Source organism: Aythya marila (assembly GCF_965140915.1).
Source record: "Aythya marila genome assembly, chromosome: 22".
Classification (NCBI taxonomy): Eukaryota; Metazoa; Chordata; class Aves; order Anseriformes; family Anatidae; genus Aythya; species Aythya marila.
In genome coordinates, this window is record NC_139063.1 from 4,362,258 (window position 1) to 4,464,057 (window position 101,800).

Sequence of the window (101,800 nt, forward strand, 5' to 3'; positions counted from 1 at the left end):
CCAAACGCCGTGCCGCGAAATTCGGATTTCCCGCGGAAAACGCCGCGCGCTGATTGGCCGCCGCCGCCGCCGCCCCGCCCCGCCGCAGCCCGCGGAGCCGCGCGGCAGGGAGGGGAGGGGCCTCGTATGCAAAGTAGGGGGCGGGGCTGATTTGGCGCCACCTGCTCGGGTTATCGGCGGGTGGGGACTGGGACGGACTGGGACTGGGACACAGACGGGGACTGGGACTGGGACTGGGACTGGGACTGGGACAAACTGGGATGGGGTCTGGGACAGGGACTGGGAGTGGGACAGGGACTGGGATTGGGATAGACTGGGAATGGGACTGAGACTGGGACTGGGATAGGAACTGGGATAGACTGGGAATGGGACTGGGATTGGGACTGGGACTGGGTTGGGGACTGGGATGGGTATTGGGACTGGGATAGGAACCGGGACTTGGATGGGGACTGGGACCGAGACTGGGACAGGGATGGGGACTGAAGCTGGGACAGGGACTGGGATTGGGATAGACTGGGAATGGGACAGACACTGGGACTGGGTTGGGAACTGGGATAGACTGGGTTGGGAACTGGGATGGGGACTAGGACTGGGACTGGGATAGGAACTGGGACAGGGGTGTGGGACTGGGACTGAGACTGGGACAGGGACGGGGACTGTGCAGGCGGGGGTGTGCAGGGGGTGCATGCTCTAACAGGGAGTCAGCAGCAGCAGATTTGGCCTCGGGATCCTAAATCTCTGTGTTTTCACCCCAAACAGACCCCGAGTTTCATCCATTGAGGCTGGATCCCCCACGTCCCCGCTCCAATCCCAAAGCCCCCACTCTCGGGGCTGCAGCTCAGGCACAGGCAGGAATTTCTTACCACCCCCCCCCCAAAAAAAAAAAAAAAAAAAAGGAGCGGGGCCTGATCCTGCTGAGATTCCTGGGGGAAAATGGGAAAAACCCGTCCTGGGGCTGGAGGCAGCCCCCCCACCCCAAAATGCCAGCGTCCCAACGCGGCCCCACAAACACCCTGCGGAGCCTCCCAGCCCTTCTGCTGATAGCGGGAGCAAAGTGCAGATCTCTGCCCCCACCGGCTGCAGGGGGGGGGAATCCTCTTCTGGCCTCCCGCCCTCCGCCCACCGATGGGGTTTGTAGGAAGCACTGGTTTTGTCCAAATTCTCCCGCTTTGGGGCTGGGGGAGGACTAAAAAGGACATCCTGTCTGATGGCTGGTGGTGGCCACCGGGACCCTGCCCCATGGTTAGTGGTGGCCACAGGGACCCTGGCCTGGTTGGTGGTGGTGGCCACGAGGACCCCTGTCTAGGGGTTGGTGGTGGCCCCATGGGACCCCCTGCCCGATGGTTGGTGGTAGCCATGGGACCCCTGCCTAGTGGCTGGTGGTGGCCACGGGGACCCTTGCCTGTGGTTGGTGGTGGCTATGGGACCCCTGTCTGATGGCTGGTGGTGGCCACAGGACCCCCTGCCCCATGGTTAGTGGTGGCCACGGGGACCCTGGCCTGGTTGTTGGTGGTGGCCACAAGGACCCCTGCCTGGGGATTGGTGGTGGCCACAGGGACCCCTTCCTGATGGTTCGTGGTGGCCATGGGGACCCCTGCCTGGGGGTTGGTTGTGGCCACGGGCACCCCTGTCTGATAGTTGGTGGTGGCCACAGGACCCCCTGCCCCATGGCTGATGGTGGCCACAGGGACCCCCTACCTGGTGGTTGGTGGTGACCACAGGACCCCCTTCCTGATGGCTGGTGGTAGCCATGGGGATCCCCTGCCTGGTGGCTGGTGGTGGCCATGGGGACCCCTGCCCCATGGTTGACAGTGGCCACAGGACCCCTGTCTGATAGCTGGTGATGGCCACAGGACCCCCTGCCCCATGGTTAGCGGTGGCCATGGGGACCCTGGCCTCATTGGTGGTGGTGGCCACAGGGACCACTGCCTGATGGTTGGTGGTGGCCATGGGACCCCTGCCCATGGTTGATGGTGGCCATTGGGACCACTGCCCATGGCTGGTGGTGGCCATGGGACCCCTGCCTGAGGGTCGGTTGTGGCCACGGGGACCACTGCCTGGTGGCTGGTGGTGGCCACGGGGACCCCTGCCCATGGTTGACAGTGGCCACAGGACCCCCGTCTGACGGTTGTTGGTGGCCACAGGACCCCTGCCCGGTGGTTGGTGGCCACCCTGCTGCCACACACGGGGAGGGGCCATCGGGGTGTCCCTGTTGGTCCCCGCGGGGGGAGCAGCCCCGGAGCAGCCCCCCCGGCCCTGGCAGCGCCGCCGGCCCCGGCTCTTCCCCCTCAGCTCCTGGGGGCGGCAGCAGCGAGCTGCGGAACACGGCACGGGGACACGGGGGGACGGGGTGGGGGGACAGGGGGGGATGGAGGAGGGACAGGGGGGGACAGGGGGACACGGGGGACACGGGGATGGACGAGGGACACAGGGATGGGGGGGACAGGGGGATGGAGGAGGGACAGAGGGACCCGGGGGGGGTGAGGGGACACAGGGACACGGGGATGGAGGGACACAGGGACAGGGGGACACGGGGATGGACGAGGGACACAGGGACACGGGGGGGGGTGAGGGGGCACAGGGATGGAGGGACAGAGGGACATGGGGACACAGGGATGTGGGGACACAGGGATGGGGGGACATGGGGTTGGAGGAGGGACAGAGGGAGGGACAGAAGGACAGAGGGATGAGGGGACACAGGGATGGGGGGGGACATGGGGACACAGGGATGGGGGGGGACATGGGGACACAGGGATGGGGGGGCACAGAGATGGGGGGGCACAGGGACAGGGGAATGGAGGGACGTGGGGGCGCAGGGGGTGACAGAAGGGCTCGGGGTGCAGGGAGCAAGGGACAGCCAGAGGCAGACAGAGGGGTGCAGGACGGGGGGGGCACACCTGGCAGGACGGAGGGACGCGGGGACAGGGGGACACGGCGGTGGCGAGGTGCTGCAGGCCCCCAGCCCGGCTCACGGCTGCCCTCGCCACGGCTCTGAGCAGCTGGGACAGCTCCAACCCCCCCACGGCACCGCCCGGCCGGGCGAGGGACCCCAGGGGACACAGGGGGAGGAGGTCGGGGCAGGGCCGAGGGGCAAGTGGCCACCACCGCCCGGCCACCAGCTGCCCCCCAGGTGCAGAACAGAAACCCTCGTGGCTTCTCCGGGGGCTGCTATGGATGAAGCCCCCACCCAGACGTGAGCGCGGGGCCTCCCTCCCCATGCGTGGTGCTTTTTGGGGTGTCCCCCCCAAAAAAAATGGAGCTGTGGGGTTTCACAGCCCCATCCCGGAGGCACCAAAAGGGACGGGAAAAGGGAAAGGCGAGGAAGGGGCAGCGGGGCTGGTGGGGGGGGGCAGCCAACGCTCACCTTCTGCGGGGGCTTTGGGGTCCTGATGAGCGAGGCTCATCCCCACCTTGGGGACGGGGGGGGGGGGGAGGGACAAGGCAGTGTCCTGGGGACAACCCGCAGATGTGTTCCCGGTGGTCCCAGACGTCCTGGTGGGGAGCCTGGGGGCCCCCCCGCAGCCGCTGGGCTGTGGATGTGGCCGTGCCCCCCCTGCTGCCCCCTCCCCACCTCACCGTGCTGTGCCTTGGTGCCCACGTCCCGCTGGCGCTGGTGGCCACAGGGGACACGGGCGGTCAGGGTGGTCCTGGTGGCCCCGTGCCGGATCCGACCCCATTGTCCCCCAACCCCCCCGTGGACATCCTGGGGGGCAGCAGAGCCCCCCCACCCCTCACCCCTGTGCCCTGTGCCAGCCCTGCTAACCCCGAGGGAGGGGGCGCGGAGCCGGGAAGAACCAGAGCAGCGTCACGGAGCTGGAGGGGTTAATGCGGAGTCAGTCCCCCAAACCGGTCTGGCTCCAGTTTGAAACCAGAGGGACACTGGTGGGAAAGGAGAGGGGACGTGGGACGCGTGCCAGCGCTCCCGGAGCCAGGTTGGTCCAGTACCGCCGCCAGCCGTTCCCAGTTTCCCCAGCAGCGCCCCTCCCCTGTCCCAGTTTGCCTCCTGGAGCTGCTGCCCCTTCCTTCCGTGCGGATGGGGAAACTGAGGCACGGGGGGAGCTCGGATCCGGGTCCTGGCAAATTTGGGGGCTGCACCTGGGGAGCCTGGGGCTGCTCGGTGGTCTGGGGGGGTCGGAGGGGAGGGGGCTGCTGGGGGGCTGAGCAGGAGCCCCAAGCCCCCCCCGCCACTGCACGGGGCTTTTGTGCGTGTGGCTGTCCCTGCTGGGTGCACACGTGTGTGCACACACGTGTGGGTGCATGCACGCATGGGTGGCTGCATGCACGTGTGTGTGTGCAAGCGTGCATGTGTTCATGGGAGCTGTGCACGCACGGCTGGGTGTGCATGCATCTGCTGCTGTGGAGGGCGTGCACACGCGTGTGAGCTGCACCCCGGCAGCAGTGCGTGTGTGTTGGTGCACGCCGTGCACGCACACGGATGTCCCAGCACAGCACGTGAGTGGCTGCCAAGCGGGGAGGGGTGCACACGTGTCTGTGCCAGCGTGCGTGTGCACACGCGCGTGCCCTCACGGGAGCGCATCCGTGTGTCTGCACGGCTGGAACCACGACCACACGCGTGTGCAAGCATGCACGCGTGTGCACACGCATGCAAAAGCACATGTGTGCACTGGCCGTGCGTGCACGGCGGCACGCGGCCAAGCACGGCTGTGTCACAATCCCGCTCCCACGCGCGGCCGCGAGCACCACGGGCGTGCGAGCACCACGCCGGGCGTGCAAGCTCCCGCGTGCGCGCCCCACGAGCGAGCCCGGGCGGCGCGGGCGCGCACGAGGCCACGCGTGTGCGTGTGCTGGGTCCCAGCGCGGCGGCGGCTGGCGGCGGGCCGGGAGGCCTTGGCCGGGCCGGCAGCGGGAGGAGGAGGAGGGAAGTGCGGCTCAGACAGCGCGGCGCCAGCAAACACCTGCAAACAGCTCCGGGCACACAATGGCAAATACAGGTGGGGAACCGCGCCGCCGATTGCATCAGACTCCCGGCTGCCAAGAGCCGGCCCGGCCACCGCCACCAGCACCGGCACCCCGCTCGGGGCCGCTTTCCCAGCAGCACCCCACTTTTTTTTTTTTATTATTTTTTTTTTTTTTTCTCCCCCTTTTTTCCCATCCTTTCGTTCCCCAGATGAAAGGCAGCCGAGGGTTGCGGCAGTACGGCTGTAGTGGTGCCGAAGGGTTTCGGGGGGACGCGGGGGGGTTGTTACGAGAAAGCTGCCCCGTAACGTCCGTCCCGGCCCCACTGGAGCAGCGGGGGCTATTTTTAGTATTTTGTCCCTTTTTTATTAAAAAAAAAAAATCAGGATTTCCAAGGAAAGCATCGTCGCCACGCCACAGCCCTGTGAAGGGAGACGGCGTGGGGGTCCCAGCAGTGGTGGCACGCAGCGGGGTTGTCCCCGACGCTGTCCCCACTGCAGGGGGTCTGGGAACCATGGGGTGGCCACAATGGGACGCGGCCACCAGGAGCTGGCACCGAGCCCATGGCACTGCCAAACCCGGGAATCCCGGTCCCCAACAAGGGGCATGGGGAGGGGACCCCCTAAATCCCCCCCAGGCTGGGGGTGCGGGTGGCCCCGCTGTGGCATTGGGGTCTCACTGCCCATCACTGTGGGATAATTGTTCATTTTCAGCCACACGAGCAGAAACAAGGTCCTGAGCCTCCAGCTGTGGGGACGAGAGGGCAGAGGGACACCCTGATGGTCCCCAGTCCCCCCCCCAGTGGTCCCAGAGGTGATTTGGGGCACCCCGATGTCTGTCGGTGCCGGGTGCGGAGCCGTCCCCGTCCCATTTCCAGGGAAGGCAGCAGTGTTTTTTGGCCAGACACCCACGGCCCCACATCACCCCACGGGGTTGAGATGCTCCTGGGGGGCAGGGGGCACACGCAGCTCATGGGGAGAGGTTTGCACATCTGCACGAGCCCCCCGCTGCCTTCCTCATCCTCCTCCTCCCCCCCCGAATTATCTCACCTGGAGGCTGCGGAAATTTGGGGACACCCCAGATGCCACCAGCGCCGTGCCCCTGACCCCGGGAGCAGGGGGCAGAGGTGACGGTGCTGCCGGGGGGGGGTTGAGCAGCCAGTTGCCCTCCCCGGGGAGCAGGATCCGGCCCAGCTGTGCTGCAGCCACCCCGCAGCTGAGCCAGCCCAAGGCTTGGGTCACATCTGCTTCGGGGCCAGAGGGGAACCAGAAGGCTCATATTTGGGGGGGGGGGGGGCACATTTCTGCTCCAGGCAGCCCTTCCCCAGGGCGCTGCCCCAGGGACCGGGACAGAAGGAGGGGGGCACAAAGCAGCCGCCCCCCAGGGAAGGGCAAGGCTCTGGGCAGCTGCAGCCCATTAGCACCCCTTCCTCTGGGGGGGGGGTCATGTAGCCCCCAGGGCCACCCTTTGCATCGGGCTGAGCCCCAGCAGAGCAGTCCCAAAGTGGGGGGGGGGCAAAACTTTAGAAAAAGCATCTCCCCCCCCCCCCCAGCACTCCAGCTACACCTCCCGCTGCTCCCCGGGGCTCAGCAGCGCTGGGGGGGGGTTGAAGGGGGGGGGGGGGAGCCTCGCTGCTTCCCTATCAGATAAGGAGAGCAGCACCCAAAATAGCTGGCAGACACCTCCGCCGGGAGACAGCAGCCTTGGGTTAATTCCTCCCATACCTGAGCTGACATTTCAAAGCTATTAAACAATTAATGAGATTCCTACCGTAACCCTAGAAGTTACGATCGCAGCTCGATGGCAGGGAGGGTTTTTTTCTCCCCCCCCCCACACCACCTCCCCACGCCGCGCCCCCCCCCCCCCCCCCCAAAGGGAAGCACGGAGAACGAGGCGAGCTTTATTACGTAAAAACAGTAACTTTTATAAAAAGTTTATAAAGCAAGTACAAGGCATGTTCGCAGAAATCTCACCTTCCTGCACAAAAGGTACAAACGTTATACTCTAGTATAGAGCTCCACAATACACGAGGCCGTGGCCCCAGAGAGTTTGGTTCATATTCGAGGACCCCCCCCCCTCCCCAAACCTCCCCCCCCCAACCTCTATCCCCCTATTAAACGCCTCGAAACAGGGCTCGATCGCTATAATCCAAAAATATACAGACAACCACCGCGTCTTCACCAGTCTATCGGTACAAAGTGTCTCGTTTTATAAAGCGGGCTGGAAAAAAAAGTCCTAAAGAAGCCGGGATTTTGGGAACGCCGCTCGAAAACTCGCCGAAGGGCAGCTCCTGGTCGTGGGGGAGGGACAAGGGGGGGGCAGCAGCCACCTCTCCCCTCGCCTGGGGTCTTTTTTTGGGGGGGGCGATGCACCTGGGGTCTTTTTATATTTTTTTTTTTTAATTTTTTTTTGTCTCCGGGCGATGGAGGAGCCCAAGGGTGCTTGGGTGCAGCCGGGTGGCCCCCGTGGTGGCCGGGGGGGGCTCCGGGGGGGCCGCGGCAGGTCGCAGACAGCCTGGCGCCACGCAGGAAGCTGCTATTTACCTCCGGCCGATAACGAATCAGGAACCGACACTCGCTGCGTGTTTGCTAATTGGCACTGCTGGGGGGGGGGGGGCAGAAAGAAAGGAAGAAGAATTAAAAATAAGAATTAAATATAAAATCGGTTTGTGCAGGGCGGGGGGGAGGGATGAGGGGAGTGGGGGCAGTGCCATGCGGGGGGATCGGGGTTGGATGGGGGGGGGGGGGGGAAGAAGGTGAGGGGTGGGTTTGGGGGATTTGGGGGACGGGGGGGATGCTCAGGGGGGTTTGGGGGTGCTGGGGGGGGGGACACTCACCTGCTGGAGGAGGCGTTAGTGGCACAGGGCACTCTCGTCTTTGGAGCAGAGCTCGGAGGCCAGCTCGGCCGCCTGCGGAGAGCAGGGACAGGGGTCAGGGCCACTGGGGCAGCAGGACACAGCCCCCCAAACCCACCTCTCCCTCTTTAACACCACCACCCCACACCCCGTGTACATCCACCCCCCATAACCCTTATGGGGGGACACCACCACCCCCTAAACCACCCCCTAAACCACCCGCAGCCCCGCGGTGCCCACCCCGTACCTTGAGGGACAGCAGGGTGGCCTCCGAGGACGGGTCGCGGCCCTTGGCCTCCTCCTCCAGCACGATCTGCAGGTCGAAGATGTAGTCGATGACGTGCTGGAGGATCTCCACCTGGCTCACCTTGGTGCCCTGCGGGATGCCCGGCACCAGCTCCCTCAGCTTGGAGTAGCAGTCGTTCATGTCGTACAGGAGGCTCATGGGCTCCTCCAGCGCCGGGCTCTTGTTGCTGCTGCCGCGGGCGATGGCCAAGCTCTGCTCCGACAGGCAGCACACGGCCTCGTAGCAGCTCCTGACGGACCTCACCGGGCTGATGGCTTTCATCTTGGGCTTTGGGGTTTGTTATTTTTTTGAAGGGGACGACGGGCGTTGAGGTTCTGCTGCGGGACCTGAGGTGGCGAGGCTGGGGCCTCCGAGCCCTGCGGCCTCCGAGCTCCTCCTGGACCTTCACCCCTCGGAGCTTCACCCCTCGGAGCTCCTCTTCTCAGCCCCTCACCCCCTCTGCACCTCAGCTCCTTCAGCCCCCGACCCCTCAGACCTCGCTGGCGCAGTGGGGCTGGGGCAGCCCGGCTCGGGGCTATATAGGGCGCCCCTCTGGGCCCGCCCCCCGCATGCAAACCGGCCCCGGCTCCCCCCCCAATTATGCAAACGAAGCCCTCAGACCCCTCCCACCCATGCAAATGAACCCCAAGGAACCACGCTCCCACCCCAAAATACCCCCCCCCCCACGAGTGACCCTTGGTGGCCAGGGTGGCCCTGTCCCCACATGTCCCCCCCACACACACCGCCACCCCACAGCATCACCGCAGGGCAAAACCCCCAAACCACCCTTTTTTTTTTTTTTTGGGGGGGGGCTCCCCCTAACTCCATTTTTCCCCCCCTTTACCCCCTTACCCCTTTGCCCCCCATCCCGGAGGATTTTCCCCTCCAGCTTTTGGGGTGGGTGATATTTCCCCCCCCCCCCTTTATGCTTTTTGCCGGGCGATCCCGTAGGAAATTAGTGCCGCCCTGTTCCTCAATTCGCTTCTCATATGACCTCCAGACTTTCTGGCGTCAGGAATTATCTTGTGACCAGCAGAAAAAAATTAATTGCGGTAAAGCTGAGGTTACGATGGAGAAACCAGATTTAGGTCAGCCGCTGCGCTCCTGCGAGCGGCCGCGAGAGGTTTTTTTTCTATTTTTTTTTTGGAGGGGGGAGCAGAGATTTATAGGCACGGGGGGGGTGATTCCAGCACGGCCCCCCCCAGCCACCCCAAAACGCCGCCGGCTCAAAAAGCCCCGAGCCGCGGGGACATCGGGGTGGCCGGGCCCCGTGGGTGTCACTGCAGAGGGTGGCGGTGGCACACGGAGGGTCCGGGGGGGGCAAAGGGCCTGCGACCCCCAGATGGTGAAAGCAAGGGGCGATGCTCCCCCCAAAAAAAATCCTCGTTGGGGCGTTTTGGGGGAATTTCCGTAAGTTTTGGTTGCAGGGGGAGCCCAGGGAGGGGACGTCGTGTTGGGGGACACCCCGGGACCCCGCTTGCCTGGGGCTCCCAGCTCTTGTGGGGGGGGGCGAGGGGGGGGGGGGGCAGAGGCACCTGGAGCAAATTACGCCTGCCCACAGCACGAATTTATTCCAGATCTGCCCAAATCCCAGTTCGGTGGCGCTGGGTTTTGTTTCCCCCGTTCCGACCCCCCCGGGGGCTACACAGCGGGGTAAGGGGGGGTGGGCAGCAGCCCCCTGCTTCTCACCCCAGCCCCTCGGAGACCCCAAAACCCTCAAAGCAGCAGCTTTTTTTTTTTTTTTTTTTTTTTTTTTAGGGGTCTTTTTGAAATTTAAAAACTTTTTTTCTTACTCCCCCCCCCCCTTCATTCACCCTCCCCATAAACTTTTCCTGGGAAATCAGCTCCGGGCACGGAGCGGGCACGGGGGGAACCCAAACCCTCCTCAATCTGCTCGGGGGCAAGCAGGGAGGAGAAGAGGGACACCCCCTAAAAATAAGATCAAATAGGGTAAAAAAAAAAAAAAAAGATTAAATAGCACAAAATAAAATAAGATTAAAAAGTAAAATAAGATTAAAAAATAAGATAAAATAAAATAAAATAAAATAAAATAAGATAAAATAAAATAAAAATAAAGTAAGATAAAATAAAATAAAATAAGATAAAATAAATATAAAATAAGATAAAATCATATGAAATGAAATGAAATGAAATGAAATAATGAAATGAAATAATAAAATGGAATAAAATGAAATGCAGTAAAATGAAAAATAAAATGAAAAAAAATGAAAGAAAATGAAAAAAAAAAAAAAAGAAAAAATGCAAAAAAAAAAAAAAGAAAAAAATGCAAAAAAAAAAAAAAGTAAAATAAAATAAAGCAAAATCAAGCAAAATGAAATAAAATCTGGAAAGCCCCCCGAGCCCGGCACTCGGCAGCCCCAGCCCCGCTTCCCAAGCCCCGCGCGGGCGGCCGAGGGGTCCCCGCTCCGTTCCCATGCCCGCTCCCCGCTCGCCGCCCCCCATTTCCCAGGGGGCTGAAAGGGCTGCGCCGGGGGGCTTTTGTTTGCAGGGGGTTTTGTTGGCGGCCGTTCCCACAGGCCCGGCCGGGGCGGCGGGACCCGCTGCCTTTGCCCAGCTGTGGCCCGGGCCCTCCAGCTGTGTTGATCTAACTCCCGGCCCCAGACAGCCTGGCGCCAGCCCTGTGCACGTCATGCATTCACACAGGGATGCGTGGCCAAGGCAACCTCCCCGCGCCATGGCCACGGCCCCGAGCGCGCGAGCAAGATGGTTGCGCGGGGACGTTGGCCGGCCTCGCCGCCCGGTGGCTCCCCGGCCCAAAAGGGGGACACGGGGATGTGGAGTTTTTGATTTTATTGTGATTTTTTTTTTTAATATTTTTTTTTGAATCTATGGGATCCGGCTCGCCGCCCTGGTTGGGGTGTCCTGCGTCGTGTCGGCGGCCGGGGAGGCGGATTTCTTGGCGCGGAGAAAGGGGAAAAGGAGGGAAGGGAGAAGGGGGGGGTAAAAGAGAGAGGGGGGGAGAGAGAGAGAGAGGAGGGAAAGGGAGCGGGAATGCTCCAGAGTGCAATGATTTCATGTTGAAAAGGGCCCACACTGTGTGTTTTATTAAAAGAAAAAAAAAATGAAAAAATTAAGGGAAAAAAAAAAAAAAAAGAAAAGGAAAAGAGGCGGAGGCGAGGAGTGGCGGGCGAGAGCGGGGATTTACCCCCTGCGTGTGAACACGGCGCCCCGAAACGGCCCCAAAAAGCCCCCAAGCGTCACCCCACATCCCGCTCCCACCCCCTGCCCCCCACCACCCCCTTTTCGGGGTCATTAATCCCCCTAAATTTGCCCCTAATTTCCCCACACTCCGGGAGTTTCACAAGCAGAGGCCCGCGAGCGTTCCTGCTCCGGATCCACACTCACCACCCCCCCCCAAAAAAAAAAATAAAAAATCCTCGTTTCATTTTTTTTTTTTACTATTATTTTTGGTGTTTTTCTCCCTAAATTAGGCCATACAGGTGGCAGGATGCGGGGCGCACAAAGCGGCGTGGAAATGGCCAGCTCCGGCCCCGCTGCCCCGCTACGGGGACGGCGAGCGGGGCCCCGCTGTTTTGGGGCTCACCGGCATTTTTGGGGGAATTTCTCGAGTTCTGGAAGCCGGAGGCTGCCTGGAAGCGCTGGCTCCGGGGAAACGATTTGGCCGGGAGAGGGGAGGAACGGAGACGTGGCAAACGCCCAAGTGAGCTACAAAGGGAAGAAGGGCTCTTCCCCAGTGGTCATCTGGATCCACTTTCGGGACAAGGACGGGGGATAAATCCCGGCTCCCTGCGCTCGTCGGGGGCCCTTTGTAACCGGCCCCACTCCTCCAGCTGGGGGGCTCGGGGGGGACCCCGCGGCGCTCGATGCGGCCGCATCCATCCCTCGGGTTTTGGGGATGCTCCGCGCCAACCTGGCACAGCCCCGGCGGGCTGCTGGGGGGCACATCGGGATGCTTATGGGGCAAAAGGGATCCAGGCGTCCCCAAGCACCCCTAAAAATCCTCTTCCCACCTTGCCCCGAGGGCCGTATCCAGCCTGGTGCCACGCTGGGGCCCAAAATGCCCCAATGTGAGCGGGGGCCCAGCATTGCCATGGGGGCTGGGGCTTTGGGATGGGCACCGCTGCCCCGCTCCGGATTTCGGCCACATGAAGGAGCCCCCCAGCACCCCAAAAAGGGGCTGTGAGCCCCCCCAGCCCCATCACTAGGAGACTGGATTCGGCCCGGGGAATGCGCAGCCCTCCCCGAGCGCTGTTTGTGCAGGGGATTAGCCCCGGGGACCCCTTTTGTCCCCCCCCCCCGTGTTGGAGGCAGGCGCTGAGCGTCCCCTCCTGTGGCCAGGCACAGCTCGGCCCCTCCGTGCCTCAGTTTCCCCAACCTCCTCCAGAGCAAACCCCTGGGGAGGGGGGGGCTGAGATCCCAAAGGGGCCTGGGGGCAGCTCGTAGAGGCCGTGGGGGTCCCTGGGGCTGGCTGGGGGGGGGTCAGGCTCCCCAGGGGATTTCGGTGCCCCCCCTCGCAGCAGTCGCAGCCTTCCCTCTCGTCTTCACTTGTGGACAGCCACTGACCCCTGGGGGCTCAGCCCAAAATGCTGGATTTCACCTTTTTGCCCTCATTCTGGGGAGGCTCCGTCCAGAGCAGGGTCCTGAGCTGAGCACCGAGAAGGCGAAGGGACCAAATCCCCCTCCTCCAGCACCAAAACCCCCTTAAGCAGCGCCCCTTTGGGCTGACGGGCTGCTCCCCGTCCCCGTGCCGTGCCTCAGTTTCCCCTCTCTGCCCTATTCCAGTGTGGGGACACCCCATTATTTGGGGGGGTGGTGCCAAAGCCACCCCCACGCAGCCAGGTTCCCCTGCGGCACCAGCAGGAAGGATCCGTCCCCATCTCAATCCAGCTCGGGGGAAACTGAGGCACGGCCTGCGGGGCTGCGGGGGGGTGGGCACCTCCAGGAGAAGCTCCTCCATCCCTGATCCCTCATGAGACCCAAAATTAGGGGGTCCCTCACCCCCCCAGGAGACCCCGACCTGATTGCCTGCAGCAGCAGGTCATCATTAGGGACCAGAGTGAACGCAGGGAGGAATTAACTTTGTGCAGAAATCCCGGGGCAGGGAGAGGAGCGCAGCCTGCCCTTTGGGGTGTGGGGGGGGAAGCTGCGTGGCCCCAACCAGTCTGCCCAGTAGCCACCAGCTGGGGGTGGTGGGGGGGCTCCACGGGGACTGGGGGGCTCCCGCAGCCCTGGAGGGCCTCGGCGGGCGGCGTTGGCTGTTCCCAGCGCCGGGATTCCCCGCAGCTGCTTCCTGCCGCCCTATCTCACGGGCGCATCTGGGGGAGCCGGGAGCGGCCGCCCCCCCCCAGCCGCTTCCTGCGCTGCCCCCCCCCGGCCCCGGCCGCTGTTCTCACGGCCTCCCCCCAAGGCCGGCCGGAGACCCCTGGGGCCTTGTTTCCCCCCCCCCTCCCCCAAAAAAAATGCCCACCCTGGGCCTGACCTCGTAACCCCCCCCCCATGTCCCTCTCCCATCTGCATCCCTGGGGTGTTTCAGCCCCCCCCCCAGGATGCTCAGAGCATCCCCAGCCCGCATCCACCACACCCAAAATTCGGCCTTGCCCTCCACCCCCCCCCCCCCAAATTTCTCATTTCTTTTTCTCCTGCGCATCCACCCCACAAAATTTTGGAGGGGGGGGGGTGCAGGTGTGAGCAGCAGGGTCGGGTGCAGGTGTGGGGGGGCCATCGGGTGCCTTGGTTCAGCCCCGATCCCGCTGCCACCGGGGTGGCACCAAGCACCTCCAGCCTCCCACGATATCCTCCTGGGGCTGGGGGGGGCACCCCGAGTGGGTACAGCCTCCCCCACGCCCCCCCCAGACCCCAAAAAGTCGAGGTGCTCCGGCCCCGAGTGGGGAAACTGAGGCACAGGGCGGGGGAGCAGCGCGCCAACCTGGCAGCGTTTTGGGGTCTTATGGGGGAGTGGGGGCGTTGTTGGCGCCCCCCCCCCGCATCCCTCCGTTTCTCAGCCCCCCAAAATTCCTCCCCCGGGTCCCGCCGCGCTGCAGGATGTGGCTTTGCCTCGTTCCACCCCCGGAGACCGTTACAGCTCATCACACCCGGCACCCCCCCACCCCACCCCACCCCACGCTGCCCACCCAAAATTCGCATCGCCCCGCGGGGGAAGACAAACCCCTCTCCCCCCTTCCCGACCCCCTTCCGCCGGCCCCAAATCCCCCAGATCCACCCCGAAACGGGCCAAACCCCACGGCAAACCCCGTCCCACGCCCCCCCCCGGCTGCAGCCCCCGTCCCCCACGGAAAAACTCGGGGGGAAGGCGCCTTTATCGCGGCCCCATCGGCCCGCACGGGGCAGCTTTATTTTTAGCGGAGGTGAAAGGCAGCGCCACCAGCGCGAGAGCATTTTTCCACTCGCATCTGCGTTTGTACAATTTGGGTTTCCTGTCGCGGTTTCGGCGCTTTTCGAACCTGCCCCGAATTTTTTTTTATTTTTTTATTTTTTATTTTTATTTTTTATTTTTTCTCGCAGAGCCCTTCGAGTACCGGCGCGCGTCCCCGCCCCGACCTCCGTGCGCATCCGGCACCCCCAGCCCCGCTGCCTCGGAAAGGGGCAGGAGCAGCCCCCCAGGATTGGGGTGCCCAAGGAGGAATGGGTACGGGGAGGGGACCCCGGGGACCCCCCCTTCCTGTAGTGCCCCCCCCCCGGGGGCAGCATCCAGCGGGCCGAGTGGGGAAACTGAGGCACGAGGGGGCTTGGGGCAGCACCAGGGTCTGGGGATGGACGGATTGGGGTTTTTGGGGCGGAGGGTGGGGATGTGATGGGGATGAAGGGGGTGAGGACGCAGGGACCAGCTGGTTCCCCCCCCCCACAGAGCGTGCCCCCCCCCCGCTTCCTCTGACACAGTTTCCATCCGCCCCAAGCAGGTGCCAGGTGAGGGGCAGGGGCAAGAAGGCCCCCCCCCCCCCCGCCACGTCCTCTCCTGGAGCTCCAGCCCCATAGGGACCCTTTGGGGGACCCTTTGTGTCCCCCCCCCGCATATCCCATACCCTAAAGTCCCCCCCCTACCCCAGCCCCCTCCCCAAATCCCAGCTCGTGCAGCCCCCGAGGGCTGGTTCCTCGTTGGGGCCAGGTGGTGACGGGGCACCCGGTGCCCCCCATGCCCTGGGGGGGGGTCCCCTGGGAGAGGCGGCTGCCAGCGGCTGTCAAAATAAAAACAATAATAATAAAAAAAAAAAAAAAGAGAGAGAGAAATACTCAATAAAACTGAAAAATCCCCAGATTTGGGCAACTTTCCCCAATCCATCATCCGGACCCCACCAGAAGCCATGGATGCCCACGGGCTCCTTGGTGAGGATGCTGCGGGGTGAGGCTGAAGGCCACTGCCCCCCGTCCCTGTCCCCTGTCCCCTGTCCCCTGTCTCTGTCCCCCCCCCTTTCTCCTTCCCCCCCCAGCCGAGCGGTGCCGCAGCTGCGGGCCAGGTGCCGGAAGCCGACCTGCCGCCTGCTTTCTCCCCGCTTTTCTTTTCTTTTCTTTTTTCCCCCTCCACTGACCCGCTACCTTCACTTTCTACGCGAGAGGTGACGGGTGGCAGGGTGGCATCGTGTCCCACCCCCACACCCCCCCCCGGCACCGGTTTGGGGACGTCACCGCAGCCGGCCCCGTGCTGGGCTCGGTGCCAGCCCCTGCGGTGTGGGGACAGCACCTGTGTGTCCGTGTGTCCCCGTGTCCATGTGTCCCCGTGTCTGTGTGTCCCCGTGTCCGTGTGTCCCTGTGACCGCGTGTCTGTGTCCATGTGTCCCTGTGTCCCTGTGACCCCATGTCTGTGTCCCTGTGTCCCTGTCAGTGTGTTCCTGTGTCCATATGTCCCTGTGTCCCCATGTCTGTGTGCCCCTTTATCCATGTGTCCATGTCCCTGTGTCTGTGTCCCTGTGTCCCCGTGTCCCTGTGTCCCTGTGACCCCGTGTCTGTGTCCCTGTGTCCCTGTGTCCCTGTCTGTGTGTCCTTGTGTCCCTGTGTCCATGTGTCCCTGCATCCGTGTGTCCCCATGTCTGTGTGTCCCTGTGTCCCTGTGTCCGTCCCCAGAAACCATTTGGGACACAAACATTGTCCAAGGGGGGGTGTCCCCAGGATGTCCCCAGGCTGAGGGTGGCCGGGGCACGGTGGCAGGGGACAGCGGTGACCCCGATCCCAGCGGGGGGGTGTCAGTGTCAGGCTGCCAGGTGTCCCCTCAGGTGCCAGCACTGCCCCGATGGCTCCGTCTGGGGGGTGGGGGACACACACGGGGCTACAGCCATGTCCCCATGTCCCCAGGTTGTCACCTGCAGCTTCGTTTCCATCCCGGCTCCTCCTGCAGACACCGAGGTGCCCCCCCCGTGCCCGGTGTCCCCGCGTGTCCCCCCCACGCGCACCCAGCGCCGCCTCCCCCAGGGACCCCGGGGGCTCCGGGCGCGCGTGCCCGACGCGCCCCAGAGCGCGCGCACCCACGGGGCGCGCCCCCGCTGCCCTCTGCCGGGGAACGGAGGGGCTGCAGCCCCCGGAACGGCCCGCGGACACGGCCCCAAAGACCCCATAACCCGGGGACACGGCCCCAAAGACCCCATTACCCACGGACACGGCCCCCCCCCAGTCCCCAGCCCCATGGACACGACCCCCCCGAGCCCATTACCCACGGACCCCCCCCCTTGAGGCCTGTGTCCCCATCCCGCTGTGTCCCTGTCCCCATGGGTTCCCCATCCCTGCAGGTCCCCATCCCGCTGTGTTCCTTTTCTTGTTGATTCCCAGTTCTCCTGTCCCCATCCCCGTGTCCCTCTCCCCTGTGTCCCCATATTTGTATGTCCCCAATCACCTACGTCACTCTCCCCATGGGTCCCCATCCCCTGTGTCCCCATCCCTGTGTCTCCATCCCCATGTCCCCAACCCTGAAGATGCCCATCCCCATGTCCCCATCCCTGTGTCCCCATTCCCATGTCCCCATCCCCATGTCCCCATATCTGCAGGACCCCATTCCCGTGTCCCCATCCCTATGTCCCCATCCCCGTGTCCCCATCCCCACAAGTCCCCACCACACCACAGGCCGTGGGCCAAGCAGAGAAGGGTGGGGAAGGGACTCACACACACAACCCCCCCCGGGTGGCCTCAGGGTGGCCGGAGAGGTGACAGCGCCGCGGGCTGTCCCCAGCCGTGCCACCACCACGCTCCAGCCCCCAACCCGGGGAATGGACCTGGGACCTGCAGATATGGGGACATGGGGATGGGGACACGGGGATGGGGACATGGGGATGGGGACATGGGGATGGGGACACGGGGATGGGGTCCTGCAGATATGGGGACATGGGGATGGGGACACGGGGATGGGGTCCTGCAGATATGGGGACATGGGGATGGGGACTTGGGGATGGGGACACGGGGATGGGGTCCTGCAGATATGGGGACATGGGGATGGGGACATGGGAATGGGGACACAGGGATGGGGACATGGGGATGGGCATCTTCAGGGTTGGGGACAAGGGTATGGGGACAAAGGGATGGGGACATGGGGATGGAGACACGGGGATGGGGACAAGGGGTGGTGCACAACCCCACAGAGCAGCGCACAGCCACGCAGAGGGGTGCAGAGCGATGCACGGCCGTGCACAACCACGCACAATGGTGCAGGGCAGTGTCCGGCTCCACACAGCAGGGCACAAGCAAGGGAGCACAGCGGTGCTGAGCAATGCACAACCACACGCAGAGGTGCACAGTGATGCACAAGCGTGTGCAGCAGTGCACAACCACGTGCAGCAGCGCTGAGCAATGCACGACCACGCGCAGCAATGCACAATCCTGCACAGCAGCGCTAAGCAATGCACCGAACAATGCACGACCGTGCACAGCGGTGCACAACCACGCGCAGCAGTGCTGAGCAATGCACACAGCAATGCTCACAGCAATGCACACAGCGATGCTCACAGCAATGCTCACAGCAATGCACACAGCAATGCTCACAGCAATGCTCACAGCAATGCACACAGCAATGCACACAGCAATGCACACAGCAATGCTCGCAGCAATGCTCGCAGCAATGCTCACAACCCCTCACAGCGCTGCACAGCCACACGCCGCGGTGCACGGGAGCCCTCCCGTGGCAGTCCCGGCTCCTCTCCGCTCCCAGCACCCGGCCGGGCCCTGCCCAGCGGTGTCACCGCACCCTCCCCACGCCACCGGGTGCTCCGACCAGCTGCAGGGCTCTCTGCATTTGCACTGCAAGCCCCTAGGGCTGATGTTTCCCCCTGCAGCAGAGCCGAGCCCCTTCCTCAGGGCAGTTTGGACCCCCCCGGCCCTGCCCCGATGCGCAGAGGCGTTGCACATTATTTACCCAGGGTTTATGCAGTGCCCAGCACCCGTGGGTTTTCTTTCAAGGCCCGGGTCAACCCTTTGCTCTGCAGCCCCCCCAGCTCCCTGCCCTGCTGGGGGGGGCACAGGGAATTCACCTCCCCCCCAGGGAGCAGGGCCATGGGGGCAAAGCAGGGCACGGGGGCTTCCCCCAGGCAGCCTACAGGGGATGTGCAAATATTTTGCCTTTGGAAATAAATGGGAGCAGTAGAATTGCTTTTTTTTTTTTGCTTTTTTTTTTCATATTTTGCTGGTGCTGTCTCCAGTTATAACAGTTTTTTGCCAGTATCCGTACGTTTGCCATGCCCAGACACCTCCTCAGGGCAGCCAAACCTTCAGCAGCATCCCCCAAATTAAGGCACGTCAATACCTCTTTCTCCATATCTCAGCTACCTAAATCTTTCTTTCCCTAAATCTCTGGGACACCCCCTCGGCCTCTTCCTGGTTACAAACACTCCTCACGTTGGTCCCCATTTTGGTGCCACCCTCTCAGTTTCCCTCCCCAGCAGCAGAGCACAGCCAGGCATTACACACAAAATGACCCATTTTTGGCCAAACTTCAGGGAAGAGCCCCAAAGCAGCACAAATAACAGCACAGGGCCTTGCTGCGGGGTCAGTAAGGTGATGGGGCAGGTAGTTTTTTCGGAAGTAATTGCAGGCAGGGAAGGTTTTACACCAGCTTTGAAGACACACGGGGACACCGCCAGGGATTCCGCACCTTCAGGCTCCTCGGGGAGGGAAAGCAAGCGAAAAAAAACACAGAGCCTGAAATTCCTCTGGAGGAAAGGTGTAAGGAATCCCCCCAAAAACAGAGGTGACCACAGCACCGCTTGGTTTGGGCAATAAGAGCAGAAAACAGGAAAGGGATGGGGCTGCTTGGAGCCAGATTTTGACCAAAGCAAGAATATACCCCGAAAAATTAACCCAAAAAAAGACAATGCTCATCCGTGGGGTGATCCCCAACCTACCCCTGAAACGGGAACAAATCCCAGCAGCAGGGCACAGCTTACACCGGGGAGGGGCTCCAAATCCCAAGAGAATGCAGCCCCAGACCCAAACATCCTCCTGCCCAGGAGGGAGCAGGGCTGGGGAAGCGACCCCCATGCACGGGGAGCGAGGTGGAGACCCCGAGCCCATCAGGCTCAGCACCGCGAGCATTAAGGGAAGGATGCAGCAGCAAACCCCGAGCTGCAGAGCAAAAGGAGAGGAAAAAAATCAGAGAGGGGAGCGCCAAAGTGAGCAGCGGACACCAGTGATGCTCAACAGGATCTCACGTTTATTATTGAGAAGTGATTAATGGTGAAAAGAAAGGCAACGCCCATTCCTCATTGGCTTAACAAGAAACTGAAGAAACATATTCACTACACATTTTACAATATTTTTTTTTTGTCCAAAAATCATTTTCCTGTAAACAAAACCAGTTTTTTTTTTTTTTACCGCTGTTCTCAGCTCTCAAATCAAATTAACCCAGACTTAATCTGTAATCCGTATAATGCACAAGAACAGAACATCTCTTAGGACTCCTAGTACTTGACTTTCGAGTAACAAAGGGTCAGCGAAAAATGAACCACCTTCAAGACACAACCTCGTGGACAATTTCTGCTCAATTCTTCTTAGGCCAAAACCCCAACTTCCTCGTCGGATCCCTCCTCTTCCAGGCCGGGGGGGGTGGGGAGAAAAGAAAAAAGTTCCTCCACTTTCTGCGGTGGATGTCACAACTCGGTGTTCCAAGTGCAAATGCCAAAACCAGGGGAAGGAGGCGCGAGGGGGTGGAAGGAAGGGAAGCAGCGGGGTTTAAAAATTAGAGAAAAAAAGGCATATGCCACTTACGGACTTGAAAAATCCGAAAAAACATAGTAAAAAGACAAAAAACAAAGCGTATGCTCCAAAAATCACAACCAAAGCCAAAAGAAAGGGAACAGTTTTTTTTTTTTAAACCTATGCTCTACCTAGAAGGGATTTTTTTTTTAATTTTTATTATTATTTTAAGTCCTATGTCTTGTGAAATTCCAATACTTTTTTTTTTTTTTAAACTGCAAGTTTGTAAGAGTCACTTTGAAGTCAATGAAATTAAGAAAAAAAAAAGTCCTAATTCTCTCTGGGATATTTTTGCTCTTTCCTTCTCTCTCCGAGAGATAGCCGGGACGCAACCTCTGCTGCAGTCTCTGGGGGAGGAACGGTCTTTTACTTGACACGGCCTTGGCGTTCCTGCAAAAGCAAGAAGAAAAAAGGAAAAAAAGAAGACACCAGGTTAGCCGAGCAGCTCTTACAAAACCACCAGGGTTGAGTTTGATTCACTGGTTTCACACGGCAGCGTTTCAGCACACGGCAGGGACGTGTCTGGGGTGGGCGAGGTGAGCCTGAGACGTGCTGGTTGCTGGCAGGAGGCGCACGGGGCTCGGGGCCACCAGCTCAGCACCTGCCCCTTGAGGGATCCTCAACAGCAGAGCTCTGGGATTGCCCTGCGAGCTGAGGAGCGCTGTCTCTGCCTTTTTCCCCTGGTGTTTCACGGGCTGGAGGCTCTCCCAGCGCCTGCAGACACTGCCTGCATCCCTCCTCCAGCGCTGAACACACACAGACCCCATCCAAACACCTGCCCCGTGCCAGAGAGGCAGCACAGCACCAAATAGCCCAGACCCCAGGGTCACCGTGTCACCTGCTGGGCAGATGGCCCCGTGTCGCCGGCTCTGCTGGGCTGGAGCCAAGCCAAACCCAGCAGCCTTGCCCAGAAGCAGCTCTGACTATCCCAAGGATTAGGAGGTGCTGCCCAGCCCACCTTCAAAGCGCTGTTCCCAGGCACCACCTCCAAAAGGAAACCTGCCAACAGCTCACGGAGCCTCCTGGAAGCAGCACCTTGTGCCAGGAGCTGGCAGCACCAAGGAGGCTCCAGCTCCAGCTCCAGCTCCTCTGCGCTGGGTGCTGGGGCTGCTCCGTGCCCTGCTGCCCTCCCTGAGCACGGGGACAGCCAGCCCCACACAGCGCCATGCACAGGAGACCTGCCAGGGAGAGGGGCTGGACTTGAGCACACGCTCTCCAAGAATATTTGCACTGCATCAGTCGACTTCACTCGGTTCTGCTCCGGTACGGCTGCCTGAACCTCCTGCAGGTGCTAAAAGATGTCAGCACTCAACTGCAAAAATCCAAGTACCGTGGTGCTGAGCAGAACGGCTCCATTCGTGGCTGTCCCCATGGTGCCCGGAGGTGCCAGCCCCAGGCAGCCCCGAGGCCAGGGCACGCTGACAGCCTGGGACAGCTCTCCTCAGATAAACGGCCTCAAAAAGTCCGACTTCCCAGAGGCAGAGGACACCCCCTCGGAAGAGGCTCTGCCAGATGTCCCCAAGCCTCCAGGCTAGAGCAGGGACGTGCCCGAACAGCTCCGTTTCGGGGTGGATCACAGCACCGCTCCTCCTCAGCCTGGTGTTCCATTTCAAAGCCTCCTCCTGCTCAGCACCGACCCAGCACCGTGCAGAGCCACCACCTCCAGCAGCACCCAGAGTCTGGCCACGCACTGGACATGCACCAGGACAGGTGCCACAGGGTAGCAGCATCCACCACCAAGGGCACGGTGCCAGCGTCCACACCTTGGGCTCTGATCTCGTAGGACACCCTCAGGAGGAGATCCTCAAAAGCTTCCTGCTCTCCCTGGCTGCCTTCCTGCAGACCTGGGCTGTCACCTCGCTGATTTCAATAGGAGGAGCAGGAGAAGGACACCAGCACGGACACATCCCTGCCTCCCCGCAGCCGATCCGTCAGCGACCGGAGCGCAAAAGGGATCGGTGATGAGTGGGATCCGGCTGCTGTCGCTCACACAGCGCCACGGGGCTGGCAGGCACCAAGCTCTGGTTAAGCAGAAGCCCTCCGGCATCACCCTGCTCAATCCTTGTGACACATCACAGCAGTCCCAACGCCACCAGCCAGGTCCCGATGCCACCAGCCGAAGGAGCGAGCGGAGCAGGCTGAGGACAGCCCCCAGCCCTGCTGCGGGGAGCCAAAGCCAACAGAGGGCTCAGGAGCCTGCACCCAGAGCTGATGCTGCCAGGTGATAACCCCCAAACCCCACAGCCAAACACCGGCCCCGAGAGACCCACGCAGCTCCCCGAGCTCCTGCGTCTTGCCCCACACCTCCAGCAGCCCACAGCTCTCGCTGCAGCAGCACGGTGTTTGGTTCCCCAGCTCTCCTCTCGCACCCTGTCTGTGATCCTGGCGAGGTACCGTGATGCAGAGCAGGATTTCCAGGGCCCTGTCCCCGAGGCAGGCTGCTGGCTCAGCTCGGACGTGAGGACTCGCAGCTCTCTGCTGCCTCAGACCTGCCCAGCGCAGCCACGGACGAGGCTTCGCTTCTGTTGGGTTTATCTGCTCCACAGACAGCCCCGAGGCCTGGGTTACAAACCAAAGGTGAGGTTTTCCTGCTGTGGGCATTAGGAAGCCGTGAGAGCTACAGAGAGGAGCTGCACCCGAGCCTGCCTCACACCAGAACAGCGCCTGGCTTCCAGACACGGCTGTGCCTGCACCTCCTGGTCACCAGGAGGCAAGGGGAGACCTCCAAATAAAAGCAACTCCTTGCCAGAGCAGGAGAAGACCTGCTTTGCAGCTAAGAACCTGATGGAAAGCTAAGGGAGCAAAACCAACATCCACACAACCCCTAAAAGAAGAAACCAGCATCACTGGGAACGCACGGGCCAAGCAGGGACACCACGAGCAGGGCTGAGCGGGCTCCTGCTGGCTCTGAGGCGCAGGCAGCAGCCGCACAGATCCCATCGAGGTGCTGGGAAGGGCAGAAATCCACCTCGTCCTCCTGCAGGGCACCCTCACTGCTCCCCACCAGTACTGGGGTGGGAAGCCTGCCACCTTCCTGCAGTCGGTGGCTCTGGGCACAACAGCTCCTCTCGTTTCCAGCTCCAATTTCCCCATCGGGGCTCAGGGTGCTCGGCTCTGACCCATCTGCCACGCAGAAACCCTGTGGAGTGGGGAAGTAGCAGCACAGATGAAAGGAAGGGGAGCAGGTAACCAGGTAACGTCAAATTCAAGCAAACGGCATCCCACGGCACTTACAGAGGCTCCCTGAGCTCTGTGCCAAAGTTTTCACCTACACCAGGCACAATAAGGTGATTTTGGGTGTTTTAAACAAAAGTTGTGTTCCTCCCCATTTGGGTCCACAAGAAGCATGTTTCGTGACTTGGGTTCCTCTACAGTCACAGCTCACACAAGGAGGATCAGCACCAGAAAATGAGCACCCTGTGCCCCTTCAGAAGCGGCAGGGCTCCCACCTGGATGGTTCAAACCCTTCAATATCTCACTTTTTGTACCCTCTGTCACACCGTGCGAGTGTCACGGTAAAGACTGACTAACCCTGTGCAGAGAATCTGGGGAGCTTTGCTGAAATCTGTGGTTCAAAAGAGCCCTTAAAAAATAGGAAAGAGCGAATAATGAAGTGACCACGTTTCCTGATGCTACTGTTCCATCCCAGGTAATAAAACAGCAGCCGAGTGTGAAGAACTGGAGGGCCTTGGGACAAAACCCAGCTGAACGCCGCAGTGAATTCGGTCTGCGTGGCTGAGATAAAGCCGATGACGCAGGTGGGAACAAACACTGCCCTGACCCCACGGCGACGGGCTCCGAGCTGCCAGTAAGGATCAGAAGCAAGGCTTGGTTTGATCCGTAGCGCTCGGAAAACACCCCCAATCAGAGCAAACACGTCCAGAACAGACCTTATCGCCGGGCCTTGCTACAGCCTGAGCTGCTCCTGGGCCCCGAGCAGCGCCTGCTCCTCTCCACCTCCACGGGAGAACTGGAAAAGGGTTCAAAAAGGGCAGCAGGGACGAGCAAAAAAAGGGCAGGAGAGTTTCTACCTGCAGAGGCACCGGGCTGCAGCTCTCGCTCCTGGAGAAGAGACGGCCAAATGGGGTGGGAGAGCAGAGCAGGCACCAGCTGCACGCTGAGAGCTTTCAGCTTCTCCTCCTGCACGAGAACGAGGTGGCAGCTTCTTCCCAGAGCACCTCATTAAGCCGAGGAACTTGCTGCCACAGCGTCCTGAGGATGCTCAAAGAAGGCATCAAAACATGGGAAAAGGAAAGCCATCAGCTGGCAGAGACAAGGACACAACCCCTGAGCCCAGGAACTCCTGAGGTACAAGCTGCTAAAGGCAAGGGAGCCTTTGGAGATGGAGAAACACGTGCTCGTGCTGTCCTCACAGCCATTTGCTCCTGACCACCTTACTGCTGGCTGCACGCAGAGCTGACTACCTGGAAAAAGAGCAAGGAGGCTCGAGGAACACCTCCACACATCCAGCAGAGCCCCGGGTCAGCCACCTCGCAACCCCCGGTGAAGATGCTCGATTTCTCCGTGCCAAGTGAAGGCTGCAGGGCCGCACACAGCCGAGCCACCCGCAGCCTTCTGTGCCTGCTGCTTGAAGGGGAACACGCAGCACCACTCACCGGAGCAGTCTGAGATCTCAGCTCTTGCTTTTTTCCCTTTTTTTCCCTTAAGCTCACCAGGAGCACAGCACTCGCAGCAGCTGAACGCAAACTCAGGCTGGCTGACAGCAGCCTAAAGGTTGAGCGATGGTCGGGACTTCGTGGTGTCCTCATTATCATCACACAATTAGGAGTTCTCTGAAGGTTTTACAGGAGGTGACACCAAGTCACGAGTAACAGCTGGGAGGACAGAGCCTTCCCCATGCACATGGAACAGGAAGAAGTCCCACTGCTTTAGTGTCAGGACTAGAAACGAGACGAAGCTGCAGGTAGATCTCGTCTCAAGTCTTCTAAGCCAATATTGCACTGTAAGAACCACTCTGCTGTTAACCACAGGAGAAAACCCTCAGCATTGTCCTTTTAATAAAACGACTAATGGTATGGAACCAGTAACAGGCTCCATCTCCAAGCTCTTCCTAGAGAACAGCTTGCAAAACCCCAGAGCTCTCCTGTGAGCTGCTCAGAGGGCCGATCACACGAGGTGTGTGCCCAGTAAGCACCTCCTGCTGGGCAGCTCAGCACTGAAGGAGCTCTGAGGGGCTCTGCTCCAGCTGGGGAAGGCCAGAGGTTATCCCAGAGGTAAGAGCAGCCCTCCTGAGCAGAGCCTGCCTCGGACAACTCTGCCCCAGTACGAGCAGAGCAGCACTGGTTCACTCAGCACACACCACGAAGGAATTGATTTAGGAACCCATAAAGCCCCAGGACAGCCACAACCAGGTACAAACGGGAACATACAGGAAAATAAAAGGGCTCAAATAACTGCAACAGAAACAGTCGCACAGCACTCAACACAATGCCTCCTAGCTGAGCACCAGCCACATAACACAGAAGAGAAGTGGCTCCTTACAGGCAGAAGTGCTGCAGAATTACAATGTTCCCCCTAACTTGGTGCACGAAGCTGCTCTTGATGTCCTGCACTGCCACAATGCCCATGTATTGATGCACTTCAGCAGTTCTCCTAGGATCCTGGTCAGCTTTAGGTGATGTCTTGTGACCCTGCACCTCTGCACCAGGCAGCAGAGCAGAGCCATGCCCCGTGCATGGTGCTTGGCTTCAAACCCAGCTGCCTGTAGGGAGAAGCACCCGTTCATAAAATAACCTGAACCACAGGGCCTGGATCAGCAGCTGCTAACCTCGGTGCCAGCACCTTGCTCACAGCTCCTGAAGAAAGCCACCAGCACCGACATCCCCCATTCTCTCTCCTCGCAGCCCCAAACCTCCTCGCAGCTCCCAGGGAATCCGCCAGCCACACGCAGCCCGGCTCAGTCGCTGAGGGAGGCACCGAGTCTTGGTTTTCCAGCCCTTCTCTTGAAGTCATCACGCTCACAGTGCAGACACTTCACACGTTGGCAGGAGGATCAGGCCGGGGCATCCTGCAGCTCGGAGCTGGAAGGAGCGAGCAGCTGCTGGTGGCCTGCTGACCTGCAGACAGAGGCTCTCCATCTGATTACCAGTCCTCGATGGCTCCTCTCCCCACCTTCAGAAGCCACAAGCCGACTCTAACGAGATGCTGACGGAGTCGGGAGCTGGAGCAGGCTCCCTCGCTGCAGGGAAAGGGCTCCCTGCTGCTCCTGGGTCAGGGCAGGGGGAGCTGAGCCTTCCCCTCCCGTTTTCTGCTGCCCCTAAGCAAAGCAAAACGTAACTGAGCTCTGGGAGATCACTGCTAAGTGCCTCACAGTGCTGCCAGCAGGTATGGCTGTGGTGGTTTTGCCAGACCCAGTACAATGGCACACACAAAGCACTGCTGGTGGCAAACGGGGAGCAACGAGCTACGAGGGTATGCAGCAGGGGTGATGTTCATGCTACTGATGAACACAGACACACGTACAGGACTGGCAAGGCTGGGACTAAACTGGGGGAAAGGCGGCGTGTTACCGAGCAGCGGAGGGCACTCGGTGCCTGTCCTGGTAAAAACCAGCTAAAAAGGGTCAGGATCTGGAGCAGAAACAGCAAACAGCCTCGGGATCACTGGATAAAAGGGACCACAAGAGTGCAAGCAGCGTCCCCTTGCTGTCACAGCTGCCTGTGCCTGGATGTGCAGTGCCCACAAACCAAATCTGCTTCCCCTGCAGCCAGAAACGCTCTCCTGGGGAGATGGCAGAGCCAGACACAACACAGCATCAGCCAGGACAACCAGCAGGAGAGCAGTGCAGGTGCATGCTACAGGAAATAAACCCACTCCTCCCTGCCCTCAGAGCCTACAGATGAAGAACTGAAGAGCTCTGCAGGAGGCACCAGGAGGCGTTCCCTTTCCCAGGGGCTGGGGAGCTGCCTGCTGGTGTCAGGCACAGCCCCGCTCCGTGTCCCTGCACCCTACCTGCTGTGGGGGCAGAGCCACGTGCCCCTACTGGAACTCCTTCAGCGCAGAAAGCAGCACGTTTGGGGAAGCAGCAGCCTCACGGTTCTGTTTGGAGGGGCACAGCCTCAGCACAGATCCCGACCCCGCACCGCTCGCCCCGACTCAATGCCAACTGGCCAAGGGCAGCCGGCCGCCCCGCAGGGAGGGGCAGGGCGCTTTTCATGCAATTTCCCTCCCCAAATCCCTGAAACCCGCAAGGAAAGTCCCCCAGTCCTGGCAAGGGGATGAAAGACCCATGCTCAGCGCCGCTGGGAGCATGTTTTTTGGTTGTTTGTTCACCAAAGGTAAAGCCATCCTTACCGGGAAGGAGCTGCTGACCCCCCCACACAAACACTGCTTTCCAGAAGCCCTGCACTGCTCCAGCCAGGGTCACACCGGCAGTCGGCTTCATCCCTTGGGCACAAACACCTGAACCCTTTCAAAAATGGATTTAGTAGAGCAAAGCAAGACCTCAAAAGAAACCTGAGGGCAGAGGCGAGGACAAGAGCACGATTGCAGCGCCTCCAGCACCGCTGAACCTCCCCTCACCGGCCAGAGGGAGCAGCACCAACCCCCAGAGATATTTTTCATATGACTTCTGGGGACTATTTTGGGGAATTCTAGAGCAGCGACATCAGCAGGGAGCTGTAGCAAAGGATCCTGGAGGGTTCCCAGGCTTGCACAAGAGCTCGCCCATCTGCTCGGCCGGCGAGCACGGATCCAACTGCAAAGGTTTTGGCAAGCTGGGAGCCGAGTGCGACAACCCAGCCCAGCGGAGACATTTCAGCTCCAGGGAAGAGGAACGCAGGAATTACCGTGGCATCGCCACCCCAGGACTGGTGGTGGAGACAAAGAGCTCGTTGCAGTGGGATTTCCCCGACACAAAAGCAGCCTGACACACCACGGGCAGGGAGGCAGCGCCGCAGCCCCAGGAGCATTTTAACTTTCCACTGCCCCGGCTGCGCTCTCTGATTACTCTTCTTTTTCCAGGTGACTCGCTGAGGTGTCCCAACGCAGGCACAGCATGGGGCTGGGTTTTTTTTCTGGTTCTTTTTTTTTTTTTTTTTGCCAACCACAGCCCCGGGGTGCCTGTCAGCACCCACCCTGCAGCCGCTCCTCAGCGAGGGCGCACGGCAGCGGTCACAGAAACCCCAACCCTCCCCGGGGCCGCGGCACAGAGCCCTCCGAGAGGTCAAAACGCTGCAAGAAAAGCCCCGAAATGCTGCAAGAAAAGAGCCACTCACTTCCTCCGTGCCGGATGTCACAGGGCAGCGGCCCTCCGCATGCCCCATGGTGAGTCAGCAGCCGAAAGCAAACTTCACGAATTCCTCCTTGCCTCCTGCTCCTGGAGGAGGATTTGCAGCATTTCCATTTCCTAACGGCCACTTCTGCACTGGAGCAGCGCCGGCAGCACCGGGAGGGAGGTGCCCAACGCCCGCTGCTGTGGCCGCTTTGACCCCACCACGCGGGAGCACCCCAAAAAATCCGAGGATTGCTGGGGACAGGCTGCAAGGCCCAGCTGAGGAGACGGGCAGGGATGTTTTGCATTTTAAAGGAAACTGCCAAGTCCCTATTTTTAATATCTTACTCATTTTCAAGCCCTTGTAAGCTAGCAAACAGCAAGCCACGTGCCTGGCCCCTTTCCCCCTCTGTTCTCTTCCTTCTTCCCACCCCCTTGCATCTCCCCACGACAATTTTCTTTCCATCCCTGCCCAGATGCCGGGCAGGTGAGGACCCCACGTCCCGCAGCACCCTGCAATGCCCACCCCGCTCACAGCCTCAGCTGAGAAAGGAGAAAGAGAAAGGCTGGATGGAGAGCAAGCAATGCTCGGATGCGAGGTCACACAGCGCATCCAGGTCCTCACAGAGAGCAAGCTCAGGTGTGAAAGGAAGAAATCCTCCTCTCCCCCTGCCCTGCGGCTCCTTCCTCCCCTACAGATTTCCTTCAGGCACTGCAAATGCTTGAGGCTCCGAGATGGGACCACCTCTGGTGATGCTGCTTATGGGGACGATGCTCCAAGTAAATACAACAAGAAATGAAGGTGTTCACTGCCGTGGTGAGCAGCTGCAGCTCCCGACTCAGTTCTCCAGCTGCTGGTGGAAGATTCCCCAGCGCTGAAGGTGCAGAGCCCACCCGAGGGCTCAGCAGCCCTCCAGGAGCTGTGCTGGGGCTCAATTTTAATCACTGCTGTGATCAAATCCCAGCAGAGCCCCGCTGCAGAGCGGGTCAGCCGCAGGTGATTCTAACACGAGCGCACCCAGGCTCACCGCTCACTGAATTTCCTCCCAAATCAGAGTTGGGGAACAATTTCCAGCCCTCCCCGTGAACAAACAGGGGTGACAGCAGGCTTCGGGGTGGCAGACCCACATGGCAGGGCACGGCCACACTGTGCCAGTGCCAGCCGACCGGCCTCAGGTCCTACCCCTCGCTGCCAAAGGAACAGAACGACCCGCGCCGCCTCCACGGGAGAGGACGAGCGCTCACGGCCTTAAATTGCTGCAAGGGAGATTTAGGTTGGGCATTAGACAAAGCCTGCTGCCGGGAAGGATAATTAAGCGCGGGGCTGGATTGCCCGGGGAGGGCCAGGAGCTGCTGCAAGCGGAGGTTTTACGAGCGGTGGGGAACATCTGCCAAAGCCTCCACCGCCCCCAAAGCCCCCCCTGATCTCCCACTCTGCGCCATCCTGACCCCGGAGCTGATCACGGGGTGAAAACGGGTTTTGTGCGGAGTGTGGTGCTGCAAAGTCTGGGATCTGCAGGAGACCACCAGCAGGGCCAGCACGAGCCTCCTCACCCAGCTCTGCCAGGAGGCACCCAGCTCTGGCAGCACCCCTCTGCACCCCCTTGGCCAGCAGATTGCCTGTGCGAGCACACAGCCAGCCAAAAAGCCCCCCCAAAAAAACCCTGATCCCCAAAATTGCCCACACACCCCATGCCTTCAGGCCACAGACCCCATCCGCAGCACGGCAGCCCGCCTCCTGCCCCGCAGGACCCCGCCGGGCAGACCCAGGCGTTACCTTTTTGACATTTTCCTCCTCCTCCTGGCGTTTCTCATAGTGTGAGAAGTCATCGAAGATGGAGGTGGTGTGCTTGTAGGTGGCAATGATTTTCAACACCTGCTTAGCCTTTTCCAGAGGCACCTCCTGAGTGTCCCTGGAGTTGGTCACTGGTTTATTCTCGTTGTTCTCTAGGCGGATGTGCCGCAGCTGGCTGTTGGGAACGTCCTTCACAAAAATCCACCTGACATCAAAACGTCCCTTCCACTTGTCCTGGGACCACACCCCCGCGCACGTGTTGTAGTCCACAGCGGATTTCATCTCTGCTACCCCGCAGAAGTGACCGCTCCCGTTGACGCTGAACAGTAAGTAAACGGGGCCCTTCCCGTTCATGGAGCGGTAGGCGGCATCCAGTCTCTTGTTGCCGTGCTCCGTGCTGCACCAGATGTTGTATTTGATGGACCGGTGGATATCGTCCTCCGAGTAACTCTTGATGATGAACACCCGCCCGTGCTTGGGGTTCCAGTCGAAATCCTTGGGGTTGTAGTTGTTGATGGACCTCAGCTTCTCCAGGACCGGGTGAGGCTCCAACGGGGCGGACCCGGAGCCGGCCTGAGCCTGCCCCGCTCCTCCGCCACCTCCGCCGCCGCCGTCCGCCCCGTTTTGGCCGAAGCCGGTGCCGCGGTTGCGGGGGGCCACCCAGCGGGCGGGCTGCGCCCCCTGCTGCGGCACGGCCAGCGGGGTGGGCTGCGGCGGGGGCAGCGGCTGGGGCTGCTGCTGCTGCTGCCCGGCCGAAGCCTGCGCCACCACCGGCGGGCTGCCGCTCATCTGCTGCCCCACGGGCTGGGGGGACGCCTGGGGGGGCTGCTGAGCGATGGTGGGGACCAGAGCCTGCGAGGGGGCTTTGGGCACCGGCCCTTTGTTGTCCCAAGTCCCGATATCCATGTTGTGTTTGATGGGGGGCGGCGGGAGGCTGGAGCCCGCCAGCCCGTTCTTGGTCTTCAGCTTGGGCTGCTGCTTGGCCGGCTTGCTGGCGATGTCGGCCCAGGACGCGGGTTTCGGGGGAGCGATGGTGGCCGGGGGCAAGCTGCTGGAGGCCACGATGTTACTGGCCATGGAGCCGCTGCCGACGGCCGAGCCGACCACTTTGGGGACGTTGCTCGCCACCTCCGTGCTGCCCAGCTTGAGGGCGGCCATGCCCTGGTCGATGGCGTTCATGCCCGGAGCCTTGTTCAGGGTCTCGCTGGCGAAGGCGGACTGCCCGTCGATCATGGCTCCCCCCAGCGAGCTGGGGGCGTAGGCGTAGTTGCTGCTGTAGCCGGAGCTCTGAGTGGATTGTCCCTGAGAACTGTTGTTGCCCCAAGCCGAGAAGTCGATCCCGCTGGGGAAGAAGTTAAAGCCGTGCTGCCCCAGGAACGGGGTGCTGCCGAGGGCCCCCGGCTGCCCGAACATGGCATCGGGGAGGAAATGGGGCTCCCCGTTGCTCAGCTGTCCGTACGAGGTCAGGTAGGGCATGGGGGGGTCGCCCCCCGTGGACCAGGCAGCCTCGCCCAGGGAGTAGGAGAAGCCGATGGAGGGGCTGTAGTAGTTGGGCAGGTAGGAATCGGACATCGCAGTGTAGGCATTGTTCTGCAAAACAGAAAGCGAGCGCTGAGCGGTTAGGACCAGCAGAAGAAGCTTCCAGGGACCAGGACTAGAAGCTGTTTTGCCTTCCTGTGCCCAACCCTCCCTGCCCTGGGGCCGGGCAGGCAAACAGGCCCGGCCCCAAAGCACCTCCAGCAGCAGCTTTGCTGCCAGATGAAGCACAAAGGCTTCGCCAGCTCCTGGTGCCAGGAGAGCACACGGTGCTCCTCACACACGGTGCAGACTGCTCGCTGGGGCTGCCTCAGAGCTCCTGCTCGGGCTGTGAATGGAGCATCTTACCTAGCACAGTGTTATCTTCTGCTTCTCCTACCTGCTAGGGAAGAGGGATTTTCTCACCTGGGAACGTATGTGTCAGAGCTCGTTCTGTTTGATGCAGGGTTTGGGGGAAGGAGGCAGAGAAGTGGAATACACAGGGTGAAGGGCACTGCCAAAATCACAAATGTCCTCGCTGCTTCTAGCACAAGTCCCTTCCTCAAACTTACCACCCAGAACTGCTTTATCCCAACAACCCAACTGTTAAGAGTTCGAAATATTCCAAGAACTCGCAAACGAACCAGGATTTAATGCCTCATCTTTGGGATACCAGCTGCTCTGCTGCTGCAAGCACATCCTAAAAACACCTGGAGATGGGGAGTGATCAATAACATCTCATCCTCATGGCGTGGTGACCACGACAGCATGAGCAAGCAGGCTGCAGAGCAGGAAAAAAAAGCTGCTCTGTGCTCCAGTCTCCCTTTTAACATCCAAATAGCCTTTAGGTTATGAAAACAAGTGCTTAATTTTACAATTAGGAAACTCTCAGACATGACTAAGATTTGCTTCCACGAACAACATCTGTCATTTCGTATTCAAAGCCGGGTCCCCCCCGGGGAGCTGTTAAAGCCTCACTAATGGACATTATCAGCTGGTAATTTGAACCTGGGTGCAGACGGCCTGGTGCTACGCAGCCGCTCACATGCCAACTCGATGCAGATGAGATGAGAAGTTCAGTTCCCGTTTGAAAGCTTGGCTTGCAGCAGGCTCTACTCCATTTTTCGTTGAATCACATTTCCATGTGCCAAGCGGCTCCCCCAGGACTTCACGCCGTGCCCAAATCCACAGAGGCTCTCAAGATGGCTCGGACATCCTCCAGAAATAGCTTTGCCTCTGCGCCTTCCACGGGGTTGAATGGAAGCAACAGGTTTGGGGCTAACGGGGTCAGCCTCAGCTTCCCCCAGATCAATAGGAATTAAATTCCCCCTGTTTTCAGTGTTTGGGGTGGAACGGGGCTCTCAAGATCCCTGGTTACAATCCCTTAATTCAAATAGCAGAGACAAAGCTTGTTTCCCTGTGTAAAACTAAAAAACTTTCTGTGCTACTTCGCAGTGTGACTGCAGGGAAGCTCTGAGCCCGTCACTCCTGCCCGTCTGCCCAGACATTACCGACATTGACTCCCATCCCAGGCACAGTTTCAGTAATTGAGGAACTCAGTCCTGCTAACCCAAACCACCCAACGGTCTTGAGGGCTCCATCTGCCCAAAAATACGAACGGCAACACTGACTCTAAGGGGTGGTTTGCAAGGCAAATGAAGGAACTTCACAAATAATTACTATTTGGAACCAGCAAAGTGCCTTGCCCTCACCTAAAAGCTGCAGGCAGCGCAGAGCAGAGCTCAGCTCCTTCTCTGCAGGCTCCTCCTTCGGAGCCAGCCAAACACCCGGCCCCCTGTCACCTCCAAACATTTCCTCGTGTGCTGCCTGACGTTGAACTTGAAGGCAGCCCGCTGCAGCCCAGGCTGGAGCAGAGGAGTTAATGAACTCCTAATTAGCAGGTGAGAGCTGGCAGCTCGGTGTGTTTGCAACAGGCCCGCTGCTGCTCACTGCCTCGATTTCCACAGCCGTGCTTCGCCATCAAGCAGCACCTCGCTCTGCTGCGCTGCACTTGCACAACTGACACTGATTAGCATGCAAATAAAGCCTCATCAGCTTTTAATTCTCTCCGATGACTAAGACTTCACATACAGTTATTTCCTCAAATTCGCTATCCCTCTGCGTCTCCACCTCAGACCAGAGGCTGGGGCTTATTTACTGCTGCTGCTCAGCTTCTGGGGCTGGTTTTTGAAATGAAAAAGAGTCACTGACCGTGTACCTGAGCTCTGAAACGTGCAGCAACATCACGTCCCAGGCTGCCAGGCCAGCAACAAGCACCTGAAATAGCAGCTCTCCAATTAAAGGCCAGGAAACTTTACAGCGTGGTTACCTCGTGCTGCTGGAGAGGGCTCAGCCAGCAGAGCTCTTGTGCTGTGCTGCAGCAGTTGGCTGAATTTGATTCGTTTCTCAGTCTCAGCTCCCTTCCCACCTTCAGAAGAGGGGCGCTCACCTTCCTGCTTCTCTATCAGGAGCCTGGCTCGGCGGCTCAGCAGCTCTGGTCACCTCCAGACTCACCCCCAGGTTCTGGATTTTTATTATCAGGAGCCTCACGATACAGATGAGAGGTGACAAGAGGTGAAGAGCATCACAGCACAGTAAAAAAAAAAAAAAAAAAAAAGGAACCAACAACTTCAACTTACCCTAAAGTTTCAGTCAAAATCAACACAGCTGCTTTACCTCACTCCTGCTGAATTTCTAGGGCAACAGCTCTGGTTCAGCTCCTCGCTTTTAAAAAACAATTTTTCCAGTTTGTGACACAAAAAGAAACTTTCAGATAGGTACCAAGCACACAAAATGAAGTAAAATATTGTTTTGCTTCTAATATTGCAGTAACTGTCATGCTATTTAGGAAATTTAAATGAAACTATGATCTGCAGGAAACACTTCCACTTCCAGATGGAGGTTAAAGATTGGTGATGTTGGTCTTGGGGCCAAAAAACAAACAAACAAACAAAAAAAAAAACAACAAAAGACTATGACCATTAAGTGATAGGGCAAGGAAAATAGCTAATTTTAGTCAAGGCTTGAAAAAGTCACCCCGCTCTCTCACCCTACACAGTTCAGGCTCGTAACGTTTTAGGGAGCTGAACGCAGCGAGTTACCTTCACGGACAGGCTGAATGCTGAAGGGTACTGACAGGGAACTTGGCCTCAAGTTTTTAGAGGAACTAGGAAAATACCTGTTGAATATTTAACTGAGATAGAAACCTGCTCCTGCGTTCCAACAAAACATGTGGCACCTTTATCTGAAAAAAAAAATACACTGACTAGTAAATATGATTAAAAAAATACAGAAAGGGAGAACCGAGGCAGCTTATTTTCAGTAATCACAGCAGGAGAGGGAAAAGAAGCCAAGGGAACCAACTCAGGGCCCCGCTCTGCCTACAGATGTTTATCTGTAATGCCCACTGGTAACGTCTAATCAGCTGAACTCCATCTGCTGCGTGTCGCTCTCCTGCTCCGAAGACAGACCAGTTACCAACAGAGATAATCTGAAGGAACGAGGTAAGAGGGGAAGGATCGGGAAGGGCAACTCTCCGAAGCTGGTCACAGAGTCTGCAGCCCAACTCTAACTCGAGCTCTAACAAAGTCTTCACAGCCTTTATCACACGAAGGTTCCGCAGGCTTTTTTTTTGGTGAAAATTTGAGAGGGGGAAAAAAAAAACACAACCCTTGACGTGCATTTTCAGTTTACTTGGCAGAGATAAGAGCCCCGATAGTATCCTCCCAAAGCCTCCAGAGCACAGCAGCATTTTGTGAAGCAGTTTCACAATGCAGCAGAGTGCATCTGCTCGTAGGGGATAAAGAACCACACACAAGCAAGGAAACAAGGTCAAAACAGTAAAACTGAAAGATCAGAAACGCTAACTTGGAGACAGTTGGTCGCTACTGTTAAAAAGGAGCTGAATCCAACCCTAGGGGGTCCCCACACCCCAAAAGGTTGCTAACGGCTTTATTGCTCACCCACCGGGGGCTGTTTCTCTTTTTGCCTGGAGAGCTGCAGGTGTAAAAGCCACGTTTATCGGGAGAGCAGAATGCCCCGGGGACGGCAGACACGAGGATGCCAGCCCTGCCTCGGCAGCCAGGAGCAGCAGGAAACCACCGGGCTCCCGGCGCTTCCTGCCCGCTGCAGGTACTCTTACTCACCGGCCTGGCCTGGGGGCTCAAGTAGGGCTCAAAGTCGTCATCGTTTAAGCCATCCTTCTGGTGCACGGAGCCGTTTTGCACTGGGGGAGAGATTCGGGGCGTTACAGAGCTCTGCCACGGCCCCGCCGGGTGCTACGAGGCCGCCCTGCTGCCACAGCCCCTGCCCGAGAGCTTCCCCCAGCCCCACGCACAGAGCGCCTTCACGCTCCTGCAGCAGGCCAGCTTTTATTTCACTTATTTTATTTACTTAGCGGCCCTTCTCCCTTTCCCCGGCGGTTTTCCTCCTCCCCCAAACCCTTCAGCTCACGGCCACGCTGCCTGGGACTGTTTTAGCCGAGCACTTCCCACCCCCGAGCCCCAAGTTCCCCCGGAGTCACAAGCTCCCAACCGGACCCGGTGCCCCCCCCAGCATCCCCCTGTACCTCCCAGTATTCCCAGTACCCCCCCATAACCCCAGCACCATCAGATACCCCAAACCCCTCAGTATCCCCCAGCATTCCCATTACCCCCCCCGTTCCCCCCAGTGCCCCCCACACCCCCGGTACCCCCCCAGCGCTCCCAGTACCCCGTGGCCCCGTTCCCCCCCGGTTCTCCCCACACCCCCCAGTTCCCCCCACACCCCCGGTACCCCCCCGGCGCCCCCCTCACCTTTATTCCCCTGCCCTTTGGGTCTCTGCGGGAGAGAAGAGCGCGGCGGTGAGCGGGGCAGGCCCAGGCCGCGGGGAGGCCGCCGCTAGGCCCCACCGGGCCGCGGCCTGCAAAAAGGGGGGGGTCGGGAAAGGGGGCGTGTGGGGAGATGGGGGGGGGGTCGGCGAGGCCCCTACCTGCTCCAGGAGGCTGCTGGCCGACATGGCGGCTCCGCGGCGGGGCTGCGGGCGGGGCGGGGCGGGGCAGCGGCGGCTTTGTCCGGGAGCGGGGCTCGGGGCGCGGCCGCCTTTGGAGGACTCCGGGCCGGCGGCGGCGGCGGCGGAAGGGGGCTGCTGGGGGGGCGACGCTCTAGGCGAGCGGCCCCCTCCTCGCCTCCCCCCCCTCCTCCTCCTCCTCCTCCTCCCTCCCTGCCCCTCTGGCCTCTGCTTCCGGTCCGCGTCTCTATGGCCCCGGGCCCGCCGCGCTCGCGCCCACACACGCGCGCGCGCGCTCCCCCCCCCCCACCCCTTTCAACCCGGCGTCACGCGGCACCGCGCGCGCGCGCGCAGGCACAATGGCGGGAGGGAGGGAGGGGGGGGGGGCGTGGTGCATGCCGGGCCGGCGGAGGACCGCAGGGCGGGAGGGCCCCCAGCGCCCCCTGGTGGGAGGGGGGAGTTCTTAAAGGGCCACGCGCCCTTTAAGGTTTTTTTTTTTTTTTTGGGTGAAAAAAGGCGAGTTTTAGGCTCGGCTCGCCCACCTCCCCCACGACAGCTCGCCGCTGTTTTGGCTCGTTGCGCCTAGGGGTGTGGGGGGCGTCCCCACTGTGATGCCCTCCCCGTGTTCCCCATAGGGCGCAATGGGGCCGGGGGCCCCATGGGGCTGGGGGCTGTGGGACGAGGCCCTGAGGGGCTGTGGGGTTGTGGGGTAGGGCTGGGGGCTGCACGAGGCCGGCAGAGCCCCCACAGGCTCAGTGCTTGCACCCAAGGGGAGCATAGTGTGGGCACACAGGCCCTAACCCCCAAAACAACCCCAAAACCAACCCCAACGCCCAAACCAGCCCCCAAAACACCCCAAAACCAACCCAAAAAACAGTCCCAAAAACACCCCAAAAACAGCCCAAAAAAAGCCCCCAAAGCACCCCCAAAACAGCCCCAAAACCAACCCCAACCCCCAAAACAGCCCCCAAAACACCCCAAAAGCAGCTCCAAAAACAACCCCAACCCCAAAACTACCCCAAAACCAGCTCCGAAACCACCCCAAAAACAGCCCCCAAAACAGCCTCAACCCTCAAAACAGCCCCCACAACACCCCAAAACTATCCCCCAAAACACCCCAAAACCAGCCCCCCAAAATAACTCCAACCCCAAAACCAGCCCCCAAACCACCCCAATGGTTCTCGAGGTTCAGCCCCCAGCCCCCGTGTTTTTGGGGTGTCAGCTGGGGCAGGGGGGGGCCCTGGTAGGTCGGGGAGCCCCACCAGGCCCATGGGGGAAAGGTGCAGCCGCCAGGGCCAGGCCACAGAGCCGGGGTGGCTGCCCCAAAACCCATCCCTGTCCCACCCCAGCCCAGGCCCAGCTCCTGGGGGGGGCTCTGACAAAAAGCGGGGTCCCCACACTGCCCCTCACCCCCCAGGAAGAAACCATTCAAGCCCGGTCCGATTTTTTTTTTCCTTTTAATGCAAAAAATAGCCAAACACATCTGCCGTCCCCCTGCCCACCCCCCTCCCCAGGTGTGTTTCCTTTGCTGTTGTTTTTTTTTTTGCTTAATATTTCCAGCCAAGCAGCTCCCCCCCCACCCCCCCAGCCCTCCCAAATCTCCGCAGCTCTCCTGGCGTCCCCCCGGCTCCCCCCTTTTTTTCTTTTCTTTTTTTTTTTTTTTTCCCCCCCCCGGGGGATCCCCGAGGGCAGGAGGGACCCCGGCGAGGCGCTCGGTTACTTCAGCGCCGTCCTGCGGAGAGATCCTAGGAAGAAAGAAGAAGAAGAAAAAAAATAATAAAATAGAAAAATAAAACCACCAGACGAGTAGCGACAAGCAGGGAGCAGCCCCGGCACGCAGTGTAAACGGGAGGCGCCCCCGATCCGGAGTCCGGCTCTCCTGGGAAGCGACAGCACGACATGCTTTGTACACCCCCGCGGCACGCGGGGAGGCTGCGGGACGAAGCTCGAGCTGCTCTTGTTCTGCCTTTACGCACCAGGCTGAAAGGGGCTCGGAGGCTCCAAGCGGCTGCGGCGCCGAGCCCGGCCAGGCGAGGGAAAAGGGAAAGGGGGAAAAGTGCTGCGGGGAGAGAGCGGGGCCGGGGCTGGGCAGCTGGCGAACGGGGATAGGGGAAGGGAGAGGAAAGGAATACAAAAAAATAAAAATAGAGATATAAAAACCAACTGGTGTGGAGGAGGAGGAGAATACGGACAGCGAAGTCGGGTTGCTGTCTTCTTCCCCGAAGCAAAAATAATAATTAAAAAAAAAAAATAAATCCCAGTTGCGGTGACAGTGAAGAGTCCAGCAGAATTCCCTTCCCTGGGCAACGAAATAAAAACACGGATGAGGTACCTGTTCCACCCCATAGCCATCGCCCCTTCCCACAGTCCCATCGAGCTCCAGCCACTGGTTATTGTCTCTCTGAAATAAAACCGCCCGGGCCGTGGCAGGCCCGGAGGGAAGCACCATGCCCACGCCGGGCATCGGGAGCCCCGGCCCGGTTCCTCCCGGGTTGTTCAGCAGAGATCCAGTCTCTCCTCGGCCCTGCAGACAGGCAGGATTGTTCAGTGCTCCACGGAGACGGAGCCTTGTCCAGGTCTCGCGTGTTTCTCCAGCTTTTTGTTTAAAAAAAAAAAAAAAATTATATATATATATATTTTATATACAGTGCAATGAAATTATCCATGGAAACAAATGGGGTGGCCGGTAAGGATGCTTAACCAAAAAGCCCAAAATGAAACGGGTTCCCAGCTCTTCCCCAAACCGACGCTCGCCTTCCCCGCTAGTCCTCCAGGACCACAATCTCCACGTTATGGACCTGGTGCTGGTGGTCCTCCACGTCTCCCACCACCTTCTCCTCAGTCCTCAGCTCCGTCTCCAGGATCACCGCCTTGCCCTCCGCCTCGTCCGCGTCCGCCTCGGGGTCGGGCGCCGGGTCGATCTCGATGATGGTCTGCCCGTCGTCCGAGGTGCCCTCCACGGCCTGGATGGTGGAGGTGAGGCCCGACTCCATGGCCACCAGCTCCACGGGGTTCACCACCGCCGCCACGTTGGCCAAGGCGCCGCTGTCCTGCATGGCCGCCGAGCTGAGCAGCGCCAGGCTGGAGGACGGGTGGAGGGTCACCGTGTCGGAGGAGCTGGTCTTGGAGGAGGACACCACGGTGGCGTAGCGGAAGAGCTGGGAGCCGGAGGGCAAGGTGTGGACAGTCACCGGGCTGGAGCCTTGGCTGATGGTGGCCACCGGGATGTTGCCCACGGAGAACTGCTGCCCCACGGGCGCGATGGCGATGGGTGAGATGACGGTGAACTGAGGCTGCTGGATGGGGGTGGAGGGGCTGAGGACGGTGGCGGAGGCCGGGCGCTGCAGCCGGGGTCTCTTGGGGGGTTTGGGGGCGCTGACGGGCATCAGCACCACGTTCTGGATGGTTTGGGACTTCGCCTTCTGGTCCTTGGCGAGCTTCTTCTGCTCCTCCAGCTGCCGCTCCAGGTCTGCAGAGAGAGGGTGGGAGCGGTGCGTGGGGCGGGGGGCAGCAAACTGGGAGCTCCCAGGACTCGAGGGCTCCACGGGCAGCCGCTGCAGCCCACGTCGGCGGCAGCAGGACCCCGACCACTCCTTCTAGCACTGCACTCAGGACCAAACTGTGCCAAGGGAGCAGCCCTGGGTCCTTGTTCTGCACCCGCTCAGCCCCTTGGCCAGCAGGCAGTGCCCGCACGAGGAACACGCGGTGCCCTGCACCACTCTGCTGCTTCCTTTATCCTCCTGCTGCCAGGAAGATGGGAGCTTTGCTCCCTGGGTGAAATCTGCCTACAAGGAGAGGACGAAGCCCCTCTGGGCAGCAGGAACAGGTTCCTGAGCCTGGCTGGGTCCTGGGGGCCTTGGACATGTGGGACAAGGACAGGACCACCCGGGGCAGCACAGACATCGCCTTGACCCTTGTCTGGGTCAGCGGGGGAAGCCAGAAGAAGCGTGGTAATCCCATTTACTCAGGGTAGTAGGGGACTAGGGCAGCCCAGCTAAGAACAGGTCCTACGGGGTGTGGAGAGGAGGGAGCTGCATCCAGGTCGGGTTGGTGGCTTCGGCTCAGGGGAAGCCACACGAGGCACTGGGTAGCTCGGCACCAGGACCAGCAGACAGCTCAGCACTACACAGACAAGTTCATCAGCTTGGGCACAGCACCGTGCTGCCAGCAGCTCAGAGGGCTGCAGCACAGCTCTCAGCCAGCAGCAGCACCTATGTGCTAACACCAACTGGATCGGGCTCCCAGAGCCAGCACTTCGGCTGCTGCAAAAGGCTCAGCCCCACTTTGGGCTGCTGAACGCCCCCGAGCAGCTGCTCTGGGGCCACGGGCAGCTCCACTCAAGCCCTGGGATGGAAAGGGATTGATGGAGGTTTGTTTCGGGGCGATCTGGAGTGAAGAAGGACCCTAATAGGGTTCATGGGGGGGTTATGTTGAGGGAAGGTTGTGTTGGTTCCCCAGAGCAGCGAGGGGACGAGGAGCCGAGGCACTGACCCTACCTGCCAGTGCGTAAAGGAACTGCTCTTCTCCTTGCTCCGTCTGGTTTTTCCTGTTGTCCAGAACCTTCTTGACTGTGTCCATCAGGCCAAATGTGTGAGCAACGTTGTTCAGAACTGCGGCATCTGCAAGGAATGTGCAAAGGGATGAGTGCCAGGTCCCACGGGGGGTAAGGGTCTCCGTCAGGTACTCGGAATGTGCTGTGATTACACCAAATTTTGTCTTTTGTTTTTTATAAAGCCATCCCCGATCTTCCACGAGGGCTGGCTGACAAGGGCAGACCCAGCTCCCTCATCCTTCTGACATCCAAGAACTAAATAATCCCATTCACATGATAAAGAAAATGAAACAGAGATGTGTCACCCAAGCAGCTCGAAATTGCTGCAAATGAAAGCATAATTTGCAATCACAGAGATACAAACGAGATCTCCACCTACAAATCATCACCCCATGCTGCTGACAGTGTCATTAACATGCCAGCTCCACTGAAAGCTGTGCAAAATTTCTATTATAATCCACTGACTTCAATCACTCACAGCTTCCAAAAGCTGCCACCTACCAGACACGAAGATTTGCCAGCCCAAAGCTACTTTAAGGGGGGGAAAAATAAAAAATCCTGGGTAAAACGAAGTTTGTGGTTACATGGGTGTTCTCTCAGCAAGAGCATCGACAAGAAGTGCTCTCAAGCCCTGTGCTCACGGGGCCGTGTGCTGAACTGGATTAGGGCACTGATCCAAGGCAAAAATAAGCCTCAGAAAGGGAGGGGAGCTATTTTTAACCCAGATCAGTTCCTTCATCTGGTTCAGCCCCAAAACCAGTTTGTTTGGCACAAGCGAGGCCAGGACAAGAAGTGAGGGGGTAGGACCTGTTTACGGTCACTGTCGTGGAAAAAAAAGTGTTTGAATGGCTCCGGTTTGCTCGGAGAATCTGCTCCAAGGAGCACCAGGAGCTGGGGACAGGCGCCCCATGGCCTCAGCACGCGGCTCCCTTTGGAGCAGCCTTCCCCACCGCAGGGGCTCCGGCTCACGACCCACCTGTCATCTGGAAGGGAGACTGGCCCAGCCTCTGCTGGACGCCTCTCAGCACTTCTTCTATCTCCTTCTGGATGTTGCACACAACCTCCTCCATCAGCCCCACGTCAGCGATTCCCTTCCAGAACATCAGCGTGTCCTCTGGCACGGGGAGAGGGGAGAAGAAGTCAACAGGCATCGGTGGGCATTTCCCCACAAGAGGACCTTAAACCTAAGCCACGTGCAGCAAGAGTAACTTTGCAAGATGACTTCTAATTCAGCCGTTGGGGTGGATGTGACATGGAAAAAAAAAAAAACAAACCAAACCAAAACCCAAAGAAACAAAAACAGATCCAGGAAGCAAGGCAGCAACAAGTTTTCAAGCAGCACCATGACCTCCAGGGCCACATTTCACTGTTTCTCTTTGTCCTCCCGAGACACAGAGCTTAAAATCTTTGAGGAAATTCTGCCTGAGCTTCTGCACTGACCCTGGGAGGGAAAGCAAGGCGCCACAGCCAGGGAAACACAGCCCGGAGGGCTGCCAGGGTACTGACACGGGCTGCTAACCACGCTGATGGCTTCAGCCTAGCTCCAGGCTGGGGGCCATTTACGTACTTTAAATAAACTAAAAACCAAAGAACCCTCAGTGTAACTAGTTACTAGCTCCAAGGAATCAGCCCCCAGGCCGGGGCTGAAGCCCCCAGCAGCAGCAGGGAGCTCTGCACGCCTGGGAAATGCTGGGATGGCCCCGGGGCTGTGGGGCAGCTCCGCCACCGCCTCCACTCCTGGGATTTCCATCTCCGCCTCGTAGCACGCGGGCAGAGGGGGAGAAGACGCCCGAGGAGCTTACCCGAGATCTCGTCTGTGTCCTTTTTCATGCCTTCCTCAGTGGCCATGGTGACGGCGGCTGTAAGCGCCGAGTTCCACTCGATCCCCTCCTCCATGCTCTCCTCCGACAGCGCGATCTGGGTGATGCTCCCTGCCAGACAGACGGCGTCAGCCCTCCCCGCAGCGCCAGCCCCGAATCCCTGCCTCGCTTTCCGCCCCCTCACCCCTCCCCGGCTCTTTTCCACTCTCATGGTCAGGTCGGTTTTGCCTGGCTTTTGTAAAGAAAAGCAGCTAAGAGCAAACGATGCCACTTCTCGATGGGCTGTGATGGGTCTGGGGCTTCTGCAGGGAGGGCCACAAACCCTCCAAAAACCAAACCAGAGCTCTGGGCTACAACTAAAAGAAAGGGATCAGAATAAAGAAGTGGGGAGCAAACAAGTCTCAGCCCAGCCACCTTTTTCCCCCTGTATCATCAGCATCAGAGATGCTCTGATCTCTCAGGAAGCGACAGGATCCAGGTCCATGCTAAATGGAAACAAATCCAACTTGATCCTCATTTTCTGGATCCATTTTGGGACACCTAAGCCAACGTTCAGCCACTGCAAGGTTTTCTCATGTAGCCACGGTGCTTTCCAGGAAATTCCCCTTAGCCTACAGACACCTCTGCCATCTCACCCGCCCAGGGCCTTATAGAGAAGTAACGATAGGGTACAGCCAGGAGCATTCTTCTCCTCTGACCTCTGCAAAGAGATCAATCCCTGCTCTGAAGCAAGGGATTAGCTGAGAACTTGTAGCTGGGGTTACCATCAAATCAGGCCTTCAGCCATCGTGCCCCATCTGCTGACAGCCAGGGGATGTGGAGCAGAGCAAGAGGTCAGCGTGCCTGGACCCATCAGCATTAACCTTTGGTATAGACCCTCGGGTAGGAAACACTTCAGAAAGTGCTGCCCAGGCTCACACGGGGCTCCCAGCCAAGAGGGATCCCTCAAAGTGAGCTCCCCAGGCTGCCTCCAGCCACTGCTGCCCACCCAGAACTCCCTGCCCGATGCTGCATCAGCTCTCCAGGAGGACAGGGGAAGCGCCTTCCTCCCAGAAACCAGGGCAGCCTCCCGAACTGCCCTGCCACACCCGGGGAGAAGGTGCCGAGTGGTGTGGGAAACCCGATTTGGTAAGCCCAGGGAGGGAGAAAACACCAGGGGGAAGCTCGTGCCACTGCCAAGAGGCTTCCTACCATCAGCGGAGGTGGGGGTCTGCACCACGCTCTGCTGGCCTGGCACTGGCGCCCGGGCGCTGCTGATCAGCAGGTCGAACTTGGTGCTCCGGCACGTGTTGGTGCAAACCTTGTCGTGCTGGTAGAAGTCGATTTGCCCCGAGTCCATCATCTTCCTGCGCGGGGAGGAGGGAGAGAAGCAGGCTCAGCTCAGGTCTCGGATGGGGGATGAAAGGGAGGGATCCACGTGGGGATAGTGCGGCCGTGGGAAGGACGGGGGAAGGGGAACCCAGCGGCACTCTTGGCACAAAACATCTGTGGAGCTTTCAAATGGCACGCACAAACCAAGCCCCAGCTTCACACACGCATCTCCAGCTGGGGACCAGCCCCTTTCCACTTCCACCAAGCACCACGGCCCCCAGGTGAGGCTGTTTCTGTACAGGATGAGGAATCCTGCCCTGTCCAGCAGGATCTCTGCCCCACAGGTGCTGCTGGCCAGGTAAGGAGAGCCCCCAGGAGATCTTTTGGGGACTGCAAGGCAGACAAAATGCCTGCTGGGGATCCTGCAGCTGCAGCGAGGAAGCCCTGAAGCTGGGCAGGGCAGCGGGCAGGTCACATACCTCAGCATGATTCCTCCGAGGCGAATGGCTCTCTTCCAGTCCTTTAGGGTTGACTTCCCAGCCAGGTGAACAAAATGCTTCGGGCTGATCAGCTGGTCATTGAACTGGCAAGGAGATAAGCACGGGCTTAGCAAACACAAGGGGGGGCATCGCTTCAGGACACTGGCTGAGGGCACAGTCACAGCCAGGCCAGCTCACCTGAGCCCCCAGTCCTTCCCCAAAAAAGGAGCTGCTTCCCAAACCCCCACCAGCTCCAAACCCCTCAGCACAGAGTGCTTACAACCCAGCAGGGACAGTTTGCAGCACTCAAACCACACAGCCCTAGGCAGGAACAGCCCCAAAGGCTTTTGTACAGGTCATGAACCAACTCAGCTCCTTGTGCGAGCTGCAGTCATCTCAGAGATCATTCTGGGAGGCTCCCAGTACAGCAAAGAGCCGAGCAGCGTCCTGCTGCCACAGGTGAGCACTCGGGCATCCTCCTGCCCTGCCCCAGTGACCGAGCTCCCGCTGAAGGTCTCAGCAGAGTGCCCACCACAGCAGCACCCCGGGGCGCAGCCTCAGAGCACCAGCTGCTGCTTTAGCACGTTGTCAAGTGGAAAAAGGTAGCGGCAAGATCCCTCTTCTCCCTGAGGAACTGACAGGAGAGGAATACCAGGACGCCGAGGGAAAGAGACAAGGAAGAAAAGCTCTGGCAGCTCTCACTGCGCTTCCCTGCCTGCCTTCAGCCCCACGTCCCTCGCCGTGTGCCAAACACAGCTCTGCTTTAGGCAGCAACCAAGAGCAGCACTGAAACGTAAGGTGGGTGAGAGGCCTTCCCCCCTAACCCACTCTTCCCTTCCTTCTGCCCATGCTACAAACATCAGCAGTGACATCCAGCACGCTGCAAAGATGAAGTCACTCAGCTCCAGGACAGGGCTCAGATGGAACAAAAAATGTAAGGAAGTGCTGCAGAGGTAAAGGGCCAGACCCAGGGAGCAGAGAAGAAACCTGCTGTGAAAACTCTCCTACCTTCACACACTTGACATTAATTCCCGGACAGACGAACTTCTTCCAGAGCAGGATGGCTTTGCTCTCCCCGCAGGTGATGGGGTAGGCAATCTCGATTTCCTCGTTGGTTTCAATGGTGCTGGGGTCTGAGGGAGAAAAGGCAAAAAATGAAATCTGCCACCCGAGAGGCTCAAATCCTACCAAGCACGAGCTGAGAGCTCACAAGCTGAAGACCTACACTCAGGAAACCACAAGAAGGGCTGCTCCTAGCTCAGGACCTGACCTCTTTCAGCCTTCCCCAGTTACTGCTCTAGCAGCAAGCGGACAGAGCAAATCTGCTTCTTAATACAGCAGCACAAAGCTCATCGATTAGGAGAATGTGGGACTGGAAACCCAACACATCCGTGAGGGAGGGGGCAGGGAGAACAACCTTCACTTTGTGCAAAAAAAAGAAACATATTTCAGAGGTTTCTTGGAGCCCTGGTGTCCCTCTAGCAGAGAGATCGGCCATCTACTCCCCGTGTGCTCTCTGCATGTGCTGAGTCTTTGCTAATATTGCCAGAAGACCTGCACCCAGGCAGGAAGCAGACACGAGTTAGGATTTAGTGGCAGCACCTAATGAGAGGGCGCTTTATGAGCCCTGGTATTGCTTGGGGTGGCAGGGAGCAGCTGGGGCCAGCCCGCTCAGTCCTGCTGAACGCTCAGCCCAAATCTCTACGGGTTTGGATCACCAAAAAACCAGCAACCAGAGCCCGATGTCCAGGACCCCGTGGGAGCCCTTCCCACTCGCTGCAGGAGACCCAGGACCTCAGCACCCACCTGGGGGCCAGCACCCACGGGGGCAGAGCCAGAGGGAAGCCCCCAGCCCCCAGCCCCCAGCTTGGTGGCCCTGCAGAGGGGAAACAACGCCCACAGCAGGCAGCAACTCACCGAGCCCTTCTTCCAGCTTGTGGATGGTGTGCGTTTCGACGGCCACCACGGCAGCGCTGGCCTCCGAGCCCTCTTGGTAAATCCTGTTGTGAAAGGACCCACGGGTAAAGCAACCACATACGGCCCTCGTCCTCGAGGGCCACCCATTTTCTTTGATGGTTTTGCCATGGGCATTTTTTGGCACGCACAAAATTTCCTAACAGTCCCGGGGGCTGGGGCGGGCAGAGGCGTTGCCAGCCCTGCCATCGCACCGAGGTGCCCGCGGAGCAGGACGCGTCCCCCGACCTCTGCCTTTGATTTCTGACGCCCGCACCAACAGGAAGCGGAGCTCAGTGACCCAGGATTTCCCTTCCCTCCTGCGTGACATTCTGCAGCGCTTCGGGCGACTTCCCCCCGGGGGTTCAGGCGGGGAAGAGCCATTGTCAGGCCTGCAGCAGCCCCCTGCAAACAGCACGGGGCCGGAGCCGCCGCGTTTACACCCTGCAGCTATTCGGGATGAAGCGCCGGCCCCGCGAGGCTTCCCTCCGAAATCCTAGAGTCTTTGGGAGGATAACTAAAAACCCCGGGTGCCTGCAGGCACAAGGCAGCCTCGCAGGCTGTGTGGCACAGCCCCCCCAGGGGAATCGGCTGCGGGTTGACAAAATCCCACCCGGGGAAGGGCGCGTGGGGGGCTCGCCCCCATCCTCCCCATGGCGCAGGGGCCGGCATCCTGCGGCTCCGCAGGACGGCTCCGGCCCTCGGGAGCCTGCTGACGGTGCCACACACAAAAGCTTTCCCCACTTACACCCAGGAAGCCTTCAGCCGGGGTTATTTTCCTCAAATAAAACCTCCGCGGGGGGCCACGAGGCGCAGCCCCCACCCTCACCCCCCCCGAGCCCACCGCCCCTCGGTGCCCGACTCACCCCTGCTGCACGGGCTGGAGCTGCAGGATCACTTGGGTCTTGGTATCCTCCGGGTTCTCCCCTTCGTTGCCGTCACTTGGTACAACCACCACATCGCCCACAGGGACGCTCACCTCGGCGTTCGCCATCTCTCACATGAAGCCCGGCGGCGGGGGGCCGGGGCGCTGCGGAGGGCGAGCAGAGGCAGGGCTGCACCGCGGGAGCTGAGGGGGAAACGGCGCCGCAGCGCCCGGGCATCGTCCCCCACAGGTCCCGCTGCAGCAAACGGCACGGCTCCGGGCTGCCGGAGAGGCTCTCGGGTTCCCAAGGGGGGGGAAAATTCGCCAGCAGGGAGGCGGCAGGTGCCCAAACGTCCTCCCCAGAGGGGAGCTCGCTCCTCGGTGCTGGCTACGAGCAGCTCGTCTGGCGACGCCGTGCTGAAGGGCTCGGGGTCCCCCCAGCGCCATCTCGCTGGTAACTCGCCGAGCGAGGCCGTGTGTGAGGTTGTGGCAGCACCAGGAGAGTACGGGAGGAAGGATCCCAAAGCGCAGCCTCATCCCCATGACCGGGGCAGGTCCCATCGCCCCCTAACATGGCCCTGCCCTGCCTGGGACGGGTCCCCCCCACAGCCCCACACAGCCCTCGAGGCGCTGTGTAGGGACGCACAGAGCTGGGGCTGCCCACAAAGGTGCGGGATGGAATCGGCCCCGGGTGCGGGATGGGATCGGCCCCAGGATGGGCTCGGCCCTGGGATGGATTCGGCCCTGGGTGCCAGGCACTCGGCTCAGGCTCATCCTCACAGCTCTGAAAGCCACCCCGAGCCCCCGCCGGCCTCCCCAACCCCATCCAGCTCCTGCCCGGGGGTGAGCGCAGTGCTTGGGGGAAGCGGCTGCAGGGAACATGGAGCCGGTGGAGGCCGGTGGGTCAAATGGGGCCGGAGTGAGGCCAGAACTGGAGTGAGACCGGAGTGAGACCAGAATCAGGGCGAGATCAGAACAGGAGTGAGGCCAAAACCGGAGTGAGGCCGGGCGGAGGCAGGATCCGGAGTGAGACCGGGGTGACACCAGACCGAGGCCACCCACGGGACATGGCTCAGGGGGCACCTCCCTGGCTGGGGGCCACCCCCTCACCCCATGCCCCCCCCCACGCCCCATCCCTCGCCCCCCTTCCCCTCCCTTCCCCCCTCCCCTCAGCCCCCCCCTTAGGGGATGGGGGGGGGGGGCGCGCCCGGTGCCCCCGCGGCGCGCGCGGGGGGCGTGGCCGCCCGGGGGAGGGGGCGTGGCCTCCGCGCTCCCCCCTCCCCTCCCTTCCCCTCCCCGCGCTCCCCCCCCCCCCCCCTCCCTCCCTCCCCCCGCAGGCGGACGCAGCAGCGCAATCCCCCCCCCCCGCCCCCCCCCCCCGCGGCGCGCGCGGCACGTACGGCGGCGGCACGCTCGCGCGCGCGGAGGGGGGGGGGGGGGGGAGCGCCCCCCTCCCCGCCCCGCCCCGTCGCGCTGCCGTCGCCGCCGCCGCCGCCGCCGCGGCCTGGCCCCTGCCGGCTCCCGTAGCGCGGCGCCGGCCCGGCCCTTACCGTCGCCGAGCGGCCGAGTCCGGGGGTTGGGAGAGAGCCGGGGGGGGAGGGGAGCTTGGAGGGGGGGGAGGGGGGAGCGGGGCCGGGCAAGAGCTGAGCATGCGCAGTGCCCGCCGCGGCCTCGGCCGCCAGCACTTCCGGCCGCCGCCTGGCTTAAAGGGGCCGCGGCCTCCGCGCCGCTCCGTTGGCTTTACCGGGAGGTGCCGCACCGCCGAGCAGCCCCCCCGCGGTGCTCGGCGGCTCCGTGCCGTGCCCGCCTCTCTCACCCCTCCCCGGTGCTCCCCGTGCCCCCCCTGCAGCCCCGTTTCGTTGTCCCCCCCCCCCCCCCCAAAACCCGGCTCGCTGAGCCCCCCTCAGGACATCCTCAGCTGAGTGGCGGCGCGGCCAGCCAATCGCAGCGCGGGGCCGGGCGGCGGCGGCCAATGGGAGCGAGGCGGGGGCGGGGCCGGGCGGCTCCGGTGGCGGCGGCGGGGCCGGGGCCGTGCCGAGGATGCGGGCGGGCGGCGGCGGCGGGGGGGGGGGGGCGCTGGGGCTGGCGCTGGAGCTGCTCCGCCGCTGCCTCCTGCTGGGCCCGCTCGGGCTGCGGCCGGCCGGCGGCCAGGACGGTGAGTGCGGGGCACCGGCAGCGGGACGGGCACCGGGAGCGGCACCGGGACCCCCCCCCCCAGCCCGGTTCCGTGAGTTCGTAACGGGGCCGCTGTGCCCCAGCCCGGGCTTTGGGGTTTTGGGGTGAAATTGGGGGTTTTGGGGGGATAAATTGTTTTTTTGGGGGAGAAATTGCTTTTTTGGGGGGGAGAAACCCCCCAAAATTGCCTTTTTTTGGGTAAAAGTGAGGTTTTGGGGCAAAAAATGGTGTTTTTGGCTTTTTTTTTAGTGTTTATTTTGTGCTAAGGGTTGGGTGAGGCACCCGTTAGGGTCCCCGGCACCGGTTTCAGCCGTGCGGGCAGCGGTGGCACCGCGGGGAGGGGGCTCCCGGTTCCCCCCCCCCCCCTCCGGGATGCTCCGAGGGGGCTTTGGGGAACGGGACGGGGGCCCCGGTGCCCCCCCCGGTGTGTGTCCCCCCCCGGTGTCCCCCCCTTGTCCCCCCCGTCCCGTCCTGCCATAACTCCCCGAGCGGGACATCACGGAGCTGAAGTTCCTGGGCATCCCGAGCCTTTTTTTTTTTTTTTTAATTCTCATGAATTGAATGAAAATCAGCCCAAAAACAGCACGGGGGGGGGGCACAGAGCCCCGCACCCCGTCCCATGGCCCCGCTTTGGCCACCGTCCCGTCCCGGGGGGGTTCCGGAGCTTCCACCATCCGCTCCCCCCCCGTGTCCCCCCCCTTTTCCTTCCCTTTCCCTGTGGGATTTTTCCTGCTGACAGGGCTGGGGATGCTCTGACCCCCCCTTTTTTTCCATGACCCCCCCACATTAGGGTTTCGCTCGGGGTCTTTGCCCTGCCGGCCACAGCTGTGGCTTCGCTGCCTTTTTGGGGCAAGATTCCTGCACTTTGGTTAACCCCCTCAGACAAAAGCTCCCCCCCCCAAGCCTTTAAAATCTGCATTTTTGGGATCTTGCCCCATATCCGGGGGCGGCGAGGCTGGAAAAAAGCCCCCTTTGTGGCGGGTGACCCCCCCGGGGAGCATGGGGGGCACACAGCTGCTCGGTGCTGTGCAGCCCTGCGGGGTTATTCCCCCAAATCCCCCCCAAAAAATTATCCTGGGCTAACGAAGGGGTGACGGGGGTGTCTGGGGGGGGTCACGGGGGAAACTGAGGCTGCTGCGACCTTGGGGCTGGTCCCCTGGGGGGGTTGTTCCTTTTTATATGTCCGGAAAAGTGATTTTTTCCAAACAGGAAAACATTTTTTGGAGGGGGGGTGCGCGGGTACCAGCGGGGCGTCCCCAGGGAGCTGATGCTTGAAGGGGAAACTTGGGGAAACCGAGGCACGGGGCCCTGATGAGCACAACTCTCCCGATTTTTGGGGCTGGGGGGGGATCCTACTGGCTCGGGGGGGCCCCGCTGAGGTTTCACCCCCCCCCCCACCCCTTTTTATCTTTCCTTAGGGGACGGCTGCGGCCACACGGTGCTGGCGGCGCGCAGCGGGACGCTGAGCTCCAGGAACTACCCGGGCACCTACCCCAACCACACGGCGTGTCGCTGGCAGCTCCGTGCCCCCCCCGGCACCTCCCTCATCCTCGTTTTCGGGGACCTCGACCTGGAGCCCTCGGAGCGCTGCGCCCGCAGCTCCCTGCTGCTCACCGACCCTGACAGCGGGGCCACCTACGGTATGGGGGGGGGGGACACTGAGGTGGTGCCACCCCGGGGTGGGGGCACGGATGGCAGATTTGGGAAGTCCCGGTGAAGGAAATGGGGGAAATTCGGCTTTTTGCCCCGTTTTTGTGCTGAAGGGGGTAGCCGAGGTGGCGCACCGGGGGTGTCGTGGCCCCAGTGGGGTGCGACCACTGCTGTGGGGTGGGAAGGAGCCGGTAAAAATCCCCCCCCATGTTCCCAGGGCTGGGATTTTTGCCCATTTTCCCCAATTTCTCACTTTTTCCACCCGCCTCGGTGTTGGCACCCCCAGGGGTGGCACCGTGTGTGCCCCAAGGTGGGGGACCCCAGCCCCATGGCGCTTTGGGGTCTGTACTTTTTCCCCCCATCCCAGCCTGGCAGGCTGCCCCCGAGCCGTTCCCCTCACCCAGCTGTGCCCGAGCCCTGTAAATATTTAGGGGATGGTGCCTCCCCCCCCAATGTGCACCCCAAAACCCCTTTAGGGCCTCACTGGGTTAGGAACCGCTCGCGGCCACCTCTGCGGGGGGGAAACTGAGGCACGGGGGGTGCTGGGCCCGCACCCAGGGGCTTGCACCCATGGGTGCCCGGTCCCTTAAGGCCACCCCAGCCCCTTTGGGTGCCTTTTCCATTGGGATGGGGCCGGTGCCAGGTCCCGCTGACATCCCCATCCCTCTCCTGCTGCTTTTCGGGAAGGGGCTGACTCAGAGCCGGCTCCTGGCACCCGACCAGCCCCGCGGCGAGCCCCGGCCTGACCCTGCCGCCCTCCCCCGGGGCCACGTCAGGGTCCTGAGGACCCCTCCCCATCCGTGGGGGACGTGGCACGGGGTTGGGGGGGAACTGGGGACACCTCTCGTCCTGTCGGGGCTCAGCGATGCCCCCAGGACCCCTCCTGCGCCCGGAGCTGCGGTTTTAATCCGGGAGATGGAGCCTGTGGGTTCATCTGGGTTACACCCGGCTGCTCCCCGGGATTTAGGGGGCGGCTTCAGCGGCCCCTGTGGATAGGGGGGGCCAGGAACAAGAACCACAGGACCCTTTTTTGGGGCCGTGTGGGGCCGAGCCGTGCGTGCCAGCCCCGGCAGCGCTGCCTGGCGCCCACGAGGGCCGTTGTCCTCGGCGGCTCGCTGCGTCCCAGCTGGGTGCAATTAAGCAGTGAAGAGGCTCCTCGTGAGACGTTTTCCAGGAAGCAGCAGGGATTACGCAGCTGCCCGAGGTGGCGTCACCACGGGGGGGGGACCCTGGTCCAGTCCGGTCCCAAGCCCAGGGGCTTTCTGTCCCCCTCCCTGTGCCCCGTATGGCTGTGGGGACGGGGCCAGTGCCACCCCGAGCATCCTGCCCGGGGCACAGCCCCCTGCCCGAGCCCCCCGGGGAGGTGAAGCCCCAGGTCTGGGTGCTGTGCCCACCCCCCCAGGGGACCCCAAACGCCCCCAGGGGACCCCGATCGCCCCCACGGCCCCGTCCCTTTTGCAGGGCCCTACTGCAGGGACTCTGGCCCCGCTGCCTCGCCCCTGGTGACCAACTGGAGCTCCGTGACCGTCCTGTTCAGCAGCAGCAGCCACCGCTCGGGCCGAGGCCTCCTCCTGTCCTACGCCAGCTCGCAGCACCCAGGTGTGGGGGGGGATGATCCCCTGGGGGTGTGGGGAGCTCCTCGCCCACCCCAGGGTGGCTCCTGTTGCTCCCAGCCCCCTAAATAATGCCCCCCCCGGGATGCTGAGGTGGTTTTTTTCCCCTGTCTGGGGGCACGGTGGAGGCTGGGGGTGTGGAGGAGGTGATGGGGGGCAGCGGGCTGAGTTGGGGACCCCCGGATTTGGGACCCCAGCCCCAGGGAGCGAGGAGACGTCACTCCCTGTTCCCCTGAGGTGGGGACCCGGGGGTGGGGGAGAAAAACCTACAACAGGAGCAGGATTTGGGAAGGGGATGGGGTGCTCCGGGTGCCGGGGGGGGTCCCACAAGCCCCTCACCCAGCGGTGTCCCTGCCTTGCAGATCTGGTTTCCTGCCTGAAGAGAGGCACCCACCTGGCCCAGGAGCACACCAGGTGCGTGCCCGGCCCCCTTGGTGCCCCCCAACCCGTCCCCAGCAGTGCCCCTTGTCCCCAACCCTCTCCTGGGGCTGGGGCTGGGCTCGCTGGGGGCATCCTTGGGGTGCAGCCCCAGCTCCTCTGCCGGGGGGAGGACACGTTTCGGGGCACAAAACCACCCTGGGGCGTACGGGGGGTGGCAGCCCTGACCCCCCCCCACGTTGCAGCGTGTACTGCCCTGCTGGCTGCAAGGACATCGAGGGGGACATCTGGGGCAACGCCCGCCAGGGCTACCGGGACGTACGTACAGAGCCTGCCCCCCCTTGGGGTGACACTCGGGTGTCCCCAACGCGTGGCTGGCTCCTGCCACCTCCATCCTGCTGCCGGTGGAGGACAGGGGCCGGGCTCAGCCCCCGCTGCGAGGGGGCCCGGCTGCTCTGACCCCCCCCCGGGTCCCCGCAGACCTCGGTGCTGTGCAAGGCGGCCGTGCACGCCGGGGTGATCGCGGACGAGACGGGCGGGCAGGTCAGCCTGTCCCAGGAGAAGGGGATCACGCTCTACGAGTCCGCCTTCGCCAACGGGCTCCACTCCAAAAGGTGGGTGCGGGGGGCTGCCAGCCCTCAATTTCGGAGCCCTCCCCGGCTGGGGGTGCCAGGATTTCATCCCCCAAGAGCAGGAGCAGCCCTGACGTCCCTCCCCTCCCTTCCCGCAGGGGCTCCCTCTCAGAGAAGCGTCTCCTGTTCCACAGAGGTATTTTTCCCATGAATTCAGGCCCCGCTTTGACCCGAAGCGGCGCCGCCGCCACCCGGCGTGGGGTCCCCAGCGGCGGCCAGGCCCCCAGCTGCCCCCTCCCCTTGCAGCCTGCGGCGATGCCCTGGAGGTGGCCGCCTTCAACGCCTCGTCCTGGTGGCAGGAGGTGGACGCGCTGGGGCAGGAGCGGGGCTGGGCAGCCGAGCGGGCGGCCCTGGGCACCCCCGGCCCCTCCTGGGCAGCCGAACCCGGTGCCGAGGCCGCCTGGCTGGAGCTGGACCTGGGCACCCGCAGGAACGTCACAGGTCGGTGTCCCTGGGCTGCTGGAGGGGGACAGCCACCGTCCCCGTGTGCCCCCCACCCTGCCCCAAGTGGTTGCAAATCCCCCTAAAATACCCCAGGAGCTTTTTAGGGCTCCTTGGGCCACCTCGTGCTGCAGTTCCCCTGCTGCAGGCAGCACCCAGCCTCCCTCCCGGCTCTTTCCCGTCCCCGTTCCGTCCCCTCCCCGCCTCCCGCAGCCGCCTGTGGGGCCGAACAAGCCCACGTTGTGCTCCTGCATCCGCTGCCAGCGAGCGCCTTTTGTTCGCTCGCCGCCAACGGGGGCTTTGTGCGGCGGCGCTGGAGGAAAATGGGGACATTGTGGGGCCGGGGGAGGAGGGAGGGATGCAGCCGGGGGGCTGAGCGGGGGCCGTGGGTGTTCCTGGAAGGGAGGGGGGTGGCGGTGACACGCAGGGCGCATCCTGCCCGCCAGGGATCGTCACGAAGGGCTCCGAGATGTACGACTGCTACGTGACGTCCTACAGCGTGTCCTCCAGCCGCGACGGGAGGAACTGGAGACCCTACAGGGGCAGCGGGGGCCAGGAGGACAAGGTGGGTGCGGGGGCACGGGCGGCGGGGTGGGCGCGAGCCCCCGCCCGCAGCTCCGGGGCCATCCCTGCCGCCTCCGCCAGGTGTTTGAAGGCAACGTGGACAGCCGCGGGGAGGTCTCCAACGCCTTCATCCCCCCGATCGTGACCCGCTACCTGCGTGTCACGCCCCACAGCTGGCACCAGCGCATCGCCATGAAGGTGGCCCTGCTGGGCTGCCCCACGGCGAGGGTCCGCGCCCCACGGCCCTACGGTGAGCGTCCCGCAGCCCTCACGGCCCCGTGGAGCACCCAAGGGTGGCCCTGATGCTGATGGCACCCGCTCTGCCCCGCAGCACCCAGCGACCCCCAGGATGTCCCGCTCCCCGTCCCCACCAGCCGCTCGCCCGGCCGCACACCCGTCCCCGGTGTCGCCCTGGACCCCGAGAAGGCCGGTGGGTGCCCCGTGGGGCTGTCCCCGCTCTCCTGGCTGCCTGTGGGCACTCGCCTTCACCTCCCAGCTCTGGCTGCCCGCTGTGGGCTCCTGGCACCCTTGGGTGCCCCGTGGGCACGGTGCTGATGCCACCCTCCGTCCCCAGACTCCACGCTGCTGGTGCTGCTGCTCGTCGGCGGCTTCGTGCTCGGCTCCAGCCTCCTGCTGCTGGCCTTCCTCTGCCGCAGGAGGAGGTGGGTCCCGGCCGGCAGCCCCCTCCCCAAAAGCTTCCTCAGGCTGCTGGCCGTGTCCTGGGGGGGGGACAGAAGGGACCCCACCAGCACAGGGGGGCGCGGGGCAGCCCCTCATCCTGCTCTCCCCTCGCAGGAAGCCAGCGTTGGAGCTGAACTGTGGGATCGTGAAAGGTAACGGCCCCCACCCCATGGGGGGGCCCCAAAGGCAGGAGTGGGGGCGGCTGATTGAAGGCCTGAGCTCTCTGGATCTTTCCTGCTCAGCCCTGGAGGTGGCCCCGTCCCCGAGGGCACCCAAGGGTGGCGGTGTGTGGGAGCTGGGGGTTCTGCTCTCCGCGCAGGGTACCCCAAGCTGGAGTCGAGCCGGGTGTGCTCCCTGGGGAGCCTGCCCCCCCCCGGCTCCACGCCGCCCTCCTTCCCCGCAGCGGCCGCGCTGGGAGACCTGAGCCAGCCCCATTCGCCAGGTAACGGGGACGTGGGCGTGCGGACGGGTCCTACAGCTGGGAGGAGAGGCAGAATGAACCTGGATACCCCCACGTTGCACCCCGGGGAGCCACCCCCCCCCCCCCAACACCCTGGTGCAGCCCCCGTCCTGCATCCTGAACCCTCTGCAAAGGGAGAAATTGTTATTACACCTCCACCACGGGTGGTACTGGAGGGTGCTGGGATCCCACAGGGCTGTGCTGTCCCCATGGGGTGTGTGCCCTGCCCTGAGAGGTTCTGGCAGCCCTTGGGGGCTGTGCTGCTGCCCCCAGCCCACCCGTGACCCCGCAGCACACCTCAGCCCACCATGGAGCAGCTGGGGGTGGCTGGGTGGGCACGGGGCCCCTGCTCCTCTATGGGGCTGTCCCCAGCTGAGCTGCGCCTGTCCCCATACCAGAGTACGCCGAGCCCGACGTGGTGCAGGTGAGCCCCAGCGGGCAGCCAGGACCTTCCACCTTCAAACCACCCCCGGACGAGGGCTACACCCTGCCGCTGGTTGTCAGCCACTACGCCGTGCCGGGGCAGTACCACGAGTACGCCGAGCCGCTGCCGCCCGAGCCGGAATACGCCACGCCGTTCGGTGACCCCGAGCCCCTCGGCACCCGCCGCAGCCCCTGCGGTATAGCGGGGCTCCCCGCTGCCCTGAGCCACGCTGGCTCCCCGGAATCGCCCCTGGCACGGTACGATGCGCCCACCCTGCCGCCCGGGGAGCCGCAGGGACTCAGCGGGGTGAACGCAGCCCCCCGAGGGGAGCTGCCCCCCAGCCCCCATGAGGACAGCGCCTCGCCGGAGCGTCCCCACTCGCACGTGTACCACGAGGCCTGGTGAAGGAGCGGTGCTGGGGGAGGCACTGATGGAAGGGAGGCTCAGGGCACTTGGCTGGTGAGCCTCGAGGGAGGATTTTTTTAAGAAAAACACTATTTTATTTAAATATATATTATATATATGTCTATACACGGTGCTGTGCATCGCGTGCTGGGGGTGTCGGGACGCGAAGGGTGCACAGAGCAGCAGGAAAGTGAAGTGGGGACGAAGCGGGGGGTTTAAATCAAATTGGAACCGAATTCATGCGGACACCAACCCCTTCCCTGCTCTCCTCTGTTGTTGACCGCGGGCTCTGGGGCGCCGTCACTGTCGGTTACCGGCGGCCCCGCGCGCAAAAATTGTGCTTCCGAAATCTCTTGATGTCGATTCCGCGGGGGCGGCCGAGGCCCCCCCGTGCCACGCACGGCAGAAGCCCTTTTTGGGGCCGCGCCCCGCAGCCGCCGTCTCCGGAAAGCGCCCGAACCCTCTCTAGATCATGGCGACTCCATCTTCTTCTCTAATACCAGAGATAATTCCTTCTTTATTCCCCCTTTTTTCCTCAAATTTTCCTGCCTTCGGTTCATTACTTTTAACGATTTCTGCCCTTTTTCCCCTCAAAACCCCACTCTTGGTCGCCGCGCGGCGGTATGCAAATAACGCGGGGCATGACGGGATACCCCTCCCGCCTCCCTCTCCCGCGCACGCGCAGCCCGCTCGGCGCCACACGGAAGCGCTTCCGGGTGCTGCCCCCGGAAGGGCTCCGGGTGAGGCGGCGGAGGGAGCGGAGCCGGCGGCGGCGGGGCCGGGTCCGGCTGCGGGGCATGGGGAGGTACGGGGGGAACGGGGGGGGATGGAGGGGAACGGGAGGGTCTGCGGGGACCGGGGGAGGCCGAGCGCGGTGCCCCGGGGCCGGTGGTGGAGCCCTGCCGGTGCCCGGTGCCGCCGTGCCCGGTTACACGGGGCCGGGCGGGGGCTGCGGCCCCAGCTCGCGGCCTGTCCGGGTACGGAGCTGCCCCGGCTGCTAACGGGACACGGTAACTAATTATCTAATGTCCAGGACTAATGAGCCGAGGTGATAATTAACCGCCTGGCACCCGGAGCCACCCACCCGCCCTCCACACCTGGCCCAGGGGCACCGGGACTGCTCCGTGAGGAGCCCCCCGGCCCGGGAGCCCCCGCAGTGCCCTTCCCGGGGGGACCGGGCAGGGCTCAGAGCCCCCGGAGCACCCCAGGAGCTGCCTTTGGGCTTCACGCAGGGCTGGGAGCAGTGCTGAGCTGCAGAGCCGGTGCTTAACGAGCTGCAGAGGGTCTTTAGGGAGGCTGTGGGGTTAATTAAGGGTAAGGTTAATTAAGGACGTGCTCCTGCAGGGGGTGCCAGGAGCCCCTCTGCCTCCCAACCTGAGAAGGAAAGCAGCCGAGGTCCTGCTCCTGCTTCAGGATCTCAGGCGAAGCCTCGCCTCGCACTGGGCAGCACCGTGCTGCTCACCGCTGCCCCGAGCAGCCCCTCACACTGCAGGAAGGGCACCAGCAGCCCCCCGACCTGCTGCAACCCCCGGCACCTCCCCAGAGAGTGGGTGACACGAGAACTATCCGGTGTTCCCGTAGGAACGGGAGAGAGATGGAAGAGGAGGACGGGAGAGTAGGTTAACGCTGGCTGCTGACGGACCGGGAAGGCTCGGGGATGGCCTCTCCGTTGGCTGGGCCCACAGCAGTGGCGGATGTAATAAAAGATGTAGACACGCAGATAGCTGTAAGTAAGCGGGGGCTCGCCTCCGGGCAGCATGCAGGCGTGCGGTGGCACCTCCACGTCCCCTTGGTTTTGCCTCTGGCGATCTTGCAGGTGCCGCAAGATCGAGAAATACACGAGCAAAACAACCTCAGGCTGATAACGTGTGTCTCGGCCCCGGATCTCGGGGGGCAGAAATCGCCTCCTGCCCTGCATGGTGGGTGAGGAGTGCCTGGGGGGGTTGTAAGTGGCTGGGGGAGCAAATGGACGCGGTCAGCTGGTGTGAAAGGTGAGATGTGTGAATGAAACACGTCTGGTGCTGAGCTCCTCGCCCAGGAATGGTTTCGGGGTGAGCACAAGGGATGTTTGGGTGAACTGGAGCAGGCTGAGAGCCCGACGAGGCTTGGTCGTGATGTGAACGCTTCCAGAAGAATTCCCCGTCCGTAGGGGGCCGCAGAGCATGGGTCTGGGGGGTCAAAGCACTAAAACAGCCCTGGCTAAGCGTGAGTGCTGCCTTGCTTTTCCGTGTGGATTAACCCCAACTAACCAGGCTTGCTTTGAGGACGGGAAACGCCGGCTGGTGGCTGAGCTTCTTACCTGGAGCTGCCAAACGAGCCATCGGTGTGAGAGTCGTGGCCTCGAACGGCCGCCTCTCCCCAGCCTGTCTTCCCAAACCGCCTCCAGCGCTCATGGCACGTGGTGGTGACGGGAGGCTGAGGGCTGGCCAAGTGCCCTTGCGCAGGATTTCACGTGGCACTGCCAGAAAGGAGACCTCCACCTCGGGGAGCCTGAAGCCTGTGGTCTTCTGGCTTGGGCTTCTGCAGCGCAGCCTCGTCAAAGACCCGGACGCTGCTGGGCGCTGTTGGCTGTGGCCCTGGGCTCAGTCTGGGCTCTGGGCACGGCCTCACTCTTGAAGCTGCTCACGGTGCGAGCAGTGTGCGTGCAGGCAGGGCCCGGCAGGAGAAGCAGGGGGTCCATGCAGCCATGTGTAGCCCTCAGGCTTCTTGTGGCAAACTCCTCACAGACCCAGGAACATTTTCTCTTCTTCTAAGCGTTCTCCTGCCTTCTTTTTGTGTCCAGAGAGACCCAATCCATCAACCTCTGGGCCCTCCAGGACACCTGTGGGCAAGGACCGAAGCGCCCCTCGGAATTCTTTGCTAACCCCAACAATTCTGTTTCTTCCTCCAGTTGATTGGTTCGGGTCCCCACAACCCCAAGAAGAAGCAGGACCTGGACAAGCTTTACGACCTAAAAGCTAAAGCCCAGCAGATTATGAACCAGTTTGGCCCTTCTACCTTGATCAACCTCTCCAACTTCTCCTCGATAAAGCCAGAACCGGCCAGCACCCCCCCGCAGAGCTCCATGGCCAACAGCACCACCGTGGCCAAGATGCCCGGGACGCCCAGCGGAGGAGGGCGGCTCAGTCCCGAAAGCAACCAGGTAACCTCAGCCCCGGCTGGAGGAGAGCAGGGGAGAAGCTCGGACCTGCCTGTAGCTTCACCCCTCTCCTTAAATTACTAACAAAAACCTGATAGCCCTTAAAGTATCGGTTACTGCCCCCAGCAAACGCCTCCACGTGTTTCTTCCAGCTTTCAGGCTGGGTTGGGTGCAGAAGCTTCTTCAGTCTCCAGAAAATCTGTATCAGGGTGTGACTGGGAAGGTCTTTTTAAACATGGTTAAAAAAACATGTTTTTTTAAATGTGGTTTTCCACGGTCAGGGAAACAAAAATGCAGCTTTGTAGCCCCGGTCTTACTGGCATGGTGCGGGAGGCTGCCCGAAGCTGCTGACTCGTTGCCCATTTGCTCAGGGTCTTGTTGAGTCTTTGGCATGCACAAAATGTATTTCTACCCAACAAGGGAGCACAGCCCGGGCTCCCTGAGGTCTTTCCTGGCGCTGTCACAGCTCTGGAACAGGAACAAGTCTCCAGCACAAACACAGCCACAGCAGTTCCCCGCTGGAGCCGTGCAAGGACACCAGGAGTGGGTTCAATTCTCCTGGGGCTCCAGAGAGCCGGAGAGGTGGAGCTGGGATGTGCTGGTTCCAGGGGCAGCACAGCAGAGCAGCCCCAGCTCTCACCTGGCTGCTGTAAGGCCCGGTGCCTCACCACGGCTCAGCAGCAGGACAATTCCTGCTCCCCAGCCCTGTTTGGGCTGTGAGGGTGCTGCCTTCTGCCCCGCAGTAACCCAGCACTCACCTGTGTGTCAGCTTTCCCTTTGAAACACTGCAGGTGAAGCACTAGAGCAACGGAAATGCTTCCTTTGTGTCCTGAGCACAGATTCAGGCACTGAAATGTTGCTTGCGTTTGCCTTTTAAGACTTCTTGTCGTGCCTTTGTCCTCTCACCAGCAGCCTCGCTTCTGCCGGGGGCATTTTAGTGCCAGCTTAGTGCAGGAGATTTGCTTCTCCTGGGCTGCTGCGCTCTGCTTTCAGTTCAGAGCGGGCTCTCGTGCTCGAAAATGACTCCTTAACACCTGATGTGTCTTATCTCTGCCGTTGGGGGCTGATACGCTGTGTCAACACGGGTGCCTCGGGGCAGTGGGGGAGCCGAGGGGGCAGCCGCTTTGCTGAAGGAGCAGCAAATCTTTCTTCTCTCACCCCCTCAGGTTTTAACCAAGAAGAAGCTGCAGGACCTGGTGCGTGAGGTGGACCCAAACGAGCAGCTGGATGAAGATGTGGAGGAAGTAGGTACCAAACCCTAGCGGGGGCTGCACAAAGAGCTGATCAAGGACTTTTCACGGCCCAGTGGCCCTTTGTCCCAGGCGTTGGGGGGAGTTGGCTCGCGTTATGCTGCTGGATGCTCCAGCCATCCGTGTCTGCTTCCCGGCACTGAGAGAGGTTTTTAAGAGCAGCAACCGTAGCGTATGCCTTTGACATGTTAGCTCCTGAGGGCTCGTTTTCATGTTTTCCACCCAGTTTCAGCTGCTCAGCACTGACAGGGCTGGTGCTTGTCCTTCTTCCGTGGCAGATGCTGTTGCAGATCGCCGACGATTTCATAGAGAGCGTGGTGACGGCTGCCTGCCAGCTCGCACGGCATCGCAAGTCCAACACCCTGGAGGTGAAGGACGTCCAGTTGCACCTCGGTAAGGAACCTGCCCTCACCAGGGGGCTGGGAACACGCCCTGCAGCCACGGTGCTGGGGTGGAAACCCCCGAGCAGCTGCAGATTCATTGCTACCAGATAACACCCTGCTAAGTGGGGAATAAGCAGGGTGCCTGCCCCAGCCTCATCCTCTCCAAGTTTTGTTTGCACTTGTGCAGTTTGTAGCCACCCATCAGCCTCTGCTGCGGTTCCCAAGCACAGGGGCTGCATTTTCAGCGTGCTTTAATGCCGTGCAGCCCTCCAGAAAGACTTTTAGAGCTGGCCTGAGGATCAGCCCCACACAGCTGCGTGTAGCACCGGCTGCAGGCGGGTGTCCCGGTGCTGTGCGAGTGACGAGGGAGCTCCTCGGGCAGCGGGCAGCTGGGGAGGAGTGTGCTGAGCGTGCTCTCTCTTCCAGAGCGTCAGTGGAACATGTGGATCCCAGGCTTTGGTTCTGAAGAAATCAGACCCTACAAAAAAGCCTGCACTACAGAAGCTCACAAACAGGTAAGGGGCCCTCAGGAGCACACCGAGAGCCGCGTGGTGGAAGCCTGATGAGCATAGGGTGCTCCTGGGCTCCAGGCACTGCGTGAATCTGTCGCCTCTTCCAAGTGCTTTGGACTTGAAATCGCTTCCAGAGCCTTCTCGTTGGTTTGTGCAGGGGATGGAGCTTGCTCTGCCTCTTGCTGGTGGTGCCGTGCTGGTTGTGCCCTGGCAGAACGGTAGCACTCGAGCACCCGCCATCTGAACGGCAGCACAGGTCGGGAGGGTTAAAAAGCAACAGAGAGCTGCAGGTGGCAGCTCCTCAGCTGTCCCCTCGCGGTCCTTGAGCCCTGAAAGGAGTGAGGGCACCCTGCTAACTCCTCGGGCTCCACAGGAATCGAGCCTCCTCACTGCCCTGGCCTCACAGCAGCTGCGGTTCAGGCCCGTGAGAGTCTTTGACTGCAGACACTGTGGGAATAATTGCAGGTCTGCAAAGGCCATCAATGAGCACGGCGCTGGGAGCAGCTCTCGCCTTGCCTCCCCAGGCCTGATACTTGCCCTGCAGGCAGTTCAGAATCAAGGCAGGGCCTGGGGCTTCCTCCCTGGAACGCCACAGAAGGGCTGGAGGAGGCAGAAACACAACTGAGGTACCCTGAGGGACCACCTGAGCCCAGTCCTGCAGCTGCTTCTGTCTGGGACTCAGACTGCCTGCGAGGAACCAGAGCCCCACGCTGTGTTTGCAGGCCCTCATTGTGTGCTGCAGCGTCCCAGGAGGCTGCCTGTGGTGTTCCGTGCCGATTCGCAGTGCTCCTTGCAGGCTTTGGCTCAGGTTCCTCTTTTTTTTTTTTCTGTCTGCAGCCCGAGGCAGTGCTCGGCTGTGCTGAGAGCAATGCCGGGCGCCTGCCGTGTCTGCACACAGCTCTCGGGGTTTCCAGCTGGGGGACAGAACTGGGCAGCTCCGTTTCTTCCTCTGAATTTTGCTTTAACTCACTTGGGGGCAGATTTTAAGCATAAGGGCAGGCTCAGGGAAGGAGGTGCCCCGCAGGAGCCGTTCAAGAATGGGGATGTTATCGCAGCTCCCCTCCTGAAGGTGGATTTTGGGCCACTGTTCATCCAACCACCCCCAGGGTGCCGAGCAGGGGAGCGCAGGCTCTTCCTTCTCCTCTGGCTCCGGCTGGGACCTCTCTGAGATTCAAATGGACTTGAAAGACCTGTGCGGAAACGAGTCGGGCGGTGTCCTGAGAGAACCCGGGCTAATGCTCCTCCTGCAGCGTTTTTGAGCTGCTTTGCAGCAGCCTTGTCTGGGACCGGCTTCCCACGTTTTTCTCTTTCTTGTTGCAGAGAATGGCACTGATTCGCAAAACCACCAAGAAATAGCCCCTGGGAAGAGCTGGGAGATGACGCCGGTGCGTTTTGGGATATCTGCCTCTCCACTGAAGCCTCCACGATGCCATCCACGGGATATTTTTTTTAATGCTTTACAGAGAAGCATATATTTTTTATTAACGGTGCAGCAATATCTGACTTTACGAGATCTGCCAAAAACATTCTACGCCCCCGTCCTCATTCCCTGTAAGAGCGCAACATATCTCAAAAACAAAGACTTTTATTTGTGACTTGAAAGTGGTTTATCGTATAAGTGATTATCCAAGGGACAGAGCATTTGATCTTGTGTGGGACAGTATTAGAAGCATCTGTAGAGGTTTTTGTTTCCTCCTTCCTGCCCCTACCTGCTCCAGTACTTTGTAATGTCAGTGTTTATATAAATACTTGCGTTTGTTTTACATGAATAAAGAAATTATTAATCTAAAGCCGCGGCACGGTCTTGTGCTCTGCAGACAGTGTGCGGAGGCAGTGCCAGGGAGATAACCACCAGGTTTGCTTGTTCTCCACGTGTGGTGCTGGCTCTGGGAGAGCTCTCCTGGGCTTTAAAGTGAGCAGAAGGCTTTGCCTGGGCTCTGGGCAGGCGCTAACAGGGCTGGGCGGGCACCTTGCCCCCTGCCTTGGGCTCCTTGCATCCAACCCAGGCTGAGCGGTTTGCCTGCTGTTCGGACACTGGCACCGTTAGGACACCTGAGGCTGTGGAAATGGAGGTGACTCCATGGCTGAGGATGGGAAATGAAGGGGATCTGCTGCTTTGTTGGCCTGGGACGTGAGGAAAGGCCCCGTCCCGCTGCCTGCCCTGCTCACCAGGGACACTGCGGGTGCTGTTGGACGTGGTGAGGAGGGCACTGGCAGAAACAGGAGGCTGCTGTGTGCTGAGCTCACTGCTGGGGCTCTTGGCCTCCAGGGCTGCCAATACCCCAGGGGAAGCCCCCTTGGTTCAAGGTCCCCGTGCTCCCTTCCTGGAGCTGCCACCTTGGGAGCCCCAAGCCTGCACCAGGCAAGTGCAGCCCCAGATGAGTGCCTGGGGAGGGGAGAAGCTGCGGGGCTGGGGGCACGGAGCTGGGCAGAGCCCGCTGGGCTGGAAGGCACAGGGGAGGGGGGCGTTGGGATCAGTCCTGGAGCTGTGCGCTGAGAGCTTTGGGCCCTCAGGGCGCTGTGAGGGCTGCGGTTCCTGTCTGGGTGTGGAGGCAGCTTTGGAGGAGAGGCGAGAACAGGAGCGGGGAACGCTGCCCCTCCGTGCTCCCACTCCCAGCGGCTGCCTGGGCCCGAATCGCCTCCCCTTCCCCAGGAAAACACGGGCAGGCAGCGAGGTGAGCACGGGGAGTTTAATGCGCCCTTGCAGCCCCTCCCTGCCCGATTTCTGCTTCACCTCCCGCGCATCAGCACAACCGGGCGGCTCAGAGCCCCCGTCCCTAGCACGAGCACTTCTTCCTCTTCTCCTCCTTCGTTGTGTGAGCCGGGAGCGGCGCGGGCAGGGGGCCGCTGCTCTTCACCCCGTCCCACGCCTCGCAGGGGGCGAGCAGCCCGCTCTGCAGCGCCCGGTAGATGGCCAAGGTCAGCATCTGGAAGGCCTGGGCCACGTTGCTGGCGTCCTTGGCCGAGGTCTCGACGTACTGGGCGCCCAGCGAGGCCGCCAGCCGCTCGGCCTCCCTCCTGCCCACCCGGCGCTCGGCCGCCAGGTCGCTCTTGTGGCCCACCAGCAGGAAGACGACGCGGAACGGCTGCACCGTGTCCATCACCTCGCGGTGCCACCGCCGGACGCTCTCGAAGGACGCGCGGTTGGTGAGGTCGAAGAGCAGCATCCCCCCCGCCGAGTTGCGGTAATAGGAGCGGGTCACCGACCTTGGGGGGGCGCGAGCAGGAGCGGGGTGAGCGGCGCCCGGGGCTCCCCTGGGTGCTGCCCTCCTGTCCCCACGTCTCGCCCGAGCAGCCTCAGCCCAGCTCCTGCCCTTGGGAAGCAGCGCGGGGCTCTCAAGGAACCGTAAGGGCAAGGAGAAGCTTTTGCTGTACCAACGAGCAGCTCTGGCCCTCAAGTGCTCCCATTCCCAGCAGAGGGGCGTGGAGGCTCCCAGCAGCATGGGGAAGCTGCTTTGCCCCGCTCCCAGCAGGAGCACCTGAGTCCCACGCAGTTTTGGGGTCTCACAGCCACTTCAGAGCAAAATCCAGGGCTTAGGAGGCAGCCCCGAGGGCTCCTCCTCATCGGGCAGAGGTGGGGAGAGCGCACAGCCCAACCCAAACAGCCCCCAGGGCTGGGCTCAGAGCCCCCCACCCCAAACCTGGCTCCCGATGCCTCCCCACCTCCACATCCCCCGAATCTCCAGCGCCAGACCCCACGGCTGGACCCAGACCCACCTGAACCGCTCCTGCCCGGCCGTGTCCCAGAACTGCAGCTTGACGCGCAGCCCCGGCTCCAGCTCCACGAACTGAACGTAGAAATCCACCCCCACCGTCTGGTTGACGGCGTCCAGGAAGACGCCCTCGGTGTAGCGCCGCAGCAGCGAGGATTTGCCCACCGTGGAGTCCCCCAGCATGATCACCCGGAACTGGTAGTGCCACCGCGGCTCCATGGGCGCTCGGCGGCACCGCTGCCACCCGCCGGCACCCACCGCCCCCGCGCCCGCTGCGTGCTCGGGCAGGGTGCTGCCGCTCCTCCCGCTGCGCCCGGGGCATGGGAGGCGTTCCTGCCCCGGCAGGGGGTGCTGGGTGCCGGGGTGAGGGTGTGGGGGGGTCCCTTCTCCTCCTTTTTTTTGCTCCTTTCCATCCCGCTGGAGGCACTGGGGGTATTGGTGGGGTGGGTGGGGGTGACCCCCCCCCTGCAGTGACCCCCTCCCCAGGGCTCCATACAGGTGCTCCAGCACTCGGAAGAGCTTTTTTAATGCAGAAGGCAGCTGGTTTATTAAAAACACCCCTGGAGGGGGGGGATTATTGTTTCCACAGCCCCCAAACCAAGGCTGGAAGCGCAAACCAACGTGGGAACACAGCCCCAGGGGGTGAGCTCCAGGCAAAGAACAGGGCAGCAGCTCCCCAGCTCCATCCCCAATTTTAGGGGGGTCCCGTCCCCATCAGCACCAGCAGCGCCCCTGGGGCTCGCCCCGTGCCAGGGGCCGGGGGCGGCTGGGGCTGGGGATGAGCCTGACGGCGCCGCAGTCATGGGGTGGGGCGAGGGCCCCGCGGCCCAGTGCCCGCAGGATGCCCCCGGCCAGCGTCTCGAAGGCCAGCTCCACGTTGCGGTTGCTGCGGGCCGAGGTCTCCACGAAGGCCATGCCCAGGGAGGCCGCCAGGCGCGCGGCCTCCTCGGCCGACACGGCTCGCTCGGCCGCCAGGTCGCTCTTCTGGCCCACCAGGACGAAGGCGGCGGCGCGGTCGCCGGCGGCCTCGCGGTACCACTCGGGGACGCGCTCGAAGGACGCCCGGTTGGTGAGGTCGAAGACCAGCAGCACGCCCGCGGCGCTCCGGTAGAAGGACCTGGTGATGGACCTGGGCACGGCGGGGATGTGGGTGCTCAGCACCCCCTGTGCCTGCTCCGGGATAAATGGGGCCGGGGGGACCTCCCCCAGCGCCCCGAAAGGCTCCCGGGGATGGGGTGGAGCAGGACCCCGATGAACCCAGCCCTTTCGCAGCCCGTTTGAGCCTCCTTGGCCATTCCAGGCTGATGCAATCAGGGAGGTGATCGCCTAACCCCAAGCCCGGTCCCCTTGGCTCTCCCCTGAGCCCAGCGGTGGCTTTGCTGCCAGCTCAGCAAGGAGCTGCCACAGCCCCAAAAAGTGTCCCCGTCACGGAGAGCCCTCACTGCCCGTCCCCGTCCACCCCAGCCCTTTCCCAACGGGGACTTTGCTCCCGCTGCAGCCTCCTCAAGCGAAACCCAAAGCAAAACACCGCAGACCCCAGGCACTGGGACAGGGACGTGCCTCTCGGAAGGGGCTGCTGGGGCAGGGAGGTCCCAGAATCCATCCCCAGGTGCGTTTTTGGGGGATTTGTCTGATCGCACCGGGGTGCCCCAGCTTCCCGGGGTGGGGGCGAGCCAGCCAGGTCCCCGTCCCCGTCCCCACCTCACCTGAACCTCTCCTGGCCGGCCGTGTCCCACAGCTGCAGCTTGGCCCTGCCGGCGGGCGGCAGCGGGACGGTGCGGCTGTAGAAATCCACGCCAACAGTGGGGCAGGGCACGGCCCCCCCCGGCCCCTCGGCGTAGCAGCGCAGCAGCGACGACTTCCCCACGGCCGCGTCCCCCAGCACGATGACACGGAACTGGTAGTGGCCCCCCGTGTCGGGGACGTGGGGGTCCGGGGGGGCACCCAGCGCCGTCCCCATGCCAGCAGCTGGGCTGGGGGAAAAGGGATCCATGGGGCTAGACGGATCCCGGCCCCAGGGGCTTTGCTGTGCTGGTGGGACCGGGGCCAGGTCTCCACCCTTGTCCCCACCCCGCAGCGCTGTCCCTGGGGACAGGGACGGAGCCGTCCTGTCCTCGCACCCACCCCGGGACAAACAAAGCAAAGGAGGAGGAGGAGGAGGAGGAGGGGGGAGAGGCTGCCACGCTGTGAGCAGCCCCAGGGGCACAGCCCGGGGGGTGTTTGGTTGTTTGCTCCTTGCAGCTGTCCTTGTCACCTTCTGTCCTTGTCACCTGCCACTGAGCACAGAGAACAGCCCAGAGGTGGAGGAGGCTGCGGGCAGGAGCTGGGGCAGTGCCCCAGGGATGGGAGGGGCTGGAGACTCTCTTGCACCCCCAGCACCCCCCCCACGAGCTCGGGTCACTCCCATGCCACTCCCCCCACCAGGTCACTGCTGTCCTCCCGCTGGTGGCAGCTTACAGACAGGAACAGCTCTTTTCATCCCCAAATTGCTCTCCACAAAGCACCCAACTGTGGGCACAGCTTCAGCACCGCCTTTCAGTGGCACCTTTGTCTTAAAGCAGGCAGCTCCCTCCCCTCTGGCACCCCAGCAGCTGGGGGAAAGGAAAGGGAAGCGCCACTGGGCTGCTGCCCCAGCTCCCCTGCGCCTTCACCTTCTGCACCCAGAGGTGTTCCAAGCTGTGCTCCCCTGCACCACACCGGGCTCAGGACACTCAGCAGGTATCACAAACCCCAGACACAAAGACAGACACGGCAGGAGCTTTGGGTGACCGCCTTTATTTAACCCCAGTATTCCACACAGTCAACTATTCACTTATTTTAAGTATTTCAAATATTCCCAATCCTCCCCCCAAAGCTCTTTTTCTGCGAAAACTCCCTGGAAGGGATCATTCTTCCACAGTGAGCACACAAACGGCAACTTCAGCAGCACCAGAACCTGCAAGGTTCCCGCTGCCTGCAGTGCACAACTCCGGGTGCAGAGCAGCAGCTGCCCCAGCTGGGGGAGCTCACGGCTCACCGAGGAGCTCGGATCCCGTCACACACAACTGCAGCGGCTTCGGGAGCAGGATGCTGAAGTCTGAGACACCGAAACCTCACTCGGCTCCAAAAAAACCTGGGGAGGGAAGAAAAAAGCCCAGTCAGAAGGAAGCTCAGCCTGATGCAGTGCACAGGGGGTCAGCTCCTGCTGGAGCCTGGCCTCAGCCCCATATCCGCAGGACTCATCCAGCAGTCTCCCAACAAAGGCATCATCACCGACCAGGCCGAGCTCATCCCACAGGGACTCTGCCCTGAAGGTATCAGGCCACCCAATTACGGGCTGCACTAATTAATTTGATCATTCCCACCTGCAGAGCCCCAGCAGGCTGCCACCTCCAGCACAGGCCGAGCTGCCCCCAGCAAGCACTGCTGAGATCCCCCTCAAAACCACCGAACATCTGGTTGCTCACAAAGCCACTCACCCAATCCACATCCCACTTTCTTCATGATTTCGGCCTTCAGCAAACAGATTCCCTTCACCGAGAGGGGCTCACGAGCTCTCAGCCTCTTCCACTGAGGGAATTCCTGAAAGAGACAACGGAGCCACCGGTGGGCACCTGAAGTTGGTGGGCTGCTGGGCGCAGAGAAATAATGCTTCAGTTCAAATCCAGCCCCAGTGAAACCAGCCCAGGAACCCCGATTGCATCTCTGGCCTCTATGCCAGACACATTTCCCCGTTCTCCTGACTCCCACTCCCACCCCAGCCCCTGCCAGGGGAACACGCTGACACTGTCATCAAACTGGCCCCTCTCAGAGCTGGGCTGGACCAGCAAAAAGGCCAAGACCAGTTTGAATTTTCCTTTTCCTCCTTTTTTGACCACAAGACCGGTATCCAGATCTGATGGGAAAGGGATCTGGAGGGACAGGCTGCCGAGCTCTGACGAGGGCGCACGCTCTCACCTCGTGTCCATCCCGGCAGGCAGGGCATCAGCTGGGCGAGCTCGGGAACATCGAGGAGCCCTGAAACACATCACAACACCACCCCGAGTCAGCAACGGGCTGCAGACACTGCTTTGTGAGTACACGCCGCTGACACAGCCAGCCCACGAACCCAAGCCCCTGTGAGGGAGAAGCCCCCTCAAAAATATCTGAAAATGTATAGGAAGGGCGAGTGACAGCAACAGGCAGAAGAGGCCCAGCAGTCAAAGACCTTCCCCTTGCTCTTGCATGTCGTTGGAGACCTGCAGCTATTTCAGAGCCACAACTCTTGGTTTAACATGCACAGGAGGTAAAAACCAACCTGTTCTGGCAAAACCTGACACAGCTGAAGAAAGAAGCAACAAACACATCAAAAGCAAAGTCATCTACTGGCTTTGGATCAAATTCGATCCTCAGCTCTGCCACTAGGGCCAAGGGACGCTGGAGAAATCCTCCTTCTGCCCCTACTATACATGATTTTGGTAAGAGCAGGAAATAAGGGGAGTTCACAGATCTTAACGACTGCAGGGAATATTTTAACAAGCCCACCAGTGGGAAATCCTCCCCTGCAGGGCCTCATCAACAGAACAAGCCCTGCAAGGGATTCAAGGATCCTCCTGCAGGGGACCTGTAGCACCTGGAACAGGAACCGCCCTTCAGAAACATCTGCGAGCAGAGGGCTGGGCAGTGCTGCTGCCCTGAGGACGGGAGGCAGCGAGGGCAGCGAGCCCCGCTGCCAGCAGTGGGGGCAGCCTGCAGGGGCCAGATCACACCACTCACCTGCCTGGTGCTGCGGGACCACCTCCCACGCTGCAGACCACAGCAATCTTGAACTCCAGGTAGATTCTTATGGAGAAAAAATTAAACATCTTAAAGCAGCAGAACAGCAGCAACACCCCCCACCTCCCATTCCCCTCGCAGCGAGGCCCCTGGGGCGCCCCTCCGGGCCCCGCGCTCCCCTCAGGCCGTGTATTTTCCCCTCATGTTGCCGGGCAGCTACGGAGGCTCCAACTGCTCGGCGACCGTCGAGGAAAACGGGTGGCTCTGGGCTCCTTTTTGACTGCATCTGCCACGGCACCGAGGCAGAGGCAGCTTCGATAGGGCCGGGCAGGCCCCAGTCTTCCTCCCCCCTCCCCTCCGGGCCTGGTTTTTACCTCATCCAGGGGCAGGCCGGCGGCCATGTCACCCCGCATCCGCGCCGCCCGCCATCCGAGCGTCCCCAGCCGCCGCCGCCCGGTAGCCGAGCCCCCGAGGCAGCGATGAGGCGGGGCAGGACGGAGGAAAAGCGCCGGGAGCGGACGGATGGCGGCGGATGGCGCCCAGGCCGCAGCCCTCAGCCCCCGCCGCCATCACAGGGAAAGGCCGAGGGCGGGCGGCCGCCGGTCTTTTATAGGGAGAGAGCGCGGGCGCTGATTGGCTGCTGCAGCCGGGCGCTGCCGCTGTGCCTGCTGGGAGTTGTAGTCCGGGGACCCCCCCGCCGCCATGCCAGGCCCTGCTGCTCCCCAACCCAACGTGCCCCAAACCGCCAGCAGCCGGGGTGGGAGGGGGAAACCTCACCCCAGCGCTGCAGGACCTGCGTTTCCAAGCCCTGAACTTGCACTGGGGGCAAGCTGTGCTGTGCCACCCGCCTCCTGCACGACCCCCCAGCTCCCTGGCACTGACACACAAATTTCTCTCTCGTCCGCCCCTGAGGCGTGTGCCAGGGGCTGCTCGTTGCAAGGTGAAGCAGCTGCTGCAGTTCTCCTGCTCCATGTTTCTGGAAGGCCAAGGGGCACACCCCACCCTCAGGGAATGGAATAAAAGGTTCTTGGAAGCCAGAGCCTATCTATCTGCCAAGGCAATCCCTCTGTCACATTCCTGGCTCCCGATCTGTAATTAGTGGAAAGGGTTTAAAAGGAGAGCACCTACCCGCTGATTGGAAGGGACTGATGAAGTTTCTGCTGGTACGGATGCTGAAGGCACGGCCACCATGAAGAATCTGGTCGAAAAGCTGGATCTTAGAGCAAAAGCTTTGTGTCCTGCCCCTGAGCCCTAGAGAAAGGGCAAAAAAAAAAAAAAAAAAAAAAAAAAAAGAAGACAGAGAACAATACTTAGGTTTTAACCTGTTCTGAGCAAAATCCACAGATCAGAAATTCACATCACCCTTTCAAACCAGTAACCCCTCACCACAGACATGCCAGATTACTGGCAAAATAAGCCTGGCACCCATTTAAAGCAGAGGTCTGGAAATGAGCCCCAAACCTTCCATGAGCAAGCTCTTCTAAAAACAGTTCTTGTCAAAGCTGCTGGGACAGGTCACAAGCAGGTGGCCCCAGACTCCACAGCCCCTGCAGCTGTTCTGCTAAGTCACAAGGCATTCCCTGGGGGCCCAAATTCTTCCTGGGACTACAGCTCATGAAAACTGAAGCTAGAAACTTCCCGCTCAAATCCTGAGACAAATTGGGAGTTCATTGTAGGAAAAAAAAAAAAAAAAAGAAAAAGAAAGAAAAAGACAACATTGGTAAACATCAGGTGTTCAGGAAGTAAGTGGGGAAAATCCCCAAAGATCAATATGAAATCCAGACACTGCTCAGTAGACCTTAGCTCATCACAGTCTGAGCATGAAGACCGATGGAGGAACAAAGCAGAGCAGTGAAAATCCTGCTGCAGTGCTCGACTGTACGGTCACAAGGCCCTGATGGAACCTCCACTTGTGGTTTGGAGCCTTACATCAACCTGCAGGGGGAGAGCAGATGCTGGAAGAGGCTGCAGCTCCTTCACTGGACACGTGGGAGCAGAGTAAGCCGCAGGGAAGCTCTCTATAAAAAAGCAAGCACCCAGTACTGGTGCACTTGGCTTGCTGGTCCTGAGCACCGAGGGACAAGACAAGCCCTGGCCATGCAACAGCTCTCAATCTGCAGCATTTTAACTGCTTTATCTGCAGAAGAAGCATGAAATTGGCTGAGAGAAATGGAGCACGTACCAAGCAGTACGCTCAAAGCCCACCTTGCAACACTTACTGCACCTGTTAAAACCATCTGGGCTGGGAAATGACTGCTAAGAAAGAAAAGAGCAATAAAACTTGATGAAAAAAAAAGGAGATACCTACTGAAGAGTTGTCCTGAACAACCAAAAAGGTAAAGAAAGCGTTGTCAGTGCCCTTTTTTCTGAGCTAGTTTTATCAGCGTTCAAATGTAGCTATTGCATTTAAAACGTGCAGCCCATCCTGTCATAAAATTAATTTCTTGTCTAAGTAAATCCCAAGTTAAATCCAGAAACTGGAGTATCCAGTACAGTTTACAAGCGGCGCTGGGAGATTGCTAGTCTGGAAGGTAAAAATTCCTCTCTGATCTCATTTAGCAGAAGCTGGGGATTAGCAAGGCAGTAATGAGGAAACCAACAGCACTTAAAGATCAGAGTACAACATCTCCCTTTCTCAAAAGGGATTTTGAAGGATCTGAAGGGCGCTCAGCACCTCTTGGCAGCGTGTGCGGCATGAACCTGTCTCCTGAAACTGGCCCAAATAACAGGGATTTTCTTTAGGCAGGCACAGAGGAAACATCACTGCAGGTGCCTGCTCAGACCCCGTACCTTGCACACACTTGGTAACCAAGAGGTTTCACGCCCCTCGCCTTCACGCCACTGGAAGCTGGTCAGAATTTCCCCCAGGCTGTCCCCGGTGCTGGCTTTTAATTAACCACTCGGTAATGACAACAGGATACCCTGCAAGCCTGGCAGCTTATGGTTTGGCAATCGCCACTCGATGCCCGACAGGAGGAACACCCACCTCGCTGCAGCTCCACGGTTGGCTGAACTTTTTCCAGTCTCCGTGACTCAAATTGTCATCCAAGAGCCCCTGCAATTTAAAGAATAATCTACACTGGATCATCACAGCTCAGCCACATAATGCCATAAGGATGTTTAAGTCATTTCTGTAAGTGTGAGTAAATGCTGCACGCTGAAAGGCAGAATGCTTTGGAATCTAAATCACAGATTTTGATGCAATTTACAAGAATTACATAATCTCAGTGAGCTGTGCTATCACCTGCCTCGGATTTCTTGCCTTTAGCACATAAAGATAAAAAGCAGAATTTACCTTACTACATGGAGTCCTCATCTTTCACCCTGCATTATACCAGATGGTAATTAGTCAGGGCTTTTCCTGTAGCCATCCACAAGAAATGAAATCCCACACTCTGTTTGACTTGGATTCCAAAACAAACCCTGCACATCCAGGTGACTGGCTGTTTTGTAACTCCACATAAAAGTCTCCTCTGTGCTCCAGGTGCTGCAACAGTGGCCAGGAGCTGAAAGTGAACGTTAAGATGGGTAAGTGATACACGAAAAAAAAAAAAGTGCGGAGAGATTACCAGCTCAACAGAACATTGGCAGAGATTCACAAACAACCCCAAAAGGCTGGCAGGGATGATTAAAACCCCACGCCTACAAAGTAACGCGAGGGAGGATGCTTTCTCATCTCACCAGCCTGGTGCTGCACCTCTCCCATCCGTAACACAGCAGGGAGAGGAAGCTGCCTCCCGTCTCACTCACCCCAATTCCCTGGGTGGGGGAGCAGTTCGATTTTACCCCTGTCTCTCCAGGGTAATTCCCAGCTTTGATAGACAGCTGTAAGAATTTGATTTCCTCTCCTAATGCCCTGGGCTTTTCCTGCCCCCCTTCCCTGTTGCTGGGGGCTGCCTCTCCCTTCCTCAGCCAGCAGAGAGGGATCGGCCTCACGCATTAAGGGAGCGTGGCCCAAACACTCCCATCAACCTCCTTCCTAAAAAGAAATGCACGAGCTGTTTTAAGCCCTGTAGCACCCTTAAGGAAGCCTCAGTGGGTAATCTCTGTTGGCCTCTGTATTCCCAAATTGTTCTCCCCATAGGGGCCTGAGGGTCTGTATGTCAGAGCTATCCTGGAAGCTTGGGATGCCACTAATGACGGATCAGACCACTACCAACTTTCTGTGACAAAACCAGAAGACAGCAAAATGATTTTGCCCCAGGGTCACTGTCTGTGAGGGGTGCTACTCTGTGATAACCTGTCCCACTGTCCTTTACACAGTGCTGCTTCCCTTCGTCCTCCATCTCCTGCAATTATCGGCTCTGTGACAGCTGTCAGGCAGCAGCGTAGCTCACGGAGCTTACATGGATGTGGCTTACCCATCCATTAGGGAGTATTAAACAGGACAGCAGTGCTGGCCAGCCACAGAACAGCAACAAAAAAAGTAATCGTGGCTTCAGGTCACCTCCTGCAGCGAGTGAGGAGGGCTGCTTTATAAAAGCGAAAGTTTGGGGGGGATAGAGAACAGCAGGTCAAAAAGGGAACGAAGGGCACACAGAGTAGCACTCCTGTAGCACAGTAACAGAACGATCTAGAAAGCGTGTCACTGCAGAACACAAAAACCTCCTTTATATCACCTCCAGAACACCACTCTATTGAGGGGCATCGTTTTGTTCAGTGCTCAGCACCGCCGAGCAGCTCCATCCGAAGAAAAAAGCGCTCTGCTCTCTTCCACCTCTCCGCTGCCTTTCAAACACTGCACCGGGAACATTCATTTCCTTAAATTCAGAGTAACTCAAGGTTAGGACACTGTCTGCAGCCCACAGCAGTCAAAAACATAGCAGGAGGAAAAACTTCACAGCGGGTGAGAACGCAGGGGTCCAGCACTTGGCACTCTTAGCACTTGTTCAGAAATTTGCTTAATCCAGAGTACGTTACCACCAGCCTCATATCCACGGTACGTTTACCATTGCAGTTGATAAAAAGACCACAGACTGACAAATATATCATAATTATGGACACAAACAAAGGCGTAGTAGAAGTAGGTTTTATGAAAGTATTTAAATTTTGTGGCAAATCTCTGCATCAACATGGGGAGGGAGGCAACTTAGTGCTTTGCAGTAGCACTTCCAGTTACCAAACTATTTCTTGGATAGACATTTATTACAGGTAGTTTATCTGTTCCTGTTTCTCAAAGAGTTTAAGGCACAAAAGCCTGAAAAGGGCTTATAACACGTACATAAGTGCTATCATTTTCGCTGTCACCTCTAACGCAACATAATATTAGCTTAAATATATTGCTCGTCCATCCAGCTTATACAACATCCAGTAGAAAAATGCTTTCCAAGTTAGCAACAATTTGTTGCACAAAATATAGATTGCTCTGACCCGTTTTTGCTGCAAGATCTTCAGTTTCACCATATACACTCTGACAAGACAGTGGAAGACGCTGTGAAACCGTAACATCATCACGAGACCATCAAGGCCTGTCCACAATGAGAAAGGCATGATACACAGAGTAACATTTAAACAAGGTTGTTGGGAAAAGCGTTCTAAACTGCTCGACTGCTGAGGAATTATTTCCTCACAGATGGGTGGAGAGGCAAGCCAAACACGCTAGAGACCACCTGGTGGAAGGCATCGGTCTGTAGTAGAGTTATAAAACTCCTTCCTGTCTTTGCTTTCCAAAATGCTCTTCAGGCAGATTGCTTCAGAACACCAAGCTATAAGCTCGCTAGCTCAAGATCACAGCTTAGATTAAGCAGAACACAAACTTTCATCAACACAGTTCTTTCCCATACTCAGTTTACAGCAACCTTACCCAGTCACTAGAAAGCTTCTGAGACATTTTAGCGGTATCTGACAGTGACTCTTCGAAAAATAAACAAACACATTTATGGGAGTTGGATCAAGTGACTAAAGACAGTTAAATGGGCATCCAAACAGAAAGGGGGGCAGGAACCAAAATGCAGAGTGTAATTTTACTTAAAAGACCAACTTTTTTATTGTACGTTGGAGTGGAGTCTTTCCCCTGTGCCATCTGGTTGAAAGTTTATAAATTACAAGTATTAAGAGTTCACTTCAAGACAAAAGGAATAAAACTGCTGCAGTTCTAACTTCCACCACGAATCAAAGTTACCATGATGCTCCTACGACACTCATGTCGTACAGGCAACGCCACAGGCCTCCTGTACTTCGAGTAACAGACCTGGGTGCACAAAGGGCCACCCCTCACTACCGCAGGATCCAGGTGCAGCGTAACAGTCCGGAGCGCACTGGCGGGTTTGTCACACAGTCAGTGCCTCAGCAACGAGGCTATAACATGGCTGGAATCTCTGACGAGACAGTGTCCAAAGGCTGCCAATGACAGTCCATCAAGGCATCGTAGAGCTCTTCGCTCTGTTCCATAAACTGTTTATTTGCTTCGTGGACGTCCAACTGAGGCGTCGGGTCTGAAGGAAGAAAGACAGACAAACAGGTCACATGCCAAATGCGTTAGAAAAAAAGCCCACCCCATAAATATGGTAGTTTTATGAGAAAAATGTGGAGGGAGTCCCAAAACATTCCCATCACTCGCCCAGTCATGAGCCTGACTAGAACAGCACTGGTAAACCTTTGTGCAATGGGATAAGAGCTAACAGGGTGCAGGTACGTCCCTCTTGCCAGTGGTGATTGCCCCCCTAGCAGAGTCAACAGAGAGAACGCATACCTGCACCTTGCAGCCCGGTGTAGCCACTTAAACTGCCCAAGAAGGCACCGGACTGCAAAGGGGAGCAGCGGAGGCGCAGGCACACGTTCCGGTCTGCTCCCTCCGCTACGGGGTCAGAGTGGATGGCTGGGGACGGGAGCGTCCTACGCTGCTGCAACAAGAGTCACCAGAGCTCGTCTGCCAAAGCCTCGAACATCTCAAAGCATTTCACAGTTAGTAACCACAGAAGTGCCAGTGAATTAAGCCATGAACACGTCCCCTGTTTTACAGCTGGAAGAAATGTCTGTAAAGCATTTCGGGGCAGGAGGGCGACCCAGTGGGTACCATTCTGCTGCTGCCAACGTGTACTTAACATTTTGCAAAAATTGACTCATTGCATTACCCACCCCTCCTGTAGGATTTAAAGCTCACCTACCCCCACCCCCAATCTAAAGGCTCGGTTATCAAACTGTTCCAATCACTTAGGTCAGTACGCAAGTACCAGAGTGCAAAGAAACTAGCTAAGTGAATGGAAAAACTACAAAGCGCATCTGGAATAAAATGCTTGTAAACATGTTTGGGTTTAGCTATATCATGTTGCAACACATCACAGGGAAACACAATTAAGAAAAGAGCGATGCACTGGCAAAACATTATTTCAGCTTCCTACAAATTTCAACATATTAGTACATAGGAAATTTAATCAACGAGCCAAAGACACCCCAGAGATATTCTAATTCCAGCACTGGCGTATTAGTTTCAGCAGAAAGGAAAGCTCTCGTGTAATGCCTTTAAAAGCCAGCGAGGGCTTTCTCATTGACACCATTACTTATAGCCACAGATCATAAACAGGGTCTAGCTGCTTTCTACTTCCACTGTTTTTCATTTTTTTTTGTTTTTAAGAGAACAGTAAGATACACTACATCGTGCATACTCCATTCAAGACAGAAATTTGGAATTACTAGTACAAAATAAGTATTTCTTGAGTGAATAAATGAAAACAGCTCATATGTACATGTATATTTAAAACCACAATATGTTTTAGTGGTTCATTTCAACTAATGACTGCTAAAACAAATATTTTACCAGTATGCTAACTGATATTATTTGTTTTTAAAACAATAAGCACGGTTTAAGTAGCCTGGACTCTAAATAACAAGAATCTATATACAATATAATCTTGTATATTGTAGAAGACCAATATCTGTATTTTCAGGGCAAAGGAGATGTGAACATTACACCACAACTGGTCTCAATGCCAGTGAAGTCAATTTGTTTCAGCCCTGACACTGTCTAGACTAAGAACAGCAACTGTAAAATAAGGTTTCAAGCCAGGTGATAGGGACCAGCAAATTTTCTCAGACCTCAAATTTACTCAAAGACAAAGGTATATTATACATTGAATTTAGGGGCCAATTTGAGAAAGACTCTCCATCTGCAACCAGTGCAAAGGAAATACACAACTTCAATAAAGAACTGAAGAAACATACCTTCCAATGCATCCTCGCCAACTTCTTCATATGACTGCAAAGACAAAAAAAAGCCCTTAGGACAGCAGATACTATTTTTATTTCAAACAAACATCACCTGTTGATTACTACTGTCATACGCTGACTTTTATAACTGACTGATTACAACACAGTTCTTCACACACAAGCCCTCCGATCCACTCCCAGGGGGAGATCACACACTGAACTTCTAACAGAGGCAGCAGTTCTTGAAATTCCTGTGGTGCAGTGGGTGGCTGTCTTGATCTGTTTTATCCTCTAAACCAAGGCCTATGAAGGATCCCAGTAGTCAATCTCAGCACTGGCTGTCCAATTGCCCATATAAAGGAAAACCTTCTACCATGGCAACTGTATTTAGAGCCCCCTTATACCCCACAGACCTTTCTACCCACCCAGTCCTAGCAACAACCCCTACACATGACAACATCGCAGGCCAGGGTCTGCTGAACCGTTCTGCTTCCTCATCAAGTAGCTGTATTAAAACAGAAGAGCTTGAAGATAACGTGCCTACTAGAGTTTAGAAAGCTGTTTTGTGCTGACAGATCACTGCAGAGGGAGCGCTCTGCCCTGTCCTACCTGCATTGTGCTCTGCGTGTAGCCGTACTGGGGGTAGCTGTAGCTGTAACTGCCCGTGTTCTGGTCGTAGCCCCACTGGGCGTAGTAGTTGTGATATTGTTGGTAATACTGGTTATAATTATAGCTGTACATCTGATTGTACTCCATTGGTTTCACACGATTACTTGAAAAAAACAAAGCAGGAATAAGTTACAAATAATGCAGAGCAACTATGAAAAAGCAGAAGTGAAATAGCTTAAGGTACAGAGGGTTTATTCTAGCATGCAAATTTCATTCTTTACAATACGTTCACTATTTATTGTGGTAATTTTTATCATTTGCATAAATGTGCAGAAAGAAAGAAGTGGTTTATACTTAACCCCCTTTCCTGTATTCATATTCATTAATAAAATAAACACTGCTTTCATTCTTTATGAATAATTTAGTATCACCTCCTGGCTTTGGGAAGGGAAGAGTTTGGGACTACAGGTCTCAGCTTAGAATATCCTGAGCCATGATCCAGATTCTTGGGTCCCTTTTTCTTTCTGACAAATGAGAGGTACTACTCTGCAGCCTCCTGAAACGAGATACTGAGTCTTACTTTACATGAAGAGCTAAAGACTTAGAGCCTTGCAAAAGAACTGGGGTTTCTTTTGGTGAGAATGGTCCAAAATCTCTCCCTTCTGCCACTGTCACAAAGCCTAAGCAACAACGGGTTGTCCCCATTCTCACTGAATTGGATGGTCTTCAATGCAAATAGTTTAAAGAGCTCATAAGTAAAAAGGACTACAAGTAATTAAAATGTATCTGTTTAATAGCCTGTCAGCTAACTAAAATTCTCTTTCCTTGGCATAAAGAGGCAGCAGTCCCAAGAAATTGGGAATCCCACCTAATTATCAGGATTTGAAATAATGAGATGACAAATGTAGCTTGCAAATGAGAATGTCACACGCAAAGCTTTATCTAATGATGAAATCAGTGAGAAGTAGGAAGAGGGAAACATCAGTCTTCTTACCACAGTACATTCCCTTTTCCCTTCCTTATCCCCCCAAGACTTCTGAGGTCACTGAAAATCTAAATATTATTCAAATAGGGAGCAATTACTATTATGTGTATTACCCTAGTGCTACGAGCCCCAAGTCAGACCAGGATCTCATTGTATCAGGTTCTGAACAAACACAGAAAAAAAAGTTAATCCCTGCCCCAAAAATCAGTAGACATTGTAATAGAATCAGCAAGGTAATTGAGCTTTGCTATCCAGAAGTCAATAAGCAGATTTAGATTATTTCAATGCAAAGGAACATATACTTCAAAAATAAACACATTTAAATACAGTGTGTGTATGTGTGTGCATTTCATAATGTATATAATTAAAAATAGTGTAAAATGTCTAGTCTTGATCTAACGTTATAATTTTTTGATTCCTCTGCATTCTGACACTCCAGCTAGTCTACTATATTTGTGTGTATTCCTTCACTTTGTGATGGAAACATCCAGGATGTGCACCCAAATCACCAAAAATTATTAAAAAATGCACGTGTTTTTGTAAGATACTGCTCTTAAATCTGACATCTGTCTGCTCTTATACTCACGCTTTTGGTATAGCCACACTCAAGCGTACAGGTTTAGAGCCCAACCCCACGGCTCCTTGACACTCTGTCAGCGCTCTTTTCTGTTCCAGTTCATCCGTGAATTTCACAAACCCGTAACCTCTGCAGAGATACGGAATAATTTGTATCAAGCAAAAGCAAAAAAAAAAAAAAGCCATGCTGCTTGTTTTTTTAACATTTACAGTGAAATCTAAATTGGTTTTGAAAAACACAGCAAATAAAACGCTTGCGCTAGGGCTTTTAGGAGAGATTAAATGATTCCCTGTTCCAGTTGTTTTGCATTGTTTGCAGAATGTTTGACACATGTCTGAGCTTCGGGAGCACTTTCAAGAGCTTCAGAAAAGTAAACTAAACCTTGTGCCAGTGGATTCTGGGGAACTTGAAGTGAGCTGACACAAGACGTGTTGAAATGCATGAACAGACAGCAGCAAAGCCTCAAATCTATATTGGGAGGATACTGATAATCTGAACGGTTGCAAGTCAGCACAGGATCGACAAGACATTGGCATCATCGCCATACCTAAAACTGCCCCACGAGGAAGGAAAACTTCGCCTTTCCATAGGATTGAGCAGGATGCACTTTCTAATCAAGTCCTTTTTCCAACACAAAGCTATTCAAACAGGCTTTCTGTCATTCCCAACAACCACATGATCCTGTCAGCGTTCTCAACAGTGGACTCAAAAACAAGCTCCTAACATCAAGTTGCTAAAACCTGCTGACAGCACAACTTGAGCAGGGTAACGTGCAGCCAGCATGCCCTCACCTCTGCAGCGATGCTCCCCTGCAGCACTAACAGCAGGGTGTACGTTAGCCAGAGAAGAGACACCAATTCCCCCCAGCCCCAAAAGTCCTTTGCGTGGGATTTGATGCTGTAGTGAGTCAGAAGCAACGCAACAGCATCCAAGGGGCAGTGCCAGGATCCCAGGATGGGATGGGCCGCCTCACGCAGCAGAAAGATCAAAGACTTAGGTGTGGGAGGGAAAGAGGAATCCATCTCGGTGAAGGAAAGAGGTTGGGAGGGAAAGGGCTTGTCTACCCCGGGAAAAGAACGAGCCGTAAGCGAGGGTGTAAATTTACAGCGTATTATCTATTCTGTGGGAACAATGAAATGCAAAATAACACACACAATAATTCTGAAAGTGGCATCACCTAGCATTCATAGTACGGCCACACTGGAAGCTATTACAGAGCAGTCAGTGCTCCAGAAAATGCAACGAGCTACACAGACAAGTCCAAATGCATATTTACATATACGTATGTGTGTGTGTATGTATGCTCCCCATATAGAAGCCCAAATCAAAGCTCAGACTTGTCTATATACAAACTAGATAATTAAGCAAGAGCAAAACTCTCCATGGGTACCCATTCTGTTTAAAATTGGTTATCCTAGTTTAACTTGCCCTCTGTGAAAGCACTGTGGTGAATTTAACCAGTGTAAATCACATTTAGGTGTTCACACACATCAGTGTGTTCGTTTCTAAGCTGCTACAAAGACTCCCGTAGCCTTTCAGACAGGACCAGAAGTGTTGAAGTGAAGCCATGAATATTGCCAGTTCCAAACTAGAGCTGGATGGAGAGTTAGATGTAGTGCACTGTTGGCTGGGTGCAGCAAGGCAGAGAGCCATCCTTCCAACATTTTGGGATTATTTTTTTTTTCCGTATCAGTGGCTAAACCAGATTTTGTAAAGAAAGAAAGAAAGAAACAAACAAAAAACCACAAATCCCCTGCCAAAAATAACCCCAACAATGAGTCATTTCTATGAGGTCAGGACCTCTCTGGCAGACATTCTGTCCTGTCCCAGCAGATAAGAGGAGACCCCCAGCCTGCACCCATGGCATGAAGCAAGGAACAGGCAGAGTACTGCAGCACCAGGCTCCAAGGTCCTCTGCTGCCTGTGCTGGAGGTGCTGGGAGGAGCCTTCCTGAGCCTGGAAGGGCCTGGGCTTCACCAGGCACGTCCACAAACCCCAAGATCCTCTCTCGCACCACACTAGCACCTGCATTGCCTCAGCTTTGAGTAACTGCACAAGTCACAACAAAGCCCTGGCAGCAACAGCCCAGGGGAGCCTGCTGTGCTCTTCCCAGCAATACGTAAATCCCCATCCCTTCCCCAGCTACCACAGGTCACCTTTCCTTGACATCTGCACCTAGGAACTGTTCCCAAAGCCACCTAACAGCCCAACATCCGTCACCGACCACCTATTTTGCACCATGTACAGCAAAACAGGAGCTGGAGGAGGCACCTGGGCACAGCTGGTCTCAGGCGAGGTGGCAGTAACAGCACAGAGAGTGACAGAGCAGCTCTGCAAGAGGTTCGGGTTGGACCTAAGGGAGAACTTCATTACTAGAGAGCTGTTGCAGCACTGGAACAGGCTGCCTGGGCAAGTTGTATTATCTCATCCTGGGAGATTTTCCAGGCTGCACAATTCATGGCTGACCTGATCTTGTGTTGGCAGCAGCCCTGCTCAGAGTGGGAAGTTGGACAAGACACCTCCAGACATTCCTTCAGAGCAATGTATTGAAGAGTGAGAAACCCTTACGTGAGACTGAGGGAGATCTACGGCCACAACACACAGGCATTGTATCAGAACACTGTGTGTCACTGAAGCCATGTTCTGTTCTGAAAAATAAGGATGCTGGCTAACTGGTGGACCAACTGAGTGATCTCTCTTCTAAGAAAAGAGTTTCATTTTCTGCTATTTAGAAAATGTTTGGTTAAGATTAAGAAAACTAGGGTTTTGACATCTGTTTTTGATGAGACATTTCCAGTGAAGACGAACAATACAGCTACTAACTACATGACAATGAATCATAGTTTTGTTCGCCCTACCCCATGTGAAACAAAAAACTGTAAAGCTTCCATAAGAATGGAACTCAACAGCCGAAAGGCTGCAAAAGCAAAATTCTACCTGAAAGTCCAGGAACCAGTGTCTATAGATCACTTAGACATTTTTTAGCATTTTCAGAAGTGCAATAACATACTGCCAACACACAAGGAGCCCAACGACAGAAGAGTGACAATATGCCACAGTGACCTACCAAAACCCAAACACTGCAGAGTGAAAATCCAAGAACACTGTATTTTTAGCAGGTATGGGATCTACTAAAATCTAAACTTATATAACTAATATTTTTCCCTTGCTGCATTACATCTTTCCTATTGCTGCATGTGAAGCGAAAGAAAAGAATGAATAAAACATAACTTACTTGGATACTCCTGCCTGGTCCAAAACAACTTTTCCACCTCTACACGATGGATAAACTTTAACAAAAAATTCATATAACATGCCATCATCCACATCAGGAGTCAGATCTCCCACGAAAAGGGAATATTCTGGACTAAAGAAATCAAAAGAAAACTTCTTCAGCACAAATACACACACACAATACGCTGAGCGACAGCTAACATTGAGCCTACGAATTTGACTTCAGAGAGAAGTGATATTAAAGGACATCTACTTGATATTGCTTTGTATTTAAAGGTAATTCCATCTTTTAGTTCTCAGAGGATATTAAACTGGGCACCATATAGGAATTTCTAACACAGCAAGGAAACATTATTGTATTGTTTATAAATCTGCTATTTCCTACATACTGATCTTAACTTATAATATATAAATTAGATACTTTGATGTTAAAAAGTTTTAATATTTAAAAAGACACTCCTGACAAACCAGCTGAGCCACATGAAAAGAAAAGCATAAAACTGACAGGTGGTCTAAGTTAACCTCTCTCTGCTAAAGGCTCATGGAGCAAGTTGCTGGGGCCAGAAAGGTTGTGCTATCCATCTGTAACACACTACTACTTCCAGAGCAAATAGAACCACAAGAATTAGTTACCAGCTGTAAATCTCATTCCTTGCCCCATCTGTCATGCCCTGATTCTAATCTCAAGTTGTTATTTTTTTTAAAGATTCATAAATAATCATCTAAAATAAAAATATAATTGCAGAGATATGACTAACACTGCCCTTGGAAATTGCAGGACTGTGTTGTTTTCACCCTAGTACACACCTGCCTGAACATCTCCTCGTGTTATTATTAATTCAACTGTGTAAGCGTTTCTGGGCAGGCATTATGAAAGGTATTCACACCACCCAACTTCAGAAGCCTAATTTAGCCCATTCACCTCCTTACACACCTTTCACTGTCAAGGGAGAAAGATGGGCTCCTCCAGAGGGCAATTCCGAGCGCCTCTCCCTCTCTGCTGACTGCGGTGGTACTCTAGCCAGTTAAGCCAGGTGGTGCGAAACCACTGCATCTATGCCCAGGTGCCAAACACATTCATGGCATTATACGGTGCCAGCGTGCTGCAGCATCACGAATATTTATAGTGTGTCCCAAGACGGTTTAATGTAACCCACATTTTTAATTGTGGGATTTACTTATCTGGCACTGCTCGACAAAATGGTGCAAGATTTGGTTCTATGCATCCCATGAATTCTCTCCTGTCCAAATCTGCTAGCTGTGCATCTTGTCCAGCAGTGATGAACTTGTGGGTTTACATATTTTGAATACTCTTTGCAAGGTAATTGATAAGGAGACATTAAACAGGCAAAACTAATATTTGAATATTGAGTGTTTACCTGTTATCGGGCTGTTTTCCATACGTTGCATAATTCAATTTAAATCGCTTTGCCTGAAACAAGGCAAAAATGAATCCATACATTCAAATGTTTCCATGTGAATCCAAACAATTAGGAAAGAATACAAGAAGCTAACTTTGTATACTTTAAAAAATGTAATACTGACAGATGTTCGGCGCTGTCAGGCCAGTCAGTTAAGGTAGCAAGAACAACATTTTTGTTTTACTTCAGTACAGCTATAATAATGAAAATCACCAAACAACCTGCACCAAGAGGCTTGGGCTGTCTTTACTTCAACAGTTTATAAAGCTAGTGAAAGATGGGTGGACCTTACATAGCATCAGATTTTTATTTCTTTATGGAAGGAAGGAAAACTGAGGTACTAACAGCAAATATTAAATGACTTCTTATTTTAAGGTCTTAAACTGAAATGATAGCACACGTAGTTGGACATTTGTGAGTTACAAGAATACTGACAGGGCAGAATCTGCCACACTGGAAAATGGAATCAATCCCTGATTCTAGAAGCATGCCTACATATTCTGCTCTGGATGATGCACTCATTTATTTGGGGGGAAAAGAAAAGGGGAGGGGGTCATCTGAAAGACTTACCTGTTGTTTGATAGTGGAGGCCTCCCTAAACTTTGCACTTAATCTTTTTTTTTTAAAAAAAAAACAAACATTCCCCAGGAGCCTAGATTTGTGTCACTGGCACATCTGGATCTCATAGCCCCCATCCTGTCAGGTTTCAACCCACCTCACATTTAAATTTGACCAAGATCTAAGGAGCTGAAGATCTTCTACCTCAAAATCCTGCGGGTCTCAGTCCCAGAGGCACTCTTACGTGATGCTCAGCACACAGTGACCCAAGCAGGCTCACTGCAGAGTGCAATGGTAACTGCTATTTTCTTCCAAAACATGTCTGACAGAGGAAGAAGCAAAGGGTTGCACTCCTTTACAAGAATACTGGTTTCATAACTCACCCGGGCAGTGGAAGACCTAAGCTGGATTCCCTTGTCAGTATGAGGGGCTTCAAAACCATTTTTCTATCTCCCAACAGGCTTCCAAAGCAGACATCCCTCTGTACTACACAGTGGCATAGCATCAAAGAATTCAATTTGGTCAAAGAAAGCAAGCCTACTGTGAGTCCATAACCTAGAGATCAGAACGTTTGTTTAGTACAGTGGAGAGCCTAGAGTGCTCCTGTGCCTTGCACGATGCATCCCCTCAAAGATAGCGTAAATAATTCTTGGGAAATAGAGCAAAGACTTAACTCTAGGCTATAATCATGTTCCTTGCATGCTTGCATTCACTGGTGCACAGTGGTACACAACTCTTTCTGTGGACCATTTACAAGCCTAGTTTCTTAACATAAAATTGAGATTCCACTCTAAAACACTTTGATCTTTTTCTTTGGATCTAGTTCTTCACTGCAATACTTTGGGTTTAAAACCAATGAAAAAACTGAGAGTATTTCCACTCTCACAGGAACTGGGGACACTAATTCTGTAAGAGAAAGACAATAAGAGCACCACAGCTCTCTGTTAGTCCTTTGGCAGATTCAGGATTTAAAAATAAATAAAAGCGTGAGCCACATTCAGTTCTCTGCAAGCAAGAGAAAAAGTATCTAAACGCAAGAGACGAGCTGGACAGCTGCCTGCTGAGGGCACTGGTTTAGGCTGCCTACACTGGGGCTCTGTCTGACATCCATAATTCCCTCCATGCATTATGGAAATCATCCCTCCAAACAACACTACATTTTGAATTAAACTCTGGATAAACGCCAGCATTTCCAAAACCAAACTTCAATCATCATCTTCTCACAGGAGCTGTTCTTGTTCTCTCTCTGGTGGCTATGGAAGGCATCTAGGAAGATTACCTTCCTTTAGTCAGGGCCTCTGACTTGCAGTATATGGGTTATTAAACAGGACAGGAGAGGACCTCCAAGCCTCTTACCTACCCCTTTTGACAGGGGATGTCATCCTCTTAGGAAGGCTGATGAAATAGTTCAAGGAACACCACCTGAACTTCCCAGTTTCCAAATCAGTGCATTAACTACTCTGAAACAGACGTCCATTTACCTTAACATATCAACTGTCATAGAGGTGATTCTAGAGCTGCTTTATGAACCAGTCATCCCAGCTACTGCAGCCAAATTCTGTGGGTACAACGGACAGCTGTGTCAGCCATCCCATTTTAATATTCTACACATTCAAGCCAACACCCTAAAATTAGCCTCTATGACTATTCCTCCTCTTCTTCCTAACTACCTAGCTTTTAGGTACCTGAGACATTTGGTATGCGTTGCAATTATAAAATGGACTAGCTCTTTCTCCACTGTAAATGGGTTTGAATAACTTTTCTTTGCTAAGGGCCAAGAATAATGCAAGGCTTGAAAGTCACTTTTCTCTTGCAAATCAGTGTTACGCAAAACTCAGTGTAAACTTGCAAGTTCAGCTTGTGCATACATCACAACGTACAAACTATAGGAAATGCATATGGAACTACAAATGGAGACAGAAGGACTGTGGTACGTATACTCAACCTATTTTTTCCTTGATCTTCTCTGGTTTCTCATCAGTCCAACTTTGGTAACAGTAGAAAGGCTCAGAAATAGAAAAACACACCACAACATTTCTATACCTGGATATTATCCAGACATTCAAACAAAAATTAACATTTTTTTCAATAATTATCTGAGTAAGAACATAACAGCTTTATGTTCATTAACTTAAGTGTAAAGAAAAGAACAATCCCACTTTGCTAACTAGTTGTATGTAATCATTATTCAAAATACAGTTTCTACCTCTATTTCTTCACAATTTGCTTTTCTACTGGCTGATTTGATTTACTTACCGGTGTAGCGCCAGGAAGCGGTTTTCCATTGATTTTGTGTAAACACTTCTCTGCAGTAGCTAGATCTGCAAATTCTACAAAGCAATAGCCTGCTGGAATTCTGAACACAGACACAGGAGAGGAGAGAAAAGGATTTCAGATTTAAAACATTTGAGGAGGACTACTATATTTTCAGATAACTGCTAGGAAATTTGCTATAGCAGCGATATATGGGACAATTTCCTTTTCAAAGTATAAACGTTAGCTACCAAGCAGAACCTAGCACGGTAATCTTGGATCTTCACTGAAGTGATAGCCCCTACTTACCAGTAAGTCAGGTCAACATAAGGACACAGAAAATACTTTTGCTCAGTTATTTCACTTCCTCCTTTCACAGACTCTAACTTTTCCCACCCAAATTAAAGCAACCATCAACGAAATTACAGCATTTACAAAAACACAGGACTATGTTATCCTGCGTACAGTCACCCATTCTAAACGAACTCAAAAGGTCTTCACGTGGCTCTTTCTAAGTCAGACTTCCCACCTCTGCTAGCATCATGTAGCTGCACTAGTGCAATGATTAACAGACTCGTCACTGAAGTCTTCATTCAGCCCAGAACACGTAATTCCCCGATGGACTGTATGCCATACGTGGGCCATTCTGAAGGAGTGCTGAAGCACTGCAGGATGGTTCACTGATGGGGAGGTCGAAGAGCCAGCAACTTCCTCCCCATTGCTATCATCAATACCCTCATATTGTTGGCAGCAATGGTGAAAAGCTGAAAGGGAAAATCACTCTCGTACGGACAGGACCACAGCGATGCCACGTAAAGGGCAAACAGTTCAATCCAAATGTAGAGATGCAGTGGCAGAACGAATTGAGAACAAGCAGAAAGAGTTACCCTGTCAACCTGTTTCGAATGATTTTTACACTCAGTACAAGCTCTCCCATGGTGGCAAAGGCTCTTGAAACAAAGTTTTCATCCATATACGGCTCCAGCTACAAAAGCAAAAAAATAAGTTAGATCAGGGCAACTACAAAAAGGAGAATATATGTGTCAATGTCACCCTAAGCAGTTAAAACATTATTGAGAAGTATTTTACCCTTACACTTCAAAAAGAAGACTCATTTAAGAGGGTCGATGCCACTCAAAACCAGCAGGCATGCATGAACCAGGCTCAACAGTCTGCAAAGTGGAACCCAAGAGACAGCATGAATTTCAGAGAACAGGGAGCTTTCACAGAAGGACAAAAGCCACTCAGAGACATACAGCAACAAACTGAGCGTTCACTACACAGGAGCAGGGGGGTAAGGAGATGGCGAGCTCCTTCTCTCTATGCAAACGGAGGTTGGGCCAGCACTGACAGTACACAGCTGCGGCACAGCCCGGGGTGCTGTGACGAACGGGTGGCGTGTGTCAGGTAACACAGCCCCCATCGAGCTCGGGTCGGGGTTTGCAGAGCCGTGCCAACCTCACGCGACCACGGAGCTCCGTGGGGCAGCACTGGGAGTCCTCTAGTCGCAGCCCGCAGCAGGTCTGTGGGTGCAGTGATTGTGTTGTGGGGTGTACGCGGGAAGGCAGCACGGTGTGTAAGAGGGGTGTGATGTGGCTGTGGTCCTGTGTGAATGATGCCGTGTGTGAGTGCAGGTGTCTGCATGGTGTAAGTGGCTGAAAAGCACGAAATGGCACTGCAAGTTGGAATGAATCCACAATGAAGGTCCTGGGACACGTTTAGTGGGTGAGATTGCTGGGAGGGTGAGGGTTGGACCAGATGACCTCGAAGGTCTTTTCCAACCTTAATGATTCTGGGGTTCTAAAAGGACGCCTCCGTGTAACACAAAGTGGCACGGGAAAGAAGAGAACAGAAATGAGGATTGTGTGTGATGCCCGTGGGACAGGCAGCACCGTGTGGGACAAGCAACAGGGGTACGGTGGCTGTGTTTGTGAGTGAAAAGAGGGATTGTGCATGCATGGAGTTCACTCTGGCATCACGGGGGTGGGGTGGAAGAGGTGAAGAGGTGTGGGGAAAATACAAATAGCTCCGTGTGAGTACAAATACCTATGGCCTTGTGGTGACAGCCCTGCAGCATGCCTGTGTGCCTGTCAGGTACCGGGTGTTTTCTACACTCGTGTGCACAAGGAAACGTGCAGACTCGTGCAGTCTCTGTGTGCACCTGACAACAGGCGGCCGTGCTGCCTTGCACGTGCAAAAGTTGGCAGATGCCCTGCTGAGGAGCGAGTGTGAAACACCAATGGCTTTTCCACGTGCAAGTCACCGGAGGTAGCCCTGCTCTGTAGGGACGGGCTGTGCGGGTGTCCCTGTGGTGCATGTGTGTCCACGAAAGGCAGGCTCATAGAGGCAACAGGTGGCGGCTGCTGGGGTCTGCACGTTCGTGTTCCAGAGAGTTTGTGAGAGGGGTGGCTGAAGGAGATGCTGTGGAGAGGCTGGAGGTGTCCCTTTGTGTGTAGCATGAACACGAGTGCAGAGCTGTGAGTGTGTCGGTGCTGTGAGCGTGTCCCCTGAAGCTTGTGAGCACACAGGTGCCTAGCAGCAAGTCAGCCACAGGCTTGTGAGTGCGTGAGCGCCTGCGAGACCGCAAACACGACAGCGTGAGTGCATGGAGGGACCTGACACCAGCGCGAGGGACACTGGTGCAAGTGCCACGAGCGTGGCTGCGCCCACAGCTGTGGGGCACACGAGGGTCCCTGTGGGGGTGTGCGCCCGCCTGTGAGCCTGGCTGTGTGTGAGGTGCCTCCGTGTGTGTGTGTGTGTGTGTGTGGCCGGCTTGGAAGCTTGTGTGTGTCAGTCAGGGTGAGTGTCGGTGTGTGTGCCTGTGTGAGGCTGTCAGCGTGAGGCTGTCGCCGGGGGTGTCAGGGTGGGTGTCAGGGAGCGTGAGGGTGTCACTGTGCGTGTCAGTCAGTGCGAGTGTGCGGGACTCTGTGTGTGTCAGTCAGTCAGTCTGTCAGCGTGAGCTTGCGGGACTGCGTGTTTGTCAGTCAGTCAGCACGAGGGTGCAGGACTGTGTGTGTCCGTCCGTCCGTCCATCTGTCTGTCTGTCAGTGCGAGCGAGCGTGCGGGACTGTGCCTGTCAGTCAGTCAGTGCGAGCATGTGGGACTGCGTGTATGTCCGTCCGTCTGTCAGTCAGTCTGTCTGTCAGTCTGTCTGTCTGTCTGTCTGTCAGTCAGTCTGTCAGTCTGTCAGTCAGTGCCAGCATGCGGGACTGCCTGTGTCCGTCAGTCCGTCAGTGTCAGTCAGTCAGTGCGGGGCTGTGTCAGTCAGTGCCAGCGTGCGGGACTGCTGTGTGTCCGTCAGTCTGTCCGCCCGTCAGTGCTCCCCAGCCCCCGGCAGTGCCCGCAGCCCCGGCTCCCTCCTCCTCCTCCTCCTCCTCCTCCTCCTCCTCCTCCTCCTCTCCCCCCGCCGCACAAAGCCCCGCGCGGGTCCCGGCCGGACACTCACGTCCCCCATCCAGAGGCTGGCGGCCATGCTGCTCCCGCAGGCCCCGGGGCGGGCTCGGCGGGGCCGCGGCTTCGCCCTCCCGGCTCGGCCCCGCCGCTCGCCGTGCCCGCGGCCCTGCTCCGCCGCCGCGCTGCCCCCGCCGCCGCCTCCTCCGCGGCGCCCGGCGGGCGGAGAGAGCGGCGCCCCCGCCGCCACGGGCGGCCCCGGCCCGCGGCAGCGGCCCCTGGCGGCAGGAGGAGCGAGGCAGGGCGGGCGGGGGGCGCAAGATGGAGGCGGGCGGCACCGGGGGAGGGAGGGAGGGAGGCAGCGGGGAGGGAGCGGGGATACGGGGAGGGAGCGGGGGGCCGGGGGAGGGATCGGGGGTCTGGGGGAGGGATCGGCTCCAGGGGGAGGGGTTGGCTCCTGGGGGAGGGATTGGGGTCGCCGGGAGGTGGGTTGAGGACACCGGGAGGTGGTTTTGGGGCACCGGGAGGTGGTTTTGGGGCTCCAGGGACAGGGTTGGGGCTCTAGAGGGAGGTTTGGGGTCGCTGGGAGGTGGTTTTGGGACACCAGGAGGAGGGTTTGAGGGTCCGGGAGGAGGGTTTGAGGCTGCAGGGGGTGGGTTGAGGACACCGGGAGGTGGTTTTGGGGCTCCAGGGTCAGGGTTGGGGCTCTGGAAGGAGGTTTTGGGGTGCCGGGAGGTGGTTTTGGGGCACCCTGAGGAGAGTTTGAGGCTCCAGGAGGAGGGTTTGGGGCTTTAGGGAGCGGGTTGAGGACACCGGGAGGTGGTTTTGGGGCACCAGGAGGTGGTTTTGGGGCTCCAGGGACAGGGTTGGGGCTTCTAGAGGGAGGTTTGGGGACACTGGGAGGTGGTTTTGGGATGCCGGGAGGAGGGCTTGAGGCTCCAGGAGGTGGGTTGAGGACACCAGGAGGTGGTTTTGGGGTTCCAGGGGCAGGGTTGGGGCTCTGGAAGGAGGTTTTGGGGGTGCCAAGAGAAGGATGGGGATACCAGGAGGTGGTTTTGGGGCACCCTGAGGAGAGTTTGAGGCTCCAGGAGGAGGGTTTGGGGCTTTAGGGGGTGGTTTGGAGTGCTGGGAGGTGGTTTTGGGGCACTGGGAGGAGGTTTTAGAGCACCAGGGGGAGGGTTTGGGGTGCTGGGATGTGGTTTTTGGGGTGTCAGGAGGAGGTTTTGGGACTCCAGGAGTAGGGTTGGGGATGCCAGGAAGTGGTTTTTGGGGTCTAGGGGGAGGATTTGGGGTAGTGAGAGGTTTTGTGGTGCTGAATTGAGGGTTTGAGGCTCAAGGAGGAGGTTTTGGGGCATTGTGATGAGAGTTCAGGGTGCCAGGAGGAGGGTTTGGGATGCCAGGAGCAGGTTTGGGGCACCAGTTGGGGTCCCAGCCCTGTGAGGACGCCTGAGGTGAAGGGCAGGCCTGGGTGGAAGGGGGCGAGATGGGGCCCAGGGCTGGAGCTGAGGAGGAGGAGGAGAGGGCTGAGGGGACCAGGAGATGGGGTGAGGCCATGGTGTGAGTGGGATGAGTGCAGGAGCACAGGACAAAGGGGGCACGGAGGCTCTTCCTGCAAAGGGAACGTGAGTTTCCAGCCCCTTCAGTAGTAGACCATGGCAAGAAAATGGGTATGACAAACTCCAGAGTTTCATGTGTGAAGACAAATACAGCAAACCTCAAAATTTCCTCATTAAAAAATCAATCTTTTTCTGAGACGGGGGTTGAATTCTTTTCAGCTCTCTAAACTGTCAGCCCAGGCCCCCACGCAGCATGGGATTGCCTTAAAAAATTGTGAGGCTTTTAACCAGAGAAAAGAATTAATTACTTTGTATAATTGTACACTAGATTGTGCTGTGCAAAAATATCATGGAAACTCATTGCATATCTCAAATAACTTGGTCTTAAAGGGATAACATTCCTGCCATTGTGTTGTTTTAAAAGCACTTCGGTCAATTTTTCAAGGTTTTCTTGAAAGAGCCATGGGAGGTGTATGGAATAATAAATGGTATGGAAGGTTTTCAGCTCTCTGTTGTGGGTGGGCGACTCAGACCGCTTCTGTTGGTGCTGGCCCATGGTTTACAAAGCAGGACACTTGTTGGCAATGCCAGCAGGAGGCCAAAGGCTCGGTGTGGTTTATTGGGGTGAGGAGATGTCTGAGCAGCCATAGCCCCTGCTCCCTCCGTCCTGCTGTAGGACTGGCAGGGCAGAATCACCTCTGAATCCCACGTGGAGCAGCTGTCTTGGCCAAATGGGGGCTGCCCCTGGGTGCAGTGTCTGTGAGGTCAAATGCTGCCTCTTCACTCAACAGTTGTGAGATTTGGGCTTTGAAGTCATCACTCCAGCATGTGGGGTTGGATTGGGTATGGTGTGACCCTCCCTCTTCTCCAGTTTACTTTGCCAGGCTTTCGGCATCAAAGGTGGCACTTCCTGGAGCAAATAAGACCACTGGTTATGATGGAGCAGAGGTAAGTGCACCCAGAGGATCGAGGGCTGCGTGCCAGTGAGCTGGTTGGTATTTTGATGCTGCCAAACACAGCATTTGTAGTTGCAGGAGCTTCTTGTGAGCCTTGTACCCTCTTATGGAAAGGCAGGCATTGGGCATAGCTGCTGAAGCACTGGCTGTGGTTGTGCAGTCCCTGCAGCATGCCATAAATCGAGCTGATGATGACAGGGACAATCCAAACCCTCTGTACAATGCTTTTGTAGTTTCTGGGTCTCGGCGAGCAGAGGTGGTGTTGCTCTGTTGCTTGCAGCCCGTGAGAGGGCAGCACAGGACCACGGGTTGTTGGCTGAGGGTTTTAAGGTGGTGAAATTTGGCATCCTTAAGCCTGATGTGACCAGCACAGAGCAGAGGAGCTAATCCTCTGAAACTTCTTGTGAAGCAAAGTGTGAATGTTCACTTAAACCTTGCTCCAGAACATTCTCATTCCAGAATAATGTGTGAAATCGACCAAGAAAAGTTGAAATCAAAAGAAAAGTTGATCACGACGGTTTTTCCTGCAGATGAAAGGTGTAATAAACGTCGACTCTTACTACATTTTTGCAGGAGACTGAAAATCGTCTATCTTCATACTGGGTAGGATCTGTATCTCTGTCATCATTCTGTAATATGGCCAGTACTTAATACTCCAGAATATTAGCTGTTTAGAAACCATGAGTGTGTACAAATCAGATTAAAAACATGTTTACAGCTTGATTTATTTGTTTTCTGATTTTTGAACCTCTAGGGCATCATCAGGTCATGTTTCCAAACTCTTTCCTACAACATTGCAAAATCTGGCAGAAAATCAAGACAGCTAGCAAGACCCACCACGGCTAAAACTAAGTTGAATAAAGACATTCAGTTGCCAACTAGCACTCTTTGTGCCTAGGTGTCACTTGCGATCCCTTCACACACTCATCCTCTTTGGAGTCCCTGCTGTGGCTGCCTTTCAGGTGTCAGCTTTCAGGATTTTTTTTTCAACATGGCAATTCATCCGCTGGTTAGCACTGAGCTCTGCTTCGCAGAGCCCAAAAAGCTGTTGCTTGTTCTCTGTTATTACCTTACAGCTACCCAAAGCCAGTAGTTTGGTCTTTGTCACTTGATGAAGTGAGTCCAGTGTCTTTAATAACTCCTTTCCATTTTTCTTTCCAGCTGAGTAATACAGAACTTGCTTTTTCCTGGGATAATCCATAGAGATGGATATTGGGCAATGAAAGTGCAAGAGGAAGCCAGGATCATGTGATCGTGTTGGACTGGGAGAAGGTAAGAATTTTATATTCTGTCCCATGTCTGAAGTGATTGCTGTTTATGCGCCTAACCTTGTGAAAGAGCAAAAACACTGCCAGAAGAATATTACCTGAAAAACTGTTTATTTCCCCTTAAAAACTTGAGAACTGGCAAAGAGGCAGCTGCTTATAATAGAAAGACACGGGGATTCCTCTGTGCTGTGTGTAGATGTCAGCTGCCAGTAGCTGAAACATCTGTATGCCTTGTCACCTCTGCTGGGACAGTAATGATTTCATGCTTCGAGGACTTGGTCCTGAAAATCGCTGAGCATATTCTGACTGACATTTACTGTGATCCACTGGAGGTGTGATCCTTGAGCCCCCCAAAAGACTGGGCGATGCTGGCAGTCTGCTTCTTAGCTGGATGCTCTAGGAGCTTAGCTTGCTGAAGGGCTGGATCCGATGAGCTTCAGAGCTCTGTTACCTCTCAAGAACTTTGACTGGAGTTAAGGGCCTCCTGGGAGGCACTGAGTGGTCTCAGCTTTTAAAATTAATGGGTTTGAGCATGAGAATCTGGCCTGGGAGATTTTAATTTGAATCTGCTATTTTTAGCTTGAGCCTGAAACTGACTCAAATAGTTTTTCTGCTTTTGGTACTGTACATTACTGTGTTAGAGCCTTCCCTGTCGGTCTCACAGGTGCCAAGTCCATCCTCAGTCCTCAACAACTGTAGCCAATGGACTGAGATCAGGGATGAATTTGGCCAGGGATAGTTGAAATAATAAAGCCGATAAAAAATAAAGATATATAAAGCAAAAGCTTGAGCTTGGAATGGCTTCTGAGATTCTGAATGTAATTTAAGTAATCCAGGAGAAAATATGCAGTGAAATCTGTTTTCCATTATTGCATGAGATGGCATGTCTTAAATTTTGATCAAGCACAGGGTTTTTTATATGATGAAGATAACAGCTTAAAATGGTGTATAGGTCTGGGATTTTCTTGTCAATAAAATACTTACAAATTATTGTAGACTTGTCATTCTTATTTATTTATTGATGAAAGTTGTTGTTCCGATCTTGATCTCACAGCAAGTAAAAATAATTTATGACCGAGTTCTAGCTGCCAGTGGTATTCTTAAAGGAAGTGGTAGTCAAAGCTCATTACTGATCCGTGTTTGTCCGCAGCTTTTCTTAGCCAGACCCTGTTTGTTGTACATCAGCACTGTGCAGTGGCAGAGACCTGATGTTCTTCCAGAGACAGGTTTGCCCGTCTGTTCACAGTGTTTGGTGTGGCAGAGTGCATCCGAGTGAAAGTGGGAAGGCTCTTGGAGTACTTACGGTACAGTATTGCTGAGTATTCCTTGTATTTAAGGAAATGTGAAGAAGCTTAAGTGATAGCAGTACCAGCAAAATGTGAACATGGCACTATGGGTTTTGTAAGATTGCCCAACAAAGGGATGACTGAAGAGGACAGGGACACTCCATTCTTGTTCCTCTAGAGGAATGTCTGTCAAGCTGCGAAGTTAAGGGTGGCTTCTGAGCTGAGTGGCTGTGAGCAACAACATACGGATTTCAGTCTGGAGAATACTTGTGCACATCAACAAGCAAGCAGGGCTAGAGGAATTTATTCCTAGGTCCGTCAGTCTTCCCTTCTATGAGCAGATGTGCTCCCCTTGCTAGTTTTGCATTCCTTTTCCCACACCATCGTTTGATCCCTGTTCCTTTGTAGTTTGTATCCACTTCATATCTTTGCTGAGGGATGTCCTTACTCATTCCTCCAAGGGAGTTTCTTTGGAGGCCTCATCTGTCCACACAGGGATCAAGTAATAGACCACTGAGCCTCACCAAGCCATAATTCAGCAGGGGCCATCTAGGACTGTGGGTGTCATTAACTAGGAATAGGGTCAGAAAATAAGGCTGGTTCTTATTTTTAACATTGGTACTACAGGGAATTCTCCTGCAGGGAATTTCTGAAGATGTCAGTAAGTCAAAGGAGCGTTCCGGATGTTCACAGTATTAATTTACTAGCTGGCAGGGCTCATTTGTTTACATCCTCCATAAGCATCTCATGGGGCAGACTTAATCCTGGTTTTGGATGTTTGATTGAGAACAACTCTGGGGGCATCTCCCAGGATGTTTGTGTTCCATATGCAGTCTGTTGTGGGATCTTTGCCACTGATGTTTTAAGGTAAAATAAACAAACAAGCTTCAGGGCCTTTTGCACCCTGTTGGTGATGCTGTGTAGTTCTAAAAGTGGCTAAGCCAAAGACTTGATATGAGCACTAATGATGTTGCTGAAAACACAAGAGCCAGCCTGTTTAAAATTGTTGCTGTCTGCTTTCAAAGCAACAGAAAACCCTGTTGGGCCTTCAAATGTGGTGTCTGAATGGGCCCAGCACAGGGGGAGAACAGTGCATCAGCAGGCAGGGGAGGAAGGGGAGGAAAGGGAAGCTGAGCAGCATGGCCAGTGGGTATCACCCTGTAATGGGAGAGATGATGGGTGCCTGAGGGTGTCTGTCTTGGATATGGTATGGGTGGAAGGTGGCAGTGCCAGTTTACCAGTCTCCTGTGCACAGCTCTGTGTGTGTAGTGCAGTGCAGCACGTGTGGGAGAAGATCCACTCCCTGTTGTAGTTTCTAATTGAAGCGCTTCAAGCAGATGCCTAGTGTTAACGGGGCTAAATCAGGATTTGAATGTTGTTTCTCTCAATCCCTACCATAAAGTACAGATAACACTTTCATGGGTTTCAGTCTAACCATGCTCCAAGCAGGGTGGGAGGTGTTCAGTTTAATCTTCACTGAGCATGTGTCTTTTGTGCTCTGTTACTGTAAGTTAAGATCTGGAACTTGGTGGACACATGGAGCAGAGGCAAAGCTGGGCATCGAGTGGAAGACCAGAATCGCAGAATCATGGAATATCCAGAGCTGGAGGGGACCCACAAGGATCATTGGGTCCTGTCTATGTCATATCTGGCTCGATTTGGTGCTCTTTGTTACCTGCAGTCTGAAAACAGTACTGAAAACAGCAGCAACTGGAGTTTGCTTGGACCTTGTGCCTAACCCCACAAAAGGCCGTTGATTAGAAAAACAACATGTGTGTCGTTGTGGCATGTGAAGGACTCATGAGGATAATTTCTGGAGCAGTTACAAATCTTATCCTTGCTTGGATGCTGCTGGAGAACCAACAAAGAGGCTTCTCAGGGAACTGGCAGAGCTCACTTGTCTTTTGTGTCTCTCCAGGAGCTTGTGTAGGTGAATTGGCATTTACTGCTGGTACATTTCTTCCTAAAACTAAAAGATACATGAGGTTCTCCCGACAACTGTTCCAACAGCAAGGAAAACCAGCGTGGGTTTGTAAATAAAGGTGGGGAGTAGCTCAGTAGTGGCACAGGAGAGAAGGATGTGGAGGTTTCAGTGGACCACAAGCTGAATATGATTCAACAGTTGGTGCTTTGTGGAAACAACTCGTTTCATTCTGGCATGTCTTAGCAGGAAAGTCACGTGAGGCACAGGGACAGTAATTAATCATGCCACTCCAGTGGGCAGCAGTGCTCCCACCTTGGAGCACGGTGTTTTAAGAAGGGAAGTACACACAGGAGACCAAAGGAGAACACGAAGAACAACCAGAGGTCTAAAACTCTAGACCTAGGGAGGAAGCTGAAGGAGCTGGGTTTATTTAATCCAGGAATCAAAGATGAAGGGTAGGGTTTGCTAAAGACAGTCTTCCAGTGAGTGAAAGGTAAGAGGGCTGACTCAGTTCTCCTCTAACTCTGCGGTGGGTAGGATAGGAAGGCTGCTTAACTTCCAACAAAGCACATTTCAGTGAGTTTTTTTGTAGAAGGTTTCTTCTTATTAGGCAGTAGGCTTCATATGGGAATTTGTGTGTGGTTTTTATAACCCCCTGAGTATGGCATACATATGCTTGATAATACATGGGGGGGTTGGAGCTTTCCTTTGGGGCTGGGAACAATTGCTCCTCCTGCGTGCTTGGAACACAGGCACGCTCAGTGACATGGAGAAGCAGCAAGCTTGAATGGGTGGGAAAGGTGTGCTGGCATGGTTCTGGTGCACAGAAACATTGATGCCATGTGCAAATCTCCCATCCACTCCTGTGGTATTTTAGGTTTACAGTATAGCAATGCAATTGTCTATCCAGAATAAACTAGAATAAACAAAAGCTGACCATTTCCATGAATGAGACAATCATGGGTACAATTACTAAAGAGACAGTCTCAAGGGAATTTTGTAAGGATTTACACCATATTTACACCTGAAACTTCAAAAATAAACCAGTTCTAATGAATGAGAAAGGAAAAGGGAGATGAGATGTTATTCATACCTCTTCCAGGATGGGATACCTGTGTTTTTGTATCCTGCAGGGTACATTAAATCTGCAAGGCTGCTCCGAGACTGTGTAAGTGTAGTGAACACTATAGATGCTGAAATTCCCTGGATTTGATAGAGCAGGATCCATTTTTGGAGCAGAACATTCTCTCCCTCTACCCAAAGAGGCTGCTTGAACTGATTCTCTCAGGGAGCAGAAAGCCTGTAGCCACTTAGATCTCCTCCTGGTTGCCAACAGTGCCATTTACCTAGAGCTTCTTTGTTAGTGATGGTTGAGTGCTGAAAGCTTCAGAAAAATCAGTCAAACATTTAGATTGCTTCTCTGATTAAAAAACAAAACAAAACAAAAAACACAACAGGATCAGGAAATTAGGTTGGAATTCTTGAAGAGTCTTCTAAGTTTAAAAAAAATAAAACCTTGTTATCTGAACTCTTTGACTTGGAGTGGCATGCTCTCAGAAGTAAACTTCATAGTCTGCTTATTTCTCTTCAAAAGGTTTTCATCAGGTCCTAGTACTGGGACAGAAATGGAATGAGAAGATTTCCTTGAGCTTGCTCTTGTTTTGGTGAGTGTTAACCTTAAAGGAAGGTAGAGGTCCTCTCTCTTTCCACTTAAAAGCTTAATATGGGAGGGTTTTCTTAGGCTTGAGTTCTGCAGCCAGGGTTCAGCTCTTGTGTTTGTTTTCATATTTTTATTTTTTAATTTCAACCCAAGCAGTTTCTCCTACTTTAGTGTTCTTGGTATTGAAGATAACTTGAGATAGTTTAAAACCCTCTGTAGCAGTTTTCCAGGTACTCTTGGCTTTGATGAAAGAGAGCTGGTGCCCATATAAAAGCATCGAGGGAAAAATGATTCATGTTCATCTTCTGTGTGGTAGAGGGGCTAACAGTGCCACCGTTGCTGCATCTGGCACACGGTGAACAACTTTGATCTCATCACGTGCCTTTGAACCACTTGCAAGCCCTCAAGCTCTTTGCTCCTGCATTGAGTGCTGCTGCTTTCGGAGCTCACCCCTGCGAGCTCAGCACAAGCCTCTAGACCTAAGGAAATAAAGCCAAAAGGTTCATAAAGGTGTCTGGTTTTAAAGTTGCCATGACCTGTGATGAAGCCCTTCCTCTTGCCTCCAGGGGCTGGAAAGTTAACCGTGGACAACCCCAGCTTGTAGGGTGATGAGGATGTGCAGGTCACGTTGCTGGGCGGTGTGCTGCTAACACTGGAGTCAGAATCCTTCCTAAAGAGCTGCAAATCTTGGCCAATCATTCCCAGTGCTTTGAGTATCACAGGTATTATTGAAATCTGGAGAAGTTTGAGCAGTGAGTAGATCTTTGATTTATCAACACATGGTTCCACGGGGGAGGCAGAGATGAAAGGCGGATGGATTCAGTCATTTCAACCACCCTATTGTTCTCCTGTTTACAGCGAGTTGCTGCTTCTTGGACAAGGTGGGAAGAGTCTGTGGGATTTAGTTCTTTAACAAAAGCATCCTTTCTCCACAATGTTAATTACTCATTTGTGCCAAATGGGGAATGAGAAACAGAGTTTAAGGATCTAATTAACATTTGCTTCTCCTTTCAACAGATCAGTCTTTACACTCATAAGCTCTGCGATAAAACTATTTTATTTTAGTTTCCAGTCATCTGAGAATCTTCCAGC

At 56.9% G+C, this 101,800-nt stretch overlaps 8 protein-coding genes and 2 long non-coding RNA genes across 16 annotated transcripts; 2 read left to right on the forward strand and 8 right to left on the reverse strand.

The window, feature by feature from the left end:
* Nucleotides 1-6,816: 6,816 nt before the first annotated feature.
* Nucleotides 6,817-8,554, reverse strand: ID3 (inhibitor of DNA binding 3). Of its 2 annotated transcripts, none has more exons than XM_082777654.1 (3): nucleotides 8,019-8,554; nucleotides 7,754-7,825; nucleotides 6,817-7,515 (listed from the first exon to the last, which is right to left on the reverse strand). In XM_082777654.1, exons 1-2 carry the CDS (start codon nucleotides 8,337-8,339, stop codon nucleotides 7,769-7,771), a joined length of 378 nt encoding a protein of 125 aa, XP_082633780.1. In that variant the 5' UTR covers nucleotides 8,340-8,554; the 3' UTR covers nucleotides 6,817-7,515; nucleotides 7,754-7,768. The 2 variants fall into 2 exon arrangements, with proteins under 2 accessions (XP_082633780.1, XP_082633779.1); XM_082777653.1 differs by having other exon boundaries at nucleotides 6,817-7,518; nucleotides 8,019-8,553.
* Nucleotides 8,555-19,657: 11,103 nt separating this feature from the next.
* On the reverse strand, nucleotides 19,658-36,942 carry YTHDF2 (YTH N6-methyladenosine RNA binding protein F2). Of its 2 annotated transcripts, XM_082777415.1 has the most exons (5): nucleotides 36,735-36,942; nucleotides 36,559-36,583; nucleotides 35,911-35,990; nucleotides 30,233-31,840; nucleotides 19,658-20,612 (listed from the first exon to the last, which is right to left on the reverse strand). In XM_082777415.1, the coding sequence occupies exons 1-5, from the start codon at nucleotides 36,759-36,761 to the stop codon at nucleotides 20,589-20,591; spliced, it is 1,764 nt and encodes a 587-aa protein (XP_082633541.1). In that variant the 5' UTR covers nucleotides 36,762-36,942; the 3' UTR covers nucleotides 19,658-20,588. The 2 variants fall into 2 exon arrangements, with proteins under 2 accessions (XP_082633541.1, XP_082633542.1); XM_082777416.1 differs by lacking the exons at nucleotides 35,911-35,990; nucleotides 36,559-36,583; nucleotides 36,735-36,942 and adding an exon at nucleotides 34,095-34,240.
* Nucleotides 34,271-35,904, reverse strand: LOC309886490. The gene is made up of 3 exons (XR_014318940.1): nucleotides 35,732-35,904; nucleotides 34,944-35,009; nucleotides 34,271-34,310 (listed from the first exon to the last, which is right to left on the reverse strand). It is a non-coding gene; the product is annotated as an uncharacterized lncRNA (long non-coding RNA).
* A 1,423-nt stretch (nucleotides 36,943-38,365) lies between the features above and the next one.
* GMEB1 (glucocorticoid modulatory element binding protein 1) lies at nucleotides 38,366-48,804 on the reverse strand. The gene is made up of 9 exons (XM_082777562.1): nucleotides 47,734-48,804; nucleotides 46,832-46,956; nucleotides 45,923-46,047; nucleotides 44,915-45,018; nucleotides 44,316-44,470; nucleotides 43,107-43,235; nucleotides 42,281-42,418; nucleotides 41,249-41,371; nucleotides 38,366-40,221 (listed from the first exon to the last, which is right to left on the reverse strand). The coding sequence occupies exons 1-9, from the start codon at nucleotides 47,859-47,861 to the stop codon at nucleotides 39,515-39,517; spliced, it is 1,734 nt and encodes a 577-aa protein (XP_082633688.1). The 5' UTR covers nucleotides 47,862-48,804; the 3' UTR covers nucleotides 38,366-39,514.
* Nucleotides 48,805-49,330: 526 nt separating this feature from the next.
* Nucleotides 49,331-57,281, forward strand: LOC309886571 (discoidin, CUB and LCCL domain-containing protein 1-like). Its single transcript, XM_082777561.1, has 15 exons — nucleotides 49,331-49,887; nucleotides 51,326-51,547; nucleotides 53,019-53,156; nucleotides 53,533-53,584; nucleotides 53,794-53,866; nucleotides 54,029-54,162; nucleotides 54,279-54,316; nucleotides 54,427-54,621; nucleotides 55,068-55,186; nucleotides 55,267-55,435; nucleotides 55,517-55,615; nucleotides 55,760-55,847; nucleotides 55,981-56,018; nucleotides 56,186-56,308; nucleotides 56,725-57,281. Exons 1-15 carry the CDS (start codon nucleotides 49,773-49,775, stop codon nucleotides 57,153-57,155), a joined length of 2,034 nt encoding a protein of 677 aa, XP_082633687.1. The 5' UTR covers nucleotides 49,331-49,772; the 3' UTR covers nucleotides 57,156-57,281.
* Nucleotides 57,282-57,875: 594 nt separating this feature from the next.
* On the forward strand, nucleotides 57,876-64,223 carry TAF12 (TATA-box binding protein associated factor 12). 2 transcript variants are annotated; one of them, XM_082777372.1, is made up of 7 exons: nucleotides 57,890-57,960; nucleotides 58,737-58,881; nucleotides 60,046-60,297; nucleotides 61,461-61,538; nucleotides 61,823-61,937; nucleotides 62,354-62,442; nucleotides 63,760-64,223. In XM_082777372.1, exons 2-7 carry the CDS (start codon nucleotides 58,813-58,815, stop codon nucleotides 63,793-63,795), a joined length of 639 nt encoding a protein of 212 aa, XP_082633498.1. In that variant the 5' UTR covers nucleotides 57,890-57,960; nucleotides 58,737-58,812; the 3' UTR covers nucleotides 63,796-64,223. The 2 variants fall into 2 exon arrangements, with proteins under 2 accessions (XP_082633499.1, XP_082633498.1); XM_082777373.1 differs by lacking the exon at nucleotides 58,737-58,881 and having other exon boundaries at nucleotides 57,876-57,960.
* Nucleotides 64,224-65,216: 993 nt separating this feature from the next.
* Nucleotides 65,217-66,371, reverse strand: LOC309886567 (ras-related protein Rab-39A-like; the record flags this gene model as incomplete). The annotated part of the gene is made up of 2 exons (XM_082777554.1): nucleotides 65,217-65,646; nucleotides 66,157-66,371. The coding sequence occupies 2 exons, from the start codon at nucleotides 66,369-66,371 to the stop codon at nucleotides 65,217-65,219; spliced, it is 645 nt and encodes a 214-aa protein (XP_082633680.1).
* A 495-nt stretch (nucleotides 66,372-66,866) lies between these two features.
* Nucleotides 66,867-68,112, reverse strand: LOC309886568 (ras-related protein Rab-42-like; the record flags this gene model as incomplete). The annotated part of the gene is made up of 2 exons (XM_082777555.1): nucleotides 66,867-67,281; nucleotides 67,859-68,112. The coding sequence occupies 2 exons, from the start codon at nucleotides 68,110-68,112 to the stop codon at nucleotides 66,867-66,869; spliced, it is 669 nt and encodes a 222-aa protein (XP_082633681.1).
* Nucleotides 68,113-68,911: 799 nt separating this feature from the next.
* Nucleotides 68,912-71,468, reverse strand: LOC309886542. The gene is made up of 5 exons (XR_014318949.1): nucleotides 71,261-71,468; nucleotides 70,887-70,952; nucleotides 70,089-70,148; nucleotides 69,611-69,713; nucleotides 68,912-69,264 (listed from the first exon to the last, which is right to left on the reverse strand). It is a non-coding gene; the product is annotated as an uncharacterized lncRNA (long non-coding RNA).
* A 465-nt stretch (nucleotides 71,469-71,933) lies between these two features.
* On the reverse strand, nucleotides 71,934-92,317 carry TRNAU1AP (tRNA selenocysteine 1 associated protein 1). Of its 4 annotated transcripts, none has more exons than XM_082777584.1 (12): nucleotides 92,114-92,310; nucleotides 89,556-89,653; nucleotides 88,672-88,771; nucleotides 85,816-85,868; nucleotides 84,438-84,569; nucleotides 81,212-81,331; nucleotides 79,641-79,803; nucleotides 79,047-79,080; nucleotides 75,506-77,320; nucleotides 74,182-74,392; nucleotides 73,873-73,941; nucleotides 71,934-72,137 (listed from the first exon to the last, which is right to left on the reverse strand). In XM_082777584.1, exons 1-9 carry the CDS (start codon nucleotides 92,138-92,140, stop codon nucleotides 77,184-77,186), a joined length of 864 nt encoding a protein of 287 aa, XP_082633710.1. In that variant the 5' UTR covers nucleotides 92,141-92,310; the 3' UTR covers nucleotides 71,934-72,137; nucleotides 73,873-73,941; nucleotides 74,182-74,392; nucleotides 75,506-77,183. The 4 variants fall into 4 exon arrangements, with proteins under 4 accessions (XP_082633710.1, XP_082633711.1, XP_082633709.1 ...); XM_082777585.1 differs by adding an exon at nucleotides 89,764-89,840 and having other exon boundaries at nucleotides 73,873-74,392; nucleotides 92,114-92,309; XM_082777583.1 differs by having other exon boundaries at nucleotides 73,873-74,392.
* Nucleotides 92,318-101,800: the final 9,483 nt, after the last annotated feature.

What these genes read in the sequence shown, in the direction of transcription:
- TRNAU1AP (XM_082777584.1), bottom strand. Translation starts at nt 92,140, where the DNA reads ATGGCCGCCAGCCTCTGGATGGGGGAC. An exon ending in AGTGTGGCTATACCAAAAGC is followed by an intron (nt 79,804 to 81,211) that starts GTGAGTATAAGA and finishes GTTTTTTTCAAG; the next exon opens with TAATCGTGTGAAACCAATGG. An exon ending in TGGCGAGGATGCATTGGAAG is followed by an intron (nt 77,321 to 79,046) that starts GTATGTTTCTTC and finishes TTCTTCCTTCAG; the next exon opens with ACCCGACGCCTCAGTTGGAC.
- ID3 (XM_082777654.1), bottom strand. Translation starts at nt 8,339, where the DNA reads ATGAAAGCCATCAGCCCGGTGAGGTCCGTCAGGAGCTGCTACGAGGCC. An exon ending in CCACCCTGCTGTCCCTCAAG is followed by an intron (nt 7,826 to 8,018) that starts GTACGGGGTGGG and finishes TGCTCTCCGCAG; the next exon opens with GCGGCCGAGCTGGCCTCCGA.
- TAF12 (XM_082777372.1), top strand. Translation starts at nt 58,813, where the DNA reads ATGGCCTCTCCGTTGGCTGGGCCCACAGCAGTGGCGGATGTAATAAAA. An exon ending in ATGTAGACACGCAGATAGCT is followed by an intron (nt 58,882 to 60,045) that starts GTAAGTAAGCGG and finishes TTCTTCCTCCAG; the next exon opens with TTGATTGGTTCGGGTCCCCA. An exon ending in TCAGTCCCGAAAGCAACCAG is followed by an intron (nt 60,298 to 61,460) that starts GTAACCTCAGCC and finishes TCACCCCCTCAG; the next exon opens with GTTTTAACCAAGAAGAAGCT.
- GMEB1 (XM_082777562.1), bottom strand. Translation starts at nt 47,861, where the DNA reads ATGGCGAACGCCGAGGTGAGCGTCCCTGTGGGCGATGTGGTGGTTGTA. An exon ending in TTAATGTCAAGTGTGTGAAG is followed by an intron (nt 45,019 to 45,922) that starts GTAGGAGAGTTT and finishes TCTCCTTGCCAG; the next exon opens with TTCAATGACCAGCTGATCAG. An exon ending in GTCTCCCTTCCAGATGACAG is followed by an intron (nt 41,372 to 42,280) that starts GTGGGTCGTGAG and finishes CATTCCTTGCAG; the next exon opens with ATGCCGCAGTTCTGAACAAC.
- LOC309886571 (XM_082777561.1), top strand. Translation starts at nt 49,773, where the DNA reads ATGCGGGCGGGCGGCGGCGGCGGGGGGGGGGGGGCGCTGGGGCTGGCG. An exon ending in CACCCGCAGGAACGTCACAG is followed by an intron (nt 54,622 to 55,067) that starts GTCGGTGTCCCT and finishes CCTGCCCGCCAG; the next exon opens with GGATCGTCACGAAGGGCTCC. An exon ending in CCTGGACCCCGAGAAGGCCG is followed by an intron (nt 55,616 to 55,759) that starts GTGGGTGCCCCG and finishes CTCCGTCCCCAG; the next exon opens with ACTCCACGCTGCTGGTGCTG.
- YTHDF2 (XM_082777415.1), bottom strand. Translation starts at nt 36,761, where the DNA reads ATGTCGGCCAGCAGCCTCCTGGAGCAG. An exon ending in CAAAGGGCAGGGGAATAAAG is followed by an intron (nt 35,991 to 36,558) that starts GTGAGGGGGGCG and finishes TCTCTCCCCCAG; the next exon opens with TGCAAAACGGCTCCGTGCAC. An exon ending in AGGAGGAAAATGTCAAAAAG is followed by an intron (nt 20,613 to 30,232) that starts GTAACGCCTGGG and finishes TTGCTTTTGCAG; the next exon opens with GAACGCCAAGGCCGTGTCAA.